This window comes from Trachypithecus francoisi, unplaced genomic scaffold (assembly GCF_009764315.1).
Source record: "Trachypithecus francoisi isolate TF-2019V2 unplaced genomic scaffold, Tfra_2.0 Lachesis_group2, whole genome shotgun sequence".
Lineage (NCBI taxonomy): Eukaryota > Metazoa > Chordata > Mammalia > Primates > Cercopithecidae > Trachypithecus > Trachypithecus francoisi.
The window spans coordinates 32,822,031-32,966,209 of NW_022681465.1; the positions used below are offsets into that span (position 1 = coordinate 32,822,031).

Here is a 144,179-nt window from a genome sequence, read left to right on the forward strand (position 1 = left end):
AAAGGAAAACAGTAACTAAATACAGAAACATTTCCTCCAATCGCACTACTAAAGAACCTTTCACGTCTCCATCACAGTCTGGTATTAGGCACCCTGAAATGTGGCAGCTTGAAAACAAGCATCAGAGTTGAGATTGTTTGTGTGTCTCTCCTCCTGGCATGTGTGGTGTCCAGAAGGAGAATAATTTTGATACAATGGTGATTTCTCTAACCTCAACTCTGGAGAGAAAGAAAAATAAGCCTGACACACTATCTACAGTCTTAGATGACTGTGAGGTAGAATCTGCTATCTCTCAGCAGAAGGTCTTTAAAATTAGTCAGAACACCCCCAGAAAGAAACATTTCTCTGAGTCTAAGACTATTCTCAAAAAAATTCTTCCTACTTCACATAATACCCAAAAGACCACAAGTTTAAGTAATGCAGATTTAAGTAAAATGCCTTTTGAGGATTCTAAAGATGTGGAAAAAGAGAGAAAAATCAACTTTGATATCCCAGGAAATATCACATCAGACTCACACATACAGCAAAGCACAGAAGGAATAAATTGTTTGCCAAGTACCATTACTAACATCTTTCCAGTTCAAGATGGCAAAGACTTCAACTTTAGTTCTTCATCTTCTGTGAGCATGCAGCTCATAGAAGCAAAGGCAGCCAACATCCACTGCAAAGGAAGCAAGACTCTACCTGCAGAATGCTGTGAGAACTCAAATTCTGTATCTTTCCCTTCCAGTCAAACTTCTCTGCAGTCTTGCACCTCATTCAGCCCACCTCACTGGGCCACCAGACCTTCAAAACCTAAGGAAAACCCAGAGAGTACATTTTCTTTGAATCATTGTGCTGACTGTGTGATAGATTCTGAGAAGGAGCAGATTAATGTGACTGACAGAGACTTTAACAAAGCCATTTTACATAGTGACTCTCATGCAAACGCACAGCAACTACTGGAAAGGAAGATTACGCCGTGTCTTAATCTCAGGCCTGCCTCTGGCAGCAGCCTAGCAGCTAAGAGTCTGCTCAATGGTGTTAGCCACAGCACTGTGGAATGGAACCAGAGCCGTAGCAAGTCATCCAGAGATAGCAGCCCTGAGCAAAACAAAAGTTCTAGTTATGACCTTCATAACTGATGAGTTAGAGCAAAAATTAGTTAAGATAAAGAAACTACAGATTTTTTTCTAATTGTCCCATGGGAATGAAAAACCCTAAAGAGTCACCCAGCTCTCTGGAAAATGTTGAAAAAGACAAAAGCCAGATATTACCAGTGGTGAAGAATGTGTGCTACAGAGATTTTGAAGAACTTTCAAATGAAAATGATGACAAAGTCTGTTTTCAAATGCATTTTTCAGCAAACAGTGCTGAGTCCAACTGTGCAGTGTGTGCTTCAGATAATCTGTTTCTTATTGAGAAAACACCGACCAATGATGTCGACCTACATGGTAACCAAGATAAAGAAAATCTTGGACTAACCAGTTTTAAACAAGAGCCAGCATAGTGCTAAAGGATTGCATCAATGGGGCCAAATTCTAAAGAAGATGAGAACAAAAATGACTCAAAGGAAAATTACTGTCACAAAATACATATGTTGATGCCACCTCAGAAGCAAGCTTTGAAAGGTATGGTGGGCTATACAGATTCATTAACTTTCATTATTTTTACATATTTTAGCTTTGGAAAGTCTTAAGATGAGGGCTTTTTTTAAATCGCTTGGGATGTTTTCTTTATTGCTAAAGATATATTATATATTTTAGAGTTGGATGAACACAGGCAAGCATATATCAGTCTGTTTCTTTACATTATCACCCACTCCACCCATAAATAGTGCATCTCCAAGCCTGCAGTTTAATGTAAAAAAAAAAAAAAAAAAAATCAATTTCTCTTTAAAAGGTTGATATATTGCCAAATCAATTTTATAGGAAATGTTAGCCTTTGCCATTCTTAAATAATCCACCATTTCTTTCCCTCTTGCAAGCTAAGCATGTTCAGAAGAATAGGAAGAATACGTTTGTAATAAAATATATTTTTAAACCTTGCTGTGGTGTTACAGAGGCATTGTATGTATGTCTTGGGAGGCCATGTGGAATAGTAATTAAAACAAAGGACAAAAAACAGAAACGACCATGCCTAATCCTCACTGAGCCACCATGGGGCCTCTGACCTCCAGCAGACCTCTGACCTCCCTTGTGCGTTACTTGGACCAAACTATTGATAGAACCCAGAAGCTCTCCAGACCTCAAGAAGGGCTAAGATGGAAGTTCGTTCCTAAGTACATAATTCTGCCTGTCTGCTTTCAATCTCGAATCAGCACTATATCATTTTGGTCACTTCATAGAAAGCCCTTGTTTTTTCACGAGTCCAAATTATTTTCTATTTAATGTTTGCATTATTCCATATTGTAAATTAAAATACATTTTGAATGAGTAAAAACTCCTTCCAAACTGCTGGTAATAATCCTAATAGCCTCAGAAATTATATTTGGAATGATGAAACTTAAAGGAGAAGGTATATTTTCTTTGTAGTTCTGTCTGTAGATTTTTGAATGAAATTAGTAAAATTTGGAAGTAGAAATAAAATACAAAAAGCATAATCAATTACATAACTGTTAGAATAAAATATGAAATTTGCTTTGTAGAGAGTAAGTGCCCTAGAACAGTATGAAAACTCTATGGTCATCTGCTTGATATGAACACCCTAAAGCAAGGACCATCAGTCATGGGGACTGCTTCCTGGTGCCAATATCCAGAAATCGGGATCAATGACATTAATCCCAACACTGGCTTCAGTCTATAGTTATTTGGAACTGCAAGGGAACCTGCAGTAAGAACAATTGTGTCTCCCAAAGGAAACACATGCTCACCTGGATGAATATATCTCCCAAGTTGTCTCTCCTTCTCCCAGAGGCATGTTCCTCCCTGTCCTGCCTCTCCCAGTGAGAAACATTTCTTAAGAAAATCAATAATTCAAGTCAGAATTCTCTCAAAGTTGATATTATACATCAGATTTTGAAATTGTCCCATTTGGTAAACAATTCCAGCCACTGGTTCCCTGTGTTACCGATTCATCAAAAGGCTGTTCCTACGACTCTCTCCCTGTACCCTTCTCCTTGATCACTCTTCCAGCCATATTGACTTACTTCCTAGAATCTTCCAGCCCAGATCCACATCAGGCCCTCTGCATGGACTGCTCCCACTACTTGGACCAGTCTTCCCCTGTATATCTACATAGTTCATTCTCATCTCCTCATCTCCTTTAGATGTTTGCTCACACAGCATGTTCTCAGGAAGGTCTTCTCAGACCACTCCATTTAAAATTGCAATCTGAACCATCTTCATTACAGCCCAGGCAAACACTATCCTTTTTCCATTTATGCATAGCACTTTTTGCCTTCTAATCTGTTACATATTTTACTGGCTTATTTTGGTTTTGTTCTATCTTCCTTCACTAAGATATAAGTTCCAGGAGGGCATGGATTTTTCCTGTTTTGATCATTGCTATATTCATAAAATTAGATAGTACCTGTCCTGTAGTATAGGTGCTCCAATATTTATTGAATGAAAAATGAAATGCAGGGAAGTCACATCAGGTTTCTTTGAATAGTTCACATACCAAAACAAATAACAACAACAACAACAAACAAAACAAAAAAAACCAGGAAAATAGTTTAACAGTTATAATATTTATATATATACCCAAATATCTGAATCTATAAATGTTTGCCTAGATTGAACTCTCTCAGAACTATGGATATCTTTATACTTTATTCAACATTATTGTCTTTATACTACTGACATCTCAGGCTAAACCTGGGTAATTTTTTCAGGGAGTATATTGCTTTGAGAAACTGGGACACTTTTGGACTGTTTTACCAGAAAATTGTAAAATTGATATAGGCATAAACTTATGCTTACATTTTGAAAAGGGGTCCTCTAACCCCTTAACATCTATGCATGTGCCTCAGATTCAGGGTCCCTGACATGAGTGTTCACTGTAATATTTGTGTAGTTTCTTCCACCGTGTATGTGTGTTTAGAAATCAATTAGATTAGAAGTCACAATGTGAACTGTCTACAGGGGCCAGGCAGGTGATATAAATGAGTAAAGCAGGCTGTATGTGAGCAAGTCTGGAATGTTGGTGAACTAGCGTGTCCTAAGGGAAGGAAAACGCAGGTCCAGTACAGACAGGCCTTCTGACTTTTCCAAAGAGCAGGAGACCTGCATTCTTTAAGGTATGAGTCTGCAGATCATGAGATTTGAGAGACACAGTACAAAGTAAACAATCTATGACCTCTGAACTAGATAAACAAGAGAAGGTAGGTGTGGTATGGGGGTGTGGCTGGAAGTAACAGCCATCGAGCTATAAAGGAAAGATACCAGTCAAACCTTTAATAACTAAACACTGAGTTCTTCCTCTACCCGGTAAACCATAGCAATTGGTAAAACATTTGTGTTTTTTACATTGTTGGGTAAAAAAGTAGTTGCTCAAGGCTTCATTTATTCAGCTGTTAATGGAGTGAATATATCTTTAAGAGCTCTGCCAAAGAACCAGAAATTCTATATCATAAAAAAATGTAATGAGGAAACCAAAAGTAGGCTAGCCTGAGAAAATTACAATGAGGATTAGATGATATTTTACATGGCATAGAAATAGCCATAAACAGCCCTATGTAATGTAACACAAAACTTACATACAATGTGTAAAATGTTTTATTTCTCCTAAAGTAGGAGTGATTCTAAGACTTCACATCAAGGCACAAATCTGAGACTTGTGCAAATCTGAGAAAGTTTGTGGTCCCATGTTCTGCACCAAACACTGGGAATAAAAAGGTGAATAAAAAATTACTTCATTTCTCATAGCAGAATACAACTGTTGGGATAGTTCCCAGCAAACTGACTTCTGGTGAAATTAGGAGCTTTCAACACCCGTGCTCACTTCAACATATCTCGGCACACGCACATTCCAAGATCCTTGTTCCAGTGGCAATGCCTTTTCTCCAGCAGGGCTCCTCCCGGATCTGCTGCTTTTTCGTGGTCTTCCCATTCACTTCCTAGGCCCCTGCCCTGGCTTTCAAGGTGGTAGCTTTCCACTTTCACACTCAGGTTTGGTATCTCAATCCATTTGTGCTGTTGTAACAACATACCAGAGACCGGGTAATTTATAAAGAACATAAATTTGTTTTTTACAGTTCTAGAGGCTGAGAAGTCGAAGGTCAAGGTGCCGGTGTTAAGTGTCTGGTGAGGTATTAAGTGTCTTGCTGCTACCAAGATGGCTCCCTGTTGCTGCATCCTCACGTGGCAGACACAGAAGGGCAAAAAGCCCTAACTAGTTAATTCTAGCCCTTCTAAAGAATACTAAGCCAATTCATGAGAGTAGAGCCCTGAAGACTTGATCACCTCTAAAGGCCCCATCTCTTAATAATATCACATTGGAGCTTAGGTTGCAACATACAAATTTTGAGGGGACACATATATTCAAACCACAGCAATTGGTAAAACATTTGTGTTTTTTAGTGGATTAATATATTGTTGCTACAAAGTGATAGGGTGTATTTTAACAGAGTCCCTCAAGAGATTTGAATGTCTTCATTTCAGTACAAACAAATTGCCTGACTCCTTGAAAGGCTTGATAAATATCTACTGGGTATTCATGGAATAAAGGGGAGACTCACATGTGAAGGAAGATTACTGAGATGTAGATTCAATGCATCACATAAAAACTTTCTATCATATTGTAGTATACAAGGATTAGACTGACTCAATAGGGAATAAATTTGAGTCTAGGGTGTGTTCAAGCTTATACTGAATGATTACTTGGTAAAAATCACCTTTTATATTCTTTGCAGACCTAAGAGTTCACAAATACCAAACAGGACAGTAGAAATGATACTTTGTAGTTGGTGGGCATTTCAATGGTTTTCAGATCACGTTTTAAAACACACTGTATCCTTTCCCCTACTTTGAAAAGATCAGAAGTATATGAAAAGATCCTGGAGGAAAAGTCTTCCCACCATATCCTAGCGCCATACTGTCACACATAGTTTCCTAGGTCCATACGATTTCTTTTGTACTCCACACTTTCAAAAAAGAATTGCTATTACATGTAAAATATTTGATATCAGAAAATTATCTTCCTGATGAATGCCTTCATAGTTAACCTAGACTCTCAATCTCAAAAAATAGTGGAAGTAGAACAAGCATTGGAGAAATGGCCAGAGATCAGTTCTATATTAGTTTTAAAAGTTCCACCACTCTGTCACATTCCAGCTAGCAAAAGTCATCTTGCTCATTGTGGCCACTCCAATAAACAACACTTTAGAAATTAGTATGTAGAAAGTGAACACTGAATATTACAGAACAAATGTTGTTTTCCTGTCACCCTCATAAGAGTAGGAATCCACCGTAAAGTAATGGAAAATGAATTAGGTAATGATTCTTCTTCCTCCTCACCTGTTTAACCTCAACAAGTGAATTGTATTTTATTTTATTTTTTTAGAAACAGGGTCTTACTGTGTCACACAGGCTGGAGTACACTGGTGTGATCATAGCTCACTGTAGCTTCAAACTCCTGGGCTCGAGCGATTCTCCCACCTCAGCCTCTCAAGTAGCTCAGACAACACGTGCGTGCCACCACACCCAGCTAATTTTAAAATTTATAGATAAGTCTTGCTATGTTGCCCAGGCTGTTCTCAAACCTCTGGCTTCAAGCAATCCTCCCTCCTCAGCCTCCCAAACTGCTGGGATTACAGGTGTGAGCCACCTTGCCAGGCCTCTGACAAGTGAATTTTAAGTTGTTACATAAATGGATATTAATAATTATGTATATTAATAAATACACTTATTTCTTCATAGCTATATCCCATTTGTTAAATAGTTCTGAAAATAAATTTTGATATTGATAAATTCGATTTTAATTTGCAAAAATCCAATTATAAGTACTCATTTGCTGCTGGGAATAGAATAAAAGTAAAGGTCAAGAGTTGGCCTCTTTTGGCCGGGCGCGGTGGCTCAAGCCTGTAATCCCAGCACTTTGGGAGGCCGAGACGGGCGGATCACGAGGTCAGGAGATTGAGACCCTCCTGGCTAATACAGTGAAACCCCGTCTCTACTAAAAATACAAAAAAAAACTAGCCGGGCGAGGTGGCGGGCGCCTGTAGTCCCAGCTACTCGGGAGGCTGAGGCAGGAGAATGGCGTAAACCCGGGAGGCGGAGCTTGCAGTGAGCTGAGATCCGGCCACTGCACTCCAGCCTGGGCGACAGAGCGAGACTCCGCCTCAAAAAAAAAAAAAAAAAAAAAAAAAAAAAGAGTTGGCCTCTTTTAAAATGTGTATTTCCTGCTTTTCATACAGTACCAAAAGGTAACATCAAATAAAATCTTAACTTTAACCCATTACATTACTTTCCAGGTATTATATGTTCTCCGGTTTCTTTCTTTCTGTTTTTTTTTTTTTTTTTTTAACTCTTTCAGTTACTTTTTTTTAAAGTTTGATTGTACTGCAGTAGTTTGGGGTTTCTTTCTTCTAATACACAGTTTCATGATGTCATGGTTTGTGATGACAGAAAGCAGCAGTTTGGAACTACATAAAGTATTTCAAGCTGTTATTGATTCAAATATAAAATTAACAAAGCCTTCATGCATTTTGGCATTTTTTTACTTTTCTTCATTTTTAGCCAGCATATGCAGCAAAAGTATTATGAAATTTGTATACTCCTGATTAATAAAAAGTCAAACCATAAGTACTTGAGTTTAATAGAAAACTCAATATCATAGATTATAATTACACATGCTATTCAGGTAATAACATTTTATTTCTTTATTGAGAGTTTAGGGGAATACTTAACAATTTACTTGCATTTCTCCACACTAACTAATATAGTATCAAGCATACTGTTAATACTCTAGGAATACCTGTTGAATTGAATCCACTGAGGCAATGCTTGGTGATCACCCTCCCCACCTTTTTCTCCATATAAGTCTTTTTGAATGATACATGACTCTTTTTGTTAAGTAATACAAGTTTGAAAGTAAACCATAAAAAAGTTGAATGAAATTATCTAGTCCTAGTCTACTGTAATTATATGTTTCAATGACTGGACTATATGATATTTCTGTCTTGATTTACCTATCTTGAAAATGTTGTCTCACTTTCATATTTAGTGTGGTTTAATCTAGATTTGCATTTGGAAATAAAGAGTCTCCAAAAGTTACCCAGGAATTAGTCCCAAGAGGTGGAAGAGCTAGTGATGGTTCCCAGGAAGAAGCAATTAACCAGTGGGCCAGAAGGAGGGAACAATACAAAGAAGGCAAAAGACCCAGTTCAGCAGTGGGGAGCTTATTTGCCAGCAACATCACAAAAGAATCCAGTGAGTAGACAGCTTCTTTTCCAAAACCATAGCAAATACAACGACTTACTGAAACGTAACCAGTCTCCCATCCCTTTATCTCCAGAACATAAACTCTTGCTTGAACATGGCAATATAGTGATTATAAACTTTTATATAAAACATATTTTTGAATCATCAACTATTATCCGCTAAGGAATTTCAACTTGGTAAATTACTTTCTTGAAAACACACGACTGCCTGCTAAAGGCTGCTTTTCTCTTGATACTAAAAAAACTAGCTATAGGGTCCTTTATTGAATTAAATTTGTATCCTATTTCTAGAAATTTGAGCTGGTTTATAAAAATATGTATAATGTAAAAGAATAAGATAAATGTGTTTAATTATAAGCAAAATTTTTTCTTCTAATTTTAAAATTTCTGAAATGAGGGAGTCTGTTTAAATGAATGTGTTCTTGATAGTGTTTCTCTTTCTATTGAGAATCTAAATCTCAGTCCCACAGTCAGTGGCAACTGAGAGTGAAAGATAGCTTGCCAACTGGAAATCCAACTGAAGGGAAAATATGAGTTAAAGAAATAAAAGGGGGATTTGTACAGTTAGCACATACTACCACTAATCTGGCTCTAAGATTCTAACAGCTAAAGTTGTTAAAAGATACTTATCCAACAAATAGACATTTGCTATTTGCATATTATTTACCAAAACAACCCAGTTGTTCAGGAAAACACTGATACTGAAATGAGCAACTTTTATTAAAGAGAGAAAAGCAACGGACAGTATCATGATGCCAAGAAAAATGTCTTTATGAAAAGACAATAGTGATTGTCCTAGGTTGTGCCAATGACACAACTACAATTCATGAAGGCAGTGGTATAATTTATTCAGAGCAAGTTAGAAAGTTGGCACAGGTTAGGGATTGAATGCAGCTGTAAATGTGTGGACAAAGATTATAAGGTACTTAAATAATTAAACACTGTACTATATTATCACCACCACAGCCTTCTTATATTCATATAAACAGTGAAGAATTCAATTTAAATGCTCCGTTTTGTCCTGATAATTTTTATTCTTGTTCCTCAATCAATTTCTTATTTTTCCAGTGGCTTCTATTTGGCAGCAAGGACCGAAGATCTGGAATCCTACATTTTTATTTTAATATATACTACTTTATCGAGTTGTTTTTATTATCCCTTTACTGTTCATCTGCCCTTGAAATACCTCCCTGGAGAATATACTTCTTACATTAGACTTCCAGTAAAATAATCCCACTATTATACATTTGTTCTAATGGTTCTAATGTTTTTTTTCTTCCACTTCTATTTCCCCTTCCCCTTATCAACTGATGCATTTATATATTCTAGAATTTAATGTGTATTTTTAAGAATTACTTTAACAATATTTAATGTATTTCAATAATTTTTCCTCACTTTTGCTTTTTTTTTTTTTTACCAATTATTTCTAACAGGACTTATTTTATTTTCCTTTTTAACTGTAGTAATCTTCTAATACTTTTTTCAGAGACAATCTGTGGGAGGTAAACTGAATTCTTTTATATTTAAAAATATATTCATTTCTCTCTTAATACTGAATGATAGTTTGGTATAGAGTTTTAGGTTCAAATTACTGAAGAAACTGATTCATTGGCTTCCTGTAGCCAGTGGTATTTGATCAGAAGTCTGAATCTGATTTGATTCTCACAAATTTTGTCAAATTTTGTCATTAATCCAGTGTTGTCTCTGGTATTGTTCAGGGTTTTCTCCATATCCTTGGTTTTCTAAAATTTTCTTCTACTGGGACTCTCAGTGTTTATATTTTAAATATTTTTTCCTGTTTGGCTACTTAAGATTGATTATTTCTTTTTTCAACTCTTATAAATTGTTACTTTTTTTTCAACTATGAATTTCCCTTCTTTTTTGTCTTCTGCTGGCATGTTTTTCAGATAGACTTTGAAACTTTTGGATCTATCCCCCATATGCCTTAACTTTCCCTTTTTTGCATCTCTTCGTGCCATATTCTGAGAAAACTCCCTAGTGCCATCTTCCAGCTCAGCAATTCATCCCTCATCTAAATCCTTTTTGCTCTCAGCTTGTTATTTTTTAACTTTTTTTATTTCAACAACTCTATTTTTAATTTCAAAAATCTCTAAGTGGCTCTTTTTTATCAAACTGTTCTTTTTTTTTTATACTTCTGAGAACATTAAGCATATTATATAAAGTTTTAGTCAAATTGCTCTATCAACTGTTTCCTCAAATATGCATTTCACATTTTGCTGAGTTTGTTGTCTTTCTTTCACAGTGTTGGCTTTTCCCAAATACTCTATGATTTTCACCTGGGTGCTCATTCTTTGGTTCCTTCTCTATCCACTTGATTGCTGTCTCTAATTGAGCAACCCACATGGGCAGGCAGCAAAGCATCCACAATGGTTTTTGCTATATTCAGTGGTGTGAATAAGAATGCTTCAGGCTGCAACAACTGAGTTCTGCCACAGGATAGTCCATATCCCATCTCGGTGGCTTCGGACATCAATCTCTGACTTTTTCACACACTCATTTGTTCTGGGCTAGAGACAGGTACAGTCATTATTGCTACTTGATCTATGGTGGAGCTCAAAGTGGACAGTGTGTAGGCATCAAACTACCTAGGTGTTTCTGCCATAATACCCTAATTAATTACCCTCTTGTCTGCACCTGAGACTTCTCTGGCCCCTGGCTTCTCACTCTTTGGGCATGGTTCCTTCTTAATGCTCCCACTATTCTGCATCAAAACATGCTCACATATATTTTTTGCTGTGATTTCACTCCATGGTCGACAGGTTGATTCCGGATTTCAGGTATTTCCCAGTTTCTGACAAAATGAGAATTACCTTCTTGTTTTCAAATACGTATCTGACACATACCACACTACATGCAGACACACCCTCTATATCCTTCCTCATAGTTCTCTGGATTTTGAAATGCCTCTTTTTTATTATACACAAAAATTAGCTGCAACTCCTGTTTCTAAATATGTGTAATTGAACTTGTCACAGTATATGTGAAATGAGAGACACTGCAGGAATAGGTCATAGGGAATGTGCATTTTGCAGCATTTTTATGAAAATGGGAGACTGGTTCATGCTTACTCCACTATCTTGAAACCATCTCTGAGAATAGCTTCCATTTGTCCCTCTAGAGTCTTCTTCCACCCTTCTCCACCTTTCTCTTTGCCCCAAGAGTCTCATTTATCTGGACTACATCAAGGGGCTAATTTACCTTCTGACATCCTGTTGGAGTTGACCAGTGTGGAGGATCAGGAGGAGCCTGGAGGGAGTAGAGTGAGGCCCCATTATTATTGCCCCTGGTCTCTTGTGGTGTGCCAAGGGCTAGCTGTGCCCCTAAAGCCACACTCCTGTAAAGTGGCCCTCTCCATACTGCCTTCTGTGGCTGTGTGTTCTAGTAAATGGTACCTGCTCCATCCTGTTATCCTTTTAGTGTTGGATGGACTAGTCTTTATCAGTCTCTATCACACCTAATTTCATTAAATCCTGTTCACACTTTGTAAATAGTGATTTCTACTGAATTCTCAAACTACTCATTTGAGGGTGTCATATTTTTCATGTCACAACTCTATGATATACCAGTGCTCTGTTCTCATATTACGACAATGATGCTGTTGAATGCCAGGTCATCAAATATCACCAATACAGCCCATTGATAAAACACAACTATTTATTGCTTACAGAGATAAGAGACGATTTACTCTCAATAGAACTTTGATAGTATCTCAGAGGGGGAAAGGCAAAGTTGGATTTTATTAAGAATTAGAAATTTGGTTTAATGCAGATCTTTCAATGTGAGAGCTTGTTTAGAATTGAATAAGGATTATGATTTAATAGTTTAGGACTGATGGAAATGGCAAGGTAAGGATTTTGAGGCTTTCAAATAGTCTAAGATAACAATATGTTGGTGCTTCCTATTGAGGAATTGATGTTTTGGGGTGAAGTACTGAATAATAAAGTATTTACCTGGCCAAGGGTCTCCAAGAAGAAAGACTGTGCTAACAGCTGTGGAATGATGTCATGTTAATTCTGATGAAAAAATAACGCTGGTAGGTGGTTTTAATATTCAGTGTCCAAGCCACAAAAGGGGATAGAGGTGTTTGTTTCCCATGTACTATAATTTTCCCTAGTCTGGAGGTGAATAAATACCTGAAGTTTCACTAAGATGAATTCCTCAAACTGTATTTCCTAGACAGCAATATACTTGAACTGCCATTTATATTTTTCTTGGCCTTCTGTTTCATAGACTTGCAGTCTTTGAAAATGGTATTTATTTTCATGTAAGAATACAGCTCTTATGCATGTAAATTCAGTATCAGTTGTCTAGGATTGGTTCTTTGCTTCCAGGTCCACCAAAGAATATACTCATACAAAAGAAATAGTGAGAAATACAGAATTTACTGACGACATTATAGGAGACACAGAGGGAGTCTCTATTACACACCTCACAGTAAACAACTTGAAATCCCCTTCAGATATTGGTTTGCTTCAAAGGCCCCTGAGCTGCCTTGTAGCCAGTTAAAAACGCTTATATAGCACTGCTTCCCTCATATAATACTGATAGTCTGATAGTCATTGGTTTTTTTTTTTTTCTGAGTTTTTCCTTTGATCCTTAAAATTCCTCTTTATTATAAGCAGATAAATTCAACTGCAGTTTATACCTCTAAACCTGTGCACCAAAATGATCAAAGTGTTTAGCAATTAACCCCAACACTACACTAATTACCATCTACCCATCTTAAGAACTAAGGATAAGGAAACTGAGGGATGAACAACTTTGTTATAAGAAAAGCAAAATGTTGTATGTAGTCATAAAAACTTATTACATATAGTAATAGCTTCCATATTACCTAGAACAAATTTATGGTTGATCTAAACTGATCTAAAGTAATACATTAGATTGAACAGAAACTTAGTTTAGTTTGATTAACTATAGACTATCTTCATGTGTCACAGAGAATGGAATCCACTTCTCTAATTTTGATGTCCTTCTAGTTCATTCTAGTACAGAAGGACCCGTTTCTTCTAGTTCACTGAATCCTTCAGTTACCTGGACTCTTTCAGTTTAAGTCTGCTGTTTTATGGCCAGGGTCTTCATTACTGGTGTTCTTAGACATTCATGTCTGCTCTGCATTTCTTGAGCAAAAGAAACAACCACAGGTTTGCTGGAGGCAGCTCCAGTGGCCCACAGAGGCCAACTATGCACATTTTTCTAACCCTGCAATTCAGCAACAGCAGGTTTAGTAGCTGACTTTGGCAATGGTGGGAGTGTTTATACAATGGAAACTGGCAAACACTGCAAATCAGGGAATTTTTTCCTTTTAGAAAGTCACTTAAATAATTTACCAGTACCCCAATTGAAATAACACAGAAATCAGCTGTATAACTTATACAAATTCTAATTTCATGCCAAAATAACACAATCATTTTAATTCAAATAATGATTCTGTTTTATTTTGGGTCAATTCTGCTTTGAATGGAAGCCTATATGTAATAACGATTTGTTTCATCTTAGGCAGAAGAGAATTGAAATGTCTACCATTTCTATTTTTCATTTTATCCAAGCTACAGCACACTGAAGGCATGTTGTATTTCTACAGAAACTTTTCAGTAGAGACTGCAATTCACTAAGAGCTGCTGGGGCCAGCATTGTTTAATGTGTGGTTTAAATTTTATCTCATTTATAGAGTCAGGATATGCTACTAACCCATGACTTAAAACCCGACAGCTTTATCGAGCATCATTACAGCTGGTGTTTTTCACTCTGTTAATCTCACTCATCTCTGACTTCCTACATAATAACTGGAAAAGACATTAGGAATGAGATATTTATGTGTGTGGACACAGTTGATCAATCCATCTAGGCTGTGGGGAATGCTGACTAAGGCACACCAGGTAAATAACTTGAAAGCTGTAAACTAAAGTCAGAAAGGCCTGCAAAATGGAGCTCTGATTTTTATAATCTCAAATGGTTCCTGTATCACAAACAGATGTGGAAAGAATTTGGGTCTAATCATGTAAGGATACTTGATAGCAATTCCCTTATTTCATTCAGCTATTAAAATTATCATGAAAATGTATTTTCCAAATATTACTTTGCATGGAAATAGGAAGAATGAAAAGAGAGAGAGAAAGAGAGAGAGAGATAGAAACAGAGAAAGACAATAAAGAAAGGCAAAATAATTCTGGCTTCTAGTTATAAGAGCTAACAGTTATGACGTGCTTGCTAAATGTCAGGCACTATTCTAAGTGCTTTCAATGTGTTGGCTTATTAATTCTCCCAACAACACTAAGAGATAAATACTATATCTTTCTCCTCGTTTTACTAAATGAGGAATCTGAGTCATGGAGAGGATAAATGACTTGTCCAAGTTCACTCAGCTGTGGTTAATGGGGGATCTGAGTTTGAAACCCATATGGCCTGAACAGAGTCTATGCACCTAAACCCTGCAACACACTGCCTCCAGTTGAACTTTTATATCTAGCCCTGGTCTCTCTTTGGGAAAGTCCAATCAGGGTTTCACTTCATTATATACCACTTTTTCATTATTTTCAAATAATACAATGGAATGAAAGAGGTATGAGAATGTCTAAAGACACCTGGAACTGGTATAAGTATTTTATCTTTTTTATTCTAAAGTCAAAAAGTAATAATTAAAATGAAGCCTAGTGTTTAAATTTTTCAAGGACAAAAACACAATGTAAGTAATAATAAGCATGTTTAAGAGCTGATTTTGTCTTAAAGTTTCATTTATTAAAAGGTTCGTCTAGCAAACCAAATTTTGGTGACAAAGGTATTGTGACAAAGATATATTTGGATTTGTTTTCTATGTGGCTCAAAGTTTCACAGGGACAGTTATTGAGAAATCTAGCAGCTCTAAGCTTGCAGCAGGTGTGTGGCTTGCTGCTCCATTGGATTTTAACACAAATTTTATGTCTCAGTTTATGTAAGAATATGTTGATTAGCTCTGTCTTGGTAACTGAATGAACAGAGAGCTACTCATCCACATAATCAAATCTGTTCATAAATATGTGAGATGTATTAACAGTCTCATGCATGCTGATAAAAACGAAGATCAGTATAATTTACAGACCCACCCTCAGACCTTTACATGATAGGAAGTTGATTACACATCCACCGTGGAGAACTATTGCTCATGGAAAAAAATATATAGATAAACCAGTAGGCCCAGAAAGCTGTGTAAGTTATATTCATAAAATATTTATGAATATTTTAATATAAAATGTAGCTGAATTTTTAAGGCCAAGGATATAGGACATAAATCAAACAAGGAGAGATACTTTAATACTTTAAAATCCTTTAGAGCTTCTGTAACTTTAGCAAATACTATTGTAACACAAAGCTTTGATTTATCCTTAAAGCTCAGAAAGATAGGTTAATAAATTACTATAATTTTTTTTTTTTTGGTTTATTCCTCCTACCCTTCGAAGTCAAACATCACACTCAGACTTACTCAACAAATGAAAGCAAAAAGTTCTTAAGGAGTTTTGAAATATGACATGTGGAGGAAGGCATCCTATATCCTGGTTTGAAGTATTCCATTACAAAGTTTTTATAATTTGTATTCCAATAAATAATATGTCCCATAAAATAATCATATAACTTACATTCCAACTTTATCATTGCATAATATACCCATATGTCATCCCTCGTTATTTTCATACATGCACAAACTTGTTTACTCCATCAGCAAAGTCTATCTTGCCAGTACCTGCTTCTCTGTGCCCGGCCACTTGTCTAGACCATATTTATCCACCTCTCCCCCACCCCATAGAAAGATTATCTACTTCTCAAGGTCCGGTCTTATAATATTCTTCTTTCCCACAGCCATAATCACTCTACTTCCTGTGAACTTTCTTACCTCAATTTGAGTCCCTTGTCTTACTCATCAGTCTATCCCAACTGTGCCTATAATTTCAGCTTACTCATGAGACAAAAATTATTCTAAATCAATTTGATTCAATAAATGAGTAATGAAGGTATCCGAAATTGCTTTAGCTTTCAGATGAGTAGTGCAATCTCATTTGGTGCACAAAATAAAAAATACAAGAGCCAACTTTACAGATATTTGGGGTTTGGAAAAAAAAGATATTTGGACTTTGTTCTTGAATGTCTGCAAGCAAATTGTGTTCTTGGATGCTTTGTCAATATACCACCCTTGGTCATTTTGACACAAGTTAAACAAAGGTTTGAGTTAGGAACCTATTGTTGCATTCATCTTTGTGTTGGGGCAATGACTAACACTTACTCTCTTCAGTCCAGTGCCAGGAAAGCAGAGGTGGAAATGTAGAGGCAAAAAAAAAAAAAAAAAAAAAAAAAACAGAACCATTAGGAATGATTCTCTTGCTCTAGTGAGAGCAGGAAAACCATTTCTTCCATGGGCTTTATATAGTTGACCTACAGCAGACAGGGTGAGGGGAAGAAGGAGAAATCTTTATCTAGAATTTTTTTGGAAAAAAAAGTACTGGAGCAACTGTGGTGTAAGAGAAGCAATGGAAAGACAGGAGAATAAGGACAGAATGTTTTGTTGTTCTTTAAAAAGCGTTGCTGTGGTTTTCAAAGCCCACCCTCTTCGTGGTATTTGAGAAAAACAGGTAAGTGATGTACACTTTTCTTGAAAGTATATTTTGGTTATTCAATAGTGCTTCTTTATTCTGGCCCCTTGAAATACTGAAAGGCTTGGGACATGACTTTATTCGGGTTTTAACCACCTCAACAGAGCCACAAAGAAACGCTGGGAAAGTAATATAGAAATTCAGTCTCATTTTCCTTTCTGCCACAGCCTTCCACACTATCCAAAACACTCTTGAATACACAGAAAACCCTAAGTGCCATGAAACAAACTGTTAAATACAGCTGTACATGCCTCCCTGTGTACTTCACTCTACATATAAGACCACAGTGAGTGCTTTAGGAATGAACATTTTGCATTGTCTTCTTTGGGGCACAGAGAAAAAAAATAGTGATTTTTTTTTTTCACTTGATAATCCTTTCTCATGTACTTGGAACTTTGAAAGGGACTCTAAAGCTAATTGTTTTACATGATTTCATCTTGACCCTTAAATATTAATATATGGATCTTGCCAATTACTTTTTGTGTATTTTTTCTTCACAAAAGGATATAGTGCTTCCAATAATGAACAGGCTCCCACACCTTAGACCTTGAAGCGATACCTGTCTTGACTTGCAGTATTTTAACATTATGTAAGTTCTTCCCAGGAGAACTATTTTGCAAAGTTAGCGACTTATTTTTGAAGAGAACACTCTTCATTAATCCAGACTTCACCCCTGCATGTATTCAACTACTTTCCCACCTTAACCATCAGAGTGTGGCTCTTCTTACCATAATGTAATGGATGTTATCAACTTTTCTGCTTGCTCCTCAGTCACCTCAGAAGAGGGCCATTCTTTGGCTTTCGAATTGATATTGAGGAGAAAGGATTCTACACAGAGAATTTTCATTCAGCAGCCTGGGTTTTCTGAGGGGATGATGTGAATCCTGAGGATGGTCCCAGATGTCTTAGTAAAAAACCTCACCCAGTAGCCTGAAAGGACTCTACAATTATGGTAAAATGAATATGTCTTAGAGAACATGTAGCCAGCCTCCAGTGTCTCTGAAGTCAGCGAACATAGACACCGGATGGAGTGTTTGGGGAGCTGAAATATGTATGGTTCCATCTGACTATACATGTACCATGTGTTTCTTAACATTATGAAAGAATCTGAAGCTATTAAAATAAAAGCTGTATTAATAGCTCAAACATAGACGGGTAATTCCAAAGTTGGAATAAAGATTAAAGATTAAAAGAGTCAAGAGTCTGGGTTCATCCTATGAATAAAAAATACTTATTAATTTGATAAAATATACCAGACAGTATAAAGAAGTAACAAATTACCACTTAGTATTCCAATTCTACAGTGTAACTGTTTTATTGTTTCTGTATTGTCTTGTTATGACAATTAGGTCTAGTCTGGTTTCTAAACATATATGAAATATGCATTTGGTATTATAATGGATTTATTTTAATGTACTGTATATGATTTTATGGCCTTTTTACATTTATTTAATAACTATACCTTTAATAAGTATTTATGTATTTTTACACACTTCATTGATATTCTAATAATTCCTTGATATTCTTATAAGATTAATTTAGTGAACTAAAAATTAATAGCTATGTATATTTTCCTAAGACAATAATGGTTTATAATTAAAAAAGCAAACTTATGCTTCAATTACAAGCTTCAGCATGTGAAATTATTTCAGTCCAATCTTTACTACAAAATTTGAACTTTTGTGAATTTCTGTTTTATTGGTGTAAATAGCCTTCATAAATAGTAAACAACTTGTTTATTTTTTAAATACATATATTATTGCAGTAGCTTTTGTGGTACAAGTCATTTTTGGTTACATGAACGAATTGTGTAGCGCTGAAATCTGAGATTGCACATCCATCACCCGAGTAGTGTACACTGTACCCAATATGTAGCTTTTTATCCCTCGATCCCTTCCCAATGTCCTGCTTCTGAGTCTCTAAAGTCCATTATGCCAGTAGGTCTGCCTCTGGGTACCCACAGTCTAGCTCCCACTTACAAGTGAGAATATGCAATAACAGAAATAATAAACAATTTACCTCAAGCAAACGAGGGTTCAGATTGAAAAGAATACTTTAAATTATACAGTCATGAATTTAACAAACACTATGCCTAATATGTTCCAAGCACTAAGGGGAGTTGCTAAAGATGTTTGAGAATACAATAGGCTCTGTGAAGAGTTTCGTAATACTTTCAGTACAAGCATCAGTATGTGCTTAGTTTCATCTTAACCTCACTTGTACTGCTAAGATGTAACCATTGTTATATATAATATCATTTTGTTTTAACTGTAGAGTAAAATATAACCTTTCTTAGTTTTTTTTATTGTAAGTATGAAATTCAACAGTGGAGGATTTTATCAAGGGAAAGTTGTAAATCTGAATTTTTCTACGCATACATAAGAGAATACAAGGTTTGTATTTTGCACATTTAGAACACTTATATATAGTCACATACTAATATGAATGAATTAACCTTAGCCATTCATTGAAAAATAAGCATGGGATTTTAAATCTAAAACAAAGTATTCAGCAAAAAGATGAGCACTGGCTGAAGGCTCAGATGATTGTTATGTTAGCATTTTTTAGCCATAAAGTATTTCTAAATTAAGGTATGTACATTGTGCTTTTTTAGACATAATGCTATTACACACTTAATAGACTACATAGGTGTAAACCTAACTTTTACATGCAGTGGGAAACCAAATAATTTATGGATATGAAAGCAGATTCTTAATGGAATCACAGGGCACGCAGCAGAGGAACCCTGAAGCTGACAACAAAGGAAAATGAAATGCGACCCTGGATAACAATGAGACCAGATAAGGCATTAGGGCCTAAGGGGAAAGCAGGAAGGCTTGTAATCCTCCTGAGGTCATACTCCTCCCTCCATCTGCCCCATGCTGTCCCAGCCTTCAGGTACACAGGGCTCTCACAGTCATTCAACAAGCATTTTTAGGGTATCTACTGTGTTGCCTCTGGGATCCTGCATGAGGATAAAATGATGGGTAAGATACAGTTTCTGACTGGGAACTCACAGTCCAGATCAGGAGATAGACACACAAATAACTGACTATAATGTAATTCAGAAACCCCCTGGTGGCCCTGGATTCTCTCTGTTATAACCTTGTTATGCCTCCCCTGTGGCACCATGGTGGGTGTGGATATCTTTATCTTATATTTCTACCAACCTAACCTTTCTAGCTCCAATTTTATCAAAGCACTGATCTCAGATTATTCTTCTGCATATGGATATCCAGTTTTTCCAGCACCATTTATTGAAGATACTGTCCTTTCTACAATGTATGTTTTTGGCACCTTTGTCAAAAATGAGTTTACTGTAAATGTATTATCTCTGGGTTCTCTATTCTGTTCCACTGATCTATGTGTCTGTTTCTATGCCAGTACCTTGCCATTTGGGGAACTATAGCTCTCTAGTATAATTTAAACTCGGGTAATGTGATTCTTCCAGCTTTGTTCTTTTTGCTTAGGATAGCTTTAGGCTGTTCTGGGTCTTTTGTGGTTCCATGTAAATTTTAGCATTTTTTGCTATTTCTATGAAGAATGTCATTGGTATTTTGATAGGGATTGCATTAAATCTGTAGATTGCTTTGAGAAGTATGGGCATTTTAACAATATGGATTCTTCCAATCCATGAATGTAAAGTATCTTTTCGTTTTTTTGTGTCCTCCTTGATTTCTTTCAGCAGTATTTTATAGTTTTCATGGTAGAGATCTTTCACTTCTTTGGTTAATTTCTAGATATTTTATTGTATTTGTAGCTATTGAAAATTGGATTATTTTCTAGATTTCATTTTTTCAGATTGCTTGCTGTTGGCATATGGAAATGCTACTGATTTCTGTATGTTGATTTTGTATCCTGCAACTTTACTGAATTTGTTCATCGTTCTAATAGTTTTCTGGTTGAGTTTTTAGGTTTTTCCAAATATAAGACCATATCATCTGCAAACAAGGATAATTTGGATGCCTTTTATTTGTCTTCTCTGACTGCTCTAGCTACGACTTCCAGTACTATGTTGAATAACATTGGTGAAAACGGGTGTCCTTGTCATGTTCCTGTTCTTAGAGGAAAAGCTTTCAGGTTTTCCCCATTCAGTATGATATGAGCTATGTGTCTGCCATGTATGGCTTTTATCATGTTGATGTATGCTCTATACCCAGTGTTTTGAGGGTTTTTATATTGAAGTGATGTTGAATTTCATCAAATGCTTTTCCAGCATCAATTGAAATGATCATATGGTTTTTGTCCTTCATTCTGTTGATATGATGTATTACATTGATTGATTTTTATATGTTGAACCATCCTTGAATTCCTAGGATAAATCCCACTTGATCATGATGAATGATCTTTTTAACGCATTGTTGAATTTGGTTTGCTAGTACTTTGTTGAGGATTTTTGCATCAATGTTCATCAGTGATATTGACCTATAGTTTTCTTTTTTTGATGTCTTTTTGCATTTAAAATCAGGGTAATACTGGCCTTGTAGAATGAGTTTGGAAGTATTCCCTCCTCTTCTATTTTTTGGAATAGTTTGAGTAGGATTTGGTCCATGTAATTTATACCACAGAATTTGAAACTTGACATTATCACTTCCATTTAACAGATGAATATATTAAGGCACTAAGTAATTAAACTAGCCTATGGTTATATAGCTATAATTATGGGAAAAGCAGGATTCAGATCTCCGAATTTTTACTCTAGAACTAGTTATTTTGCTATGATTTATATCAGTTAGGATTTTCTGTTGCAACTAACAGAAAATCTGACTCACAGTATGTTAAGCAATGAGGGGGATGAATTGAATCACAAAAGTTGAAGGCTTGGAAGTAGCACAGGTGTTTTATTTGTTTTGGTGGCTCAAAGTTTTCATCAAAAGCATAATTTCTTTCACCTCCTTCCTTGGTGTTGCAAGCTTTCCATTTGGATTTAAAACAATCTCGGCAGTTTGACCCTTTACATTGCAAATCATAGAGTCAGAAAGAGTGGAGACAGGCTTCAAACCTCAAATGTCGTCATTTTGCCATGTCCCTTGGGGACCACTGTGAGCTATTTCACTTAGGCTAAATGCAAGGGGAATGGAATTGTCCTGATTGGGTTACCAGAAAACCAGGGCCCACCCTGGACCTGAGGGTGGAGTGACGCTTCTTTACCTTCCATGAGTTAGTACATAATGGAGAAGAAAAGAGGGTATTGGGAGAAGACCTCTGACCTCTCAGCCTCAGACTGTACTGACACAGTAACACTTTGCACCAAATGAGTAATAAACAACACTCACATGAACAACTCACCACCTAGTGTCCACAAATGAGGTGTGTTTTGCCTCTTCTTGGTACTTGAAAGCTAACCACTTTCTTTAAAACTCCTGTCATTGCTATCAAAGAATTGCCTTTGAATTTTTATGACTTGATTCTGACCTAGTTTATTCTCCACTATTAAGAAAAATATTAAATACATTAAATAGCATATGAGCTCTTCTTAGCTACACAGCTGAACTGACATTGTCTCAAATATTTAACTGCTTATTGAATGATCAAGGTTCAGCTGGTGTATTACATAAAATAACTTATTCTCAAAGCTCTCCATTTAACCTGCCTTGCTAATACATTCCTCCCTCTCTGTGTGAGTTCTGGGATGAATCCTCATTTTTGTAGTCTCTCTTAAACAATAAGACATCACCCTTTGTTTTGTCATTAGAAGTCCAATCCAGTCTAATAATCATAGAACTACAGGTCAGTCTAGTATAATAATCAACATTTCTGAATTCTTATCCAATGTAAAGCTTATTTTCTTCCCCAGCTTCAGCCTGCCTCAGACTTGCAAGCTTGTATTATCTTCTTGACTATTTCCTGTCTCTATTTTCTATTTATCAGAAATCCCACCTGTACACCTTCAAATGTACTTGAATTTGTACTTGTGTCCTCGTTTCTCTTTCTCCTGTTGAAAGTCAATCCTTCCTCATGCTTTGTTGATCCCTTGTGCTCTTATCTTCTCATGACTTACAAAAATACTGGGAAATTAGAAACAGATAGAAACTTCCTTAAAGTAACAAAGGGGGTTACTTTTTCTTATTTCTGTCATCTGAAAAATGGACATCCAGATGAAAATAGATGCACAAGAGATTGGAGGAAATCACTGTGCCCAGCAAAGGGAACAGAATGTGAGTGGGCAGAACAATCTTCAGACCCTGTTGCAGGTCATTTTGGCACCTGCAAAAGAGGACGAGAAAGGAAACAGGGTTGGGTAAGAGCCTAGAACTGCAGTGTAGCCCTGAGAAATTCTGAGACAGACCAATAGGGAGTCCCAGAATAGAGGGACCTTTAGAGACTGGAGCAAAAGCCTTACTCTAACAGCCCTTCCAACTTCAGTCATTGGCTGGAAGCAGCCCAGGAAGAACATGGCCTCAGTGTGAGGCGAGATGGATAAGGGTGGCAGTCGAAGGCTTTGAGTCAATTTCAACCCTCAGAGCAGGTAGAGCTGGATGGTGACATGTAAGATTTCCAAAAAAGGTATGGAATAGAAAGCCTTGGAGGTAGGCAGGTGAGGGGGAAGCAAATTGATAGGAACAATTCTAATTAAGATGTGAAGAATACTACTTTGAAAATAAAACAATATAGAAATAAATTTTAAAATAAAATACCTAAATTAACAGCAGGAAAAATACATTCATTGTTCTTAAATCTTAATATTTAAAGATGTCAATTCTTCAAATTTCAATCTGTATTCTAGGAGAGTAGTTGTTCCGTTTAAGCTTTTGGGTTTTTCATTTTTTAAAAATTATCAATTTGATTCTAAAATATTTATAGGAAAGCAAAGGGCCAAGTTACTAAGCTGATAATTATTTTATCCAGATAAACAGCCTTTTACTCTATAATTAGATAATAAAATGCAAGTGCATGGGCATATTTTTACTTTGAGGTGAATGAATTTCAATTAAAGTTTTATCAGTTAATCAAATATATAGATGACTATTTAGCAAACAATTTCTTAAATGGTTAGGGCAGTCAGTGAAACTTCCCAAATGATGAAATTTAGGAGTAGAAGTGTAGACCACAGACAAATGGGGAAGGAGGGCTGAAGAGAAACTTGGTAACAGGACTTAGATGACAGAAGATAAAGATTGCAAATTTTGTCCAAGGTCAACCTTAGTTGGACCCTTAATACCTTTTGAGTGAACATGAACAAAAAGCAATTGTGTGTGATATTATTTCTCTTTAAAGACACAAAGGCAGGCAAATTTTTAAAACCATATGGCTTCTGAAGTTTTAAAAGAAATCTGGCTTTAGCAAAATAAATGTTTATTCATGGAGGCTTTATTAATGTATGTTTCACACTTCCCCACTCCCTTCTTCTCTTCTGTTTTTTTTTTTTCTTTCTCCTTTCCCATTTCTCTACATTTACCTCTTCTCTCCTTTCCTCTCTCAACTTCTGACTTCACAAGATCAGTCTTAAAGAAACGAGGAAATTTAGAAGGAATATAAATAATGATTACCCTTTAAAAGTCATACAAGTCTGGCTTAATAAGCTCACTGGATTTTTTCAAAATATCCAAAATCTTGACACACCTTTTTGTGCCTGTCTTTCTAGATAAAATAAATGCAGATTAATAAAATGTTATGACTTATTTAATTGCTGATACTTTTGCAACTGTTCAACTGATATAGTTAACTGTATCTCATACATTCAATGTGAAACAAATAAAAATATTTGCATTGCAGATGACTTCATATTTAGGAGGCCCTGAGGCTTTGTAATAGGAAAAGCTGAGGCAACTTTACTATAGAAGAAATGGTACAATACATAGTTAACCTAGGATTTTATTCAACATAGAAAATTCTGCTCTGGCAGGGATTCATGTGGCTGCTGAGTCTACTTCTCTTTTTAAAAAATGTATTCCTCTGTGCTGAACAGCACCCTCTGAAATCCATTGTCTAGTCACATCTACTAAATGAGGGGTTGAGGGACTTTAAAATTACACATATTTTCAGCACTTCTGAGAATCTTATTCACACCACAAAACATTGTTCTCGATGCACTAGAGAGGCTTAATTACACACTGAAGAGAAAAAGATAAAGCAAGGAGACCTGTAGGTGGGATGGAAATGATTATCCATAAGTATACAGAGACCGAGCTTGCTAGTAACTTGCATAACAAATTGCCCACACCCGGATGGCATTTGCATGAACATTTTCTATGAAAGCCTAAATGCTTCTGAGATCTGTTGGCATAAACAAAAGAAACAGATGTTCCAACTTTGATACTAAGTAAACTTGAAAAGAAAACTATACATTTAGAGAAGAGCAAACCATAGAGGAAATTATGGATAGACCCATCTTTCTGAAAGCTCTCGAATTTAAAATGCTGCTGTTATAATACAATTTTTAAAATGAAAATACAAGCCCCCTTTGAAATTATAAGGTTTTTGGATTCTGTGTTATATGTAAATATGCATAAAAGGATGAAGTAACTCAGCATTTAGCTCTTTATAATAAATACAGAACTGTGTAGTAAGGTATTCTATTGGAGGGAGATGTAAATTTAGAAAATCATAGTCTCATTTTCCCACCACCTCATGTTATTCCTTCCTGTGCAATGTTGGCTGAATACTTCCATCTGCTGCCAGACCAGAATCAAATAGGGCAAATATGTGTGTAGTATATTACAGGGTCACCTTAAAATATCTCCGTCTTTGAAGAAGACCTAATGCCCCAAACTCCCACCATGATTACTACATAAAGGGGAAATTTGTAAGTTATACTACAAAATAAAGGAATATAGTCTGCACCCTTTATAATGAAAGATAAAAACAATAAAATGAACTATTCAAAAGGGTTATACTCTAGAAATAAGTCCTCTACAAACAAGAATCATTTTTACTGTCATAGCTGAATAATACAAAGATAACACAAATTTTAAAATGAGCAAAGGATTTGAATAGACATTTCTCCAAAGATATACAAATAGCCAATAAGCACATGGTAAAACATTCAACATCAGTAGTCATCAGGGAAATTCAAACCAAAGCTACAATGAGATACCACTTTATACACTAGACCACTTCATACTTTTTTAAAGTCAGATAATAACAAATATTGGAAAGAATGTACAGAAATCCAAAATACTCATACAGTGTTAGTGGGAATGTAAAATTGTGCAACCTCTTTGGAAAATAGTTTGGCAGTTTCTCAAGAAGTTACACGTAGAGTTTCCTTTTAATCTAACAATTCCACTCCTAGGCATATACTCAAGACAAATGAAAACATATGTCCACAGAAAAATTTGTACCTACATTTCCATAGCAGCTTTATTTTTAAAAAACATAAAGTGTAAATAACCCAAGTGCCCATCAATTGATGAATGAATAAACAAAATGTGCTGTGTCCTTACATGGAATATTCACTAATTAAAAGGAATATAGTGCAGGTTATGACATAGCTGAATCTTGAAAACATTATGCTAAGTGAATAGAGCCAGACACAAAAAACCACATATTATATGATTCAGTTTATATGAAATGTCCATAACGGGCAAGTCAATAGAGATAGAAAGCAGATTGGTGGTTGTCTGAGGCTGAGGGGTTAGGAGGACTAGAGAGTGACTGCTATTGGTTATGGAGTTTCTTTCTAGAGTGACAAAAAACTGTTTTAAAATAGATAGTGTTGATGATTGCACAGCTCCCTGAATATACTAAAAACCATTTAATTGTACACTTTAAGTGGGTGAAGTATATAGTATGTGCATTATATCTCAATAAAGGTTTTTTTTTAAAAAAATTACTTTCATATTGATAGATTCCTTAAGTAAAAGACTGTTGTTTGAAAACACATTTTACTTAGGAGAGACACTTTGTTATTAGATACATACCTTTAATTATAGTAGTTTATCTACTAGAAAGGCAATCTAGTCAATCATTTAACATATATTCATCAGCACAAATGGCTCATACATTTTCCTTCCACTTCCATAATCCTTCTTGAAGTTCTTTATCATTTACTCTCCCACCTCAGATTTAATCACCTTTCCTCAGTCCTCATTCTTCTTGACTTCTTGAATGAACTAGTATTAAAAATGCTATGCTATGGTTACATTTATGGCATTGCTATAGAAATGTTGACTATTCCCTATATATTGAAATGTTTCTCGTGCCTTCTGTTGGTTTTTTACTCTTGAGTCTATACTCTGTAAGGTCTGTCTGCTCCTTCTTTGTGTTGCTTTTTGTCTCCTCTTTTCCCTACTCTCCCTAAAGGTAATTATTCTTCAAGATTTTTTCTTCAGTGCTCTGCATTTCTCTTTTCACATTTGACCCTTTGGTTATGAATCTTGAATCTATTTCTATTTTTTTTTTTTTTTTTTTTTTTGAGATCAAGTCTCACTTCTGTTGCCCAGGCTGGAGTATAGTGGTACAATCATGGCTCACTGCAGCCTCAACCACTCTGGGCTAACATGATCCTCCTACCTCAGCCTCCCGAGTAGCTAAGACTACAGGTACATGTGCCACCATACCGGGTTAATTTTTATATTTTTTGTAGAGACTGGATTTTACCATGTTGCCCACACTGGTCTCAAACTCCTGGGCTCTCCAGTGATCTGGCAGCCTCAGCCTCCGGAAGTGCTAGGATTAAGGCAGGAGGATACCTTGAGTCTAGGAATTTGAGACCAGCCTGGGCAACATGGTGAAACCTCTAAAAAATCTCTAAAAAACATCTCTAAAAAACACTGTGGAGGAATATATTCAAATGATCAGCCATGGACCATGCCATGAGACAGACTTTAATTCATTATGAGGATTATATTATGAATGAAAATGTCACTCATAATATTTATTACTTTTCATCTACCCTCCTACATTGATGGGCCATTGCTTATCCAAGCAGAGAAGACTCCTACTATGGATAGATTTAGACAAACTATAGTCATTACTGTTAACATTCTAAGTCATTATCTGTTGAATCATACTTTGAAAATAAAATTCTTTAAGAAGGCTTATGACATTCTAAATACTAAAAACCTGATATTACTGCATAGTATTCTTCAGGTCCATGAATAGTACACATATACCCAACACTGAGTCCTAAGAAAGAGGAAATGGGTTTAAACTAAAGCAAAAAACAAAAATAGATTTACACTGCAGCAGGAAGAAATTTTGGTTAAAGATACGGCAGACCTTATTAAAAATGAGTTAACCTTGAAATGGCTTATTATATCCTTTTTTAGCCCTAAAGAATATTAGGTGTTTTGCAGTAAGGGCAGGTGCTAGAAAACTGTGGGATAAAATAAATAACCTCTGGAAAGGTCCCTCCCATCTTCCAAAGCCTAAGTCCTTAGGCTTAGGCTATTTTTGGTTTCCTTTCTGAGATGGCTCAGAAAGGAGCCTATACAATGAAAGTAAAAGCAGCTCTTGATTTCTTTTTTCCCCTCACTACTCCAGGATCTGTTTTTGCCACAACTTCATAAGTATTTCAATTACTTGTTCTCTCAACAATCCTGCAGAGAAGCTCTGCCCCCACCCCCCTTTTTATAGATGGAGATATTGAGGTTAAATGATTTTCTCAGGGTTACAAAGAAACCTAGCAGCAACGAGGGAATGAGAACTAGCAGTTCAACCTTCTGCTGGATGAATAGATTGAGTTTCTGAGCAGCTTTGCTATTATATTGCAAAGAGGCCACGCAGCAGCCTGGCTGAATGTATGAGGAAACTGCGTCCTGGAAATGAAAGGGAGGCTGCAAGGAGAGCATTTTCCTCCTTATTAATGACATCGGCAATTGTCTAAAGTTGGAAAGAAAGGCCCTTCAGAGAAAGAGCCTTTTAAAAAGAAGACAAATAGCAGGGTACTCCATTTGGGACCCCCCCTCAATGAGACTGTTGTTGTCTGTCTACTCACAGACAGTGCCGCCAAGGAAGCCGGGCTCCAGATTGGAGATGTGGTACTGGCTGTCAATGGCACTGAGGTCACCAGTGTCGAGCCTGCAGAAGCTGTGAACCTTGCAATGAAAGGTAGGCGGGCCAGTTACAGAATCCAGAGTTAATCTGAAGGAGCAGAAAGCTGTCATACAGAGTTCCAGTGTGGGAGGGGACACCTACAGGTGTAAGTGCACTTCTCTCCCAAAGCGCCCTTTAATGCCTTGTCATCAGCATGAGTTTTCAAAGGAATTAAATCACATTTCCCTCCCATTTTCCTTCTGTATTGATGGCTAGCCACTAAACTGAAGCCAGAAAATGGCAGTAAGTAAAACATACCCTATTATTATCAAATACTTACTTAAACTCCTTGCACATGCACAGAAAAATTCTCATACAAGAATTCATTTTTACTATTACTATCCTTTGTCCCACTTTCCTTCCTTCCTCCCTCCCTTGCTTTTCCCTTTCCTCTCTTTCCATTGGTTTTTAGAATTAACAGCCTCAGGATTTTAATGTAAAAAAGAAAAAGAGAGAGAGAAAGAAATGAAGAAATCACAGATCTAAAGCTTCTACAGATTTTCGCAGGCCCTTAAAGCAATTGTGTTGCAGATGTAATCACCACAAGAACAGTGAGGATACATGCCCCATACCCTTGCATCCTCTCACATTTCACTTTGTGGAAAGGTAACACCATCTTACTCTCTGCAAAACGACTTACTTTTTTGGTACTGTGTTACAAACCCTATCTCCCTGCAGACCTAAAAATATCCAGCTGCTAAATGCTGTGTTCCCTCATGGAGTTATTTGGTGCGGTTTCCTGTTCAGGGCTTCCTGAAGGTTGCATGAGTACTTCAGTGCCTCTGAAGGTTATTTAGAAGGCAGGCCGGGCGCGGTGGCTCAAGCCTGTAATCCCAGCACTTTGGGAGGCCGAGACGGGCGGATCACGAGGTCAGGAGATCGAGACCATCCTGGCGAACACTGTGAAACCCCGTCTCTACTAAAAAATACAAAAAACTAGCCGGGCGAGGTGGCGGGCGTCTGTAGTCCCAGCTACTCGGGAGGCTGAGGCAGGAGAATGGCGTGAACCCGGGAGGCGGAGCTTGCAGTGAGCTGAGATCCGGCCACTGCACTCCAGCCCCGGCGACAGAGCAAGACTCCGTCTCAAAAAAAAAAAAAAAAAAAAAAAAAAAGAAGGCAATGAGATATTAAAAATGTGTGCATTTGGGATAGTTCACATGTGCCAATTAGTAAGTGTAACTGGCTGAGCAGTAAGTATCATTTGCCCTTTTCTCATGATGAAATCATGCTTGATGATTAGCAACATCAAGACTTCTCTAGTGTAGATGAGCAGCAAAAAAAAAAAAAAAAAAAAAAAATCACTAACAAATGCTGTGTCTTCATAAGTGATTCTGAAACTTGTTGTGGGATTTGGCTTGGTGTTTTGCAGCTCTGTGGGACTTGGAATAGCTGCACCAGGAATCCAAGGTCATTGTCAGTTAGCATGTGCAAAAGCTATTTATATGTCTTGCACAAATATTTATCCTGTGTGGAGTACAGATGAGAAATGGAGATAATATAATGATTATACTAATGAATTGATAGTATTCCATATAATAAGGAAATCTTACCCATCTGGATTTAGCTGTTCCTAGGTTCTTCCTCACAGATAACTACATTTCCAATTTTCTGAGTTAAATAAAACCTACTTTTAGAAATTTTGCTACTTTTAGTACTTCTTTTATTTTTCCCCAAGAGGCCTAATGTTCTTTACAGCACTAAACCGTTCAGCCTCACTACATTAGTTAATGGAAACAAATAGAAATCATCTCTAAAACTTGAATGGAGAGGTTTCTGATTTCTGACAAGATAAGGAACTAACACTGATACTGGTTGAAAAGCTATATTCAACATCCTAGCCATTCCTGGAGGTACCTGGGTGGATGGACTTATCTGCTGATATAATCTGGGCTCAAACACTCCTTGGTTGCCACTTTCACTTTTCTCCCCAAAGGAAACCTTAATTCTGTGTCTGTTCCAATTCTTCTCAAACTCAACATCAGAAATACATCAAAAACATAAAAGTGAATTATAGATCTGAGATGCTAAAAGTAAAGGCAAGATCATTTGGTACAGGTGCGTATTAGAAAAAGTGGGAATTACAGCCAGTAGCAGATGAAAGCTGAACACTTCATGTAAGGAACAGGCTGAGGAACTGCTTCTTAATGTTTTTTCTATTCCATATGGACCTGGGTGACCAGTTCTCCACCACATCACCTGAAAGCCAGAGAAACAGCAGCACCTATAATGGAGTCAATGGGATAGTATCAGGGTGGCCCATCATTCCTTACCCAGATATAATATCCTGCACATCCTAGGACTAAGTAATTACAGCACAGCTTTTTGTTGAGGAAGAGTAGAGCTTATGGCAAAGGCAAAGGGAGAGTGCCTGAGATTCAGGATCATCTAGTAAGGAAGCAAATAAGGCAAACAGAGTAACTAAGCCAAGATAGTAACCCAAGAGGCTTACCACCCTGAGGAGTACCCTGTCTCCACCACCACACTCACCAGGAGGGATGTCAGCTATGTTCTGGACTTTAAACTTTCTCCCAGTACATACTTTCAGCCAAAGTACTTAATAATCCCAGAGCAGTAAGAGTTATCTAGTAAAAATAACAAGACATCTGAGAAACATAACTGCAATAAGAGAAAGATAATATATGGTACAATCTATAACAACCAAACCAAAATAAATTAATAGATCTGAGAGAACAAGCATTTAAAGTAAGATCAATAAATATAAAAGTGGTGAAAAAGGCATTTGTAGGATATTGAATATAAAGCAGAAAAAGCAGACATAAGGGAAAACCAGTGTTCAGCATCAGGTATAAAGAAGATAATTGTCAAAATAAAAAATGCAGTAGGTGAGTTGAATAACAGAAAAAAATACAGTAGAAAAATTTTAAAGATCCAAAATATTTAATGTAAGAGCTTTCATAGAAAGCATCAGGTGAGTTTTTTAAAAAGAAAATATATAGGAAGAGTTAGGAAATACATAGGATACAATTAGAGAAGCCAATATGATAATATTTCAATCAAGAGTTCTTAAAGGAAAAAAGTAAATAAGTACATGGAAGGAGAAATATTTTTGAAGAAAAAAATTAGACTTTTCTAGAATTAAAGAAGAGAGAACTCAGGAAACACTTATAGATCACCACACAGATAGGAATAAAACCCTCATGTTGGCATATTGTAGTGAAATTTAAGAACATCATCAAAGATAAGGAAATTTTTTTAAAGTTTCAAGACAGAAAACCACTGAAATCTGATTGATATCAGACTTTTTAACAGCATTGGATACTGGTATGCAATGCAATAATATTTTCAAAATGTTAAAGAAAATTAGCATAATAACTCAGATGTAATATCCAGCTAAACTATTACTTAAATGTAAGTGTACGGTAAAGACATATGTGAGCATTTAGCTTTATAAAAGATTGTCTGAAATACTCTTAAATGAAACACTGTAGCAAAAAGAAATACAAATCCAAAATGATTTTATAGTAATCATGGGAAATTAAGGTGATGAAATAACTTAGTAAAGTTTCCTATGGTCTATATGAACCCCTCTTCTCCAGTACAAACAATTTTATCTAACTCAGAACTTACCAATCTCATAAAGCGGTAAAACAACCAAAAAAAAAATTAAGCATCAGTAGGAAATAATATCAGCAAGATCTCAGAGTAGGAAGACCCTTTTCCCCCTTACAAACATATGAATTTATCAACAATTCATAGGCAAATTCCCTTTGTAAGAAATCCAGAAACTTACTGAAAGGCTCCACATCCCAGGCAAACACTAAACTAGACTCACCAAAGTCAGTAGGGAGATTTGGGACACACTCTCAACAGAATCCTTACACCGAGCACACTCTGTACAATCAAGAAGGGAACCCCTAAGCTACAACTTTTCTAAGGGCAGGGAGAGAGTGTAGTGTGTACACCCAGCACCCCAACTATTCCAAGGGACCTCAGCAGGGACTAGCTTCTGTTTTGCTGGCCATGGAGCTCTGATAGAGAATAGAGACAGCAGCTTGGGCTGTTAAGTACCATAGATCCTTACTGTTGCTCAGCATAGAGCAAGGACAAAAAATTCCCAGCACTCTGCTACCTTTAGAGAGGGAGAAGGTTTATCTGTGTATCCATTTCACTGCCTTCTCCAGGGATGTCCAAAAAAGTGTCTTGGTAATGTTGGAGCTCTGGCAAGTTCCACAAATTCATATCAGAAAGAAAGAAGTTAAATTAGCCCTGTTTGCAGACAACACAATCTTATAAATAGAAAACCCTAAAGATGCCAAAAACAAACTGTTGGAACTAATAATTGAATTCAGTATAATTGCAGGATAGGAAATCAACAAACAAAATTCAATTGTGTTTCTATACACTAACAGCAAACTAGTTGAAAAGGAAATTAGGAGAACAATCCCCTTTACCATAGTAACCAAAAAATTAAAATACTTAGGCATAAACCTAACTAAGAAGTGAGAGATTTGTATATTAAAAACTAGAAAACAGTGACGAAAGAAATTAAGACACAAATAATTGAAAGATATCCTGTGTTTATAGATTGGAAAACATCATACTATTTAAATATTCATACTACCCAAAGCAACCTATGGATTCAATGTCATCCCTATCAAAACCTCAATAGGATTTTACAAAGAAATAAAAAAAAAATGTAAATTTACATGGAATCACAAAAAGCCACAAATACAAGTCAATCTTGAGAAAGAACAGCAAAGATGGAGGCATCACATTTTCCAATTTCAAAATATATTATAAAACTATAGTAGTCAAAGCAGTATGGTACTGGCATAAAGAGAGACAGATCAATGGAACAGAATAGACAGCCCAGAAATAAATCTATGCATATATAGCCAACTGATCTTGACAAGGGTGCCAAGAATACGCAATGGGGAGAAGATAGTCTCTTCAACAGATGGTGCTGAGACAACTGGATATTCACATGCAAAATAATGAAATTGGACCCTTACCTTACATTCTACACAAAAATCAACTCAAAATGGATTAAGAACTTAAATGTAAGACCTGAAACCTTACAATTACTAGAAGAAAGCATAGGAGAAATGTTTCTTGATATTGGTCTTGGCAATGATGTTTTGGATATGACACCAAAAGCACAGGACACAAAATAAAAAATAAACAAGTTGGACTACATCAAACTAAAAAAGCTTCTGATGAGGGGGTTAATCTCCAAAATATAGAAAAAACACATACAAATTAATAGCAAAAACACACTAACAACCTGATTCAAAAATAGGCTAGGGAATTTCTCCCAAGAAGACATATACATGGCCAAAACGTATATGAAAAATACTCAATGTTACTAGTTATCATGGAAATGCAAATCAAAATCTGAATGAGATATCACCACACACCTATCAGAATGGCTACTATAAAAAAAAATAGACAACAAATGTTGGTGAGGATGTGGGGAAATTGGAACATTTGCACACAGATGGTGGGAATGCAAAGTGTTGTAGTCACTGTGGAAAATAGCATAAAAGGTCTTCAAAAATTTAAAAAGAGCACTACCATATGATGCAGGAATCTCACTTCTAGGTATTTATGCAAAGGAAATAAAATCACTCTCTCAAAGAGATATCTGCATTCCCATGTTCACTGTGGTACTATTTATAATAGCCAAGATGTGGAAACCACAGTTTCCATCAACATAGATTTAAAAAGTATGCATACATATAAACAAATACCATGTAGCCCTAAAAAGAAGTAAATTCTGCAGTATATGACAGTATGGACAATACTTGAGGACATCACGTTAAGTGAAATTAATCAATCGCAAAAGAACAAATACTGCATAATTCCACTTACGTATGGCATTTTAAACAGTCAAAATCATAGAGACAAAAAATAGGAAGGTGCTTGCCAGGTACAGGGGGAAAGTGGGATAGGGGATTTGCTAATTAACAAGTAAGAAATTTTAGTTATGTAAATGAATATGTTGTAGAGATCCATTCTACAACACTGTACCTGTAGTCAACAATAGTGTATGGTAGTTAGACATTTATTAACAGGGTAGATATGTTAAATGTTCCTAATACAATAAAATAAAACTTTTTTTAAAGTATCAGTATATAAAACTTGAAAAAAGCATTAATAAGTTTGAACTTGGAGAGAATAACTAGATTCTACATCCCACAAAGCATATTTTTTTTCTGAGTAAAATGGAATATTCATAAAAGATGACAAAATATCAGGCCATGAATGAAACTTCAATAAATTCCAAAGACTCAACATCGTACAGATTATATTCTTTATCCATAATGAATTAAATTAAAATTAAATAATAAAAGAATAACTTTCTTTAAAGTTACATGGTTTAAATTTTTGTTAATGCTTCTGAGTATTATACCATTTAAAACAGGGTAACAATGAAAACAATACAGGTTAAATTTATAGAATACAATGAATAGTAGTTAGAGGGAATTTATACTTAAAATATCTTTATTTTAAGTTAGAGGGAGGGAGGGAGGGAAGGAAGGAGGGAAGGAAGGAGAGAGGGAGGGAGGGAAGGAAGGAGAGAGGGAGGGAGGGAAGGAAGGAGGGAGGGAGGGAGGGAGAGAAGGAAGGAGGGAAGGAAGGAGGGAAGGAGGGAGTAAGGGAAGGAAGGAGAGAGGAAGGGAAGGAAGGAAGGAGAGAAGGAAGGAGGGAGGGAAGGAAAGAGGGAGGGAAGGAAGGAGGGAGGGAAGGAAGGAGGGAGGGAAGGAAGGAGGGAGAGAAGGAAGGAGGGAGGGAAGGAAGGAGGGAGCGAAGGAAGGAGGGGGGGAGGGAGGGAAGGAGGAAGGGAAGGAGGGAAGGAGGAAGGGAAGGAAGGAGGGAGTAAGGGAAGGAAGGAGGGAAGGAGGAAGGGAAGGAAGGAAGGAGAGAAGGAAGGAAGGAGAGAAGGAAGGAAGGAGAGAAGGAAGGAAGGAGAGAGGGAAGGAAGGAAGGAGGGAGGAAACGAAGGAGGGAGGAAAGGAAGGAGGGAGGAAAGGAAGGAGGAGGGAGGGAGGAGGAGGGGGGATGAAAGGAAGGAGGGAGGGAGGGATGAAAGGAAGGAGGAGGGAGGGAGGGAGGGAGGGATGGAAAGGAAGGAGGGAGGGAGGGAGGGAGGGAGGGAATGAAAGGAAGGAGGGAGGGAGGAAGGAGGGAGGGAGGAAGGGAAGGAAGGGGGAGGGAAGGAAGAGGGGAGGAAGGAGAGGGAGGGAAGGAAGGAGGGAGGGAGGAAAGAAGGAGGGAGGGAAAAGAAGGAAGGAGAGAAGGAAGGGGAGGGAGGGGAGGAAAGAGGGAGGGATCAAGGAGGGAGGGAAGGAGAGAGAGAAGGAGGGAGGGAAGGAAGGAGGGAAGGAAGGAGGGAGGAAGGGGGGAAGGAAGGAGGGGGAAGGAGGGAAGGAGGTGGGAGGAAGGAGGGAGGAAGGAGGGAAGGAGGGAGGGAAGGAAGGAGGAGGAAGGAGGGAAGGAAGGGGAGGAGGAGGAGGAGGAGGAGGAGGAAGGAGGGAAGGAGGGAGGGAAGGAAGGAGGGAAGGAAGGAGGGAGGAGGAGGAAGGAAGGAGGGAGGAAGGAGGGAGGAAGGAGGGAGAAGGAGGGAGGAGGAGGGAGGAAGGAGGGAGGAAGGAGGGAGGGAAGGAAGGAGGGAGGAAGGAGGGAAGGAAGGTGGGGGAGGAAGGAGGGAGGAAGGAGGGAGGAAGGAGGGAAGGAAGGAGGGAAGGAAGGAGGGAGGAAGGAGGGAGGAAGGAGGGAAGGAAGGAGGGAGGGAAGGAGGGAAGGAAGGAGGGAAGGAAGAGGGAGGAAGGAGGGAAGGAAGGAGGGAAGGAAGAGGGAAGGAAGGAGGGAGGAAGGAGGAAGGAGGGAGGGAAGGAGGGAGGGAAAAGGAAGGGGGAGGAAGGAGGGAGGAAGGAGGGGAAGGAGGGAAGGAGGGAGGGAGGAGGGAGGGAAGGAAGGAGGGAAGGAAGGAGGGAGGAAGGAGGGAAGGAGGGAGGAAGGAGGGAGGGAAGGAGGGAGGGAAGGAGGGGGGAAGGAGGGAGGGAAGGAAGGGGGAGGAAGGAAGGAAGAAGGAGGGGAAGGAGGGAGGGAAGGAAGGAGGGAAGGAAGGAGGGAGGAAGGAGGGAAGGAAGGAGGGAGGAAGGAGGGAAGGAAGGAGGGAAGGAAGGAGGAAGGAAAGGGGGAAGGAAGGGGGGGGAAGGAGGGAGGGAAGAAGGAGGGGGGAAGGAGGGAGGGAGGAAGGGAGGGAGGAGGGAGGGGAAGGAGGGAGGAAGGAAGGAGGGAGGGAAGGAGGAGGAAGGAGGAGGAGGAAGGAGGGAAGGAAGGAGGGAAGGAAGGAGGGAAGGAAGGGAGGAAAGGAAGGAGGGGAAGGAAGGAGGGAGGAAGGAGGAAGGAAGGAGAGGAGGAAGGAGGGAAGGAAGGAGGAAGGAAGGAGGGAAGGAAGGAGGGAGGAAGGAGGGAAGGAAGGAGGAAGGAGGAGGGAAGGAAGGAGGGAGGAAGGAGGGAAGGAAGGAGGGAGGGAGGAAGGAGGGAAGGAAGAGGGAAGGAAGGGAGGGAGGAAGGAGGAAGGAAGGGGGGAAGGAAGGGGGAGGAAGGAGGGGGGAAGGAAGGGGGGAAGGAAGGGGGGGAAGGAGGAGGGAGGAAGGGGAGGGAGGAGGAGGGAAGGAAGGGGGAGAAGGGAGGGGAGGAGGGAGGAAGGAGGGAGGAAGGAGGGAAGGAAGGAGGGAGGAAGGAGGGAAGGAAGGAGGGAGAGGAAAGGAGGGAAGGAAGGAGGGAGGAAGGAGGCAGGGAGGAAGGGAGGGAGGGAGGGAGGAGGGAGGAAGGGGGAGGAGGGAGGGAGGGAGGAGGGGAAGGAGAGAGGGAGGGAGGAAGGGGAGGAAGGAGGGAGGGAAGGAGGGAAGGAGGAGGAGGAGGGAGAGGAGAGAGAGGGAGGGAGGAAAGGGAGAGAGAGAGGGAGGGAGGAAGGAGAGAGTAAGGAGGGGAGGAAGGAGGGAGGGAGGAAGGAAGGAGGAGAGGAAGGGAGGGAGGGAGGAAGGGAGGGAGGGGAGGAAAGAAGGAGGGAGGAAAGGAAGGGGGGAGGTCAGTCTTAGCGTGATACCATGCGCATAAATGTAAAAGATACGCAAAATAGTGTGCCACATTCCTACATCAAATACATTTTGTGAGTGCCTATTATGGGGAAAAAAAAAAAAACATGTGAGGAGAAAATGAAGTAAAACAAAGCAAAAAAGGGAGAATTGTACTCTAAAGACTATCCTGTGCCAAGTCCCCAGTGTATGATTCACTCAACGATCTGCATCTGAGTCCAAAGCAACAAATGAATGCCTCCAGGAATGGGGACTCATCCTACATGATTTTAGCTTTCTCCATGTTCTAACATTTATAGGCAGTAATGGTGAAAAAAGGGAAAAATATCACAGGATTACTGAGAAGCACTGGGCCTCTGAGAAGAATATATGTGACTATGAAATTAAGGAGGAAAAGAAAAGGAAGAAATAATAGGAATAATTAAAATGTTATGTAGTGCTTTCTTTACATATTTAAATTTGTTAACAATTCTATAAATGGTCAGGGTATTTTCTGGAATATACAGAATTTGAAACAAAGTTTTGAGGGTTCTCTTTGGGAAGGAAAGCTATCAGCTTGTCTGAAGAAAGCAATAATCAAGACACAATGAATAGAATCTTTTGTTAAATTCATGTGTCATATGGAGGTCTTGGAATACATATTTATGAAGTATTTATTAAGAGCTCATTTAGAAATCTAAAGATTTACAACTGCCTCTCATTTCTGTTCGCATAAACGTCCTGAAAGTCTAACTGATATCTTTTTGACCACGATGTATTTTTGTACAAACTCATTCCCATATATTTAAAACTTCCGTAAAATCCTGTCCCACTACTGGTGGCTACTTTACTAATTTAGATTTATGAACAGTAAATCACTTTTCCCAGGACATTGAATCCTAAATCCAGCTGTATGTCAGACTCCCTGGAAACTCTTTTAAATGCAGAATTCCTGGTGGTGACTGCACATTTGTAATTTTAATCAACTCTCCCTGGCGATTCTTTCACACCCAACCCAGCATCAGTGCACAGCTCCACATCTTAGAGGCATGGCCAAAAGGTTACAGACTTAAGATTAGAAATCTGTTTTGTTAGCCTCTGAGGCAAGTGTTATCTTATCTCCCTAGCCTCACATTAAAAAGGGGATTTACTATATATGTTAAAGTCTAATTTTATAATTAAAAATACTATTCAAAAATACTAGTCACACATACCTGTACAAATTACCTTTATTTTGCAGATGGGAAAAGCTAAACTGGAGACTTTAAAAAGCACTTGGTGTCACATTGTGAATGACACATTCTCCATGTGAATTTTTATTTTAATTAGGTCTCTTTTACTTTCTGGTTTTGGCTTTTTTTTTTTTTTTTTTTTTTTTTTCTGAGATGAAGTCTTGCTTTGTTGCCCAGGCTGAAGTGCAGTGGTGTGATCTCAGCTCACTGCAGCCTCCGCCTCCCAGGTTCAAGCGATTCTCCTGCCTCAGCCTCCCAAGTAGGTGGGATTACAGGTGCCCACCACTGCACCCAGCTAAATTTTTGTATTTTTAGTAGTGACAGGGTTTCACCATGTTGGCCAGGCTGGTCTTGAACACCTGACCTCAAATGATCCACGTTTTGGCTTTTATAAGGACTGGTTATTTTCAGAATCAACTGGAAGATTTAATCACCAATAAGAGAGTAATGGTAAAGAGTGAGGTTTAATCAACCTGGAAGTTCTTTGCTTCCATAGGGCTTCCTTGTTTCACTAAGTGCAGGCTTTACTAAAAGCAAATACAGAAGCACCCCAGGAGTGCAGGTCCTCAGCTACTGAGCACAGTGCAAGCCCTCGGGAAAGTACACGTCTTGCACATTTCTCACCTGCACCTGCGAGGGTGGTGGAGTTTGCCTGACAGCAGAGGTACGACTGTGACAGAGTTTAAGATTGGTGACATAAAAAGAAGACTGTGATCCAATGAGAAAGTGTGAATTAGAAAAAGAAATAATTTTTCTCTTTTCTGTAGCTGTAAATAATCTCACCCACAATTGTTTGCTTTCAAAACTCTAGACCAAAGTGCTAGGGAAGAAGTTTGCTGCATAGCTTTTATTTTTTAAGGACGCCATCACCAAATAACTGGATTCTCTAAAAATGTGGGTTCTCAAACTCTTCCATCTCACGAAACTAATAGTTCTTTTGACTCTTTCACCACAGGCTGTAGACATTTACCTACCCACATCTTCCCACACTCCCCCCAAAAAGCAAGCAAGATTTTGGGGATGTCCAGAAGAGAAAGGCAATGTTTATGTGTTTCCTTTCTCCAAAGTAGGGAGGTACTTAGAGAAAAAAGTAGGGGTTGGGGAAAACCTAATAATTCTGTTGCTGAAAAATACTGCAACTGAAAATGAAAGCAGATGGGAAACTAAATGACAGTTAAGGCAAAGAAGAAATACGGTTGGTGCAAAGACTGTGCTAATGAGCAGAGGCTCTCAGAAACAGGGATGCCTAGGGACTTGGGACTGAAACTGTGGTCTGACATCACCTGAGAACTCGTTACAACACAGACTCTCAGGCCTCATGCCAGGCCAACAGAATGAGGATATGCAGTTATGCAGTTCAACAGACCCATCAGCTAACTGGCTTCTACACTTAGTTTGAGAAACAGTAAACTAAGGCACTTCCATATTTTAGGGTCCCAGTAAGTTAATAAATAGTAACAAAACCAGGAGGTTTTAAACGTTTGTACTTGACAGTTTGCTTAACACACAGAAATTACAATGACTATACAAATAACCTAATATGAAGACAGTATCAGAAGCCTAAAGTCTCAAATCAAATTTCTCTGTGAATGTCAGGCCCAAGTGCCCTGGGCCCCCGATAGGATGTGGTTATGAGTATAAAACCACTATTCCTGACAGCTGTTTAGAAGCCAGCAAGTCCCCATGCATCAGGATCATGTCCTAACTCTGAATGTGAAAAACTTTCCTCTAATATGATGACACCATGCTTCAGCAGGGCCATCTGTATCCCTGCCCCAGAGAGAATTTTTTGTGGTGCACCAAGTTATGTTTATGGCCGGGCTGAAACACAAGCTTAGCCTGATCAGTAGCAGAGAAACCCATAGGCAGTCTTTGTAAGCAAAAGGAAAATGACCTCAAGGGGCAGCCCACTGCAGCAGTACATAAATAATTTGGCAGATGTGTCAACTATGCATATTAGTCCAGGAGTGCAGTTCTTTGGGGACCAAAGTCCAAAGACAAAGACATTTGTGGGTTGCCGGTCAATCTGGAGCATTTCTTCTCATTTTTCTGCATGTGTTTTTGACAGGAGCTTAAGGGCAGTTCAATAAATTAAAATGTATTTACATGGCAATGAAGAATTATCTTGACACACAGAGAGTTATTTAATTACGAAGGTGCTTTGCGTGCTGCTAAAGTTAAGACTATGTCAGCCTTTCTGGGACAAATCTTTATTTTCAGGGCCATGTGGCTCAGCCAGAAATGATCCCCTGGGTTGGAGCTTGTCATTTATGGAAGAGGAGTCTCGTTGCTGACTCCCATTTCCATAGACAGCTCTAAACAGATCGGTAATCTCAATGTCAGACATCGTGATGAAGTCAGTGCTGCCAAGGCCAACTGTCCTCCTTCAGGGATGTGGCCTTCCTCTCAGAGGAATTGTAAATGGAGTCATATCCCATTTGCAGTCTTCAAATCATGTTTGTCTGAGTGGCATTCAGAGAATTTTCTAGAAGCATCACGAAGTAGGTGTACAATAAAAGCCTGTGTCCACGCTGCAGCATCAACATATAGTGAGTAAACAGTGACCCATATTAACAGGGATAGGGACAATTTTCCCCCAGGCTATACCATGCCAATCCTTTGGGAAAGGGGTGCTACTAGTGTCCAGGCACCAAATAAGGCATTCTATAAAAGAAAAGACAGGAATCCGGAAGCTCAGGGTTTAACCCTCGGCACTATGTTGAATAGGCAAGAAAAAGGGGGGAGAAAAGGAAAAAGAAACATTTTTAGCTCGCCCTACCTAGAACTTCTATTTGCAAGTTCAAAAGTTTGTCATTGATTTTTATCAGGGACAATATTGGCAATAGTTGTAAGCAGTGACTTAGATCCTGCCTTTGGCTAACCTGAGTCAAAAGTAAGGTAGAAAGGTAGCTAAGCATCACTCATCCTCCTCCTTAGGAAGTAAATCAAAGTCTGTTTAAAGATTTAGCTTGATTATTATAAACAGTGAAAATGAATAGACTTGAGGAGCTCATGACCAGAACAAATATGGCTGGGTGGTTGAATGGAAAGAGGTCTGCACTAGAAGTCGGGGAACCTGGGTCCCACATTTCATTCATCACCTTATGGGCTATGAGTCCTCAGTGAAGTCACTTTACCTCTCTAGTTTTCATTTTCCTCAAACATCAGTGTTTGAATTACCGAGGAACTCTTTGGTTCATTCCAACTGTAGGATTCTATTTCACGCCACTTAGAAAAAAATCACAACTTTTTTCTCATCCATTCTTACTAAATAGTACGTCTTTCCAGTTGATTCTAAGATTTTCAGCCACTGAACTATTCCAAATGCATGCCTCTAGGTACAGACATCTTGACCCTGGTGGTAGGATCTGATATCAGCCACTGCCCCAGTACCCCTTGGCCCACCTGCTGTGACTACCTGTGTAAGAGGACTCACTCTGGGATCGTGAAGGATTGGAGAAAGAGGTGGTCTATGCTGAAGTATGATGGATGCCTCTACTATTACAAACATAAAAAGGTAAACTGAGGGGAGGGCTGAGGGCTGACAGTAGGAACAAGAAATCTCAGAAAGTACTGATCACAGAGACCATTCCATGACCAAAGTATTGTCTTGTAAGGTACCATATTCTAGGATTCTGAAAGCAGTATTCTCTCCTGTGACTTCTCAGGAACTTTTTCTTCTTTAGAAGCTCAAAGAATCGTAATCTATTTTCTCTGCTGCTGCATAAATCAAGGCTGACACGTAAGTTTTTATCTTGCTTATTCTTACTTTCAGATCCTCTGTGAAAACTTCCTTATCAAAGCTGAAATCTAAGAACTGAACTGCATATCTAGTACCCCAGAGAAATCAAAGCAGGGCACAATCAGTGCCTGGGCACTGCTGTCCAAGTGACAGGGCTTGGATGTCATTACAGCTTCTGAAGCAGAACACCAGAGAAGCGGCCTGATACCTTTTCTCATTTCCCAGATTTCATTAAAGCAGTGATTTCTAACTATAGGTAAAGGTTGGAATCTCCTAGAGAACTTTCTCAAGATATGCAGACTCAGTTCTCCTCCCAGATATTTCTAATTCAGCAAGTCTAGGGTGGGGCTGAGGCCTGAGTATTCGGAAAAATTACTTCAAGTGATTCTAATGTGCAGTTCAAACTATCAGACTTCAAGCCACATCTTGTCAGCACAACTGTTTTCTCAGCTCTATGTAACACAGTGTCTGTTTATTTATTTATTTATTTATTTATTTGGGACGGAGTTTTGCTCTGTTGCCTAGGCTGGAGTGCAATGGCGCGATATTGGCTCACTGCAACCTCCGCCTCCCAGGTTCAAGCAATTCTCCTGCCTCAGCCTCCCAAGTAGCTGTGATTACAGGCGCCTGCCACCACACCCAGCTAATTTTTGTATTTTTAGTAGAGATAGGGTTTCACCATGTTGGCCAGGCTGGCCTTGAGCTCCTGACCTCAGGTGATCTGCCTGCCTTGGCCTACCAAAGTGCTGGGATTAATTAGATGCAAACATTATATAAAACAGAGCTTTCACATAGAAATCTCAGTTTCTAACTTCTCTTGAAAAATCCCCTAGCAACAGTTGATGGGAGCTGAGTAGACTCCCTCCTCTAAGACCTCCTCCTCTCTCATCTAACAACTCTGGGTCACATTTGTGAACCACCTCTAATGAGTGTTCATAGCAGGAGTTTTTATTGTTTACCTCATTCATGATACAATTTTATTTTTATTTTTGCCTTTATTTTGCATTGCTCTAGTTTCTTAATTTTAAGCTGCAGATATAATGAAGATATAGATATATAAATACACACACACACAGACACACACACACACATATATAAATAACCTTAATTCCCTTCTGGCACAAAGGAAGGAATACATCAATAATGTAATTGATACTTCTTTAAAATGAGGAATAATTTTGCATATTGAATTATTGTGAAAACTTTCTACATCTAGATTGTGGATTACTTGTATAGACCATGAAGTGTTCCCCAGCTACTTTGGTAAACTTTGTCTCCCTCCAGTGCAGGAGAATAGGATTCTCTCTAATCAGGATGAGAAAGGATGGTCTGTCCTTGATCTCTGTGTTCAGAGTATTAAAGTGAACAGACCAGAAGTTTTCCACCTGGGTAGGCTTTCAGAAGCCTCCTGAGGAGTTTTCCAAAGTACACATGCAAGCTGTTTGCTTCTCCCTTACTTGCTGAATCTCCAAGAGTGGGGTCCTGGAAATTATAGGCTCTTTTTCAATCTTTCAAAGTAATTCGTATTTGTAACTTGGGTGAGTCCCATAACCAGGTTTATTCCCATTTATAGTCAAAAGATAAAACTAAAAATAACTAACGTAAACTTGCCAATAGTTCTTCTTGGAATGGGTTTTTCTTTATTCTGAGATTACGTCCTTCCTAACTTGTGGTGATAATTTATGTTTCCTCTTGTGAAATGGTGATAATAGTAGATGCTGGCCAGGGTTTGGTCGCTCACATCTGTAATCCCAGCACTGTGGGAGGCTGAGGCAGGTGGATCACTTGAGGCCAGGAGTTTGAGACCAGCCTGAGCAACATAGTGAAGCCCCTGCTGTACTAAAATTACAAAGATTAGCCAAGTACAGTGGCACAAACCTGTAATCCCAGGTACTTGGGAGGCTGAGGCACAAGAATTGGTTGAACCAGGGAGGTGGAGGTTGCAGTTGGCCAAGATCACGCCACTGCACTCTAGCCTGGGCAGCAGAGCGAGATTATCTCAAAAAAAAAAAAAAAAAAAAAAAAAAACCTTTGAGAGAGAGAGAGATATCTGATATACATACACACACACACACATACACACACACACACATATATATATATGGCAACTTTATGTCAAGCACCCATGTTGTAAGATTCCTGGTTCTTGAAACTCAGAAGGGTTCCTGGAACAGTGTTTTAGGTCTGCATTTGCCAGGTGGCAGTCACAAAACGGGTGCTGTCTGCAGATGTTATGTTTGGCTAGCACAGTGTTTTTATACATTTTTTAATTAAATGCACTCAGGTGAAGTATGTGCTCTCCAATTTGCCATAATCCCTACTACTCCTCATTTCCTTACACTGAGCCCGGTCATTTAAATTACCCACCAGGACCTGTAGGGATTTGAGTGGATGAATCCTGGGGTGGAATTTATGTGAAAAATTAGAACTGTAGTGGTATTAGTCGTTGGAGTTAAAATGTATAGCTTTTAGCTGCTAGTCTTTTTTTGGAAAAGAGATGTAGATCTTATGATTTGAACACAGCTAAGAAAAAAACTATTTTGAGTAACTGCAGTTAAGACCATCCTTGCCACAATAGGTTTGTTGTTGTGGTGGTGGTGGTGATTTCTATTTTATTTTATTTTTTTGAGACAGTCTTTGTCTGTCACCAGACTGGAGTACAGTGGCACGATCTCAGCTCACTGCAACCTCCACATCCTGGGTTCAAGCAATTCTACCCTCTCAGCCTCCTGAGTAGATAGGACTACAGACGCACGCTACCATGCCCGGCTAGTTCTTGCATTTTTAATAGAGACAGGGTTTCACCATATTGGTCAGGTTGGTCTCGAACTCCTGACCTTAGGTGATCCATCCACCTCGGCCTCCCAAAGTGTTGGGATTACAGGTGTGAGCCACCACGCCTGGCCCTTTATTTTTATTTAAAGTCCCCGTTATGACTCAGAAACATAAGAGGTTTTAATGTGGAGATGGGAGAATATAAAGCTTTATTTTGTTTATAAAGAGCCAAAATCAGACACACTGTGGGGCTACAGGTTTCCGAATATGTTGTGTCTAATTATCAGAATAGATAGCAATGACTGAGAGTAGTTAATGGGGCATAAGAAGATAACAGAATAAATGAGCAGAAAATGAGCTCAACCATACAGTATTCAGTCATGCAACAAATATTTATTGAGTACTTTTAAAAAGCCAGGCATTACGTTAAGTGCTGGGAAGGCAGCAAAACAGACACAGTGCCTGCCCTGTTTGTGCTTATAATTCCATGGAAGAGACTGATATTAAGGAACAGATTCACAAAATATGCAGTTGTGATTAGTACTATAAGTAAAATTAAAGGGAGAGAAAAGAATTGTAGCAATCTAGAGCCAATCAAGAACTAGAATCACTCAGTGCTTTAAACAGGGAGAGTTTAACATAAAGAGTTATTAAACTATAATAAAAGAATAACCATAGGATATAAAATAAACTGTATATGGTACCAAGGGAGCATACCCAAAGGAGGACAGACCTAGAAGGGAGATACTTCTCAGAGGCTGGGAATTCGGATCTCACTGGAGAGATGTCCTTGAATCCACTGGATAGTAGGGCAGTAGATTTTCCAGGCCAGGGTTAGTCTACAGTCACAGGGCAAACAAGAAGCAATCCTTAAGGGCACAGATGGGTCAGGCAAACCTCAGTTGCCAAGATCATGCCACTGCACTCTAGCCTGGGCAGCAGAGCGAGACTGTCTCAAAACAACAACAACAACAACAACAAAAGCCCTTCCTGAGAGAGAGATCTCTGATATACATATATATACACACACGTATATATATGGCATGTATACACACACGTGAATATATATGGCATAGATATACACACGTATATATATGGCATAGATATACACACACATATGTATGGCATAGATATACACACACATATGTATGGCATATACACACACATATGTATGGCATATACACACACACATGAATATATATGGCATAGATATACACATGTATATATATGGTATAGATATACACACATATGTATGGCATAGATATACACACACATATGTATGGCATATACACACACATATGTATGGCATAGATATACACACACATATGTATGGCATATACACACACACATGTATGGCATATGTACATATGTGTATATATATATGGCAACTTTATGTCAAGTACTCCATGTTTTAAGATTCCTGGCTCTTGAAACTCAGAAAAAAAAGCCCTTCCTGAGATATCTCTGATCTACATATACATATATGTATATACACGTGTATATATGGCATATACATACACACACACATATATATACACACACATATATATGGCATATATATATTCACACACGTATATATATGGCATATATACACACACACACGTATATATATGGCATATATATGGTAACTTTCTGTCAAGCACCCCATGTGCTGGTGGCTGGTGCATGGGTTTGCAATGATAATGAGGATGTCCATGTGGCAAGAGGCCTGGAGCATGAGGTGTTCCTGTTAGAAAGGCCCCACTGGGAGGTGGTAGTATAGGAAGGACTGCAAGAGAAAAACATAGGAGAGACAGGAGATGAGCAGAGAGAATCACTGCTGGGGTGGCAGGCAGGAGACCTGGAGTACAGAATGCCTATACTGAGAGGGTCACAGAAAGATGATTACCAGACCATGTGAGAGGTACAAGGTCTCAGAGAGAGTGCATTCTGGGTGCATGGCTGGGACAAAGCACCCCTTAATGTCCACACATCCACCCTGTAGCAGATGGAAAGAGCAGTAGCACCCCTCCCACTTGCAATGTGCCTCTAGCCTCCTCTGCTAAGAAATCTTAGCATTATGCTTTCTATAAAGAACTATGTAAAATAACTCTGCCTATTATTGCAGAGTATATATCGAGAGGTGAAATTGGAGCTGAGAAGCAGTAAGTTGACAACTAGCCGAAAAGCAAAATGAAGAGTCTGGTATAAATCAGGAGGAGGAAGAGATATAATGAATCCCTTTTTAAGGATGTAAGAGGCCTGAGGGGAGGGTTGAGGAGAAGTTAGCCAGACAGAAAACTGGGATGAGAACTCCCCAGGCAGAAGAAACAACATGTGTGAAATCCCTCAGCAGGAAAAAGCATGGCATGTTTGAGGAACTTGGAAAAAGTCAATGTGGTTAAAGCCAGAGTGCAAGGGGGAGGCCAGAGAAGGAAGAAGATTAGGCTAAAGAGGTAGGTGGGAGGCCAACTACACAGAGCCTTGAGGCAATACTAGGGACATTTGGGTGTTCTTCTAACTATGATCCAAAGCCACGAAAATGGTTTAGGCAAGGGAATTGTCAAAAGATCATTCCATTATGTAGAGAATCCATTGACGTGAGACAAGAGTGGAATGGAAATACTCCTTAGAAAGCTAGTACCAGTATGGGCAAGAAATGATAGCAGTCGGGACCTAAGTGAGAGTAATAAACAAAGTAGATAGATGTCCAGATATACTTAAGAGCTAGAATCAATAGAATTTGGTGATGGACTAAATGTGGCAGCATGGCTTAGTTTGTTCAGGCTGCTATAACAAAACACCATTAACTAGATGGTCTATAAACAACAGAACTTTATTTCTCACAGTTCTGAAGGCAGAGAAGTCCAAGATCAAGGCACTGTCAGATCCAGTGTCTGGCTAGAGCCCACTTCCTGGTTCATAGATGGCTGTCTTTTCACTGTGTCTTCACATGGTGGAAAGGTCAAGGGAGTATCTGGAATTTCTTTTTATAAAGGCCATAAACTCATTTATGACGGCTTCACCCTTGTGACTTAAGCACCAAAGGCCTCACCTCCAAATGTACTCCCTTTGGCAATGATGTTTCAACAAATGAAATTGGGGGAGGTTGGGGCAGGGACAAACTTTCCATTTATAGCACAGTTAAAGGGTAAATAAGAAGGAAGTTTCTGGCAAAAGTAATTGATTGGATAATGTATTATTTACTGAAATAGGAGGGGTGTAGAGTGAGAAGTAAGATCCACAGTTCAGTTTGAACTATTGTAATACTGTGATTGACAAATGTGATTGGTATTCTTATATAGGTACCTGGCTATTCTATATTATATACACCATGTGCAGTATATGTTACAGGATGGTATGTAGAGAATACATAGAGTGTTCAAAGCTACAGAAATTGATAAGATTGCTAAGGGAGAGAATATAAAGTGAGATTAAAAGAGAGTCCTTAAGTCCTAAGGGTGCACAGAAAAGGAGATAAAAAAAGGTGATTGAGAGGAGTGGCCAGAGGATATAAGCAAAACTCCAAAAACTGTGTCATAGAGCCGAGGGCAAAAAACAAAACAAAAAAATAAAAGGTTTCAAGCAGAAGGGTGATTAATGTTTCCCAGTGCTACGGAGAGACCATATTATGACAAGGACTGGAAAGCATTCATTGGGTTTTGTGTCATGGAAGTCATTGATAACTTTGGCAAGAGCAGTCTTAGTTATCGATAGTGAGCTCAGAAAGAGCCAATTCATTAATGTCAATTGAAAGTTGAAAAGAGCATTTGAAGACTCATCTTTTGAAAAGCTTGATTGTGAGAGAGACTAGAGAAATAAGGAAACTGAATAACATTTAGCCCATTTACAGTGAATGTAATTAATGATGTAATTAGTTTAAATCTGTTATTAGTTTTGCTTTCAATTTGTCCCTTCTGTTTTATGTTTATTTTCCTCACCATTCCTTTCAGTTAAGTAAATTGTTTTATTACTTTATGTATCTTGGTAGTTATTAATTTTTGCTATAATTTTAATTGCTATTCAAAAGATTACCATATCCACTGTGACTTCTTATCGTATAAATTAGTACTTATTTTATGGACATTATAGCATCTAATTAACCATGTCCCAAGTAATGTATTTGTGTTATGTATTTGAATTTTGTGCAGTTTACAAATCCTATATTATTAGAATTCCTGTACACAATCAACATTCTTTTATATGTACCCACATATTTACCTCCTGTTGATATTCACCTGTTACCACATATTCAGAATTTAAACCTGAGATTACATTCCTTCTTCTAGTAGAAAATTATTTAGTCAGAGGTCTGCTGGTGATTAGTTTTCAGTTATCCTTGTACATATCTTTATATCTCCTTAATGCTTTCAGAATTGATTTATTGGATATAGAGGTCTAGATTTGGTAGTTGTTTTCATTCAGAACTTTGAATGTTGTCTTTCCAGTTTTTTTCTTTTGGTAGGAGGGGGCTCTCATTGTAATAAGATCATTAGCTGACTTCTCAATAGAACAATGAAAGCCAAAATAACACTATTTTTGTCTCTCTGTGCTTTATTCTGCATATATTCTTCTGATATACTTCCAACTCTATAGTTTAGTAGCAGATTAATTCCACAGTCATTAATTTCAATACTTATATTTTCATTTATAGTTTTTTTATAGTTTTGTTTATGCTGAAATTTTCAAACTTGATTTCCTTGAACATATTAATCATAACCATGTTAAAGTCCATGTCTAATGGTTTCTTTATCTGGATCCCCTATAGGTCTGTTTCTATCATCTACCATTTCTGCAACTTTGTTTCTGTTGAGAAAATAAGAATATTCATAATCCAAGGTCATTTTTTTTTTTTTTTTTTTTTTTTTTTTTTTGAGACGGAGTCTCGCTCTGTCGCCCAGGCTGGAGTGCAGTGGCCGGATCTCAGCTCACTGCAAGCTCCGCCTTCCGGGTTTACGCCATTCTCTCGCCTCAGCCTCCCGAGTAGCTGGGACTACAGGCACCCGCCATCTCGCCCGGCTAATTTTTTGTATTTTTTTAGTAGAGACGGGGTTTCACCGTGTTAGCCAGGATGGTCTCGATCTCCTGACCTCGTGATCCGCCCGTCTCGGCCTCCCAAAGTGCTGGGATTACAGGCTTGAGCCACCGCGCCCGGCCGCAAGGTCATTTTAAATGTAATCAGTGCTAAAATGATTGTGAGTCAACCTTCAGTCCCTGCAGCAGTGAGTCTTTTTCCCATTTGCCCTAATTTCCAGTATTATTTTTCAAGGTTTTAACTCAGTCTTGTATATCAGGACCACCTTTCTGATGAGGTCTTGACTACATGAATCTGTTGAAAGCTCTGCTCAGCTTCTCAGCCTTTTTAGATGGAAGTGACTCCAATGTTGGGCTCATCTTTTGCTGGACTTTAGCCCCATTGGTCTTCACTGTCTTACTAGTTCTGATACATTCGAAGAGACATATACTTCAACTTCTAAATTTTTTTCAGCAATAGAGTTGATACTCTAACTAGTCTGCCATTACCAACAGGAGAACTCCAACGACAGCTGAAAGGGAAGGTAGTATGAGGGAAGAGTTGGTTTTGTCATAGTTTTTAAGATGTGAAGTACCAATTTAAATGTGAATGCCTGATGGAGGTAGTATCAAGTAGAAAATTTGAAGGTACAAAAAATTGATAAATAATGGAATAAATGATGAAAACATGTACCGTATAGGCCATCTATCCCCATATCACACATATCTAGCCCATAGCTTCCAGCAAAAGAATTTAACTTTATATAAGACTGAATGTTCGGCCAGGTTAAAAACAAAAGGAGGTATCCCCTGTACATTGCAGCAGAACAAGCCAGTTTGTGTTCTGTTCTATGAATCTGTATATATGCAAGAACCCAAATGTGGGAGTGTAGGGGGGACTAGGAGGCACTTCACACACTGGGCTTTATGCATGCTCAAAGAAAAATACAGTGTTATGTTTGAAATACTTGTCTCTATTTCAGGAATTCTGATAATCGCAGCAGATTTACTCTGCTATGCCGGGTGAGGAGTCCAGGGGATGGCATAGCACACAATAGTGAGAGGAGACTTCATTTTGAACAAAGAATAAAATTTGGAGAATGAACTAAGATTAAATATTTTATTCATGTATTCTGAATGTCTTTTGTAGCTAAGGCCTGTTAATCTTTATTTCCTTTTATCAAAGAAAAGTGAGCGATATTCCCTTCTAAAATTGCCAAGAGGCTAACAATTCACTTTTAAAAGCTGTAAAGCTCTAAAAGTAAATGGAAATAGGGTGGAGAATAGAGTGTGAGCTTTGAAGGTCAGTTTGGCTCTGCAGCCCAAAACCTTAGATTAATCATTTTATGCTACGACTTTTATTAACTAAAAATTACCAGAAAAATGGGTAACTCTTGGGACTTACCCTGGAATTAAACCAAGAGACAGAAAAGAAACAGGCCCAAAGAATAGGTTTGAATGGATGGTGAAAGGAAACAATATTGTTTATTTCTGATGGCACCTTATGGTCCCGTTATAACCCAAATGGCCCCATGTCTGTTAAATATTCAGGTGACTATATGGTAGAGACAGAATGTTGGAGCTCTGGGGAGAAACCTGAAAAGAGATTCAGCTATGTTAATTATTTGCATTTAGAGATGGTATTATATGCCATGAGGTCACCTAGGAAGAATGTCAATTAGAAGAGAAGAGAGCTGAAGACAAAGCCTTTGGGTAGAGGACAGAGCCTGTCAGAAGTCTGGCGCAGGAGGATGATCCTGCAATAAAGCCTGAGCAGGAACTGGGCAAGAGGAAAACAAAGGGAGTCTTTTGTTCCCAGAGCCCAAAGAGGAATGTGTTTCAAGAAGATGGAAGTGGTCAGTAGAGTCGAATGCTGCTTTGAAGTACTTGTCTGCTAGACAAAAGCATCTTAGTGGGAGAGTGGACCTGTCTTGCTGTGGCTTGCCTTGTCTAGACTTGACTTGCCTATGTCTTTGATGTCACTTTTTCTCAACCTAAAAACATGTTTGTCTCTGCCATCCTGGGGAAAGGGGTGGTGGAGGGAGCTACCTTGAATGCACATTTCTTGTAACTTTTCATATTTCTCCTCCCCTTCTAATGCAAAATCTTTGAAAAAGCCATCAAATGTTATCATTCTCCACTTTCTTGTCTAACCTGCAACAGTCAAGTGTCTGCTAGAGCTGTCTAGGTTGTTGTTGAAATTATGAGCATGGCCAGATTATCCAGGAAGATTATGTGGGATAAGAAAAGCCATGAGCCACCTATATTTAATAGAAAATTGTGTTTATGTACTACCTGATTAGGTTTTTATGAGGATTAAATTAAGTAATATATGTAAACCAATGATTATAGGGCCTGGTACATAGTTTCAGATACCAGCTTCCATCCCCTTGACATATTTTTCCCCCATTCTCAGTAAACTGCCTGTGGTCGTGTAGCCAAGTAGTACAGATTCAAACTCAGGTCTGCTTGGCTAAAAAGATGATGTTCTTTCTTTCCACTACATTGAGTTTCTTTCCTGTTTGTGTCCCTAGTTTTGTGCCTAACTGCAAACCACCTGCTCCTGGAGACTACACCCCAGGCTCAACTCCTAGGTTTACACCTTGGGTCTTGACCCCTCCCTGACAACCTGCTTTTACTCTAGATCTCACCTGTTCCCACATCCTAACTGTTTCAGACCCTAGAGAAAGGTGTAAGACGAGAGAGAGGCAAATACGTGAACTATTAAGTAGGATGTATGAGCACTGCTTGCTGAGATCACAGGAGTAAAGCAGAGAAATGTCCAATTAATAGAAGAATGCTTGCAGCATTCAGAAAGAAGAGACTAAGTCACTATGTGTATGTGGTTAATATAATTGAGATCTTAAGGTCATCTCCAATTTTCCATACCTCACTGGAATCTTATCTGTCATTTAAGAGATGCCCAGTAGATGGAGTAGCTTCCTCACGCATGAGTAGAGTACCTATCAGAGCCCATGGATCGTTTGAATCATAAAATTCCTGTTAATGCTGGAAGAGACACAAAAAATAAGTTAGACCCTCTCTTCCAAAAAAAACGAGGACTAAAAATTATGCAATTTACAATAGATTTACGGCCTGTAAGCCAGGTAGCTGATGTTCATCTGAAGTCCTCCTGTTGACACTGGTCACCAGCCTCTGACTTTGGATAACTTTCCCTAAAAAAAGGAATGGCACTAAGCAGCTAGTTCTGGGTTAGGAGGATGTTAGGGTATGTAGGGGAATGTTGCCTGTTGTAGGATGCCCACATTTCTTACGATAATACTTTGTTGGCGCTATCTGTCCAGTATTAAGAAGCCCCCACCACCAGCCCCGAAAAAAGCACATTTTAGAATGAGAAGAAATCCACCCCTTTGCTTCTCTGACTTTCTCTCATCACCTTCTGCTTTCCCCGCTAAAACCAAATCCCACTTGCCATGGGTATGTTCAGGTTGTAAATCAGAAGGCCAGTATCCAAAAATAGCTTCCATTCCAGGCTGCCCAGTACCTGAAATTCCCAGGGATAAAAGTAAAACCATCATTCCATGTCCACTTTTAAAATATATTCCTGGGAGAAATCCATATCCATTTAGTTACTTACCAAATGCTTATTGAGAGCTTATTATATGCCAGGGATAGAGCTGCAAAAATGGGAGACAAGGCCTACAATTCTCATGAAGTTATGCTTTCCTATGGGAAAAGACAGAAAAGAAAGAAGACAGTTTTAGATACCAGTAAGTAATTGGATTTGAGAGTTACTGAAAGGGTGGGGTGAGGTTGGGAGGCTATTTTCAAGGTATAGTCAGGGAAGTCTGTCTCAGAAGATATGATGTAAGATAAAACAAAGATCTCCGGGAGAAGGAAATAGCTAAAACAAAGGACCTGAAGAGGGAGCCTTAAACCGTTTTCAATCATTACATTCTTAACAAGCATTAGACAGTTTATCAGGCTGCTTCTTACGTGCTGCTACCTGGTATAAGGAAAAATACCAAAAGAAATAACGCTCAAGTGAGGAACGGGAGAGGGGTCTTTCTGGACCACATCAGATGTGTCCCCTTTCCCTAGGGTGAAGGGGTAGGCAATTGAGAGCAGCAGCGTGGCACTGGTAGGTTGGGGAGTGCTGGAGGGGGAGGCGGACGTCACAAGACACAGAAAGACTCACTAAGGACAAACTGAGGGTGCCAAATGCAAACTACAGGTCCATAAAAGTAGTTCTTGAAAGAGCACTTAAAATAACCAGCCTATTCCTACCACTCTATCTCAGTGCTTCTCAAATTGAACCACCTAGGCATTTGTCAGACACTCCAGCCATCACATTGGGTCTACCAAATCGGTATTTATGCAATGGGGCTCAGGAATATCGATTTTAATAAACACACACATCACGAATGTCGTGCACATTCAAGTTGAGAACTGATGCCCTGTCAATTCGTATTTGTATCAGTGCGTCTGCTCTTCAGCATGGCCCTCTTTCTCCTTGCACCGGGTCAATTGTTCAAAGCAGAAAGAGGCTAACACACTTCAGAGAAAAGAGAAGATTAGTGCATCATAAAAACACTGCAAAATACTAGAGAGTTTTTAATGAGATCCTTAATATTGCTCTCTATAAAAAAACGACATAGGCCTTTGGTAATTTGTGATTTTCAATCTGTAATATATAGAGGAGCATGTTTCCTTCTAAATTTGAATTTTAAAAGGACATTGGCCATCCTTCAAAGATACAATATTGTTTTTCCTATGGATGGTGTAATTTTGTGGGCAGTAATGTGTTCTCTCTAAATCTCAAGAGCATTGAGCCCTCATCTCATCCTGTTGTTGATACACAAAGGAGAAGCAGTTCTGCTGGTGAAATTGTGGGTTGGGAGGATGCCATTTCAACTCCTGCAGCAAACAATGATGACATGGCAAATGCATTTTTAGTGGTGAAGAAAATCAGTATCTTCTTCATATCCACTGGTATCTTTGTATTCACTTTAGAAAACTGTACACAAAACAGTTAGAGTAAATCTGGACTCCTTACCTACCTTCCATCCTTAATTAGGTATTGGGTTTTCACATAACCCTTCCACTAACCCAACTCCAATCACCAAACAGAATAGCAGGATTATCTAGCTGCCTGATATATTATAGCCAGATAAATGTTTGATTATTTCTATTTTACGCTCAAACATTTGAAAAGACAGCCTACGATCTCTTTCTTCCACAGATTTTTCCAGTAGGCCATAATGCCTAACATTAGCAACAGCAGCAGCAGTTATAGCAGCAGAGCCTTTGGAAAAGGTGTTCCAGAAACCTGACAACACTTGCACAAAGACTGTTAAACCACTATTCACACTTCTTTAAGTGTTTCAACCAAAATGTCAGAGGCTTCATTAAGGTGGAAACTATTTTATGGTTCCCTAGTACATTACCTTTTCTTTCTGAATTACCTTATTTGAGTAAATCTGCTAAAGCAACAAAAGGAGAATCAGTCAATGAAAATTTGTGTCTTTGTTCTTCACAAGGAATCCTTGGGGTATAATTCCAAGAATGGACAATTAAGACAAATTATTCATGAGGTACATATGTCATTTGCATTTTTCCCTTTGGGGTAAGGTTGTCATCATTGTTTACATAAAAGGTATTTCCTTGCAGAGCTGCCCTTTTACCTCAGAACTAAGATAATGTTTCCATTTAAACTGAGTCATCCTTGTCCTAAATATTGCATAATGGCACAGACTGCTATCTCCTGTTTCCTTGGGCCAAACACAATGACAAGGCAAGCTAGGCTGTGGTCATTGAATCTCTTTATAATCACTGCCATTTTGTGTAGTGGTCTGATGCATTTGTTATATCATGGGAATTATAATACTGAATAAGTTGCATAAAATTCTACCTAAGAAATCTTAAAAAGCTTGCAAATGGAGTGCCTTCTCTAGCTATGAAAAATGTGTTCTGAAGGCACAGGAGGAACATTTGCAACCTGAAACTTTTCATCAGAAATTGAGAGAGCTCAAGGTCAGTTTAATATTAATTCTCCCCAGTTCTTTAATCTAACAGATATCAAGTTGCATTTGAATCTAGCAAAGAGGTATGAATATAGGTCAGTTTAGCCTTCAAAGGACAAATTTCTTGCGAAATATTCTGTATCCATCTATTTACTCTTGAGCATCATTAGGTTATTTTAAGGTGAAAATGACCAAAACTTGTCTTTTTCATAGAAAGGGAAATTCATTTCTGGAAAGCTGAAATTGCTTTTGAATAATTTATAGAGAACAGAGAATTCATCAGATCTGATATCATCAGCAGCCTTGAGATTGCATTGTTCTGTAATGGGTACTATGGGAACTGGAAAGCTAGAGTTGGTTAGCATGAGAATTTCTATCCAGAATCTCATTTAAGTTAAAGGCAGGCAACATTTAAGAAAGGGAACGTCTGAGTTTACGTGGGAAGGAACCTTAAAAAAAAAAAAATAGCCTCACTGTAAAGGATATTCTATAGGCCTCCCATCTGACTACTGATATTCTTTTTCTTTGTATGATTTCATTTATTTTATTGCATTTTACTTTAAGTTCTGGAATACCTGTGCAGAACATGCAGGTTTGTTACATGGCTATATGTGAGGGGAGGGGAGGGAAGGGGAGGAGAAGGAACATAGAGGGCGGGTCAATAGGTGCAGCAAACCACCGTGGCACACGTAGGACTGCTGATATTCATACCACCATGGTGGAATTGGCTGCCACCAATATGCAGGGCCCCTTTCTTATAGCATCACCACCTTCTCCTCCTTTATCATCATTGAGAAGATATTGAGAATAAAAACAAGATAAGGAAATAAAGCCAAATAAAATAACATATCCAAATAAAATGATACAAGAGCTCCAATTCATTACTCACTCCCTGTTCTTTTAAATGATAGGACTCCTTCTTCCAGTCTTTCACACATGCTGCTGAAGCATGCTACCTTGAATTCCATCTTAAATTCATCAATTTCTAATCTTGAGATTTCCCCAAGATCCCATGTTTAACCTTCTTGTTCACTCATTTTAAATGCTCTTATTGACCATCTTTTACATGTAAGGGATACAACTAATCATTATTCTAGAAACCAAGTTGAATGAAACAAAATTTCTGTTTTCATAATGAGTGGCTGTTGAACTTAAACTTTTAACACGGGTAGGATTTCTGCACATGTAGTGTGGGGAAGAGAATTCCAGACGGAAGCAAAAGCCTGAGGAAAGGCTACACAGGCATGTGTTGGAATCCAATCAGGGAGTCATAAGTGGGCCAGTTTGATTGCATCATGGTATATGTGGAGAAGACTAATGGAGACGTAAACTAGAAAGATAGATCAAAGCCAAATAAGAACTCTACATTCAGACTTAAGAGTCGTACCTTATTTGGGGGGCAATGAAGACTCACTGAGTGGTGTTTGAACACAGAAGTGTAATTGGAACATAAATAGAGCTATTCTTTAGGACTGCATGGTGATGCTGGGGGCTTGGCTTGTAAGATCAGTCAGGAGGCATTGTATTAATTCAGACAAGAGATAAGAGGCTGAATTTGGGTGATGATGCTAAGAATTAAGGAAAGAAAATTCATCTCAGAAATATCTTAGTTATGAATCTCCTAATCTAAACATCTTCCTGCTATCCTATGCTCCTTTTACCAGTCTTGAATCCTCATACCACTGTAGATACCCTCCTTTACAATTTTTCACCAAACACTTCAGCCTGTAGAAATGGAGGTTCTTAACCTGGGGTCCAAATACCCCTTAGGGTATAGTATTAAAAGTTTCTTTCAGTTGAATAGGGAGAAATATTATCTCTTTATCACTAATATTCAACTGAAACCTAAAATTTTCTTTAATTATAAAATAGACAGCAAACCACCATAAAATTAGCAGTTCTGCCAAATGTTTAATAGCAAGTTGCAGATATTTTATATTACAGTTATTCATATACTGCAACAACATAGTTTATATTCATCACTATTGCAAAATTAAGGTAGCACCCAGTCCCATTACTCGATCCTATTGTTTAATATGTTATTAAAGAAGCAGATGTGGCTGGGCACGGTGGCTCACGCCTGTAATCCCAGCACTTCAGGAGGCTGAGGCAGGTGGATCACAAGGTCAGGAGATCAAGACCAGCCTGGCCAATATGGTGAAACCCCGCCTCTGCTAAAAAAAAAAAAAAAAAAAATACAAAAATTAGCCAGGCGTGGTGGTGGGTGCCTGTAGTCCCAGCTACTTGGGAGGCTGAGGCAGGAGAACCACTTGAACCTGGGAAGCGGAGGTTATAGTGAGCCGAGACTGCACCACTGCACTCCAGCTTAGGTGACAGAGTGAGACCCTGTCTCAAAAAAAAAAAAAAGCAGATGCTACCATGTCACAAAATTTCCCTTAATGTTTGGTAATGGTATTTTAATATAATTGGTTTGCTTTATAATCCTGAAATCTTTAGACTACCAACCACCAAGAAGCCTTGTAGAAGTCCAGGTCATCATTTGAGACAACAAAATTGTGAGCTGAGCTCATAATTCTCTGACCACCTCTAAGTCTAGGTCTATGCCAGGAGAGATAACACCCCCATCACTCACTCCTTCTGAAGACAGCCTTGCCTTTGTTCATCATCTGAAGACCCAGGAAGGAAAAGTATCCCCTCACTTGCCACCTCATTGCTGGTTTCACTTCTTCCCTTGTTTTTTTTTCTTTCTTTTTTTTTTTTTTTTTAACTTCTATTGAATGAACCCTCTTTGAAACACCTTCAGAATATCGTTGCTTCTGTAACTAAGCACAATCTCAATATCCATTTTGTTCTAATTTTTTTCCTGGGGAGTTCCATGACAAATAAAATGCTGTACTCTTCCTGGAACTAAGTCCATTTGTTGTTGCTGTCTACTAGAAGGCAATAACTTTCAAAGGTGAATGCCAACTCTCCATCAATTCACTTCCTTATAGGTGGGAGGAGTAGGTAAAAGAGGAATTTCCTGATAAGAACTAATGCTGTGTGTGGCACCTTGACCATCCAGTAACGTGGGGAGAGATACATGAAAGAAATGGTTGAGTAAAAAATGGAAATATAGTATTTTGGGGAACAGGGAGTGCACCAAGCATGAACTCTGTCTAGGGTTAGCCCTAACTGCTCCACTGTTGAGAATCTTGACACATGTGCATAAAAGGATAACCTATGTTACATAACTTTTCAAAGGGCACAGACTTAGGCCATACACTGAAAATGAAAGAACAATAAATGTTCTCTTCGTTGACAGTGTGAGGAAAACTAGAACAATTTTGTTTTCATGAAGGTTCCTTCCGATTTACTTCATTTCCTATGACTAAGAGATGGCTTTGGTGATTAAGAAAAAAATACTATGCAACTATGAGTACTGAAGAACTTTGCGGAGATTTCAATGTGGTTTTGTTTTTTTAAGTCTTTTTTTCTTTTAACATAGACACCAAATGACTAATGAACAAATAATTAGCTAAGAAAATGTACACAAAATTTTCTATCAATATTCTTTCACCTTATTGTAAGCAGATACATCATCAGTGAGGTTTTGAGGCATTATTTCTGAAAATCTGTAACTTGACATTTTCAGTAATAACCAAGAAAATAGAAGGTGAAGTTTGATCATTAAGATTACAACCACAGATGCAAGGATATTTAGTATCACAAAAGGTAGGCTTAGAATTCAAATGACTTTCATAATTTGAAAAAGTAGTTGTGTTGGGGGACAAATATATACTGAGGGAAGAGAAGCCAAATGGATATTTGTGTATGACACAAAATGTCAAAGGGTTAGAGTGGGCCATAGCATCCAGGAAGCAAAAGTAAGATGGGATATGAGAAAATGCTCACTGTCTGGCAACCACGAAGTCACTGTTTCAATAGCAACAGTATCAGAGGGGCTTTGGGGTGAGAGATGTGGGGGTCAGGATCCGGAAGGGAGAGGGAGGCTTATGGTGCCCTGTGCCCAGGGAGGTGGAGCATAACTGTCATAGAATAGGTCCCAATGCATACAGTGTTAGGAAACTAATGGCAGAGTAAAAAGGAAAGAAAAGAAAAGGAACGTGATTTATTACATTTGGAAAAGAGAAAACAGAATTAGGGTGTGCACATCAATACTCTTCCACGATGATATTCAAAGAGTCCACAGCAAAAATAAAAATAAAAATAATTAAGGACATTGTTTTAAGTTGTTCATAAGCATATTATTTTCAATTCAATAGTGTATTCTTTCTTTTGCAATTACATCCTTCCTAATTTTCTGGGATCAAATTGTCTTTTCTTTTTTAAATACAAATAATAAATGGTAGTAGTTTTCTAAACATTCCTTTTTTGGAAAAAAATGTTTAAAAGAATTGAAACGTGTGTCCCGTCTCCCCAATTTATTTTAATTGTTTAATAATGGGGAGTCCAGTCCAGTGATCCCTGAGGTTGTTTATTACATATATATCTTTCAGAAAATTTTTAGCATACATCCCCAATATATGACACTTTATTTATAAATTACATTCATAAGCTAGTCTAATATATATTGATATTACTAAATTTACACAAAAATATAAATTTTAAAAGATGAAATAAAGCTTTTAAAACTTTATTAGAAGTTCAAAAAACTCTTCATATTGTCTCTCATTCTAAAAATATTGTAATTCAAACCAACTGATTAAACATCTCATTACTTTTTACATCTTTAACATTTTGCCAGGCAGGAATTCAAAGGCTTGGTTCAGAATTTAGTTTATTTTCCTACATAGTTTTAATAGCTATCATAGCTAAACAAACAGTTTCCAAAGATACAGGCATCCACATGGAATGCTTTATTGGCTACACTTCCTAAATCGTGGTACTCATTTTGTAATACCATCCACCAATTAAACACATTTTTGTCATTTAAATTTGACTGGTAAATTTCCATTTTCTCTGATGTCATTCATTCAAGCAAACTAACCAAGCAGTGGTGCATTTTACTATTTCTAAGATATGGATTCAGAATATGTTATTTGAAAGATTTGAAAATTCCAAGTTCCTTAAGTGTGTAGATATACATTTTTATAGGTGAAACCCACTATTCATGCCAACTAAATTATTAATGATTGAAATATTCCCAAAATACTTTTTTTTAATAACATGAATTTCTTTCAAAAGCAGTTCCTTTCTCATCCATTATTAAAATGTGACCTTTACCTGGAAGGGGCATATCAAGTCTCCTTATTTTTTCAGCTGTCTGCTCTGTAGCATACTATGGATAGCTACTTGTCATCACAGAAAAAGGTCAGCAAACTTGGTGGGTGAGGTTTGGTTGTTTATTATTATTATTAAAGAAAGCAATGTATGATTCATCTTTAAATTTGACATTCCTGTAACATAACCATCAGACCAAAAATGCAAAACATTTTTGTGATCACTGCCCCATATCAGTAGAAAGTATTGTAGGAATTTTAAAAACATAAGGTAATATAATTTCTTAATCCACTTAACAAGGTACCAACATTGCAATCATGCTGAAAGTGAACATGTGACTGTATAGACAATACCTTCATATTGTGGGACTCATACTGTCCCTCAGCAGATGGAGGCCTCAGGTACAGGTTCCTAACTTGTGACTCTCTGAAATACAAACTACATGACAATGCCAGGGTCATGCTGTATATGAAATACTCATAAAGCTTAATTTATTATATTTGAGACAAAGATCTAAAAATAGAAGTTCTATAATTGCCCTTAGATCTCAGTCTCTGAAGTGTGCATACCATAAATATCGTCGTTTTAATCAATTTAGATAATGTGCTTTTTATTTCTAATTGATTGTCAAAGGCCAATAGGTTCAATGGCAATGTTTACTCAACAGCGTTTTCACTTGTTTTTATGAACTGTTATATAGACTGTGTACACAAATTATTTAATTTTTCAAAGAACAAATTAAAAATAAAATGACAAAGTCTAGAAAATAACTGAATTTAAATAGGATTTTTTTAAATTCAAAAAGAAATTATGAAAAAATCTTCCTCTAGACACCTTTTTCTAAAGTATTAAGCTGCCTGAGATGAAAGGAAATCCATATTACAACATGAGATTGGAGCCAGAATTTCCTGCTGATTCATAGAACACACAGCCCTTGGCATTGTGCATCTTGAGTTTTCACAAGAAGAACCTAGGCATAGCTTTTTCTGGTTCACTAAGAAGGTCCTAAATGGCATTCTCCCTAGAATTAAAAAAAAGGGATCCATTTGATTGTTGTTAATATCACTATTATCAAACTGCTATCATTACTCAAAAGCTCAATTGAATTTAGATAAAAAACTAAAATTAATTAAGTATTACTAAGACAAGTAGCCTGAAACAAACATCTAAGGACTAAAATAATGAAAACACCAGCCTTTAACATTCAGGATATTAATTGATTTTTATGAAGCTGATAGTATAAAATTAGGGGACTTTAACAGAGAGCTATAAAAGTAGCCCTTTTGTAATATAGTATATGTAAATGAAATTGGTATAATTGGGCCACATAAAATTACTAAGAAATAACAAGGTATCAAAAAAACAGTATTTTCATGTGTTCAAGGGTACACACTCCTATAGTGTGTGCACTTGGTGTCATATAACCTGTATTCAGAGTCCACTCTACTATTTGCTGGCCCTGTAACTCTAAGAAGTTACTTAACACAAGCCCTAGTATATTCCATTAAGTGGGAGTTGGAATGCTTGATTCACCAGGGCATTTGAAAATGGAGTAATAAAAGGTCCTAGCCCAATTACCAGCAGTCACACAATTAACGTTGGATTCCTTCTTTGCAAAAAACGGTGGATTCTATAACTGGAAACTCCTGCCAGTTCGACCCAATTATGATTCTTATGGCCAGGTTTGGATGGAGAAACCAATGACATGTAAAGCAGAGACAGATGCTTTATACTGACCTCCCTAAGATCCTCATGCTATATTTTTCAATGCATAGATATTTAGTGGATGCCAAATATTTGTGAGGTATTGTGACTAGCACTGGGAATACTGTTGATAAACAGAACAAAATGATGCCTGCTCTCATCGGGCTTATATTTTAATGAGAGATATAATAACACATAGATAATCCACTACAGAGTATGATGTGTGCTATGAAGTGCTAGAATGTAAGTGGACAAGTTAAGGGTTCCTTCAGACAGAGGTTGAAGCAATGAGGGTGATGAGCCTAGGCAATGGGGCAGCCTCTAGAGCTGGGAAGGGTAAGGAAATGGATTGTCTCCTAGAGCCTCCAAAAGGAATGCACCCCGGTCACCACCTTGGTTTTAGCCCAATGAAACTATTTGCAGACTTCTGACTTTCAGAACTATATGAGAATGCATTTCTGTTGTTTTAAGTCACTAAATTGGTGGCAAATTTAATACAGCAGTAATAGGAAAGAGATAACAATACTTTTGGCTGTTGAGTAGAGAAGAGCTTGGAGGAGGACCCAGGGTGGAACTGGGAGGCCAGTAGAGATGCAGTCACAGCAATCCAGACACAGTTGGCCTGTCCAATCATAGCAGTGACTGCATAGACCCGAAATAAGGAGACATACCGGAGATGAATTTTGGAGGTAGGGCTGATCGGACTTGCCAGATTCCCTTTACTCCTAAACTATTCTTTGTTTTGGCAGGAGCTGGAACCCCTGGGTACTATTTGGCACACTGGAGTTATCAGTCTTAGAAAGCAAGTGCTACTTTACTAGGTGACTGATGTGACAAATAAATAATTTACTCACTAGCCAGAAACATCTAGCCAATGGAAAAACCCAGCTCAGATTCCCAACTGAACTAGTTTAAAGGCAGACTGCTCTGCACTGCCATAGAGTAGAGAAGCAAGGCCAAAGATGGCAGTAAGCACAAAAGTGGATGCCTTTGAAAGGAAAAAATGTGCATAGGAGGTAATTCCAGGCTACACAGAATTTCCTCTATACAAGACATAAGAATGATTTTCTTCATAGTGGAAGAGAGAGGAAAAGTAATAGCTTTCTCACCCAGCACTATTTGTCAGACTGCTCGGAACACTACTGTCCCCCCTCTTTCATTCCCCATGTAGGTTAGGGGGCATGATTACAATTCCAGGCATTTCTACATGCAAGATTTCAGGCTCTGGCCTCTGCCCATGTTCCTGTCACTGCAGCCCAAAGCTGTCCAAAATATCAGTTGGAAGACTGAAGAGAAACAAGGCCAAGAGGAGGAGGGAAAGACCATAAAAGCCCAGCGATGCTGCCCCTATTACATAATGGGTATGTCTTTCCTGGAGAGAAGACTACACATCAGCCATCCAGGACCTTTCCTGCAAGGATGTCCTAAAATCACTTGCTCTACGCATTCTTCACCACCCTGCATCACACGTTCCTCTGTCAGCACCTCCAGCCCACCTGGGCTTCCTGTGGAAGTATCTGACCCCAGCAGACATGTCTTAGCATCTGTGGCATGACTCATTCCTGCCAGTTTGCACAGTTGTGTTTTTGTGTGTGTGCCACACGCTGCCTTTCCCTCTCAAGAAGCCCTCTCTGAACCCACTAACTCCCAAGAATGAAACCACAGTGGTCTCATCACTGAGGCTTCCCATCACAAAAGTTCTGCATGGTTAAGGGAAGAGAGGAGCCACCCATGTTCTCAGCGCAGTAGGGATGCCCATGGGAAGCCATGAAACTCAGAGTCTACCAGTGAGAAGCTCTTTTCTAGGGTAAGGGAAGAGGGAGTTGTGCAAAGAAGTTTCAGAACATTCACTTCCCCTCTCTGACCTCCAAATCTCCTGGCCTTGTGCATAGTTGCTGTCTTCTCCAGTGCCTGTGTGGTCTTTTGTGACTCCAGGTTCTATCAAAACACTGAAGAAGCCTCATCTCAACCCAGTTGAGCTGGTCAACAAGTCTCATGTTCTCCTTGCCCAGAATAACCAGAACAGATCACTCTTCTATTTTTTTAATGTACTCTATTTTGATTTAATGAGCTCATTTGTGCCTGAAATCTGCCACTCCTACATGAATGCCTCACTTTAACTTCTTCATACCTCCTAGATACCCAAAATGATTTGTAGGTGTGTGTATCCATTTTATTAACATATATATAATGAAAAACAAATTACTTTGCTAAAAAAAAAAAACAGATACTCAGTGCTTATAAAGAAGGTGCCTTTTCTCTCTGATCTCCCCCGTAAGAACTAAACCTCATCCCTGGTCTCTATTTTGGGAAATTTTTCATCTCACAGGCCACAAAGGCAACCAATTGCTTGAACAGAATGGCACTGTGATGAGCACAGAGGTCACGCTGAATACTGCATGCCGTTAGTTAATTACACTCTTTTCCAAGGCCGTCCTTGGTACAGATGCAGTGAATGCTAATGGCATGTGCTTTTCGTTCCAGCAATTAGTTTTGATCTCTGTGGCTTAATGCTGTGTTCAGTTGTTCTGAAAGAGAAAAAAACTGTTCTTCCTCAGCACCATTTATTTTCATATATTCATTCAGGAAGACTTATTGAAGTCTACCTAGTTCTCTCCTAGGCATTGTGAGGAAAGGAAATGAATCATTTCCCCCACTCAAGAAGTTAGCAGTATCCAAGAGGAGAGAGAACATGTAAGCAAAATATGACATCCACTATGATCCTGTGTTTGGAGGAGGGAAAAGGCCTTTCCTTTATTCAATAAATATATGCTAGGCACCATTTCAAGTACTCAGGAGACAGAAGTGAAGAAGGCAAAAGGGGGCCTTATTCTGATAGGGAGAGACCATCATTATGCCAGTAAAAAATTAAATATATAAAATTTATTTTAGAAGTGGTAAATATAATTAATAGATCAGGAATGGATGGGATGGAGTTCAGCTTAGAGCAGCTATTCTGGTAGACCTCTCTGAAGAGGCGACCTTCTCTCTGATGACGACTGTAGCCAGTCAAGTCCTAGAGGAAGAGCAATATAGGCAGAGAAAACCAGTGTGAATGCGGTGAGGTGGGCACAGTCTGGGAACTTCAGGAGAGAAGTGACAGTTCATCCTCAATGAATGAGTAAAAATGGCATTTAGGAAAAATAAAATGGCCTAAGCAAAAGCACAGAACTGGGAAAGCAGGAACTGTATTTAGTTGGAAGCAAGCATGAATTTGAATCAAGGTCTGGTGAAACCTGAAATTCAGAAGATAAGATGAGGGTAGATAATTCATGGAGAGTCCCTGAGAGCCAGGCTCTGCCATGGACTGCTTTCTGTAAGTGAAGAGCACTGCAGGATTAGAGCAGTCCATGACATAATGAGTTTTAGGAGGATTTTTCTGGCATTATTGGGAATTATTTCAGACTTTGGCAAACAGGTATTCCTCTGTGCTTCCATTGAGGCTTCCTATTTCCTGATCAATATTAATCTTTATGCCTAAGACTCTTGCAAGAGGCTGGGCTATAAAATAGCCTTTAGTAGGGCTGACAATGAAATGTGTGGGGTCTAGTGCAAAATGAAACTGTTGACTGCTTGTTCAAATGCAGTTTGAAAGTTTTTCCCTTTCTTCTGCCCACCCTCTCTGTCTTGATTTGTTATGGTGTTTTGTATGTGTTATTTAATGTTGCACTTCCTAGAGCACAAGATTTGTTGGGCTAGTGCAGACCATCACAAGTACCTGGTGCATTGCCAGCACCCAAAACCTTCTGCACCCAAACCCAGCATCCTTTCAGAGGCACAGGGCAGTACTTGTCATTGGGTGGAAGCCAAGTAGCATGAGGCCAAGACCCTGTCCCAGGAAGAAAGAGATGTAATGCAGAAGTAGATGAATGGAGGAAAGGATGAATCATGCTTCACTTACAAAAAATAAATTTGAGGATACAATCACTAAAAATTTCAAGATGCTGATTACATCCTCCTACTTGCAGGACCTTGATGACACTGGTAGCACACTCATGACACCTGACCTGGTTTTAGGCCAGAGAAGAAGGTAACTGCATTTCAATATAGATTTTTCCTGGGCACTTAAACTCAGTTAGCTACTACTACATTTAAATGACACATGTGCTACTATAGCTATTTAAGATGTTACCATTGGGGGTAACTGAGTGAAGGGTGTGTGATACCTCTCTATATTATTTTTTAAAAATTTCCTGTGAATCTACAATTATTCAAAAATGAAACGTCATGTACAAAAAACACTCATGCATGTCCTATTTTGGGAAAGGAAGAAAGGCAGAAAGAGGGATGGAGGAGGGACAGAGGGAGAGGAAGAAAGCAAGAAAAATTCATGAGCAAGATTAAGAAGATAAGATTAAAACCACTTAGTGATACTCAGCTGTACATCACAAGTGTATCATGCAACCTCAGCTGGAAATGCAAACCTTGTTCATGAGCTAGGAAGGGATGAAAGGAGAGTGGTCAGGTTCACAATCCAAAGATGAAAAATGAACTAGCTTCTTTCTGACCACACTTCCCTTTTAGCCTGTCCAAGTCCATCAAATGGTCATTTACTGATTGCTCACTATGCACAAGGAATGCACTGTCCTGTCCTGTGTTCTGTGGGGTCACAATACAAAACAATTGCATTTTATGGAAGAAGTGCATTCCCAAGTGCTGATGGAATTCAAGGCTACACTTGACGAAGGATGACAGGTACTTTAATTTTTAATTTTTAATTTTAATTTTTGTGGGTATATAGGTATATATATTTATGGGGTACATGAGATATTTTGAAGCAGGCATGAAATGTGTAATCACACATAAAATGGGGTATCCATCTCCTCAAGCACTTACCTTTTGTGTTACAAGCAATCCAATTACCCTCTTTTAATTTTTTTAAAATGTACCATTAAAGTATTATTAACTATATTCACCCTGTTGTGCTATCAAATACTAGGTCTTATTCATTCTTTCTATTTTTTTATACCCATTAACCATCCCCACCACACTTTCCACCCTAGTCCCCACTATCCTTCCCTGCCTCTGGCAACTATCCTTCTACTCTCTATGTCCGTGAGTTCAACTGTTTTGATTTTTAGATCCTACAAAAAAGTGAGAACATGTGTTTGTCTTTTTGTGCCTGGCTTATTTCACTTAATGTAATGACCTCGAGTTCCATCCATTTTGTTGCAAATGACAGGATCACATTCTTTTTTTATGGGTGAATAGTACTCCACTGTACGTAAGTACTACATTTTTTTCATGCATTCATCTGTTGATGGATACTTAGGTTGCTTCCAAATCTTAACTATTGTGAACAGTGCTGCAACAAATATGGAAGTCCAGATATCTCTTTGATATACTGATGTCCTTTCTTTTGGATATATATCCAGCAGTGGGATTGCTGGATCATATGATAGACCTATTTTTACTTTTTATGAGGAACCTCCAAACTATTCTCCATAGTGATTGTACTATTATAATTTACATTTCCACCAACAGTGTATGAGGATTCCCTTTTTTCCACATCCTCAGCCATGTACTTTAATTACCAGCTAAGTAAGTAATATCTGTGGAAATAGAGTAAACAAAATTCTCTTGACCCATGTGTTTTAAGACTCTTCTTGATTGATTTTTTAATTTAATTTGGGGGTCTTCACCTTATTTCTGATTTTTGTGCCTGATGTTTATATAATACCATTCCAAATTTGCATAATTCAAATTGACATTAAAGGTGACTATACAGATGCTAAAGCGATATTATTGGGATTATATGAGCTAACATATACGAAGCAGCTTAGAACAAAAGCTTAGAACGAAGCAGCTTAGAGCAATCCTTAGAACAAAACAGGCAGAAAATTAAAGGTAGCTATTCTTATTGCTATTATATTCAGTAATATTTCCAAAAATCACAGACTTTAATCCCAAGCAATCATGTCTCTGAGCTACAAAGCCAGGAAATGATCCATTTTTAAAAATCCTATGAGTAGAATAAAAGTAGAATTTATAGAGTTAAAACATTTTATAAGAAAATACCACTTAGCTTTGAGGTTCTACGTTTTCTCCACTGAAGGGAAAATTAATACCCAGTCAATTATTCTGCTTCTGCGTAAATGTGGAATAGAACAACAAATTAAACCTACACATCATTCCAAAGCACTGGTCTAGTCAGTGACTAGAATAACTCTTTCACATCTTCATGCGATCTGAAGTTAGGCCTCCTTTTGGCTCACTCCATCCTCAGTATATCTGTCCTAAATAGCACATCCTGCAGGGCCAGTCTACTTTAGTAGGGCCTTGAGGATTGAAAGAAGGCAAAAGCCACCAGAGAAGTGGCCCTCACCCAAGTTTAGGGAGAGGAAGAGATTATTAAAAACAGAACTAGAAGACTTCTCTCTGTACAGGTTACATTATGGCTAGCTATGAAGGAACAAAGCAAGACACCAGAAACACCAGAAACATAATTCCAGAAGAAACCTTTATGCCAGATATCAGAATCATGGGCTCCTTCACAGCTGTCCACCTTGGCCAGCATGTGTTTAACTAAGCCCTTCCCCTGAATCCAGCACTGTTCTAGCTACTATGCAAGGAAAAACATGTAATCCTTCTGAGATGAAACTTGTCTCTACCTGGGACCATAAGACCTACATGAGATAGCCCATCTAAGAAGAGATTAGAGATTAGAGTTTTACAGATGAGTCCAGGCCCTACCCCTGCTCTGGCTACCTGAGTGAACCTGGGCAATTCTAGGAGCTTCTCAAAACCTTTTCCCTCCACTATAAGACAGACATAATAACATCTCTGACCTCTTGAATTAATATGAATGTGGCATTTAGTAAATTCAGGTTTTCTGAAAAGAGTCTCATTTCATGGACAGTCTAAGTTGTGGTTAGGAAAGCCTCAGTTCACATCCTGGATTTTCCAACTATTAACTGCATTTCCTTGGTCAAATTACTTAACTTCACTTGCCTCCACTTCCTCATTTGGAGAATGTAAGTGATGTAGCCCTCATAGTGGATTTTTTTTATAACCTTGCCAAAATCAGCAAGACAAACCCTTATGGACATGAAGAATCAGAGCCAAAGAGCTCATCTTCCCGCGAGACAAAGCTAAACAGCAATCAGAAATCACCTAAACTATTTTTAGCACTATGTGGGTAAAAATTTCCTTTTTTCAAATGTCTGAGCCATCCACATTTCTTGATTTTAAAGATAAAGAAGTTTACTAGAAACTCCCAGTCACTGCTTTGGGTATGACACAGCACCTACTGCAGAGCGAGAGGTGTTCTGACTCCTTTTATGATCTCCCTGGGCTTCCACAGTGGATCATAAGATGGGTTCTCTCAGTTAAGGTAGGCTCAGTGAGAAAGCTTCTGTCTGTTATTTACTAGAAATACTAAACCACCTGGCAACTATAATTTTCAGATGCCCAAAGAGATTTTGCACATATTACCTGTTCTTTCCCCCTGCTCATATGCCTGTTGGTCACCTTCTGAAAAGGGAGTACCCTGATCTTTTGGTGTCTTACCTAAGAATAACAGACCATACTCCCAATTTGCTAATATCATTTGGTTCCTCATAAATTAAAAAAAACCACTTAAATTAAATGATGACTATTAGAGAAGCACACAGGCCCATACATAGAGTATCTGATGAACAATCTCCCAGAAGAGATGATTAAATCATTAAAGTTGCTGAGAGTAGATTTTGCGTTCTCACCATGAATATAAGTATGTGAGGTAATACATGTATTAATTAGCTTGATCTAGCCATTCGACAATATATGTATATTTCAAAACATCATGTTGTTCATATTATATACAACTTATTTGTCTACTTAATTGTAAAAACCCACCTGATTAAAAAATGGGCAAAGGAATTGAGTAAACATTTATTCAAAGAAGATACACAAATTGCCAATAAGCAAATGAAAAATGCTAAACATCATTCATCATTAGGGAAATGCAAATCAAAACCACAGTGAGCTATCACTTCACACTCATGAGAATGGCTATTATCAAAAATAGGTAACAGCGAGTGTCGGCAAGCAGGAGAAGAAACTGGAGTCCTCATGCACTGCTAGAGGGAACGTTAAATGGTACAATCACTATGGAATAAAGTATGGCCAGTCTTCAAAAACTTTAACACAGAATTACCATATGATCCAGCAACTCTACTTAGTATGTACCCCCCAAAAATGAAAGCAGGGACTCAGACAGATATTTATATGCTCATGTTCATAAGAGCATTATTCACAATAGCAAAACTATGGAAACAGCCCAAGTATCTATTGACAGATGAATAGGCAAACAAATTATGGAATACAGTGGAATATTATTCAACCTTAAAAAGGAAGTAAATTCTGATACATGCTACAACATGGATGAATCTTGAAGACATTATGCTAAGTGAAAAAAGCCAGTAACAAAAGGACAAATGCTTTATGGTTCCACTTATATGAGGTACCCAGAATAGTCAAATTCATAGACACAGAAAGTAGAGTGGTGGTCTCCTAAGACTGGGGGCAGAGGGGAATAGGGAGTTATTATTTATGGGTACAGAGTTTCAGCTGGGAAGATGTAAAAAGTTCTAGAGATAAATGATGGTGATGGCTGCATTTTAAAATAGTAAAAATAGTAAATCTAATGTTGTGCATATTTTACCACATTTTTAAAATTTAAAATTAAAAGAAGTTTTCATATTTACTCTCTCTAATAGTTGCTCTGAATAAGCTTGCCATCTCAAACATTTCCATGAATGATAGCTATGATCTAGTAAAAAGAGGTTTTCAGGCTGACCTTGAGTTGAATTCTGGCTCTGCCAAGGACTTTTTACTTGCATGCACATAGATAAGAGACTCAAGCCTCAGTTTTTTCATATATAAAATATGAAGACCAATTTATCTTACAAAATCATGAGAATTAAGATAACATTAAAAATGTCTGGAAAGTAACTGACACTAAGGAAACAAACTATCATCAGCATCATCATTCATCATGTTTCCCATCCAAAAGTCCTCTTGGGGGAAAAGTGCATAGCACAGTACCTGGTACATAAGAATTTAATCTCGATGAATACTGGAAGAAAGAACCACACAAGATATCATATAATTGCGCACTGAATTGTGTGAGGCGGGCATGCGTTATAGGAAGAGAGATTGGTGTTGACTACAGGAGGCAAAGAAGACTTCAGGAAAGAAGAGGAATTTGGGCTGCACCTTGAAGGATAGTTAGGATGTGGATGGAAGGAGGAGTGATGGGAGGGCATAAGTGATAAGGGAAACTTGGGCACAAGCCAAGGAGAAATGAGTGTGGGATTGTGGAATGTTCTGGGACACTGATGATTGTTACTCAAATTCAATAGTTAAGGTGGAGCCAGATTATAAAGGACACTGAGAATCAACAGAAGAGCCTTCATTGGATATTTTTAATGAATTCATTAGTTTGTCAATGTGGATCTATTCAGGAGATAGAAATAACACAGCGTTCTCCCAGAGAAAGCAGAGTCAATAGTGTGTGTGTGTGTGTGTGTGTGTGTCTGTGTGTGTCTGTGTCTGTATACGGTTGACCTGGGGGTTGGAGGTGCCAACCCGCCTTCACAGTGGAAAACCCAAATATAAATTTTGACTCCCCAAAAACTTAACTACAAGTTGACCCTTGAACAACATGGATGTGAACTGTGTGGGTCCATTTCTACCTGGATTTTTCTTTTGCTATTGTGGTAAGCTCAAGTGTTGCAAGTATGTGATTATTGGCAAGGTTTCTGTCAACAGTAGGCTATTAGTAGTTAAGTTTTGGGGGAATCAAAAGTTATATGAAGACTTTTGACTATATAGGGGATAGATGACCCCTAAACCCTGTGTTGTTCAAGGGTCAACTTGTGCTAATAACCTACCGTAAACCAAAAGCCTTACTGGTAAGTATGTTCACAACACTTGAACTTGACATAGTAGCAACAACATTAGCATATAAGTGGACTTGTGCAGTTCAAACCTGTGATGTTCAAGGGTCATCTGTATATATGTACACATATACATAAATATATACAGAGAGGGAAAGGGAAAGAGTAGAGGAATTCCTGGAGGCATAATTCTTTCTTCATCTGGAAGACCTCAGTCTTTTTCTCTTAAGTACCTCAGCTGATTGAATGAGCTGATTGAATGTCCCTTCCAAATTGTAAAGGGTAATATGGTTTATTCATAATCTACTGACTTAAGTGTTAATCACATCTAACAATACCTTCACAGCATACAGTTAGAAGAAATAAATTCTAATGTTTGCTAGTAAAATAAGGTGACTATACTTGGCAACAATATTTTGCGTATTTCAAAATAACTAGAAGACTTGAAATGATACCAACACATAGAAATGATAAATATGCAAGGTAATTCGTACCCCAAATACTCTACCTTGATTATTATACATTCTATGCAGGTAACAAACACTCACATATACCCCATAAATATGTAAAATATTATCTATCAATTAAAGGAAAAAATAACGAAATACTTACTTCACACACATTAATGACAAACCACAAATTAATGACAAACCCAGGAAGTGAAAAAAAAAAATCCTAATAAACTATAATCTCTCCTTTCAGTCGGGGGGAAGGGGGAACACAAAACCCTTCACAACAACACCTAGAATGTTGTTTGACCAAATATCTGTGCACCACAGTATAGCCGAGTTAACACACACAGACTAATGTAAACAGAGGAAGGAAGTTTAATATAAAGAACTATTAACCAATGATAGGAGAGTAATCATAAAAAGAGAACTCTAAAAGGTGTCTTTAAAAAAAGAGAGTACCCAAGGAAGGACAAATTGGTAAGTGAGGGTTCAGATCTCATTAGAAAAGTTTAGTTACAGTCCACTAGATGAATGTTACTGGTGAAGGAAAAATATCTGAAGGGCTCAGATCTATTTTTACAAATCAAGCAACAAAGAGTGAATTTGGAGCCGAGAAGTGGCAACCTGGACCATGGACAGTGCAATGGAAGTAGACTTTGAGTGGGCACTATCAGACTATTTAGATTAAATTGCTGAGTCTGACACTGAAGAAACTCAGCTAGGAACTTGCTGTGTTGACACAGGCATGATGTTAAGGTTGTGTACCAAGGTGGTATCACTAGAATTAAAAAGAAGGGTGATATTTCAAAGGAAAAACAGAATTTTTCTTCCAGTTTATTATCTCAATTTTAAAAATAAAAAAAGTAGAGGGATCCAAAAACAGATGAGAGAAAGAGGACCACTCTTCTTGTACTCAGAAGCACTGAGTAAACCATCATGTGGATAGATAAACATCTGGGTCCATCGAGAACCAGAAGACTTCCTCTCAGGAAAACCAGGTCACTCCTTTCTTTTTTTTTTCTTTTTTTTTTTATTATACTTTAAGTTCTAGGGTACATGTGCATGACGTTTATATCATGTATAACTTCCCAATGCAATCCCTCCCTCCTCCCCCCTCCCCATGATAGGCCCCAGTGTGTGATGTTCCCCTTCCCGAGTCCAAGTGATCTCATTGTTCAGTTCCCACCTATGAGTGAGAACATGCGGTGTTTGGTTTTCTCTTCTTGTGATAGTTTGCTAAGAATGATGGATTCCAGCTGCATCCATGTCCCTACAAAGGACGCAAACTCATCCTTTTTGATGGCTGCATAGTATTCCATGGTGTATATGTGCCATATTTTCTTAATCCAGTCTGTCACAGATGGACATTTGGTTGATTCCAAGTCTTTGCTATTGTGAATAGTGCCGCAATAAACATACGTGTGCATGTGTCTTTGTAGTAGAATAATTTATAATCCTTTGGGTATATACCCAGTAGTGGGATGGCTGGGTCATATGGTACATCTAGTTCTAGATCCTTGAGGAATCGCCATACTGTTTTCCATAATGGTTGAACTAGTTTACAATCCCACCAACAGTGTAAAAGTGTTCCTATTTCTCCACATCCTCTCCAACACCTGTTGTTTCCTGACTTCTTAATGATTGCCATTCTAACTGGTGTGAGATGGTATCTCATTGTGGTTTTGATTTGCATTTCTCTGATGGCGAGTGATGATGAGCATTTTTTCATGTGTCTGTTGGCTGTATGGATGTCCTCTTTTGAGAAATGTCTGTTCATATCCTTTCCCCACTTTTTGATGGGGTTGTTTGTTTTTTTCTTGTATATTTGTTTGAGTTCTTTGTAGATTCTGGATATTAGCCCTTTGTCAGATGAGTAGGTTGCAAAAATTTTCTCCCATTCTGTAGGTTGCCTGTTCACTCTGATGGTAGTTTCTTTTGCTGTGCAAAAGCTCTTTAGTTTAATTAGATCCCATGTGTCAATTTTTGCTTTTGCTGCCGTTGCTTTTGGTGTTTTAGACATGAAGTCCTTGCCCATGCCTATGTCCTGAATGGTACTACCTAGATTTTCTTCTAGGGTTTTTATGGTATTAGGTCTAACATTTAAGTCTCTGATCCATCTTGAATTAATTTTCGTATAAGGGGTAAGGAAAGGATCCAGTTTCAGCTTTCTACTTATGGCTAGCCAATTTTCCCAGCACCATTTATTAATAGGGAATCCTTTCCCCATTTCGTGTTTTTCTCAGGTTTGTCAAAGATCAGATGGCTGTAGATGTGTGGTATTATTCTGAGGACTCTGTTCTGTTCCATTGGTCTATATCTCTGTTGTGGTACCAGTACCATGCTGTTTTGGTTACTGTAGCCTTGTAGTATAGTTTGAAGTCAGGTAGCGTGACGCCTCCAGCTTTGTCCTTTTGACTTAGGATTGTCTTGGCAATGTGGGCTCTTTTTTGTTTATTTTTTATTTTTTATTTTTTATTTTTTTTTGAGGCGGAGTCTCGCTCTGTCGCCCGGACTGGAGTGCAGTGGCCGGATCTCAGCTCACTGCAAGCTCCGCCTCCCGGGTTCCCGCCATTCTCCTGCCTCAGCCTCCCAAGTAGCTGGACTACAGGCGCCCGCCACCTCGCCCGGCTAGTTTTGTATTTTTTTAGTAGAGACGGGGTTTCACCATGTTAGCCAGGATGGTCTCGATCTCCTGACCTCGTGATCCGCCCGTCTCGGCCTCCCAAAGTGCTGGATTACAGGCTGAGCCACCGCGCCCGGCCTCTTTTTTGGTTCCATATGAACTTTAAAGCCGTTTTTTCCAATTCTGTGAAGAAAGTCATTGGTAGCTTGATGGGGATGGCATTGAATCTATAAATAACTTGGGCAGTATGGCCATTTTCACAATATTGATTCTTCCTATCCATGAGCATGGTATGTTCTTCCATTTGTTTGTGTCCTCTTTGATTTCACTGAGCAGTGGTTTGTAGTTCTCCTTGAAGAGGTCCTTTACATCCCTTGTAAGCTGGATTCCTAGGTATTTTATTCTCTTTGAAGCAATTGTGAATGGAAGTTCATTCCTGATTTGGCTCTCTGCTTGTCTGTTACTGGTGTATAAGAATGCTTGTGAATGGGCAAGGAAAGGCCACAAGTAATAATGGACACACTGGATTTCAAAAAATCCTGGGATCTAAGAGCATCCAAGGAAAGGGGACTGAGGAATTTTGTCAAGAATGAGAGAGAACTAAATGTAGGAAATCAATCTAAGATTTAAGGCCAGGTAGAACCTGAGTGCCTAGTACAGTGTCTGGCAAGAAGGTACAGACATACTCGGGAAGCCCTGGTGAAAAGAAAGGAGAGAAGGTTTAGAGCCCAGGGTGCTATTTCAGTTGTGGGAGGGGCAGAGTTTGGCCAAGGCCCAAAGGCAGCCTCTCGGAATGTGATCACAGAGGAAGGAAGACTCAGTCTGCAGGAAAGTCAGCCTTTATCTGTGGGTTATGGGAGATTCTAAGTCTGTGTTTAACCACAGACAAGTATTAAATCCCCAGTTCTGAGTATAGTGTAGGATTAAACATTAAATGGGCTCTGCCACCTGAATTACAGGAATTCAGGCACAGGAGTCAACCAATAAGAGCATCGTAACTCCTTTCCAAATAGAAAAATGATGTGCAGCCTGGTTGCCCCCTTTGCCCTCTCTGTTCATCCCACCCCAATCTTAGCCCTGGTCCTGCCTCCAGCCCAGCTGCCCTCCCAACAGTGACCATCACTGGTTCTGGAGGATCTTTTCTCCCATGGCTTTTTTGATTCCTAGGGATATTGTAGTGATGCTTCATTTGTGCTTAAACTGAAAACAGATCCCAGATGTGGGAAGGAAAAAACCTTCCTTGAACAGTCATTATAAGCCAAACACTATGTAAATAGTTTCATTTCATCCTCACAAAGGAAGGTGGTGTTTCCTCCATTATAAATGAAGTCACTGAAATTCAGAGAGAAAGCCCTCACACTGTTCATATAGTCTAATGCTTGGAGGAAAAAAATGCAGATGTAGAAATTTACTTTTAATAAATTTACCCTTGGCACCCCTATTAAAGCTTCTTTGCTAACTACTTCTCTAAGTTCTCACTCTTCATTTTCATCAAATTTCTATATAATAATGGAAGCTAGTATTTATACATCCATCCTGTATGATGTGCCAGACAGTGTTCTAAACACCTTATGCATGTATTAACTCAATCCTTATAACAACTCTTCTTTATGAATAAGGAAACTGAGGCACAGAGAGTCACAAGCCTAAGGTCACAAAGGTGACCTAATAACAGTACAGTGAGAATTCCAACCCAGATCATCTAGCTCTAGAATCCACCTACAAATGAACAACGTGATGAGTTCTGGGGACACAGGACGGGGGACAAGCATCTAATTGCAGAGCCTAAGATGCAGAATGTCTTGATTTTAAGGTTCACTTGGTAACTTTCTGACAACTTCTAACAAAGTCATTACTGTTATTCAGTTTTATTATTTCATAGTCTTTCTGTTATGATGAAAGTATTGGGTGGTGGTTATTAAGGGATCATTTAGGAGCCAAAGAAAAAGGTGACAATTGAGCCATGTGACTGAGGCCAGAAATGTCTCTTCAAAGCTATAGAGCCTAGGCAACTCAGACTCCAGCACCTTCAGCATCCTTCCCCCTTGGCTAACTTTCCAGCAGGAAGCCTGGCTGGGCGCAGTGTAATATGCCGGTCTGATACCCATGAACTCCTTCAGCCCCAAGAGCTGCCTGTGTTTCCTGGAACCTAGAGTCTCCCTGGTGCCAGGAAATGACACAGTGCAGCCAGCATGAATTTATCACTGCTAAAAAATGATTCCCCATTCCAGACAAACTTAAATGCACAAAATTCTGAGTTTGCAGCCAGGCATCTTTATAAAAGCAAAGAAAGAGCCATAACCATACTTAAAGATGAAGTGTCTTATTCAGGTACTTCTATTTACAGTCACTGCAAGTTTGGGAGCAATGAGATTGTCTCAATTTCCTGATACAAGCAATACGAGAAATGTCAAATTCTCAAAGCTTATGCAGGGAACCCAGTACCACCCACGAACAAGGGTTTGACTTGCATGTTCATTTTACTTTCTGTTCATTGTCCTTTGACCATTCTTTCTTGCCTACCTGGAGGGAAAAAGGGAAAGCATGCATAAATAAATACATATATACATACCTATGGAAATGCACGCATACATAAATGCTCTTGAGTGGTATAGTGAGGGGCTTACAATCACTAGGACGTTGAGACTTCTATTTATTCACAGGACAAAAACAAAGATCACTCCAGTGAAAGCTCTCTTGTATCTTTCCTTCCCTGATCCTATCAGCTATGACATAGACAGAGGCCATCATTCTCATAGGTATTGAGGAGTGATGGTTTCCAGTCACTGACAGGGAGGGGGTGCTTCCAAACTGCCACCTAGAGGTAAAGCTCTCAGCATCATTAATAAGCCTCTGAGGGACAGTCATTCCTCAATTTTGCTTCAAACTCCCAGCTTTAAATATAGCTCTCTAGATGTGTATTTCATGCACCTTTTCAAGTGGTGTTTTGCTTTAGGACATGCTTTCTTTCCCTCTAAATTTTATCCTGGCTCTATTTTCCCCACTGAGAATCAGTTCTTTCTCATGGCTAAAGATGCTTTTTCACCCCTCTTTAGTATATGGATTTTCCTGGCTGTGCCTCCAGATAAAATGAAACATATTTGTAGAGGGTCCCAGACTTCTCCTTTTTCTTAAACAAGAAGGCCTACCAAAAACAATAAAAACTTCTAGCCGGTTCAAACCGAAACTTTAAGCACAGCAAATAATTTTAAAACATGTGTAGGTAATTTTATTTTAGCAGAGAACCCAAGTTACAGAGAGTCACAAATGCCCCTGTCTGTATTGTTCTTTATAGAAATAATTTAATTTAAAAGTGTATTCACTTTGGGTTGAGTTTTTCTCATTATTATTGTTTACTGTTTTCCTTTTTCTGAACTGTGTGACCTTTGGGATGATTTCTGTAAAAGTATTATTTCCATAACAAACAATGTCAACATTATCCAAGGCCGGCTGGCACAAACAGCCCAGGTTCCTTTATTCTCAGTCTATTGCTTCTGGACATTACTAAACAATTCCTTGGCAAATCCTTTCAGCATCTCTGTTATTTTAATCAATCCTGCACACAGCTGGATCTACAATTTGGCTCAGGAATAGAAAAATGGAGCTGGAGCTTTTCTGGGCCTTAGAAAGGATAATTTAAAGTTGTAGAGAAACCAGAGCCTTAAAAATCTTCACTGTTTCCAGCACCAACATAAGAGAGACTTTTTGGCAGAACTGGAGGGAAGGAATCAATCAGAATCAATTTAAGAAGTATTGCCAAACTGAGGGATTGAGTTTAAGGGAGGAGTTAAAAACCCCAAGGACATGGCAGTAAGATAGAATGATTCTAATTGTCCTTTATCCTCAGAAAACATTTGAGTGGGGAATGTGGTACTACAGTCCAAGCAGCATTAGGATTGGACTAAATGGAGGAATCTTTTCCAACCCCTGTATATCCACAGGAGTGGAGGTTAGAGGTGTTTGGGAAAGGAAAACAGAGAGAAGAGTAAGATGGGTAAGCACAGCTGTAAGAGCACCCACACGTGCTACACAGGATCTGTCTCCATGGGTTTATTGCAGCTGCTCCCAGGGCCATAGCAGGCTCATAAGCAGGGGCAGCAGCTGAGATTGGTAAAAATGGAATCTGGGCCATGATGTAGACCATGTAGGAGATCATAGGCCTCATTTTAAAATTCAGTCCATTCAGTAATTATTCATTCTTCTCACATAGTTTCAACTTTAGCAGAAGGGAAAGATCCTCATCAGTGACTCACAAGGGAAAGATCCTCACACTATTTTTGGTATGTCTGTGCCATATGAAAGAACTCCTTTGCATTCCCTACAGCAAAGGATGTGGGAGAACACTGGTAGTCCCAGAGTAACCTAACAGCATTGCTACTGGGAGATCAACATATTATGTCATCTTACCTGTATAATGGGTCCACAGGAAAGCAGGCCCAGTATTTGCTTTTAGTAAATTAGTATACCTGTCACTTCCCAACAGAATAAAATCTCCACGCCTTGTTTATGTTATCTCATTTCTTTTTATTATTTAAGATGCTTCTGGGAAAATAACATATAATTAGCCACTCTGCACAGGCATACAAAGTCTTTAGCCTTATTAAAGCAAATGAAAATATATTATTCTGGTTTTTAATGTCCTATTGTTGGCTATATACAATTATTATAAGATGTGCTATCATCTGGATATTTACTTAAACAGATCAAAGTTCTAGATCTCTGTCTCTATTCCAGGAAAGTTGATGATGTCTGGAAACACTCTTGTCTACTGAAATGTTGAATATCACAGCCTTCAAATGTTGACTTTAAAACCCAGCAGTTCTCCAAATTCCAGTGGCCCAAGAAGCCAGACATTCGACAGGAGACCAGGGCATAAGTTCTATCTCTGTGTTTCTGTCCATTAAACCTTGGACCAGCTCGTCAAATCTGTTTCTTCCTCTAGAAAATGGAGATATTAGCTTTCTGCTTCATAGAGTAGTTGTGAATAAAAAAGAGCCCATGAAAATACTGTACTACTATGAGATACTACTTTTCATTGAATAATATTTTTCTATCCATCTACCTGTACTTGTGACTTGCAAGAAATTTTTGCATATGTGTCTATGTACAGGAATACATACACGTATGTATATTTTGAGGGAAAGTGTTCATAGCTTCCATCAGCATCTTGAAGGAGTTTATTACCTAAAATTGGTTAAGTACCTTTAAATTAGGACACATCTCTTTGTGATATACGTATGCAGAGATGTCTACAATATGTATGTTATCTAAGATATACAATCTAAGACACTTAGATTCAAAGGAACGTATTTATTATTTAACAAGTATTTATTTAGTGCCAAATTATAGGCATAAAACTAATAAGAAACCCAAAAAAGGTTTTTTGCCAACTAGTACCCCTTTCATATATCATTTGATTGCCCAGAAAATTATTTCTCATAAATATTTTAAAGACATTTCACCAAAGAAGAGATATGTCATTAGTGAAGACATATCAGTGGTTAATAAGCACATTACATGGTACTCCATATCTTGAGTGTTTTGAAAATTGCAAATAAAACCATAACGAGATAACTCCCACTAGGATGTCTACTATCAAAGAGACAAACATTACCAAGTATTAGTGAGGGTGTGGAGAATCTGAAAAGCTCATATACTGCCCGTGAGGCTTTAAATGGCATGGCCAATTTGGTAAGCGGTTGGTCAGTTTTTTATAAAGTTAAAGTTAAATTTACCATTTGACCCAAAAATTTCACCAAAGTAATCTACCAAAGAGAAATAAAAGCATATGTCCACACTGAGAACTGTACACAAATGTTCATAGAGGCATTATTCAAGATAGTCCAAACTGGAAAGTAAATGTCCATCAATTTGCAAATGGATAAACAAAATGTGGCATATTCATACAATAGAATATAACTCAGCAATAAAAAGTAATGAAGTACTGAAAAGTGATACAACATGGATGAAACTTGAAAGCATTATAAAAAGTAAAGGAAGCCAGTCACAAAAGACCACATATTATATGGTTCCACTTACATCAAATGTCCAGAAATGGTAAATGTGTAATGACAGAAAACGTATTTTTGGTTACCTGTGACTGGGGGTGTGAGGCAGTAGCAATTGACTTACAAACAGAATCAAAGGAAATTTGGGGGTTATTGGAAAAGTTCTGAAACTAGCTTATGATAATAGTTTCCTAATTCTATAAATTTACTAAAAAGTCATTAAATTATACCTGTAAAATGAGTGACTTTGCAGTAAGTTAAGTCTCAGTGCAGACGTTCTTAGGACATGAAAAACGGACAGGATGTTTTGACATACAGTTGTAAAATAAATACAAATAAAATATTTACCTATAAAATGATTTAGTTTTTCATACATATTATGATATTTTAAACTACTGTCCTTTAAAGAAAAATACTTTTTATTCTCTCCATGTGACAGTTTCTTAATCTGTAAATGGAGATAAGAGTAACTGCCTCATGAGCATTAGTGAAGAAAAATCAATTAATAGATGTAAAGAATTTGGAAGAGGGCCTGATATACAATAAGCATGAAATATATGTTTATTATAGGTACTAACTAGAGATGTATGTCAGTACCAACCACATATATTTTGTGATATTAATTTCTTTTGTTTTTTTTTTTTTTTTCTGGTGGGAAAGATGGACATTAATAATGAATAATGCTCTCCAAAGTTGGCATAAAGGCCGAGGCAGGTGGATCATGAGGTCGGGAATTTGAGACCAGCCTGGCCAATATGGTAAAACCCCAGCTCTACTAAAAATACAAAAATTAGCCAGGTGTAGTGGCACGCACCTGTAGTCCCAGCTACTCAGGAGGCTGAGACAGAAGAATTATGAACCCAGGAGGCGGAGCTTGCAGTGAGCCGAGATCACGCCACTGCTTTCCAGCCTGGGTGACAGTAAGACTCGGTCTCAAAAAAAAAAAAAAAAAAAGAAAGAAAAAAATTCATATAAATTCATATTTAAAAGCGATATGGGAAAACGTGATAGCTAGAAAATTTGGAGTTTCATGGAACATAATCTACAAAGAAAAGTATTGGTTTTATTTTCATTTCAGAATCAAAAAATAATCAAAACAATCAGTTTAGTCCTCCTTACCTCTCCCTTTTTCTTCCTTATCTGCTTACAGTGAACATTTTTCTTATCAGTTACAGGATGGAGGAAAATGGCCACCTCGAGAAGTAATAAAATTAGAAGGTGCAGAAGTTAGTGTTGATAGCAGCTTGGGAAAACCATTTGTGTTTAACTGTGCACCTCAGTCTAGAAATAGGACTTTTTGCCTCTGTGCAACCTCAAACCAAGAAATGAAAAGATAATTCACTCATCTTTTATCTTACTAGTTTCACTTTGAATGAGGGAAATGCTTCTTCCACAGCAAACTTACAGATACTTAAGATTGGAAGCAGGAAAGGAAAGAACAGATTCATAGCATGAGTCAATACATGTCTTTTTTTTTTTTTTTTTTCATTAGGCAGGAAAAGTTTGATTCTTCACCTTCCCTCCAGATTTTTTCTAATAATTTCCAAAGAACATAAGGATCGTGTGCTAACTCACCTTAGATCTCCACTTTTTCTTGAAAAAACATAATTATTACTGCAGATCTCATCCAGCATCTCCAAAACTTGCCAAGTGTATATATTTTAAGCTAATTGGATGAATAGTGGTAGGTATAAAAATAATTTATCAGGATTACGACTTAATAAAAGATAGTGAGAAGAGCAAAATTTTAATGATAACATAGCTTTGCAGAGGAATGAAACTAGCTGATAAATTAACATACAACCCAAATGGAGGAAGAGGATTGTGCTTACAATCTAAGAGGGTAGCCTATGAGCTCTGATCATTTAGCCCCCATGATCATTACTCAGTCCCTGAGGGAATGGAGACCACAGGCCAATCCAATGAGGTGACTGAAAACTATTGAAAGTAATGCTAGAGTGAGGGGTGGGATAGAGTGGCAAAGAATAAATGACAGAAAGGCCACACGTCAACAGTGTTTAGTATCAATGACACATTTCCTGAAGAACATTTGGGCCCAGCTCCAATCTTAAAGGTAGTCCTAGGTCTGAAACCTGTTAGGCAAACAATATACCATCTCTATTTGTGGAACATCGTCTATTCAAATGCATGGTACTTTAAAAGACAAACAAGAAAACACAGTAACAACTTGATTGTACTTCAATTAATGCACAAAATATTTATTAACAATCTAGTATGTCCAAAGACACTGTTTTAAGATCTCTAAAGATTATTAGTATGGTGAAGAGCCAATCCTTGCATTAAAAAAAAAATCCTCTTAACTAAGAAGGTAGGGCATTTATTTTAATATATTGAATCCAAAATAAAAATTGAGAAGTGCAATAGGAGAAGACAAAGTGGCATAAGAATTGAGAGTAGGAAGAGAGAGTTTCTAGATGAGAGCATGAAAGTTGTTTATGAAGGGTATGGCATAGGATTGGATAAGCATATAACAAAGAAGTAGAACATAGGATGGCAAAGGAAATAAATCAAGCTGTGGGGAGAGTAGCAAGCAGTATAGTTTGATTGGAAGTTAGGGAATTAAAAGAAAATTGAAAATGATTGGCAAGATAGGGTGGGCTGATTAGGCTGGTGCCTAGCTAAGGAGGCAAAACTAAGAAAATTCAGTCCTCAGGGAGGGGCATTAATGGTATGTTAAAGGTGGCCTCTATGTCCAAGGAACACTTAGGGAAAGACTCAGGACAATGATTATTTACCAGTCTTCCCATATTTTAATAGCCAGTACTTTACAGTTAATGTACCAATTGTTATTAACCTTGGTGTTAATAAATTCATATACCTTAGTAAAGATTGACTACATTTATTCTCAGGCATTAAGTAAACTATAGTAAAGGAAAAGGATAAGAATATTTCAAATATGCCAAGTGGAAGTACGATTTTGCCACCTAGTAACACCAATTTTGCAAATGTGTCACCCTTCAACTATAAACTTAGAGCAATGAAATATATCTGAGCCTCAAGACTGTTCTGTCTCAACAATGGGTTCAGTAAGAACAACAAGCTCCTCCAAGTTATACTTATCCAGCTCCCCCAAAGACAGCTCCTCTCACTTTTACTGTCTTTCAGGTGGCTTAAGGCAATGGACAAAGTGGCCCATCTTGCCCACCAGGTAAGATTTCCTTGATATTTATCTCTTCTTTCATTTTGCATTTCTTCTCAGAGGGGGAAAGGAACATGTTAGATGTCATGTGGTCTACCCTGGGATGTCTCAGATGTGTTCTAAAAGCTGGGAAAGAGATCTTAAGTCAACAGGTTTTTTTGCTCAGTTCCTATGGGGGAGCTTGCATTCCTGCTGCTCTTTTCATTTTCAGGAGTTTGTATGCCATCCTTCTCAGTAAGAGTCAGTGGGGAGTCACAAACTGGGGTGGAATTTCTGTTTCACATGAAGAAGTCCAGTAGTTCCCCATGATGACAAACCACTGCTGCTTTTTTCTTTTTACTCCCCAAATATAAGATCTCAGGGATATCTCAGGATGGTGCTATTGATTGAGCAGCTTGCTAGGAAATGAGTGTGTTATAATTCAGAAATACAGTGCTTTATGTTTACATCCTTGTTCTGTAGACATATTAGGCCAATTTTCACTATTCCTGCCCGTTCATGATTCCAAGCTTTGCAGCAATACGGTTTTTAATTTAAATTTCACCTACAAACTGATAGATAACTTTATAACATCAACAGGAGAGTCATCACCTTGACATATAAGGCATTTGATATTTCTCTTTCTGAACTTGTTCTACAAACTGTTGGGGAAAAAAATTGCTTTAATACCAATTGTTTCATTTTTATGATATAGATATGATTTCTAATGAGATTATAGATTTCCTTTAAATATGCTCATTTCCTCACAAAATGGTATACAAGCAAAAGTAATTATCCATTATCTTCTCTACATATTTTGGCTCTTGTGCCTTTGGGAAAATTTGGATTGTTAGAGCTTAAATATACTGCCAGGTACCCTGTAATTGTCCTTTCAGAACAATAACAAGCATCATCATTGACAAACAACAGGACTTGTGTTTCATTTTACCTGGAACACGACGTTGAGCACACTCATTCATCTTTCCAATGTGTCATCCTAATGAGCCTCAATATTTTTAGGAGGCATTTATTCTGCTAATGCACTCAAGAGTCTGAAGCAAAGAGGAAAAAATGAACACCCAAACTCCCAGCAGGCTCCTACTTCGCAGCAAAGAATACAGCAAACTCTGCCTTCTGAAATCATTTGCCCTGCCATGTTAAAACTAAAGAGCAAAAATGAAACCAAACAGAGAAGAGGAACTGGCAAGCACAGGTAGGGCATTCTGATGAAGAGATAAAGCACATTGCTCCCAGCCTCAGGTCACAGTTCCCAGAGTTCCCTCCCAGTTCCCAGGCCTGTGGAGGAAGGGCTGTCCTCCAGGGAAGAGAATTTTATCTTTGGCCTTCCATGTCACTGACCATGAGATCCTAAGACGTGAGCTGGCCTGGGGCATTTAACTTGTTCCGTTGCACAAGGGAGAGTTACAGGTAAGGAAAAGTATGAGCCAAGGACTGCTATTCGTCACAGTGGACATACCAGGAACAGGGCTAGGAAGACAATCCTAATGGTGAGTGAGGTAACACCCTCCCAGACATGTTACCTCACTTATCAGGCTCAGTGCTTATAGACGGGGGCATTAAAAACAGTCTTTACTAAGATGCTTGTTTCCATTTCCTTTCTATACATGATTCCATGTTCTCTGGCTGATATACTTTTGATTTTCTCAGAATAAAATAGAAGCCAAAAAGAAGGGATGTCTATGGACACAAGAAGGAAGAAGAGAAGTTCCCTATAGACAATGGGTAAGTTTAGTTTTCTGGCTAGTTGCTCGAGTATTCAGATTGTCTTAGCAAGAACCATTTAGGGCAGTGGCTTCCCTAATGTCAGACAGACTTGGTCTGGGAGTTGAAAACTTTTGGCACAAGATGACCACTCAGCTGACCCTTTTGTGTTACACCTGAAGAACCATGTCTGGGAAGATGTTACTCTGCACAACAGTAGTCTCCCACCTCTGGCTATCAAGAACCAAGGGTGTCTGGGTCTTCTGCACCAGCTGGATATAAGCACAGACATGTGGGTCCTGCACTTTTGCATCCTGAAGGACGGCTGCTTGTATTTCTACATTAACAAACTGTTGGGGAAAAAATACGGTCCATCCAAGCCTCAGGTATGGACTGAAATTTCACTTGAAATAATAGTAATTACAATAATAATGGTAGCAACATATTAGTTTTATAAATCTTGCACCTGGCCCTGTGCCATGTGCTTTACCTAAATTCTTCCATCAGTCCTCCAGAGAAGAGGTATTATTACTGTTCCCATTTTACAAATTAGGACGGGAAGTGGCTGCAAAGTGTACATAACTTTACAAGATCACATGTAGTATGTAATGAAGGTGGGATCTGAAGACAGCCAGGCTAACTCCAATGTACCCTTCACCCCACATTCTATTGCTTGGAAAAGTGAAAAGTAAATTCCTTTATTATTTTATCATTGATGCATTCAGAGTCAATACCAATAGTTTTCTTAGGTAGTAACTTCACTCTTTTCTCATAATGTCTAAGTCATTGTTATTGGGTAATTTATAAAGAAAAGAGGTGTATTTAGCTCACAGTTCTTCAGGCTGTACAGGAAGCATGGTGGCAAGCATTTGTTTCTGGTCAGGGCCTCAGACTACTTCTACTCATAGTGGAAAGGGAAAGCCAGTCAGCATGTGCAAAGATCACATGGCAAGAGAGAAAGTAAGAGAACAGGGAGGTACTGGGTTCTTTTAACAACCAACTCTTTCAGGAACTAACAGAGCAAAACTCACTCTTTACCATGAAAACAGCACCAAGTCATTCATGGGGGATCTGCTCACATGACCCAAGCACTTCCCATTAGGCCCTTTCTCCAACACTGGGGATCTTTCCAGTTTGGAGGGGTCAAGTATCCAATCATAGCATTCCACCCCTGACCTCCTAAAATTCATATTCTTCTTACATTGCAAAATACGATCATCCCTTGCCACCCCCATGACCCAATACCTCCCATTAGCCCCCCTCCTCCAACATTGGGATCAAATTTCAACATGAGGTTTAAAGTGGTCAAATATTCAAATTATAGCACGTAGTATTCCTAATTTGGACAAGTGAGTAACAAAAAAAAATTAACCATTTTCTTCGGGCAAATTGCTTAACTTCCTAAAACTTCGTTTCTTCATTAATAAAATGGGAATAATTAACAGTTATCTATTAATATTCCACAAAACTGTTGTGAAATCAACTGAGTCATTGCTATTAAAGTGACTTAAGAAAGCTCTATACATGAAAAGTTCTGTCTTACATATATTATTAGATATATTTTATTATATATTTTACTGTATGTATTTTATTATGTATTATACATACTTATTAAATTATATATAAAGTATGTATGTACAAAATGATCATACAAATAAGTTAATAAAATAATTGCATTTGATTTCCACAAAATAAATTAACTTTCTTATAATTTTTGACAAAATATATTATTGGTGTTCTATTTGCAGTTGAATTTTTCCCATATGAATAATCTTTAAATAATTAGCAGTAATTAGCAATTATGAACATCATGGAATCTCAGTCATTTAATTTCTTTTTTTAGGATTAATGCTTATGTTCAGATAGGTAGACATGCCAAATTGGAAGGAGGCATCCAGTGACCATTTTGACCTTAGAAGTGTACAAGAGGTACAAAGTGAGCATCATACCATGGCCCGTTTTTCATCACTCAAGATGAACAATGAAATGAGCCTCCTCCACCCTCCCATCCATTTTAAAACATGTCCCTAACATCATTCAACTAGGAAGAGATAGTCTCTCTAAGCCCTTACAAAACAGGCTGTTTCTATTCAACCCCAAATTCGTGGCTTTAAACAGCTGATAACAGGATGGGAATTAAGGTAAAAAAAAAAAATAGTAAAACCTCCAAAGTAGTCACTGACTGGGACTTTCATTATAAAATATCACTATAAATGTCTGAACTCCTTTAATTACCAAATCAATTAAGGCAATCTTCAAGGGACTGTTTTCATAGATGGAAAGAAAATGCTTGGGATTGAATGCACAGATTACTCCAAATTCAGAAATGTTAGCAAAGTGCTTTTAAACCCCTGGAGCCCAGAGACTATCACTGATTACAAGAGGTTAAAAATAGTAATGACAGCTACTAGGTGGCTTTTCTTATCCCAAAAGGTCAGAGGCCCTACTTGAACAGAAAAGTCCTTATTAAAGAGCTACAAAACTGTTCTATTAAATAGCTTAAATAACAACAAAAGTAGCAGCTATCATTTAGTGAGAGCAGCTCTTGTACTAGGCACTCTGTTAAGTGCTTTTACTTATTATTTCTTTTAGTTTCTACAACAACCCTATAAGGTAGGTTATTATCCCACAGGTTTAGAAACTGATGCTTAGCAAGGTTAAATAATTTGCCTAAGTTCTCCTGAATAGTAAATGGTGAAGACAGAATTTGAACCCAGGTAGTCTAAGTTATATCAATAAAAAGAAAAAAATTGAAGAAGAAGAAAATGAAATTCCTGTTTATATTCAGCTCTTACCATTGCATAACTCTTTCTAGAGACTTCTATCATTCTTTGTTGCCTCCAGAGCACTCTAAGGCCTTATATTTTTTCCAGAAACTCCTGTTTCTGGCTTTGTCTTCCACTGTTTCTTTTAAAGTACCTTACATTCCACCCAAACAGGGCTACATTCTATTTCCTTTCCACACCCCACCTTGTTAAAATTTTTCGGACCTAATGATCTTATTTGTGCTAGTTCCCTCCCCTGAACTATCTCCTAACTACTGATGGCCCAGTATAAATTGTTCAGATTCTAGCTGTCCTTCAAACAGCTATTCAAGTGCTGTCCATCTCTACTATGAAGCAATCTCAGATGGTCCTAGATAAATAAACCTTCTCCCTTTTCTGAACTTATCTGTCTTTTGACAATTATCATCCTTTACCTTGTATTTTATTTTCTGATGGTTATCTTATCTTTTCTAAGGTATTATATGCTCCAAAAATGATACTTTATTATGTGTACTTAATGAATGAATGAATATTCAAATAAACTGACCATCGTTGCCATGAACTGTGAGTAATTTGTCATCCCCTCATTTAATAATGGAGATTAGAAAATTGAAAAGCCAGTTCAAAGGCAAAACTAGAACTCAGTTCACCACATGCCTGGCCTTTCTTCCATATGACATTCTTTCCAGATGTAAACAGTTATCTAACTTCTTCAAGCAGCATCCAGAGCTCTAAGGATATGGTCATCTCACTCACCGCCACTACTGGCACTCACTCACCACCACTACTGGCATTCACCCACCCAGGTCGTCTGGGAATCAATACACAACATTGGGAGACCTGAAGATAGATGCACCATCCAAAGGACTAAGAATTGGCATGCTGCCTGCTTCCAGAGCCCATGCATGCCACCTGCAGTCCTGAAAATATATCCTATCCCATTGCAAATGCCAACACTAGCATATACCATCCAGGGGCCAAAGAACTGCCCCACTTGGTGTTCTCATTTCCAGCAAAGCTGCACCACAACCTCTGTGAACAACCTCAGCCTAAGTCACTGAGGAATTCACAGATACCAATGATATTATCAGAGCTGAAGAAATTGTACAAAGACTATGCTAGTGGACCCACTCAGAATCAAAGCCAAAGCATCTTACCCAATGAACACAATACATAGACCTATAGAAAAAAGTATTTCCTTATGACAGTCAATCCATAGAATTGGAAAGTGTTATACCAGATGCACAAAAAACATGCAAAAGTAGGGAAACATGACATCTCCAAAGAAACACAATAATTCTCCACAAATAGATCACAAAGAAAAAGAAGTCTGTGAAATGCATGAAAAATAATGTAAAATAATGATCTTAAGGAAACTCAGTGAAACACATGAGAACACACATAAACAAAACAAAGAAGTCAGAAAAACAATTCAGGATATGAATGAGAAGTTCGATAAAGACACAGATGTAAAAAAAGAACCAAACAAATTCTAGAACTAAAGAATTCTATGAATAAAATAAAAAATACAATTGAGTGCTTTAACAATAGATAGATCAAGCAGAAATCATTTCTGAACTTCAAAACAGCCCATTTAAAATAACCCAGTCAGACAAAAAAATAAAAGAATTAAAAAGATTACAGAAAGCCTATGTTTGACTTGGGGGATACCAAAAAGTGAACAAATTTTTAAAATTTGGAAGTTCCAAAGAAGAAGAAATGAACAAAGGCAGACAAAAACCTATTTAGTTAAACAACAGCTGAAAACTTTTAATGTCTGCATCAAGAGATATAGAAATTCAGGTGACAGGAAGCTTAAAGATTCAAAAATAAATTCAATCCAAAAAAGGCTTATGCAAGGCACATAATAGTGAGTGTCCAAAGTAAAAGACAAAGAGAGAATTCTAAAGCTAGCAAGAGAAAAACCATCAAGTTACATCTGAGGGAATGTCTACCAGATTAACATCAGTTTTCTCAGCAGAAACCTTACAGGCCAGGAGAGAATGGGATGATATATTCAATGTGCTGAAAGAAAGAAAACTGATAGCCAACAATACTATACTTGGCAAAGCTATTCTTCAGAAATGAAAGAGAAATAACATCTTTCCCAGATGAGAGAATTCATCACCACTTGACTGACCAACCGACCCTACATGAAATGCTTAAGCTGTTAAGCATTAGGGAGCCCTAATCTGGAAGTGAAAGAATAGCTATCACAAAAAGATACAAAAGTATAAAAGTCACTAGTAGAGCAGATGACAAATGAGAGAAAGATATCCAATTGTATCAATTTTTAAGACCACAAAATCATAAAAGTAAACCATAAAAGGGAGATAAAAGAACAAAAGATATTCTAAATTAAAAAACAACACCCAACTATACATCCCTTCAAGAAACTCACTTCACCTATAAAGACCTATAAACTAAAAGTAAAGGGATGAAAAAAAATTCCACACAAATAGAAACCAAAAGCCTGCAGGAATAGCTCTATCTATATCAGACAAAATTGACTTTAAGAAAATGTGAAAAGAGACAAGGAACTCATTATATAATGATAAAGGGGTCAGTTCAGCAAGAGGATATGGCAAATAGAAGTATACACCACCTAACAATGAGCACACAGAATATAAAGTAAATATGAGAGCTAAAGAAATAGACTCCAATACATTAATAGTTGAAAAATTCAACATCCCACTTTAAGCATTGAACAGGACATCTAGGTAGAAAACAAAGAAATATTAGAGTTAATTTGCATTTTAAACCAAATAGACTAAACAGATATTTATAGAACATTTCATCCAACAGCTACAGCACACATTCTTCTCATCAGAACATGAAATATACTTTAAAATAAAGCATATGTTAGACCACAAAACAAATTCAACAAATTTTAAGAAATTAAAATCAAATCAAGTATCTTCTCAGAACACAACAGAATACCAATACCAAATTAATACTAAAAAGTTAATACCAAAAATAACTTTGGAAGCTGTACAAATTCATGGAAATTACATAACATGCTCTGGAGCGACTATTAACTCTTTATTAAGCAGGAAGTCAAAAAGTGTCTTACATGAAAATGGGAACATAACATACCAAAATCTGGAGGACACAGCAAAAGCACTGCTAAGAGTTTATTGCAACAAACACCTACATCAAAAAGTGGAACAAATATTCAATTTAATTACGCACCTTAAAAACTAGACAAGAATAAACCGAACCCTAAATCAGAAAGAAATAGCGCTCTGGGCTGAGCAAGTTGCCTCGTTTTCTGCTCCTTCCTTGCCTTAGGTGTTTCCTTTCACATCTCTGTTGAATTCCACTGTTTCTTCTTGGGTTATTTATTCGACATGTAATTATGTACTATTTTGGTTCCTCTTTGTAGAGAAGGTGAGTACCAGATGCCTGTAGTTGACGTGTTGAAGAACTTCCCTCTTTTTTTCAGCTCCTCTCTTGAAAATATATTACTTTGTGGTTAATAAAAATATGTAATCCAAACTCATCAATTCTTTCCCAGTCCTACTTCTTGAATATTTCTATCTCCACAGGTCCTCAATTTCTAGCCCAAATTATCTCAAATACAGATTTAAAAAAATTTCCTTCACTAAAATTCCAACAGAAAATTTATATCTAGGCCATGTTTTAAGATAGAAGCCTGTGATTTTTGTTTTTATCTGATTCTACTCTTGAATAAAAAATACCATTTGCCTGAGGATGTACCTTGTTCCAGAAGGTGAACTTGACCACCACTCCCTCCCCACTGCCACTCTAACTGCTACTGGTCCAGATGGAAGCTCTCCCAAGGCGGATCAGCCGCTAACCCTTCTTCAGTGTTAAGGTGTCTGTTCAAGAGCTCTTCTGAAGCCCTTTACCATTCTTTTGATTTGAATAAATTCAGGTTTATATCATTTTTCTAAGCATTCTGATCAACCCTCCTGTACATCTTAACTTGAATTCCAACCTGAGGCTCATGGAGGCATATTCAAATCTCTTGTGGGAAATTCTCAAAATAAATATGCCCTCTCCATCCTCCACTAAGAATCACCCCCTGATAAGCCACATTTTTTTAGAGGGCTGAATCGTCCTGCTTAGGCAGGGTGGGAGTGGGAAAGTTAGCATGTATTGAATTTTCCTATGTGTCAAGCATTAGGATAAGCATTTTATGTTTTTTATCTAAGTCTAATCTAAACAAAACATCCACTGTTACTATATTATCATAGGTGAGAAACTAAGACTGGAAGTTACCTAACATGCTGATGGTAACCCAGCAATTAAATGATTAGAGACAAAATGTAAACAAATGATGCCTAAATCCTGTGCCCAAACTCTTACCCACAATGTTACGTATAGTACCTCCTGGCAGAAATTAGTCTTCTTAAAGTAGCACTTGGTCAGTAATACTGTTTGTCTGATCTCTGCAGTCTGGACATCAGCACACTCACTGCAATAGCCAGGGTCTCCTCAGTCCAGCTAGTTGTCATAACAACCACAGGGGTCATGAGGACAGCAGAAGAATTTGTTGAGAATGGCTGAACCCATGCTATGCCATGAACACTACAGGCACTAGAATACTCAGTTTAACTTAATCATATTGATATATAAAAAATATTAATCATTGTTATATTCACAAAGATTACACAGTTCTAATGCTAATGTTCAATTCTTCTAGGTGATGCTAGGTAACTAATGACCTTTATGCTGGTCTGACCTGTAATTCCTTCTTTAATTGTATTGCCCAATCTCTGCTTCACTCCTGTACATTCCCCCTTGGCCTGGTTCTTTGTTTTCCTGCCCTAGAGAGGTCATAATCTTGAAGCAGGCCTTAATTACTACTTATATCAATGTTTATCAAAGTACAGGTTTTGACCCCCATTAGTAAGTCCAGCAATGAACATAGTACTTTGTGGCCAGTATTTTAATGACAACAGAATAGTTTGAATCGAAAATGTCATGGTACACCATGATGCTTCACAAAGCTTTTGCTCTAATATGAACATATGTCGAGGTCTGTACATACTGAATTTTTGGATCACAGCCAAAATATTTGAAAAATATTAAAAAAAAACCTTAGTCTTTGCATGTGTATTTGTTCAAGTGGTCAGTTTTATGTTCAAAATCTTAGAAACAGTATTTAGATGGTTACTTCCTTTAAATTACATTTGTAATGTGTCTGCTAGTAGTTGCTTTGTTCTTGAGATCCTGGCTTCTGTGGTCATTGCTGCACAGAGACCTGGATCCTTGACTGCAGTATCTCAGATGCTTTACTGTTTTACTTTTATTTTATTTTGTATTTTAGTCTATTTCCTTATATTCTTCATTAGAGATCTGGGAGATCTTATATGACATTTACTATTTTTGGAGGTATCTGTAGTATTGTTGACATGACTTCTGTCTCGTAACAGTCACCTGAGATACTGAGAGAATACTGAGGACAGCAAAGTAAGGCAGGCAAAAAGATAAAAGTAATACGGGGGACAAAGCAAGATGTAAGAAGCAACACAGCAGGTTTCCTGTAAAAACCGTATTAGACACTAACCCCACATTTTACTTTCAGCTAGATAAATATACCTCTAATGTGTAATGAGGGAGTTGGAGAGAGCCTCGTCAGTTCCCTAGAGGATTTCCTTACTGTCAAGGAGAGGGTTAGTACTTTAACAGCATGCATTGCTGGCTCGCCTGTGCCTGCTAATGAAAAAGCCACAGTATGAGTATGCCAGAAGCCCCTTAGTCAAGTGCCTCGATTTAAGCCTGAAGACCCTTTCCATTCACTATACACATGATGAGGTTTTTTTCTTTTCCCTGTCTCCAGAATAAAACTAGAAGTAACCAATTGTGACTGCTAACTATCGTTCTTGAATAAATCACATCAAGGTCTATGTGCATGTCTCAGAAAGATATTTTACATTATCACAACAAATGGAACATGTAATGCTTGCACAGTTCTTCTAAGAAATCTCTATCCAAATTAGCTTGCTAATTACTGCTGCTATCTCATAACAGAGAGCAATCAGCTCAATGAGGTCACCTCAAATGAGGTAATGGAGCTATAATTGGATATCTTTACTGCCAATCATTTCTGCCCTAGAACTGGTTAGAAAAATGGTCAGCAAATCTTTGTAGCAAACACTTCTTGGACAAACCTATCTGTTCTTGAAAAGGATAATGATAGATGAGGGTATTTATATCTCCTCAGACACATGAGAAAAAAATCTCAGAAGCAGGAAGAAGCCACAAACTAGTGCAGTGACATTTAATGTTGTGTACTATAGTTTGGAGTAGAAAATTAAGATAGCAAAATCAGCCAGGTATGATGAAGTGTGCCCGTAGTCCCAACTACTCAGGAGGCTGAGGTGGGAGGATCACATGAGCCCAAGAGTCTGACTCCAACCTGAGCAACATAGTGAGACCCTGTATGTAAAAACTAATAATGAATAAAAAAGCTTTAAATGATATCAAAATAACCTTCTCATACATCTTTAGGTATCCTGCAGTCCTAAAATATCTAGCCTATTGCTTATTCTACTTCTAGTATATGCTAAAAGGAAAACACACATCTACGTAAAGACTTGTACACAAAGATTCATAACAATATTATTCATAATAGCCAAAAAAGGAGAAAACTGTCTATCATTAATGAATATATAAAATATGGTATATTCATACAATGGAATATCATTTAGCAGTAAAAAGGAGTGAAGTTACTGATATATAATACAACATAAATGAACTTTGAAAATATCATAGTAAGTGAAAGAAGACCACATGTTATATGATTTCATTTATGTTAAGTGCTGCAGCTGCACCGCAGAGCTCCCGCCCCGCCATAGGAAGGGGCAGGTCTCCCGCTGGTCCCCGGCTTCTGCCTTCTTCCTGGAGCAGGAGGCCCAGGTCTGCAGCCACCAATGCAGAGGCTGTAGCTGCACCCAGGAAGGCAGATCCTGCCTGTTCCCGGGTCCCCCAAGAGCACAGTGAGGCTCCATTCACAGCTGAGGTTGGGAGGCTATAGCCCTGCCCAGGAGGGTGGGGCTCCTGCTTATTCCATAGAGGAGGAGGTCTGGGTCTGCAGCTGCAGCTTGGGTGGCTGCAGCCACACAGGGAGCTCCCGTTCCAGCTCAGAAGGGACAGGGCTCCGACTGGCTCCATGAAGTGTACAGCCCCTGCCGTTCTTCCCTGTTGCAGCCGGCATGAGGGCAGCAGCCACTTCCATCAGTGGGTATGGGAGTTTCTTTTAGAAGTGATGAAAATGTCCTAAAATTAGATTATGGTGATGGTTTCACAACTCCATAAATAAACTAAAATCATTGAGTTGTATATGCTAAATGGATGAATTTTATGGTATGTAGATCATATCTCAATAAAGCTATTATGTAGACATAAATACAAATAGAGACACAGATATAGACTGATACAGACATCTAGCTCAAAGAAACAAATCGCTCCGTTTTGGTAAACACCGTATTACTGGAGCCTACTAAAGTTTTTGAAGTTTTTAAAACACCGTATTACTGGAGCCTACTATTGTCATTTCTCAAATGACAGCTTTTTCTGAAGTGAGTTCTAAAATGGACTTTTAAAAAATGAAAATAATAAAGAAATTTAATATTGCATCTAACACCCACCCCTGCCAATAAAGTAAGCAAATTTTTCTAATTTTTAAAGTCGAAAAGTCATTCATTCTATTTAAAAAGAAAACTTTGTGTCTTCCTGACAGTGTACTTTGTTACCAAGTTTAAGTAAAAGGAAAACAAAAGCCAGCCGTATTCAAAGGGGTTGCATTTTCCCTGCATAGTGATTAATGCATTAGCACAGAATAGCTATCAGGTAAAGTGGCAAAAATCCAAATGGTATTGTCATATTTTGTCTGTTCGTAGTGCACTGAAGTGGCTCTTGGGAGGATATGGGGGATGAGAACAGGAGTGAGCAAGAGGGCTTTAAACATCTCATCATCGCCATGACTCATATTGTCTAGAGCCTGTGCATGAGATTCAGGCTGGCCTCAGAGCGTGAAGACACTATGAAAAGCAAACAGGGGTTTTGATTTTTTCAGAATCTTCTCCTAGACTGAGATCTGTCTCCTGACCCCCAAATAATGGAAACAAGATTCAAGCCAAGCAATTTATAACCACTAACATGGATTCAAAGGATCACGAGGGAGAACTTAACTTTTAAACCAGTCATTTCTTTTCATTGTTAATTCCATTGGCTCTCTTATATCACTCTGTGGGTTCATATTTTAAATGTACTTTGCATATGCACAAATAAGGTGAGAATCGTGTAAGTTGCAGAAATGGCCAGAAATCTTTATAATTCTTCAGGAAAGATGCTTTAGTGGTTCTGCCCAAGCAAATACTATTTAATTTTCCTATTAATATGATATTGCAGGTGTCACTCTTTGATACAGAAAATTGTATTTCAAAATGTGTCCTTCAGGTAAAGAAGCTATTTTGGGCACACAGTAACCCAAAGCTAAATACTGAACATGAAGTAAGAAGATTGCAAAAATGGAAAACGGGAAATCTAACTTCTATTACCAGTCTTGCCATTAATCATTATCATGTGACCTTAAATTACATATTTTTTGGAGTCTGAGATTCATCTGTAAAATGAGACAGCTGGACTAGCATTTCCTTCAGACACAAAATTTTCTTGACACCTTTTCAGACATCTTTTATCGTTTTTATTCTTTCCCTCTTCTCACTTTTCTTTTTCCTTTTTAGGTTGTCGGTATCTGCAAGGATATAGGGTGAGAGACCAGACCCTTAGTTCCAAACAATTAGTAACTGAACTCTAGCCTCCATCCGAAGAGTTCAAGACTTTCTATTTCTGTGCAGAAAATGAAACAGAAAACCAACAGTAAGTCAAGATCTTTGTATTTCTTCTCCTTTACCAGTCCTGAAAAGGCCTTCTTAGCAAACTCTCATCCTTACTTTCCAACTCCAACTTCACATCTTCAGTTCAATTCTCCCTCTGCCTTATGCAGTCTTTATAGCTAATACTCTCCAGGATATTTTTTTAATGCATCCTAGATAACTCTTCCAGAATTATTTTTTTTTCAAATGGAAAAATAGTCCACAATTCTTCCCAAGTCACTGGCTGGCTCAGGCTTCAACATAAAAAATTCACTATTACCATAATCTGTAAATATTATATTAATTCACAGATTTGCTGTTTCATCTCTTTTCACACAATTCTTACTAAAATGTCTATCTGAATTTGGTCAGTTATTTGGTTTTGTTATAAGCCATTGAAGGACATAGGACTTACCTGTCTATCTAATTCATGATATGTTCAGTATCAAGCTTGTCACACACAAATGGACACTTAGTTCATAATGATACTGGGGAAGAAAAAGGGCAGTAAAGTTCACAGAGACAAAGCCATGAGGCCAAGCAAGTGTTATTTGGTACCTAGAGGATCTCCATCCCTCAAGTATCCCTGACCTAACTCCAATCCCCAAGACATCCAGCGTCCTCCATCTCCCATCCCTACCTACCTACAACTGTTTCATGACCATCCCTCACCCCATCCAGTAAAAAGGATCTAATAAAGAAATTCACAGTAATTTGTTAAAACACATGACGTGGTAAAACTTCCAGAGATATTTGTGAGAACCAGATACTAACCCAAAGAAATAACACTCTAAAAGTGGAATTTCAGGAATTTCCGTCAGGTGATCATTTGGAGGATGGAGAAAGGATCTCTCTAGGCCTTCTCCCATTGCATAAACCTTGCCTGTTCCACTCATTTCTACAGATGAGCTACAGGAGGAGGATCATGAGAATAAAACTGCTAGATATGTTGCCAGGATCTTCTTTCCAGAACTTGTGCTATATAATCTGGGTGACCGATTAAGATAGCTCCCTTGAGGGTGAGGCTCCATCCAGCTAGCAGATCAGAGAAAAGGTCAATGAAACACAATGAACTTCCATCTGATAAAATCCACTGGGTTCTCTAAGAGATGAGGTTGAATAGTTGGATCTCACTGCCAAACCCATAGGAGATTTTATAAGAAACAATAGAGTCATTACAGAAATATTTCTAAGCATAAAAGCAGAGTGTTACATAGTACATGAAAGTCTGGTTCCGCAAAGTAGCCCACTTACACCTAAAGTAAATTTAAGAATTGACACAAATCATATATCCTCTCAGAGAATCACAACGCACATTAACCTATTAGTGTTTCTGAGACAAACTTCTGGAAAGAACACTGGTAAACTGTTTTGCTGTCTCTGTGTTTTTTTTAATAACATCTATTGACATCCCTTAGAGTAAATGTTACATAGGCATGTTTCATAAAACATCATTCCATGTTTGCTAAGTGTCAAGAATTTAACAAAGAACTGTTTTGCCTTTATGACAATATTTGTTTACTATGTGTTTGATCAATTAAGCTTTAAAGCTTAATAGAAACAAAATACTAATAACAATTTTTAAAACACTGTAGCTCAATCACTATTTACAAACAGTATACACTCTTCTGATCCTTTTATATTAGCATATTTCATTGGTACCACAGCATATTCTACATTTGGTATATTTTTATTATATCTAACAATCTAAGGAACATGGTTTATCCTATTAATTTCAAACTAACTAACCAAGAGAAACAATTAGAAAATAAAAAGATTTTATAATATTTCTTCTCCCCAGAGTCCAACAAACTGTGTAATGGCCAGTCTTGTGTCTTTTTTTTTTTTTTCTGCAGCTGGATTACAGCTCTGAAAGCATCTATCAAAAAAATGACTTCCATTGCATTAGGCTATTCAAGACTTCATGAATTGACCTCTAGAACAAACCAAAATGCAAAAGAGACCCTAACTCTTAAAAGGATCCACAAAATTGTCACCAACTTGTAGGAAGAGAATGTCTATAATTATATAACTTTTCAAACGAATGTTTCTCCAACATATTAAAACTGTGTGACAAGATTATAATTTTGTTTTTGAATCAAAGCACTGCACCAATATCGAATGTGACATTGAGGTATACAACTTATATCAACATCACTAATACCCTCATATTTTCCCCCTCGGGCTGCATATATGAACAGTAAAATATTGTATGCCCTGTACTCTCTCTTTTGAGAGCATAAGTACAGTAAAGCTTATCTAATTTTACCTTTTACATTCCTTGCTAAATGTTCCACTTTGTGCTTAGGTTGTTTGCTTCTTAGAATGCCTTTCGGCCATGATGCATGAAGCTGATATTTGGGGAAATTAAGATCATGAAAATAAAGTGGCTTAAAAGATAAATAAATAATTCATCCAAACAAGGCCCTCTTCCCCGCCACCCCTTTTTTTTTGAGATGAGTCTTGCTCTGTTGCCCAGGCTGGAGTGCAGTAGCATGATCTTAGCTCACTGCAAGCTCCACCTCCCAGGTTCATGTGATTCTCCTGCCTCAGCCTCCCGAGTAGCTGGGACTACAGGTGCCCACCACCACGCCTGACTAATTTTTTGTATTTTTAGTAGAGATGGGGTTTCACCATATTAGCCAGGATGGTCTCGATCTCCTGACCTCGTGATCCACCCACCTCTGCCTCCCAAAGTGCTGGGATTGCAGGTGTGAGCCACCACGCCCGGCCATCCCTCTCTCAAGCCATTTTACGATCAACTGGCCCAAGTTCCTCCCAAGACTTCCCAGATGAAAGAAAATAATAGCTATTGCTAGAAATAATAAAATAAAGAATTAGGCTGAATTTAGAGAAGAAAACTCACAGACATGGGTCTTACGTACTACCTGAATTTCTATCACATTGCAAACTAAAAATAGAAGAATACTCTTCTCTTGATCCTGAAAATAAAATACAGAGAAATTCAAAAGAAACCCTAACCATTGGTTTCATTTCTCAGTGGAACAATCTCTGTGTGTATCCAACATGTTGTGATGTACTTGGAAGTCCCATGGCCTCACTAATGAAACGTGAATCACAGATTTCAAAGAGTTCAGCTGTAAGATTCAAGTGCTCTGGAGAAACTCACACACTCACAAAACTGAAATCTTGTCTTTTTATAAAATAATAGTACTGTGTTTCAAACCTTGCGAGGACCTCATAGCTCAACCCCTCTTCTTTGCAGAAGAGGCTCAAGGAAGTAATTGTCTAGTGAAGATGAAATAGGTTGTTAATGGCAGAACCAAAACTGAATTCAGGTCTTCATCACTCCATCCAGTGTCTTCATACTCATTCTACTCCTTCTTGCACTCAAAACAATGTGGTATGGTTTCAGAGATCATGAAACCACTCATTACCCAACCCAAAGTTGTCAAATACTTTCAGTCTTTAGCTAAGAACTGACACACATCGATTCCAGCAATAAATCTTGCTTGTATTTCTACAATCTCATGGAAGGACTTCATGTTAATTCATATTATATCCTTTTCCAGAGTCTTAAATGTGCAAAAGATACAGAAACGCATGTTATTTTCCCCTATACTTTGCACCTCTACCCCACCAAAAAGACTGAAGTCCTCAAAAAGATGGCTACAGCTTGCAGCTGTTTTTCACCACAACTCAGATAGAGGCTTGTGAATAAGGATGCGCTACTCAGTTCATGTATTGAGAAGCTGCCAAAATGAACTGATGCCAAAAAAGGCATGCTGTCATACTCTGACCAACTTAATATCATAATCAGAAAATATTCAACTAACAATAACAGATAGCCCTCTGTTCTGAAAATGGTCCCTTCGTTCTCCCAGTATTTGCCATAATAATGAGGTCTTTCAGCAGGTGCAGCATCAGTAACGTTCATGTCAGAAACCTGGGGTTCACACATCTGCTCCCCAGAGGTGTGTTCTGCCTTTCTGGACCCTGGCCATGGAATGCACAAACTGTGCCGTTACCAGGCAGCCAGTCAGTGACCACAACTAACTGTAACATTGGCAGAGCTTTCCCTTGAAGGAGAAAAACAAAAGCAACTACCTCAGAAAATGTGCATACAGTTTTTTCTGAATCAGCATCCATATAAATCACCTAAAATTGAAAGGTATTGGCCAGGTGCAATGGCTCACGCCTGTAATCCCAGCATATTTTGGGAGGCTGAGGCAGGAGGATCACGAGGTCAGGAGTTCAAGATCAGCCTGTTCAACATAGTGAAATCCCATCCCTACTAAAAAACACAAACATTACCTGGGCATTGTTGCGTGCACCTGGAGTCTCAGCTATTCAGGAGGCTGAGGCAGGAGAATCGCTTGAACCCGGGAGGTGGAGGTTGCAGAGAGCCAAGATCGCACCACTGCACTCCAGCCTATGTGACAGAGTGAGCCTCTGTCTCAAAAAAAAAAAAAAAAAAAAAAAAAAAAAAAAAAAAAAGTAAAAGGTATCAACATTCAAAGTTCAGAGTCACTCTCACAAAACTACTGTTTCTGTTCCTGGACGGTTCTAGAGATCGAAACAGTCTTGGACATTATGCATAAAGTTTGTGAGTGAGCATTTTTATGTTGAGAGGATTCTTGGCTTTTATATGATACTCAGAGATATGTGACGCCAAAATATAACTTTTTAGTTCTAATTTAAGAACATTTTCCAAAATCCATAAGGTTTCCATCTCCTACAGATACAATAGGAAGGTAAAAGTGCAAGACTAACCTTCTACATTTGCAGCATCTGACTGCACTTTTAGGGCTAGCCTTTTGTCATATCCAGGAGATCTCCCGATGAGCCCAGTAATCAGTTAGCCAATAAATGTTCATTGAACACCTACTGTGGGCCACAGTTACTGGCTGCTACCAGCCTACTACCATTAAGGAGAGTCAGAAAAAAAAAAAAAATTCCAATCATACACTCGGTAGCCAGAGTATCCGAGTTTAGACTTTAGCTCTGCCACTTCCTGGCTGTGACCTTGGGCAGGGTACTTTAACTTTCCTTGCTTTAGTTTCCTCATCCATCGGTGAGGGTAATTATAGTACCAGCCTCATATGCTTACACGAATTAAAAGAATGGTGTATGGAAAGCTCTGAGAGAGTGTGTGGCCCCACTGAACTCTATTTTCAATATCATTAGCAAGGATTTATTGGTCTATATACAGACCTCTCATCACCGTGTACAGCTTTGGAAGGAATACATCTCATCTCTTTCACCTCACTGTCTGCTGGTAGAAAGGATGGAGGAGAGATCCGTCAGGGTTTCTGTCTTAAGAGGACCTAATAGAGAGGGCCAAGTGTAGTTTCAGACTTTCTGGGTCAAATGCCACATAATCTTGCCATTTAGAATCCACAGCCTCTGGCTGTCAAAATTCTGCTAGCCCAACTCCTTGGTAAACTTGGAAGATTTTCCATCAGTATTCCTAGAAGCCCTATCCTAAATCCAAAATGTTCTCAGAAAGTCCCTGCAGGGCCTAAGTAGTACTGGTGTAACTCCAATTCTTGTTCTGCCTCATATATTGACTTAACGTGCAGATTAGAAGGAAAATCCCTCAACTGTTTGGTGTTTTGGTTTCTCGGTAGAATTATGTTCTATGAGGATAAATGAATAAATATTAAACAACACAGTTATTTCTTTCCTTAAGAAGGGGACACTAAAACCAATCCATCTATTTTCTTTTTTGTCTCACCTACTCAGCCTGAGAAAATTTTCTCAATGACTCCTTGTCTCCAAATCCCCTCCCAACTTATTCTTGGGTTTGGAACAATTTTTATCCCCTCAGTCTCACTTTCTCCATAGAGATTTAGCTAATGCAGAATTGTGTTTTCCATCCAAGTTTGCCCAACAACCATGTAAAACTCATTTCAGCAACATGTCAAGCAATTTTTTTAAAGTTATCATTCTAACAATAAACTTACATCTTATATATGCCATTTTATGTATGTATATTTGGGTGAATAAATATCCTTTCATGTGTCTCCAAATCTGTCTTTTAAAAATGGAATCCATTCTTAAGAGAATTTTTATTTCAGTGACTCTTCACAGGATATTAGCCCAAAGCAGAGGAATACTCAGGATGCACAAAGTTTTGAATATACTAGTTTTAAATATGCTAGTGGGCTATTTGATCAACCTTTTGAAGCAGACTAGGAAGGATCTTGGCATTTGTAATTATTGGTTTGATATCTTCAGGGAGGTAGGAATGTGTCTATCCTGCTTACTCTATGCCTTGAAGCTAGCACAATGTACAACATACACTAAAGCTTTAAATATTTATCTAGTAGAATCATAAATAAATTTCAGTTATAGTTACTAATAGAAATAGTTACTATTTCAGTTATAGTTACTGATATGATCACAGATGGAATTTGAATCTGCTAATTTTGAGTTTATATTCTAATTGTAATAGAACTTTAAGGATGAAAAATTGTAGAAAGCTTTTAGGGAGAATTATAATTATGAAGAAATGGTGGCATACACATCAGGGGCAGCCTGAGCAGTGACTGGAGCATGAGAAGAAACTCACAGTATCTTCTCTGTCTGCTCTATTATTCTTTGTGCATCTGCTTCATTCTTTCTCCCTGCAAGTTGACTTTAGTTGCTATAGAGCATGAGTACGTGAACTATGAGTCTTAACCCATTTATGCTGGAAGTTGCGAATTTTTGTGTGAAAAATCAGACCTTGACGATGACCTTGAGCAGGATATAAATAACTCCCACAAATTTAGCATTCCAATAATGGAGCACTAGGCATAAATGGGTTAAATCCCAGTGACAGTCACAACCGCTTATCAGCATCCACACATGAAGGCTGCTTAACGTGCATATTCATACAACCTATGGCCAGAGAATAGGGTAGGAAAACCTTTGTAACAATCATATCTAGGATCATCATGTTAGGTTCAGTTACTCTGCATAAGACGAGTAATAACAGCAAGGGCCTACCCAGTAACACTTATGGGAGAACCAATCTCTAAAAGGGAGATTCCCCTTTATCAAACATGAGAAATAGAAGCCTTTGTAGTTCCAAGGGACTTTCTCCCTCACAGAAGTAGATGCTGTCAATCCACTCTTTCCAAATTCTTACAAGTTGAGTCTCTTGGCTTGGATGGTGAGACCCAGATTAATACCTATGCAGCTGCTCTTCAAGTTGAACTACTATCATTTGCCATCAAAGAATCTTGAGTGATTAGGGTGACCATATAATTTTGCTTCTAAATCAGAACACTTTGAGAGAAGACACTATTAATAATTATACTGGGACAACAGATGTAAGCAGAGAATGTCCCAGGCAAAGTGGGACATATGTCACTTTATGAATAATTCACAAACTGGTATTCTCTGTTTCCTCATCCACATGGAGTAATATGATTTTAGCTGATAGCTTCAAGTTTGTATGTTCTCAGGTCCAGGTCCTTGTGAGAGAATAATTTATCTCTTTCAATCCCAATTCCAACAAACTGAAAGACCAATTACTTGTGACCAAGAAGTGAGGTCATACTATACACACACACACACCACACACACACACACACACACATATAAATAAATAAACCCTGGGAGCTCTGCAGCCCTAACACTGTGTTTGTTTTTTGGAGTATAGTGTAGGAAAGGAAGAGTTGCATTTCCAAAAAAATTTGAGTTTTTAGGAAGCCAACTGTTGGGATTTTATTCTACTTAACATAGGTTTAAATACATAGATGTAGAGAAGACCTAGAAGCCAAAGAATTCTCAAAGTAACTATACAATTTAATGAGCTAGCTTGCCACAATTCTATGGCTGCTTGAAGAAGACACGGGATTCCTATGTCAGAGACAAAGGATTTTATTACTCATAGCAAAAGCAGTCACTACCCACCACTACTAAGCTGTAGCCCATGACACTGTTTCCAGCTCTGACACCAACTGACTGTATTATCTGCAACACGTCATTTGGCTTTTCAGATATTTAGTCCTCACCTTTATTTTTGCACTAGGTAGACACAGCCCAAAATAGATTTCAAAACTACTTTAAGCAACAGTTCTTGAGAAACTATTATTTTTACTGGGCTCATAACAGTAGAATCAATTACCCCATATATTTAAAAGGTTACTATGTTACACAATAAACTACAAATTAGTTTGAGATTACAAAGAAGGTATAGTTATCTGTAATTAAAATTATAAATAGAAAACAAGATAAAGTGGACATTGTTCAAATAACACTGGATTCAAAACTTGACCTTTTGTAGAGTTCCGTTACTGTGTTGATTCAGCAGAAAAGCAATGAAGTGTTACATTGTGAATGTGAGTTTGAAACAGGAACCCTCTTGGGTAAATGCCATTGAACCACACCAAATCCCTTATTTTGTTAAAATCGCCCTCTCAGATTTTTCCAACTGATTATACTTTATGCTTCATCAGTTTCAACTTGTAGACATAAATAAAATGTTTTGCTCAGTGAATTCATTCACTTATAGTCACTGTAATTATGGCTTTATCTTTAAATGATCCATGTTATATTTTTCTATGCTGTAAAATAATTTAGGATGTATTTGTTGGGAATTTCACTCTGGTTTTTGCAGCAAGGTGAGGTAATGTGACCCAATAGTTTTGCTCTACTTTCACATGGACTTTTTGTTCTAGCTTCTCTCACCTTTTTCTGGAATGTTAATTGCATGTGAAATCTGATAGTAATTGGACCAATATACTTACATACAGCTCTAGTTTTTTTCAACATTATATTTATTGTGAATTAGTTATTTATAGGTTTCCACAGAAAATACTGATATTGTTTTCAGCGATTCTTTTTCCTTATTCTCATGAGAACATCTTGATTTTTTGAGAGGAATTTGTGTGCGTGTATGTGTTTATCATCTTAAAAAAAAATGTAAAACTTTATTAGGCATTTTCAAGCCCTGAGATAACACATTTTAAAATTCCATGACAGAGTTTTAAATGGACAAAAATCCCTTGAAATGCACTAGCAATGACGGAGGTCCCCCTTCTCCTACAGTCCTGAAGCGATAAGTATCATTAACAATTGGAAGTTCTTCTTTTCCCTGGCAGCACATTTTTCTGTTCGTAACTGTGGCATTTTACTTCAGGAACCGCTTATGCCTGGTTGCAAACAAAGGAGTGGCTTAGAATCATGTGTGTGTCAGTTCAGCTAAAGAAGATATAGGTGCTAATCAATGGATTGCTAGAGTGGTAAAATTTCTGGATTTTCACTGAGAATGAACAAACATGTCATGACAAATAAGATTATTGTTCCATCATATTCTGCTTCAAATCAGAATGCTTCAGAAACTGAATAAAATATATGTACCACCTGATAAAACTATGCGGGATTTATTTTTTTTTCTCATGCACATTGGTAAAAACATCAATAGGTCATAACACAATCGATAAATCCTAAATTTACCAGAGAAAAAGTTAGGACCACGGCATTAATATTTTTAGCCAAATGATAAAATTGGTTTTTAAAATGTATTCAAATCTTTAGCCTCATGGATTATTTACTGATTCATTCATCCTCAACATGTGCCAGGTGCTGGAGAACAGCTGCCTTGTAAACAAGGTCTCTGTCCTCATAGAGGAGCTGACCAACAGGAGCTCTCCCTAGTCGGGGGAGTCTAGCAATAAATTAATGATACAGTAAATAAATTAAGTACAAAAAGTGATGAACACAAGGAGGAAAATAACCAGTTTTTTTCTGAGAGAGAAAAATAATGTAGGATAAGCAGGGAAGTTTTATTAAATTAAGACCCAGAAGAGGAAAAGAAGCCTCTTTGGGAATAGCTGGATTTCTGTGGCAGCAAGAAAAATAAATGAACAATTCAGAAGAGAGGTTGAAGATGCAAAGGAGTTTACAGGAGCTCCAGGGCACTAAGAGCAAAGGAGATTGAGCCAGATCAACAAATATACTGAGCCCAGTATGAAGATGAGGTACTAATGGATACCTGAGAAGGCTGGGCTTCTTATCATCACTGAGGTGAACTGGGAAGAGAGGCATGGTTGAATTGTTATAGACTCATAAAGTAATCATTGTTCTGGCATTGAAGTCAAGCATTTTGCTAAGAGATAGGACAATTCCTAAATAAACTGACTAGGTATCAAAGCATCACTACTCAAATTTGCATCATTATTTTCAACTAATTATAACAGCTTAAAAATGAATATGGTAAATTTGCATGACATATTCTTGACACTATCAAATCCCTAACAACTATTTGTCACATCAACATTCAGTGAGAGAGAGAGTAGAACAGGGTGCTAAAGGATCTGATTCTCTATCACTCCTTAGACTTTTGTCACTGATAACTACAGTCATGGAATAGTTTTAAGATAGTAAAGTGCTTTATGCTAGATTTTTTTTTTCCACTCTGCAATTATTTGGCTCAGTTGATTATTGCCAGTGGTAATGGGTCTTTTAATAGGCTAAACATCTTCATGATCTAGTTAGTTTTGCCGTCTTCCAAAGCCTTAACTTGTACCCCTAAAACTCTGCTGGTTTTTGTCAAAAAAAAAAAAAAAATCATGTATTGGTGCCTTTAAAAAAAAATTATCTGCCAATACAAGAATAACATGAAGCATAAGTCCTAAAATTATAAGTCAGTGGTGTCCCTATGCAAAGAACATTCAATACTCTCTTGTCATATAGTAAAACTCTTGGTTTGTACTAAAACAAGAATTTAAAAAGTGAATGACTCACTGAGATCATTAAAAAATGATAAAAAGAAAAATAAATACCCAGCCTGACTGTAAAGAGCTTTATCTTAAAACTGCCTTAAAATTACCTTAAAAATAAATCCTGTGAAATGATTACCAACAATGACCCAGAAAGAAACTGCCTGTCCATTTACAGGTGAATGTGATAGAACAAGAAGGAAAAGGTTCAAAGTAACCAACTCATTTGAAGTTTTCATCCTTTTTTTCAAAAGGAGTGAAATGGGCGATTATTTTTACTCTCATTTTCAAGATAAATAAACTGCTCCGTTGCAACCTGAAAGATCTTGTTATCTGGAGGTTACCTGAGAAAAATGGAATTTGAGACAACAGCTCCTGTATAGCATAGAAAGTGAGCTGACTGACAAAGATTTACTTTGGGAAGGCAGTACCATGGCAAGAACTTCAGTAAAAGTGGAAAATAGAGAATAGAAACAATGGGGACCCAGAGAAAAGTATTAGGTTCCCTTCTAGTCTCTCCTGAAAAACTGAAGTCAGTTAATTGACACAGAACCATAGGTTGAACCTTGGCAGACTGAGAGCTCAGCCATAAGATGCGGAGTTCCTGATGTGTTTAAAGAAAATGTATCCCCCCAAAGGTATAATAACCAGGTCACCAGAGGTAAGAATTATGCCACAGGAATGGCTGTATCCCTTCATAAAAGGTATTCAAATGTTAATTTTCCTAAAACCTAAAGACCACTGACCATTGTATTGAGAGCTTCCCATAATGACACTAATAAGTAAGAGCAAGACAACACTAGAAATTTTGGGTAGAATAGATTTCTCCTGGCCCCAAATGGCAAGCTTGTTGTGCTTGCACAGGACATCAGTGACAGGAGATATGACAAGTTAAGACAACACAGTCAGGGAATGTGACAAATAGTAAATGCCTAGTTCTAGTGAAAATGACCTTCTGTTCCACAAAAGAGGAGCAAAAGATCATAAAGGACTATTTTATCTAGGAAGAAAGAAAATTTGGGCCCACCATACCAAGAGTCTGAAAGTTTCACCATTTCACCACCAGAGAGCAATGGAAAATAAATACTTTATAGTTACTGCATCAAAATCCAGCCCAACTAAGGATGTCTTTGAAAGAAATAAGGTTCCCAGGGTAGCTGGTACTAAGAAGTGGAGGCTAGATCATATAGGTCATACATTTATCCTTAGCTAGAACATTTCAGCCATGTATGCTTTAAAAGGCCAAAAACACTTAGGGCAGAATAAAGGCACGGTGGTGCCACCAGCTTCCTGCCACATGTCCACATCACCAAAAGAAGTGATGTTAATAGATTCATTCCCCTTTCACAGACCTCTGCATTACAAGGAAACAAGACAATGCATACCTAAACATATGTGACCATCACATTCTGAACCAAAGTCAGTAATTATCTCTCTAGTTATAGCAGCGCTGTCCAATAAGGTAGTCTCTAGACACATGTGGCTGGCATGTACTTGAAATGTGGTTTGTGAGGTGTTGGTAGTATAAAATATATACTAGATTTAGAAGACTTAGTGCCACAAAAATGTAAAATATTTCAGTAATAATTTTTACTGGGTACATGCTAAAATAAGATACTGAATATATTGGATTAAATAAAATATATTAAAATAAGCCTACTTGTTCCTTTTTAGTTTTTTAATGTAGCTACCAGAAAATTTTAATTTTCATACATGGATCACAGCGTATTTCTATTGGAAAATGCCAAGCTGTAGCTTCCATGTAGTACTGAGAAAAAAAAAAACAAACAGCCATGGAAACATGAGTTTTCTTCTCCAAGAAGTCTTGGCTGGAGATTGAGTACTGTGCCTCACAGTCTTTGTATCACTAAGAAGCTGAGAGATGGAAGGCTCCACTTTCAAGGTGACTGAGAAATTAGGAAATCTGTGACTGTATAAAAACTAAACCAGAAATCAATGAAACATACTATTCGCGGTGGAAACTACCAGAACTCTTAAGAGAACAAGAGAAAGTGGGCTCATAGAATTGTTGAAACACATTTCATTCAGATAGGCTTTTAGTATTCAGATACTAAAAGCAATCGGTGTAAGGGCTGTGTGAACTCAGATGCTGACACGAAAGTGATTCTTACTCCAGGATGCATTTGCAAATTTGCTGTAGGCACACATCAACATAAAGCAATACCAAAAGTGAAGTCCACTCCATGACATACTGAGGATTAGCCTGCTCTATATCTGTTCCAAAGTCCTTTCTGTATTCCTTCCCATAACATAGATCTACACTACAGAAGTTATTTCCCAGACTTCCTAGCAGCTTGGGTTCCAGATACGATTTTTCTGTCAATCAGATACACAAATACAAGACCTGAATTTGGGACTGAGTAAGTGGGAAGGTAGCAGAGCAGAAGCATTCCTGTTGAAAGATTGCTTTTCAAGCTGATAGGTGTAAAGCAGCTTCAATTGGACAGGCAGCTCTCTCATGGGGGCCAGAGCTGCAGCTCCCTGGGCAGCCCGCTTTTGCCGTGAAGATTTGGGAGTGGTTGTTAGAAGCTCAGACTAATATCTATCTCTTCAGCTACAAAAGGTACATAAAAAATGGTGCCTATCTCATAAACTTGTGGTAAGGATTAATGAACTGGTACCTTAAAAGGCTTGGCAAAATGATTGGCACATAGGAATCAGGTGTTAGCTGATATTAGAATTTTAATATTGGGTACTAGGATTTTTTTTAATATTAGGTACTAGGATTTGAATCCAGAGCTAATCATTGAGGAGGTCTGCATAGCAAGTAAGATCTTGGTCAGTGATAAAACTAAGTTTTCTTCTTATGAAGACCCAAGAAAAGTCCCTTAATCTGGAGTCACATGTTGAAAATAAATTGAAGAAGTATCTTCTTCCATAAATTCTCAAGAGATGGTAACTATAGCAGGTAAGAGTAAGAAAATATGGAATAGAGGAACTTCCCACACAGCAATATTCCAGGAAGCTAATTGCCTGAGATTGTTCAGGAAAATGTGTGCAGATGGAGAAGTCATAAATAGAATTATCTCATTAAAAATAACACAAAGCAAAACAAACAAAAACTTCTTTTGCTGCTGAGTTCTCATATTAATGAAAAATGTTAATTGATGGTTGAATGAAGTTATTTTCTAGGACTTTGTTGTTGCTAACTTCATTTCCAGAGGACACCACTAATTAATTCTTTAAATGTCCATTGAGTGTCCTATGTGCCTGGCACTAGGCTGGCACTGGTGATAAAATATCAGAAAGCAGATCAGTGGCTTATGGTTTTAATGCTGAGGATTTAGAGGAGCTGAAATGAGAAAGAAAGAGTGATTAGAAAAAATGTCAGCCTTGGGGACACACTTGTCAGGGTGGGTAGGAAGCAATGAAATATTCCCCATAAATTTTTATTCCTCCATTTTGCACTTTAGCCTTCTTAGATACTTCCCTTCACCCTAGAGAAGATCAATAATCAATCTAGAAGCAATGCTATGAGCTGGTTGGCAAAAACCAGGGAGGCAACTATAATTTTTTAAAACAATCTCAAATTTACATAAAAGTTACAAGTCCTATAAAAAGAAATTTATTTCTGGATAATTTAAGTTGCCGGGATGACACTCATCACACTTAAATACATTAATATGTATTTCCAAAAACAAGAATGCTTTACTATACAATCACAGTGCAACCATCAAAATCAAGAAGTTAACACTGATGTATTACCACCAACTAATCCTCAGATCCCATTCACCAATTGTCCCGTTAATATCCTTTATAGGATGCACCTCAGAACTACACATTGTATTTAATTGTTATCTCTTTAGTCTTCTGTCTGGAACAGTTTCTTGACTTTCACTAACTGGGAACTTTTGAGGCTTACAGGTCAGTTATTGCATCACAATATCCTCAATTTGGGTTATTCTGATAATTAGATTAAAAATATCACAGACGTGTGACTGTATTCTCACTTCCTGTCAGGTGGCATACGGTCTCTATGACTTATGTACACTTTGATCACTTGATTAAGGTAAAGTCTGCCAAGCTTCTCCATGCAAAGTTATTCTGTATTCACCTATAACTAATAGATTGTGCAGAGGTACTTTTGAACTAGGTAAATAGTTCAAATTTTCAATTTGTTGTGTATATCAATATGGATTAGTGGTTTCTGGTTTTATTCAATAGATTATAATCTATCTTTATCATTACTTATTTTGATGCTCAAATGATCTCAGATTTGGTCAGTGGGAGTTCCTTTAAACTGTCTTCTGTGTCTATTTGATAAGGCCATATCATTCCTTGAGAGTCTCTTTACTTTCTGGCATAAAAAATGTTCCAGACTGACTGTACTTTCCCTCCCCAGTCCTGGAATCAGTCATTTCTAAAAAAAAAAAAAACAAAAAAAAAACCTGATTCCTTTTGTAAATTAAGAGTACTGTCAGCTGTCAGACACTTCAGGGAGTGCCCCAGCTACAGATAGCCACCCTGCTCAAGGTTATACTCGACCCTGTGCAGCCCAATTAAGGCAGGTGTAAAAATATGTCCCTGAATATACCTCTCCTCTAAAACCCAAAATACAGTGGAAGCCAAGACCTAGTCACTGGTTGTATTTCTTGGTATTGGGTTGTTGCTCCTCCCAGGCCTTCTCAGCAGGCGGAGCTATTGAACCTGTGCCTGTGTGTGTACATGAACATTTATATTTCTGTACATATCAGTAGTAGGTTTTAAATGTCCCCCTAATGGTTATTCACATTTCAATCTCTGGAACCTGTAAATACCACCTTATGTTTTGTTTTGCTTTTAAAGAAGAAGAGGAACAGCCTTGCAGATGTAGTTAAGGCTTTTGGGATGGAGAAATTATCCTGGACTATCCAGGATGGCCCAATATCATCACAAGGGACCTTATAAGAAACAGGCAGGAGCACCAGCATCAGAAAAGGAGATGTGACAAGAAAAACAGAAGAGTGATGCAGGGCCACAAGCCAAGGACTGCAACAGCCTCTAGAAAATGAAAAAATTGTGGAAATTGATCCTTCACCAGAGCTTCCAGAAGGAACAAAGCCCTGATGACACCTTGATTTTTAACTCAGTGAAACTAATTTTTAACTTCTAGTCTCTAGACCTGTGAAAAAATTAATTTATATTGTTTTAGTCAAGTTTGTGGTAATTTGTTACAGCATCCCTAGGACACTAATCAACATCTTTTACCACATGGAAACCTTCCTCACCCAACCCAGACTCTAATATTCCACATCAGAAAATGATCCTTTCCATTCCAATGTGAAGGCCCTCTCATCCACTGGGTTCCAACATCCTGAGGTACAAAGCTCTCCTAAAGAACAACCTCCTCATCCTGCAGAGACTCAGTTTTCATGCAGGGCTATGCTCTGTATGGATGCTCTTCTCACCCCATCTAGGTTCCAACTTCCCCTGCCACACACACCTGTGACCCACCCTTCTCTGCAGACATCTTCTTCCACCTTCTTTTGCCCCAATAACACATTTCATTCCACCCTTCCATGGGCACATCTTTCTTTCATTGTTTACAACCAAGTAACCATCTTCTCTTCCCACCATAGAAAGCCAGACGTTTATTATCTGAGAAACTGAACCAGGGAGTCTCCAGACTTGGACATCTGGAGAACGGAGGCAAGGTCTTCACACTCATAAGTGGGAGTTCCTCCTTGCGCTGTTTTCAAAAAAGGCTGGCAATCAGGCTTGTACTTCAGGAGGTAGGTGATTAGGGGAATCTTCCCAGGGGCACGTGAATGGTATCACAGATCTACAGATATTTGGAAGTACTCTATCACCAAAAAGACTAGTCAAAAAGTACCTCCCAGGCACATAGGTTCTAATTGGCACCTTAGTACATAATACTTGAATGATTGGACAGCAAAGTACCAGATATTTAGGAAAACTTCCAAAATGAAAGGTTTAAAAACAAAAAACAAAGACAAAAGAACTCAGAAAAAATAGAGGCAATACAAGGAGGAACAATTCAAATACATATAAATCATTAAAAATAGGATTCTATAAAATATAAACAGAAGACTCATGAGTAAAAATGGAATGAATTGAATTTTAAAATCCAGTGGGAAAATTGAAAGACAAAATTCAGGATTTCTTCTACAAAGTAGAACAAAAAGATAAATGAAAAAGGAGAGTAATTCTAGACTATATGATATACAACTAATAAAAATTACAATAAGAAAAAATAAGGAAAATCAAAGATACAATACAAATTTTAGCAGAGATGACAAATGATACAGATCTCTAAATTGACCCTCATAGTGTCCAACACAATGAAATAAAAGACAAAAAAAAAAAAAAGGGAAAAGAAAGATCTGCACCATGACGCAACATGGTGAACTTTTTGAACACAAGAGATAGGAAAAGAACCCTTGGCTGGGCACGGTGGCTCACCGCTGTAATCCCAGTTCTTTGGGAGGCCAAAGTGGGCAGATCACTACAGGTCGGAGTTTGAGACCAGCCTGGCCAACATGGAAAAACTCCGTCTCTACTAAAAATAAAAAAAATTAGCTGGGCAGGGTGGTGGGTGCCTGTAACCCCAGCTACTCAGGAGGCTGAGGCAGGAGAATCACTTAAATCCAGGAGGCAGAGGTTGCAGTGAGCTGAGATAGCCACACTGCACTCCAGCCTGGGTGACAGAGCAAGACTCTATCTCAAAAAAAGGAAAATGACAGAATCCTAAAAGCTTCCAGTAAGAAAAGCTAGGTTACATACAAAAAGAGAGTAAGAATTAGAATAACATTGGATCTCTCTATAATCTAGAATTCTATATCCAATCAATGTTATTCTGTCCTGTAAGGACAGAATAACAATGTTTTCAGACTAAAATAACTCAAAACTGTATTTCTGTATCAGTCAGGAGAGGCCAGGTTACAAACTATGCCAAATGCTTACTGTTAAACAAGTTTCTCTCTCACATGCTCAGAAGTTGTGTGAATCCAGGAGACGCTCTAGGGCAAATGTCTCCCATGGCAATCTGGCAATCCAGGCTTGTTTTTGATCTGTGACCTTCTCAACACAAGGCTTCCTTCATGGGGAAAGAAATTGCTTTGGCCTATAACAGGCACAGGTCTCTTCTACTCAGGGCCCACTAGCTGGAACTAGTCAATGACCCTAATATGACTGCAAGGAGTCAGTGAATTGTCACCCTCCATTTTTCCAAGGCAAGATGAAAACTGATTAGGGAGGGGCACTGGAAGGGTCTATCACATTTAGCTTAAGTAACCACTGTGGACTGGACTTGATCAAACAAAACAAGGAAGTTAACCAAGAAAAAGTAAAACATGAAATCCAGAAAACAAGGATTCCACATCGTTGGATCTTAAAAAAAACATTCGGCCTATATTAAAGCAGTTAGAACTGAGGGCTCCGAGTAAGAGGTCTGGAGAAAAAAAAATAGAATTCATAGACTGCCTGAAATGTGTAAAGATTAAGGAAAAAAAGTTCATTGGCAGTTGTAATGAAAAATAATAGAACAAGTACTTAGAAAACAATGCAAATAAAAATGTGGTAGTTAGCAAAAAATGAAAGTTGTATAAGAAAGAAATTATAATTATATCCAAATGAAAGTTGTATAAGAAATTATAATTATATTCACTTGTCTTAGCAATAACAATTTATGTAGTCATAATAATGCAAACATTGACTATTACTTAAAACAAAATTGTTATATAACTACAATGGAGTAGGAATGAAAAGAAAGAAAGTGTAAGAGAGTTAAACACTCATTAGCCAATATCAAGACTTTAATATTTAATGTCATAAATTGGTAAATCAGGGAATAAAACATAGCATGTATATTGTACAATCTCTTCTATTACCCCACCATCTCTTTTCTGAAGGTATTATCTCCCCACAGGCTGAACCACCATCCTCACCTCCACCATTTTGTCAAGTTCCCCAAATGACTGGAGTTACGACGAAGTCCACCACCTGGTATGGCCCACACCAACACGCGAAGCTCATTCATACTGGGTCACCCTTCCACTCCTGGACTTCAGTGGAATGCCACATCACAGGAAGTGGGGTAGGTCTTCCCCGGTGACCACCAGGAGTCAGATGACATGATACCCACATATGAAAGAGTGACTGTCCCATGGAGTGAACTCTGACTTAAGGGGAAAAGGAGACAGGAGGAAGCCAAACAGATCAATTATCCTTCCTTTTTCCCATCCCCACAGTATTTTGGGAGAGGGCTGCTCATCACAGCCCATAAGGAGAAGTTCACATGTGGAGGTGATATGATTGCTAATCTCCAATGGTGACATATTACATGGCATTGCTTTGTGTTTTTGTTGCCCGACTTCCCTTTTTCCTTACCTTCACCTTCCTGGGCTTATGTCACACAAATAAAGTATCAAAACACTTGATTCTTGAGTTTAACTATTTTTGGAGGATCTAGGCTAAGACAGATTATTTTAAAATATAAAGATATATACTCAAAGAAATGGCTGCCTCTGGAGAGTGAAACTGAAGTATAGGGAAGGTAAGGTAGATTATTACTTTCCATTGTAAGCCTGATTTAAAAAATGTTTGCCATATATTACTTTCATAAAATAAAAATTAATTTTAAAAGCTAATATATTGTAACTACCATTATACGCATTTTAGATTGCTCACGTACCTTTCGAGAAGTTTTCCCCACAGATCGGAGAAACAAGCTAACAATTATTTTAGTATTATAATAATGTTGTGACATAAACCTCTGCATTCATACACATTTTATAGATTTTTCTGGAATTAAAAAAACCTTTTATGAAAAGTGAAGGAAGATGTCACCTTCAGATCAATACCTCCTTGTATCCTGCTTAAAGTGCTATATTCTTGAAATGGCAGCCACTGCTTCATAACAGAATAGCAATAAGCCAATCTATAGACTCATCTTAATGAATTATAGAGGAAAGAGAAGCAGCTAAAAAAGGAAACCATTTTATTTTCATATTGAGTGCTTTTTGAAGAATGGAACTGAGGGTGGAATTAATGATTTAATTAAGCCACTTAATGTTTTATTAAAGTCAGTATGGCCCAGAGTTCCTGTGCAATCATCAATTTATCAATAAAACTTCATATTTGTTTTTGCCAAAGAATTTATATTTATTGTTAGACGTGCCCGTATTACAGAGATCTAATTGTTTTCAGAAAATTATATATGTCCTTGTATTCCAAAACCCTTCCATTAGAGGAGCACGAATTTCTACTGAAAAAAAAAAAAAGTCAGGTCAGGCTCTGAAACCATGATTTATTCAGCTTGGTTACTACTCTCCATGAGGAGTTCTGTTTCTGCTCTTTTCAGCAGAATATCTGCTCAGCTTTTACAGTGAAGGAGGGGCTCAAGGACACCAATGCAAAACCCACCTGAGGTGGATGCCTCCTGCAGGAGGCATTGAAGCACCCAAGGTTATTTTCTCACCAAAACCCATTAGTTCCTTGCCTTTCTTAGGAGTATGTCTTTTCTTATCCCTAACTCCCCCAGTTCTATATCTAAGATCGATTTATTTATTAGTCACTGAAATTAAATGACCAGTTAAAGTGCAAAGTGGATGAGGTCTCCAAGATAATTTACAAATGCTAACCTATTTTCATTTGCAGCTTTAAGATTACATGAAAACGTTCCAAAAGAAATAGGAAGAGCATGGAAATGCAAAACCAAAGAATGAAATGTGATCCAAGAGGTATGTTCCCTGCCATACCAACTTTCCACTTATATGGTCTCACTTACATAGTTTCATTTATAAGACCCAGGATAGCATGAGATTACAGACCAATCAGTTATAGGAAAGATAGGTTCATGCCCACAGCAGTCCTATTCATATCTTTTGCTTTGGCCTGTGTATTGCTAGAGGGGAACTTTCCAGACAAAAGCTGCCTTTTAACCAGAAAGGAGTATCTGTCCCTGTAATGCTGAAGTCTGTGTTCACAGATCAAAGCCTTTCTTAGTGGATCATGTTCCCACCCTCTCAAAGCCAGTGTCTTCTCTGGCCCCTCTTTTAAAACAAAACACAGACACAAAGGAGAATGTTTTAGTCAAATTTATGGTATACATGCTTCAGGTCTACCCAATGCTATAGATTCATTTTCTCACATTTCAGCCTAATGAATTTTTATGACACTTATATGGTTCAAATTAAACTTTTTTTAAACCCACAGGTTTCAAATGATTTGTTTTACTACCAGATAGTGACCAACTGGGTTGACTTACTTAATACTGCAGTTGGTGTGCCTGGAGGTATATGCATATGCTTTTGACTGTCCCATACGGCTCTTTTCTGCCTATCTTCTCTCCCCTCAGTCTTCTACACCATTTGTCCCTTTATGTGTTGTTCTTATTACCTTTCATTCTCTACCCAAAGTGTTTCCAATCCTTATTCTTGCCCTGTTTGCTAAAATATGGGTTGGGTTTTTTTTTTTTTTTTTTTTAATCATGATTTTCTTCTAAGGAATGGCTGACAGAGAAATAGAAGATCAGAGATATCATACTGGCATTTTAATACACTGACCTTTAATATATATTATATATAGATACATATATACACATACACACACATACAAATATAGTTTCCATTAATGATCTTTTCCCCTAGAACACAGACACGTATAATTTTAAATAAAACTGCATAAGAAATTCATGCATGTATTCTTTTAAGGAAGGAAGGGAGGAAGGAAAGGGAAGGAAAGAACTGAAATTTTCTTTAACAACCACCAAGCTCATTTCTCATTTATCCTCTATTTTCTGTCCCACAGGCAACTCCTCCACACCAGGCAACCAGTAGCACAATATACATCATTTTCTTTCAATTTTTTTTTTACTTATATGTATCCAGAAATAGCACACTGTACATATCCTTCTGCCACTTGCTTTTTTATTCAACAATAAATTTTGAGCTGTGTCCCTAGTGATTTATATAGATCTAGGGCACTGTCATTCATATTTTTGTCAAAAATGCCCCCACATCTTTGGCCCCATGACTTGCTAAGGGAATAACACTACTTGCTAAGTATATAGGGACAAGTTCACCACTCTATCCAACCAGAAGTCTTCTCAGTAATATATTCGCCATCACTAATTAATAGAAGGGCAACTTTACAATAAGTTCCAGATTTAAAATCAAAATGAAAAGCTTTTAGAAAATTTAAAGAATTTTATACTTTAAAGAAGACTTTTTCCAGCTGACTAAATTAAGGCACTATGAAAGTTCAATCTAAGAATACTCCTTGGCTTTGAATCTGTTGCCTTTTCTTGTGTTTGGAAATTAGATACATTCTTTTCCCCAAAAAATCCTCTTGCCAAAGTGTATTTTCTTCTGAAAGAGTTAAATAAATGTCAATAGGCAGGCTAGCTCCCTTGATAATATTTCCTTCACTCAGATTATCTATTTTGGGTGAAGTTTTGCATACAGAGATGCTCTCACTCTTCTTGACATATTTCCAGTAAATATGCAAATAAGGTTCTCATCTTCTTCTTAAAGCCTTTTACTCCACTGCTGTGCAATAGCTAACACTCCTCCCCACTGCCCTAACGCCTCACTGTCTCTTTTTTTATCCTCTCCAAAAAGGAAAGTTGCTTTTAAGAAGTTCTTTCCTTTCATCCCTCATCCTCGTCCTACCACTGATTGCTTCAGGAATTGTTTTCCTACTATCGACTTAGTTTTCTATGTGTTTTGCTTCTTTCAAATGCTTCTTCTGGACCCACTGTACTGCCTAGAATTTTAATGAAAGCTTCCAGGAAAGGCATCTATGTGCTCAAAGATGACAGAGTATGTGTATCAGAAGGATGGTGGATCTCTTGGCACCTACCTCGGTCCCAGGTTCAGGTCCCTGCCTTACACTCAGTCTTTGCTGATCAATTCTTCTCCTCTGCTACTGTTTGAGACTTCCCACTTGACACATCCAACACTGCCTCCTCCTTTCTTCCCACTGGCCCAAATTCTTGCAGTCTCAGCCACGAAACAAACTATTTCTATCCATAAATGCAGGTAAGTTTACTGCATGGTGTCATTTTAGGAACCATAAAACGTGACCTGGCTACCCTATTGGAAAGTAATGCTGCTTTTCTCGATCAGCAGAATAAAAATTGGCATTTACTGATGAGAAATAAAGAAGCACAGTAAATGAAAAAGCAAATTCATCCACTATTGAAAAGTATACCATTTCCATACAATTAGACACTCTAATTGGGCCATTTCCCTCAAACGTTTTCTGCCCTTTTCCCATCTGTTCTCTACTTCAGAATACTTTTCTCTAGCCCTTCTACAACATTAACTTGAGTGACCTGAAGGTTAAAGCCTGCAGGTATTAAAAGAAAAATGGCCAGTCATGCAAGCTGCCAAAAGCCAGCTCATCCAGATACTCTGGAGAATTTAGCACTGGAAACAAAGAAATATGACCTTTCTGTTTTGGGACATCACTCATTCTACATATTTTTGACAGGTCTGCCAGGAATTCACTGATGAAAGCAGATGACATCTGAGATCATGCCTGGTCAGACTCACCTTAAGCCCATGGAGGATTTATCTTTGTTTCTACCAACTGTGTAATAAGATTTTAAAATAGCACATTCTTAATTATTTATATTTATGTATATTCTCCTGAAAAACTTACATAAGCTGATTTTCTTTAAACATGCTTCCAAAGGAAATTCCCAAGTCAATTAGTTCATACTGAGAGAATACAAACTTATTGAATATCAACCTAAGTAAAATCCACTGGAGGAGATAAGTGTGTAGCTCAGAATTACAGATTGTATTCTCTAGTTAAAGTTACATAATTTAGGGCTTAAAAAGTTACTTTGGATCATGGGTACTTTTGTTACTTTCTATCTGGGTAGATAATTGGATCTTATTGCTTATCCCTCAGAGTTTCTAGAATGAATGTTCTTAGTGTCAAGAATAAACACGAATGTATGCACATCAAGTCCTCTTCCATGTAATGCTGTCCCTGTGTCAATGAGAGAAAATTGTGTTAAAATCCCTGATGTCTGGATAGCCTAACACTAGGATGAGAATACTGAACCTGCTCACCACCAAACTTGTCACCTTTCAAACACAATATCTCATGTAACCCACTCCCTATCCCAACCACTGGAAATCTGCCAGCAAGTCTGGGTAGATATTTCGGGATCTTTTAATTGAAGGCCACATCCTTCTTCTTCTGTCATTGCTCTCATCTAGACCCTCACAGTTTCAGTTTCTATTATATTAGCAGCCTCTCACAGTCCATTCTCTGCCTGACTGCTGATCAATCTTCCAATTTAAATGCCATGTGTTTCATGTCAGGTTCTTCTGAAGCCTCTGCTCTCCAGCAGTGGTAGGCAGTATAACGCTCCCAAAGACGTCCATGCCAGATATTGTGACATGTCATATCATATGACAAAAGAAATTCTGCATGTGTAATTAAAACTACAGATTTTTAAATGGGGAGATTATCCTGGGGGACCCAGTTGAGTCACATGAGCCCTTGAAAACAGAAAACTTTCTCCAGCTGGAAGCAGAAGAAGTACAGCAGAAGAGAAAGTCAGAGAGATTCAAAACATAAGAAGGGTTCAACTCACTGTTGCTTGTTCAATGATGGAAGGCAAAGTGACAAGGAATACATCCTCCTTTCACCACTGTCAATCCTGCATGATGGCCTCAAGGCTCTCCCTATCTACTCCTCCCCTCAGAGGACCTGAAAGAGCTCAAAGAGGGTAACAGGTGCCAGTCAGCAAGAAAAGAAACCTCAGCCTTATGACTGCAAAGAACTGAATTCTGCCAACAATCCAAATGATTTTAGAAGTGGATTCTCCCTTAAGGCCTCCAGCTGAGAGCCTGTCCCCACCAACACCTCGATTTCAATCTTGTGAGATCCAGAGGACTCGGACTTCAGAGCTACAGAGCTGTGAGATACACCTGTGTGCTGTTTTAAGCAGATATGTGTATGGTAATTTGTTCTGACAACAATAGAAAACGATTGCACCAATGAATCAATTGAAACTCTCCTTCTACTATTCAAGACCCCTCAGAATCTAGGTCTACTCAACTAATCCCACCTAGTTTCCCTCTGCTTACCAACAGAGGCTTTCTATTTCTTTCAGGCCAGGTTTTGCTTTGTACACAGGGCTTACATTATTTGAAAAAGAAAAAAAGTGAGTAATGACTAAACAGTACAAATTTTAAAGTGTGTGGTAGACACAGAGAGGTGCTATCCAGATCCTTCTTCAAGGAAGGACTTGATGCCCAGCTGCCGGAAATGTGATCAGCAGACAGCTCCAGCTGTCACCTCTTTCAGGATCTACTCCAGCTTCAAAGAACCACCTTTCTCAAGGTCATACTTTTCTCAGGAAAGTCTGTACCTGGTAACTGAGTAGGGAAGAGGAGATGTAGAGACTCAGTCATTTTAGCTCAACAGGAGACACTCTGACAGGCAGTATTTCCTCCAGAGCTCCCCAAAGGGTTGACAGAAGCTATAGCAGGCCCACATTGCAGTTTGACTTCTTCCTCTGCCCAATACTGCTTCCCACTTTCTTTCATAGGTTAATCCTAATAAACTTCATCTCAGCATCGGCTTCTGGAGAACTCACTATATGATAAAGTAATAAGTGCTAACAGGAAAATAAGGCAGGTTTAAGAGAGATTTCTGGAATATCAACCCAGAGGAGATCCAATACGAAAAATTCCTCATGCTGCAAAGACTCAGAAAAGCCATTAAAAAAAAACAAAACAAAACAAAAAACTACTTTTAAAAGTATGGCTAAGTTTGTAAAAAAAATTAAGAGATATCCCAAAATGGAAGAAACAAAGGTGAAATTGAAAACCAAAATAGTAACAGTGCAAGCTGACGTGGAACAAGACAAGGGTAGTTGGACCTGTATATAGGACTTCATAGCCATGGGCTTTGGGTTTAATACACACAGAGGGACAGGAGAAAACAGGATAGGCCCATGTGAAGTAGAACTTGAATCTGAGACTCTGAATAAACCTGAAATCCTAAAAGAGCTGCATCCTTAATGGAAGAAAGATTGGAAAAACTTAAGCCATCTGCCTACGAAAACTATAGGGAAGCTTGGTTCTGTCATGGATAGGAAAAATAAATATCCCATATGCCCAAGATTGTACTACATGTGAGTTTTGAGTTCCAGTTGAGTGGTATAATAATTTATAAGCTAAGAATTAAGGAAAGTATGTTCTGAGCCAAAAATATCTCTAGAGAATCAGGCAGCAGCAAATCAATCTTCCCTGTATTGCCTTAGAAAAAATACCAGAGGAATATAAGTTCACAAAGTTATGACATGTTAGAAAACTATCCAAGATGAGTGAGAGGTATACAAATTAAATTATAAAATAAACAATTAAAATGGTTAAAAAAGAGTATAGAAAATATAAGAAGAGATTAAGATACTGAAAAAGAGTATTATACAGATTTGAAAAACAAACAAATATAACCTCTAAAACTGAAAAATGTAATCATTGAAAGTAAAAATTTGATGGTTAGGTTAAACAGAACTGAAGAATGAATTAGCTTGAATATGAGTCTGAGATATTTTTCTAAGGCTGTGGAAAGCCATGGAGGTGTGCCATTCACATATCCTTTCAAGAAAATTTGTTGAGAAGAGAATATTTAACTGACAGCCCCAGCTACTGAATCTCTGGACTTACTTCTTTTACTCTGAGGTCTAGTCTCAGGGGTACCAGAGCCAGATCATTCTTGTCCAATATGAAATTCTTCTGCTGGGTAACATTTGCTCAGGAACTCCTCATCATCCTAACCAAAACCTTCTCAGAACTGCATTGAAGTCCAAGGTTCTTCCTGCTCAATTTCCTTCCATCTCTCCTTTCACCACTGTCAATCCTGCATTATGGCCTCAAGGCTCCCCCTATCTACTCCTGCTCCCCACCTCTTTATTTCCTCTACTAAATCTCTTGCATATCTAATCATGTCATGGCTTCTGCTTCTTAGAGAAACCAAACACACAAAAATAGAACTGACACAACCAAGCAACATAAGCACTGAATATGAGATGTAGTAACCAACATTAGGACATCTAATAGCCCTTTTATTGATGATAGCAAAAAGTTTGCCAGAGAGTTTGATTACATTTATATTTTCTTAAGAATTCATGTTAAAATTTTAACGAAAAATCCTTAAAGACTATAATAAAATGTATAATTAGAAACCCAGAAGAAAAGGATACAGCAAGTTTTATTAATTTAATGGAAGCGTAAAAGAAGACAAAAGTAAAACAAGAAGATCGGATAGCTAAATTAAAAAGCACAATTTCGGATGGCAGAGAAATCCAAGTAAAGTAGTAACTAGAATAAAACTGTCATTCAAACTGAGGCTATTACATAGCTCATTAGAAATCCACCTATAGGCCGGGCGCGGTGGCTCAAGCCTGTAATCCCAGCACTTTGGGAGGCCGAGGCGGGCGGATCACAAGGTCAGGAGATCGAGACCATCCTGGCTAACACGGTGAAACCCCGTCTCTACTAAAAAGTACAAAAAACTAGCCGGGCGAGCTGGCGGGCGCCTGTAGTCCCAGCTACTGGGGAGGCTGAGGCAGGAGAATGGCGTGAACCCGGGAGGCGGAGCTTGCAGTGAGCTGAGATCCGGCCACTGCACTCCAGCTTGGGCGACAGAGCGAGACTCCGTCTCAAAAAAAAAAAAAAAAAAAAAAAAAAGAAATCCACCTATATACTGTAACAAGGAAAACACTCAACCCTAAGGTCCCCCCTCTCCCCAGAATAGAAACTAAAATTATGTAGAAAGTTATTCTAAGAAAATACTTCCTGTAAGTGGGATTACATTTTTTTTTTTTTTTTTTTTTTGAGACAGAGTCTCTCTCTGTCGCCTAGGCTGGAGCACAGTGGCACGATCTCGGCTCACTGCAACCTCTGCCTCCGGGGCTCATGCCGTTCTCCTGCCTCAGCCTCCCTAGTAGCTGGGACTACAGGTGCCCACCACCGCACCGGGCTAATTTTTTTTGTATTTTTAGTAGAGACGGGGTTTCACCGTGTTCGCCAGGATGGTCTGGATCTCCTGACCTCGTGATCCGCCCGCCTCGGCCTCCCAAAGTGCTGGGATTACAGGCGTGAGCCACCGCGCCCGGCCAGGATTACATTTTTGACTGGGTATGGTGGCTCATGCCTGTAATCCTAGCACTCTGGAAGACCAAGGCAGGCAGATCACGAGAGGTCAGGAATTCCAGACCAGCTTGACCAACATGGTGAATCCCGGTCTCTACTAAAAACAAAAATTAGCTGGGCGTGGCGACATGCACCTATAGTCCCAGCTACCTGGAAGACTGAGGTGGGAGAATGAATCACTTGTACTTGTGAGACGGAGGTTGCAGTGAGCCCAGATCACGGCACCATTGCACTATCTAGTCTGGGTAATAGGACCAGACCCTGTGTTAAAAAAAAAAAAAAAAAAAAAAAAAAAAAAATCAGGCTTACATTTTTAATATTAGGAAAAAAAAGCTTTATGGTTTTTAAAAAGTATTACCAGGGAAAAGGAGGGGCATCTGAAAACGATAAAAGGAATTCACTGTAAATGCTGAACCTATAAGCACCTAACAACACAGCTTGAAAATACATAAACAAAAACATGAGAAAAAAGTTCAAGATAAATAAAATACACAAGCATAATGAGAGAATTTTATACAACTCTCAGAAAGTGAGAAATCAAATAAAAAATTTGAAGACAGAAGATTTAAATATCACAATTAATAAGAATACTAGATGTATATAATATCCAGTACTATTAGGGAACATCTATTCTTTCTAACTAGACATGGAAAATTTACAAAAAAATAATCAAATTAAACACAACTCAGCAAAGCTTAACAAACACCAAACACTGACATAATACAGACCTCATTCTCTGAGCAAAATAAAATTAAATTAGAAATCAGCAACAAAATAACCTCCAAATTCCATGCATTTGAAAATCTTAAAACAGTTTTAAATATGTTGTTCAAATATTAAAGCATAATGAAAATTTGAAAAAAAATTGGAGTTGAATGGCAATTTTAAAAATAGTATATATCAGAATTAGATACAGCTGATGTCATACTTCAGAAGAATTTGCAATCTTAAATTCACATATAGAGGGGGTGTGGGGATTGAAAATGAGTTAAGCATCCAACTCAAGAAGTTAGTATAAAAAGTAAACCCAAATAAAGTAAAAGTATATAACAGAGAAAAGAGACTAAACGGGTGGTATTAAGTGGGTATTTTAGACAAGATGGTGAGAAAAAGCTTCTCTAAGGAGATGACATTTGGACAGAAACTCGCAAGAAGGAAAAATTTAAGATTGATAACATATTTTTGATGATCAATTATATCCACATTTTGCTTTCTGCTTTGCCACAGAAGGGGACAGAAAATTTTCTTGCCAGCCTGCAGTTCATAGCAGGTGCATAGAGTGGAAAAATCATGCATCTCTTGGCTCATGCATCCTCCCTAATGGATAAAGGGATAGATGCTGTAAGTGTTAGGAGAATAGATCCCTCAAGGAAAGGATGATGACAGAGTATATGAAGGGATTTAATTGTCCTGAAAACTGGAGACGCCCTCAGTTCTGTCACCCAGTTCACAGTGAGAATCAGCATCTGCATCTTGTGTCCCAGTCCATACCACACTGCATGAGAGGAGAGGAGGGCCATCCTGGCCTCACAGCAAGTCAGATGGCCCTCACAGGTGCAACACCACAGGCCACTAAGAGGCTTGTGCTCCCAACTCAAAGGTAGCTTTTACTTATCCCCTTTGCCTTTCATACCCATTGATCATCCCATCCAGATTAGGTTGATTACTCGCATTCTCCCAACAGATGATCCTCCCCCTACTCCTCACAGTCACATCATTGTCACCAATGCAGGTCATCCACCATCAGCCAGCCTTTTATGCCCCCCAGTGCTGTAGTTCCACTAACGGGCTCCAACATTTCATACCCTCCAGCCTTCAGAATATCTACCCAGGCACTCCCTATCACATCACTCTACTTTCTATTAATAGATAGCCATTTATCAATCTGATCATTTTCTTGTTTATATAGTTTTATGTCTCTTCCCTGCCTCTACCATGGTAATATAATCTCCATGAGATTAGGGATGTTCTCAATCTTGTTAATTACCATAAGTTCAGGTCTCAGCAGTGCCTAGCAGGCTGTGAGAACTTAATATTTTTGAATAGATGAATTAAGTAATGAATGAATTTCTCCCAATATGCCCAGGGAATCTTCTCTCCACATGAAGGTAAGAAGAAAGATCATTAGCACGAATGTCCATTCTATAGTATGATCCTGCCATTTTAGAGTGTGTAAGTGACTGCAGAGATAATGTTGTACAGCTCCCTCATGTCCATCTTTCCCTGTCACATGAGAATTATGTGCCTGCTATGTTGGCCCCATGCCCAGATTCAAAGGATTATATATTACATTGATTTTAGCTGGGGCAAGATGCCAGCCAAGGACCATTTGGGAAGAATTTCCCACAGTAGGCAGAAAGTGACACCTCAGATGCAAGCTTAAGCTGCTCTCAGCAGCAAGTGATGCTAAACAGTCTCCATTTGTGACTGCGCTGTGGGAGAGTACACCTGGGTATGCTGCAACATGACATCAGCAGCCAAAATGGCTTTTTATTTAAACTCCAACCCAGGCAAACCTAGGAAATCCACTCACACAGCAAGAAATTTCTTGGACCTTGTTAGTAGCTGACAGTTTGCAGCCTCTAATTGCTCCCTGACTCCTTGAAGGGTTCTCATTGGCATTTGCTTACTTCAAAGCTGCCAAAAAGTTCAACAATCAGCAACATTCAGGTCACTTTATTCACAGAGGTGAACTTTTGGTTTTTCAGCAAAGGTGTATGTAGAGCCAAAAAAATAAAATGGTAATTGAGAAAAGATGGCCATAGAATGGAAATGTTATCTTAACCAACAATTACCTAGTCAAATATTCAAACTGTGGCAAAAAAAATCTAATTCTAATACTTAATGAGTAATTTGGCAGAAATTGCTAAAGGCTGAATTTTAATAGGTAAAGCTGTCAGAATTCCAACCAATCCAGCTTTTATTCGGCACCATAAGACCAGTCATACGAGGCTTAATGGTAATGCCTGACCTAGCTTTTCCATAACCTTACATTTTGCTTCTTCCAGAAAGAAGAACCTTCTGACTCTTCCCAGAAGAAATGTCCCTGATATTTGTTTTAATGGAAATTGACTCTTGCTACTTTTTATGAACTCATTTGTTTCCTCAACACATAAGCTCCTTAAATATGAGGATCATGTTTTGCTTTTCCATTATGTTCCTAGGGCTTAGCACATTTCCTGGAATAGAATGGGTGCTAAATAAATGTCTTTACGTGAGTGGATGGATGGACAAAAGGAATGGTAAATGAACCAGAGTAAGCATGATAGCAGTAAGAGGAAAAACCAAACTCTTTTCCCTCTACTCACACACCACTGAACAAAACACTTCTGACATCAGATGTGTGGACGTATTTCCACGTACACCAACTAAGCAATTCTTCAGCAGACATCAGTAGGTTGTCCTCTAATTTAATACGATTATGACACTACCCACTTAGAGAGAGCATCAGATCCCACAGGTTATGGCCTCAATCCTACAAGGCTGCCTCCACTTCAGATGCCAGTCAGAAGTCCCAGGTTGTGACCTATGATGGGCTATAAATCCGGGATTCCCATAACCCTTTCCTGGATTAGATTAGTTTGCTAGAATGGCTGAGAACTCAGGGAAATACTTTATTCATACTTAGTTTATTAATAAAGAATATAATAAAACCACAGGTGAACAGCCAGATGAGGAGATACATAGGGCAAGATCTTGAATGGTCCTGAGTGTAGAAGCTTCTGTACCCACTGAGTGAGGTGCAGCACCTTCCTGGCACTCAAAAGTGTTCACTAACCTGGAAGCTCTCTGAATAACATAGTTCAGGGATCTTTATGGCGGATTCACCACATGGGCATGAAAGGTTATCAACCATTTCCAGCCCTTCTCTCTTCTTCAGAGAATAGGGGTGGGGCTGAAATCTCCAAACTTATAGTAATGACTTCGCCTTTCTGTTGAGAAGCTTCCATCTAGGAATGCACCAAGAGTCTCTGCATTAGAGCAAAAGATGTTCCCATAACCCAGGAAATTGTGAGCTCTGTGTCAGTAACCAGGGCAGAGGTTAAATATTAGAACAGAAGATTCTTCTAGCGCCCTTACTGCTTAGGAAATTCTAAGGGTTTTAGGAGCTCTGTGCCAGGAACTAGGGGCAGAGACCAAGATATATTTCCCATTATTTCATTGGCAGACACCTCAAGTACCTTGTATCACAAACCACCTCTGATTTTAGGACAGCTGTGGTATATAATATATGAAAGCTTAGGTGAAACCACCTCCCCTCACCACACCTCAAACGTAATCTGTGTTTTTCTGCTTAGGGCCTCTCTGATACTGCAGGAGCCTATTCTGTCTGCTTGGGTATAGTCCAGAAGTACAGGGAGTTACTTTCTCAGGGAAATCCTTAGCCAAGGAGAGGCAAGGGCTAGTGGATGGATGCCCCAGCTTCCTGCCTGTCTTCTAGGCAGACAAGTCTCAGGAGCATTCTGAGCATGTCTCATCAATCCCAGAAGAACTGAGCCCCTATTGTCTACAGCAAGGTCCTTGATACCACAACCTTAGGCTGGCTTTCACTCTTCTCATTCGTGCATGCTACTTCTGGGATTATCTCCCAAACAAACTGCCTGCACCCAAGTCCTTGTCTCAGGCTTTACTTCCATGGAAGCCCAAAGTGTCATAATATGAAACTCTCAAGTTGAGAAGAATGTCCAAGGACCTAAATGATGTAAGACATGACAGCCTCAGGAAATGTACATGGGAACATATTGTATCACATATTCCACCACTGAATGGAATAACAAAGGGGCAAGCACTGCACATAGTGCTAGATCATAGCAAATGCTAAAGCATTCCTTCTTTTTTGGTTAATTTCGATTCTTCCTGCATTACTTCCTCTAGAGGCTGTGTGGGAACACAATCAAAGACATTGGTCTCTAAGCTACTCCCACCAACTTCATTCTTCTCAAAGGTCCCACACCAATAATCCTTTATAGGCATTAAGGCACCTTCATAAAAATCCGATTGTATTCCTAAGAAGGAGCCATTGTTTTCCTGCCACCCAAAAAGGAAACTGAAGAGGCATACAGAAGAAAGGCCAGAGTTTGGATAGAGTTCATAATTGCATAAATCAGTGTTCTTCAGCGAGACAGAATCATAGAATATAGGTATACAGATTGATATAGATACATGAGAGGGGGTTTATTAGGGGAATTGGCTGATATGATTCTGGTAGCTGAGAAGTTCCACAACAGGCCATCTGCAAGGTGGAGACCCTCAGGATGCAGGCACTGTGGCTCAGTCCATGTCAGAAAGGCTCAGAACCAGGGAAGCTAGTAGTGAACTCTCAGTATAAGGCTGAAGGCTTGAGAGTTGAGGAAGGAGGCAGGACACTACATTGATTCAAGTCCCAGAGACCAAAGACCTAAGAAACTGGAGTTCTGATGTCCAAGGGCAGGAGAAGAGTGTCCCAGCTCCAGGATAGACAGAGCAAATTGCTTTTCCTCTGCCCTTTTTGTTGTCTTGGCTTCCAGCTGATTGAATGGTGCCCACCCCTCAACCTCCCATCAAGGCAGATCTACCCCACTCAGTCCACTGACTCACAAATACATCTCCTCTGGAAACACCCTCACAGATATTCTCAAATAATGCTTTACCAGCTCTCTAGACATGCATTAATCCAGTCAACTTGACACTAAAGTTAACCATCTCAATAGCAGAAAGTGCCTCTTAGGGCAGAGGTGGGACCACTAAAGAAGAACAGAGGATGGAAACTATTTACTTCATTCTTTCACCCAGAAACAGCCTTACTATTGAATACACAGGCCTATGTTCTGAAGCTACAGTACTGTCTGGGCAGGAGAAATTCTCCTTACTGATAGCATTAGGCTTATCAGGAAAGCTTTTCTGTGTGTCAGATCTCAGCTCCTCCTCCCCCACCACACACACACCTCCTTAAGCTGGAGAAGTTAATGAAGTTCACTCAACTCATAGGACTCTGGGAAAGCAACTGAGTGCATTGTGAAGTATCAGTCCAGCCAAGAGCTACCAATCCACATTTAGTGTCCCATATCATTTTCCAGTGAAGTTTCAGCTGTGTATACATTAAACCATTTTAGTCACACAGCTAATCAAATAGTTATATTTACTCTATTCATCCTACATCCAAAAGGAATTTAAATTAGCCATAACGTAAGAGGCCTAAATACTATTTAATCAAGGATAAAAGCACACAAGACACGTGAGAGAAAGACCCAGGCTAAGAAGAACTTTAATAGTTGAACAAAAGACTTAAGCTGTGAGTTTCCTGGTAGCAAAGGCAAAAAAGAGAAATGATGGATTAGATGACCTTCATTATCAAATTTTGAAATGCTTAATCTAGAATGAAAAACAGTTTTGTGTTGTGAACCACACAATAAGATTGTGTCTTCACATATTTACATTTCCTATAAAGGTATCCTTCATGTAGCCTTTTTACATCAACCCTCAAAAAGCCTTAGAGCATAAGTTTAATTATTGTTCCAAAGAGACATTCCAAAGTGATATGACAATTTAAAGTATACTATTTTTGTTTTTTAAATGAAAATAGGTATAATCCCATGTTAATAAAATGTACAGATTATCCTTTTTTCAGAATAGAGCCTAATCAGAATATGTAATGCTTACACTACTTTAAAAAAAATCTTTCCAGCATAAATTTCCTTTGTGAATGACTCCTCCCCACACGATGAGAAATTGATGAAATTATCAATAATTATACTATAAACTCCTTGACAACAGAGGTGGGTATCTAAACCAAATTAGACTAATAATTCTTAACCTCCCACAATTTGAATTTTAAGCAGCAACACACAGAGCTGAAGGAAATCGTGGCTGAATCCTTTGGAAAGTCGTACTAGACCCACAGATACAGCTCCCATGCTCCTGCTGCCATCATTCTAGAAGCTTCCGTGTGTTGACACATCCCAGTGCCTAAGTGTTCACCCTTTCCAGCTCCATGAGTCACCTATATAAGATCCAGTTTTTAAATTCACCCTTTTATTGGCTTCACTGAGTCAGTTTTCCTTTTTTATAAATAAAAATTGTTAACTGATAAAATTCTATTACTAGAAATCATGTTCCCATTCCAGTAAAAGTGTAGGAAACTCCCCTAGAGTAATACCCCTGGTATTTCTCCACTCTCTCTCAATCCTCCTGATGGAGTAAACAATCGGCCTGATGATTCTGGGAGAAGGAAATGACATGCCCAATTCAGAGCTTCTGGGTTCCTCTCTCCTTCAGAGCCTGCAGTAAGTATTGCTGAAGAGAGACCTAGGTTTGTCTTGGCTCTACCGCTGTTTTTAATCCCTTCAATTTAGTGTTACCAAGCACATGTGGCTTCCATGTAAGTTTAGTGTTCCTCTCCACTTTGTATCTGCATAATAAATCTGGGTCTTCTCTCTTCACATGTCTCCTGTGACCCGCTGTCTCTTTCTCCTACTCTCCCCTCCTATGTGTACGTGTGTGGGGTGCATGGGGCATGTGGCACGTCTCATATGGTGTGTTGCGTGTGTGTTCTAACTTAGATGGGAGGGAACAGTGTTATTAGACACATCAAATTCCAAATAGAAAGAAGTGGCCATTTTTAATACGTGGAAAATTTGGGGAAATGAACTGAAAACTTCAGAAATGAATAATGATAGACTGGGAGATACACATAATATGTTCACATACTGATTCTAAATTCAGTGTTTAGGGATCTAGGCAGAAAAAATATGACAAGTGGGAGATAAGCTTCAACTGCAGGTTAATTATACTTGTTTTGTGACTGTGAGCATGTCATGGTCACAATACCTCTCATTTTTTCTTCTGTTCTTGCTTATCAAAAGGAAGAGTGGTTATAAGAACTCAGACTTAATAGATGGTGTTCTCAGAATTGTAACTACGACTGGTAAAAGAACAAACACTGAGTTATGTTGGTTGTTGTAAGATCTGTGAATGGATTTTGATAAATTCTAGATTGTGTATCTTCCATATTAGTGTCCCAGAAGGGTTCCTATTCTAAAAATTAAGACTCTTAGTGAGTAACTGTATTTACATAGTGATCAAAAGAAGTAGTGATCAATAAAAATTGCAATGACTGATGTTTGGTATAAAAAAATGCAAATTTTACTCTAGTCTTGGTATTTAGATCTTCCACTTTTACAGACAGTACTAATTGATTAATATTGTTGACTAAATGAATAAAATAAGAAACAATGTAACAAGTGCTATAGTATAGTCTGTGCTGTCATTCTTTTGCCTTTGCAAAGCTTAGTTCTTTGATTTAGAAAGTTAAATGTAGTTCCCAGGGTAGTCACATACATACAAGTCTTATAAATTTGAGTCTGCAAAGTTAGTATAGATACTGCAGTTTCTCCAGATTATATTTTAGTGATTAATCATGTAGCGATTTCACCAAAAGATATGAGATATCTTAGGGTTTTGGGTACAATGTGCAACAAATGAAAGATTTGGGGACAGAGTGACCTCAAGTCAAATCACATAAGTGCCTTGAGACCTTGGTTTGATGAATTCTAAAATGTGTATCTTCTGTGCAAGATGCAAGATCTACCTTATTCCTGATGCACATTACTGTCCCTTTAAAAAAATGCCAACATAAAATCTGAAAAAAATAAATGGCCTTTTAGAAAACCTAAAAAAACTATAATCTTACTGTCTCTTCAACATAGAGTTAGAGAACCCTCGGCTTATCCAAGCATCCAGACTTAAAGTGAGCAAACATCACAGATCCTGCAAACATATTGTAGTCTTAGGGAAAAAAAAATCACAGCACGTGTGTAACTCCAATATCACATTTGCAATTCTCAACTACTTTTTTCAAACACCTTGTTTCTGTGAAAAGAAAAATCATTCCAAGTCAAGGAATTAGTGGTGAGTGAAACTGGCAACATTTGAATTCTTTACATGTCTATTCTTCACACTATATTTTAAACAAATTCTACTTAAAACAGAAACTAAATATATCTTAGACAGAATTTCTCTACAGTGGTGGCAAAAACAAATTGCAGCACCACTACTGGCTCATCAATGTACTCAAAGTCTCCAGTAAGCATACCAGTTAAGTAATAACATTGGGCTTGCTATGTAAATGCAGCTTTAATACAAGTGCCATATTTTCATCAGCATCAAAGTCATCCGTAATAAGAATACAAACTGCATAAAAACAGTGGCTCTGCCATGCAAACATTAACAGTAAAATCAACTCTAGCTCTTTCAATCAGATTGTTCTTCTAAGCCTGTTTTTATAAACACTCTGGGTCCACTACCATTTATCATTTAATTCTCTAAATTTTCTAAGTAACCATATATAAGTAAATATAAATAAGTCTCGTCACCATAATCATAATGTAACAATAACTATATGTAAATATAAGAATCATAAAAATAACCATACTTGGCCAATGATATATTTTGTGATATTATTTTTAGTGTTTTATTTTCTATTTGAACCTTTCAGAAAAGTAACTTTAATTTTAAATTTTTTTTTGGTATGTGAGACAGGGTCTCAGTCTATCGCCCAGGCTGGAGCACAGTGCCATGCATGATCACAGCTCATGGCAGCTTTGCCTTCCAGGACTCAAGTGATTCTCCTACCTCAGCCTCCTGAGTAGCTGGCACTACGGGTGTGTGCCACCACACCCAGCTAATTTTTGTATATTTAGCAGAGATGGGATTTCTGCCCTGTTGCCCAGGCTAGTCTTGAACTCCAGGGCTTACTTAAGTGATCCACCTGCCTCAGCTTCCGAAAATACTGGGATTACAGGCAATTAAAATAGTTCAAAAATTATATTGTCAAAATAACAATTTAATAGCAACAAATTTGATGTAGGATTCAAACTAATTTTGTCAAATGGACTTTCCAGTCAGTTAAATATACATTCTGATCTATTCCAAGATGCATATTTTTGCAACTTCAGCATTGGTTTTTCTACTTCAGCAAAGACATAAAAAAATATACTGAAGATTTTCATCTATGTTGGATGCTTTGCCAATCTCCAACGCCCAGTGAGAATTAAACTTTGCTTCTCTATTCCAATTTACTAATGAGGAGTCCGAGGTTCAGAGTTGTTTAATAGCTTGTTTGAGATCAAAGTGACAAAGGCAGAACACAGAGAAACTTGAAAATCATGTAGCAGTTGCTGCTGCAGACACAGCAAGTGTCAAGGAATGATTCTGTTAAATCTCTCTCTCTCTCACACACACACACACACACACACACACACACACACACACCCCTTATTGGAATTGGTGAATCGTAAGATGTTGTGATAAGCAGGTAGTATGCCTTATTAGAAAGTGCTCTAGTAGTGGACTAGAAAACTTCCTTAGAAACCAGAGGTTATTAAAACTAATAAGAAGTAGGATCATTGTCCAAATGGAGAGAAGCAGGGGGGTAGACAAGAGATGGATAACTTAAACAACTATGACTTTCGGTAGAAAGTGGTAGTGCCTTTGGCTAAATAGACGTCATTGTGTAGACAACAGAAGTGGGAGTTAAGGAGCCATGTCTTGCCAGATGGTTGTTTAGTCCCTGCCTGCCCACAAGTTTAACATAGTCATTAGGGAAGAAAAGAAGTGAAAATAATCTTTCTCTATATTCTTAGTAATGTACATTTAGCACAACTCTTAATACAGAGGCTAAAGTGATACATGGGTTTGACAAAAATAAGCTTAGTTACCTAGATAATTGTCTCAAAGAATACCTTCTCCAAGAGTCAAACTTCATTCATAATCAAGGGCAACAGCTGTGCTCCATGGTCACCTCTCTTCAAGATCAAAGAATGTGAAGGGTGCTGTGAGCAGTATTTGTGAACAAGAGTCAGGAACTCCTTCCAGGTCACATACTTTCTTGGCCAAAGCCAATGCCAACAGAGAGTGAAAGAACTGCCACAGGAAAGTGATGCTTATGTCCTGTTTCTGCCTGCTTTGTCAGTCTCCCCACTTGAGAGAAATTAATTACACTATCTAGAAAAATGAAAGTACATAAGTGAGAGGCCTGAGGATAAGATTAAATGAAGCAAAGGCTTCTTAGGGAGCGTGGAGGGGATGAAGGGTGGATAAACTGCAAAATTCTCATTCCTCACGGCTGAAACATTAACAAAAAGGAATACACACACATACACAGACACACGCGCATGCACACACACACACACACACACACACACCCCCATTGATACTAAGGGCACTGCAATCCTACAGCTGCTGCAACCAAGCTGCATCTTAGAGGTTAATATTCCTTAGCCTCTTCAGCCTGCCCATCTCTTTTCACCCAGGAGTTTAATTTTAGCTCCATATTAATTATACATTACAATTACACATAGATATGGGCATACACACACATACTGTAATGGTGTCATCGCTATGGTGGACGCACTGCGGAACTTATTCAGGTCACCTCGGACCCTGTGGGATACAATGTTGTTTACTGTCTAGTACCTCAGACTCAATTTACACTAGAGATGGCTGCCCAGAATCAAGCTCCCTTCAAAGTAGAAGCTCCTCCAAGGTCTTCCACAGGGAAGAGATTAGAGATTTCTGTGTCAGATGCCATGTGTTGACAAAAAAAAATGTATATATCGTGATAAATATTAAAATTTTCCCACACTACATTGTAGGCAAGAGTGGCTTGACATGCTTGAAGAATCATGTATGTAGCAATGTCTTACGAAGGCAATCTGTTTCAGAAACATGGTTTTTAGGCTACACAGGAAATGGATGCTGAAGGCTTTTCCTGTGGTCGCTGCAGTTTTGATGATTGCAAGATGGGCTGGGGAACAAAGGCTCAGCAGAAATATCTCTGCACTTCCCTCAAGCCCAGCTGCTTGCCCTTGACATCTTGAAACTGGCACTTCAATGAGCTCTCAGCCGCTGAAAGCAATGCATGCAACGTAAGACCAGAAGCATCTATTTATTAAGCTTGGTCACTAAATTAATCTTTCCCTCTGGCCAGCTATGAAGTAGAGTTAATGAGGATGAAGCAGAGGCTGAGCTGGGACATATTTAGCCACAGGCTGCACCTCAAGGCCTCATTCCCTGGCCAAAAAAAAAAGAAAGAAAAAAATCAGGACAGCTCCCTCCTGCCATCAAAAGGGCATGAAGCAGACCTACGGGCAGAGAATTCAGGCAGCTCTTACTCACCCCACCCCCACCTCTTTATCTATTACTGAAAGCCTGGCAGTGAGATTGCTCCAACACAAAGCTTGCCTCCCAGAACTGCAGCCTTTTCACAGCAGTTGCACTTCTTCATTTGTAAGTCGATCGTATATTTATTGAGCCCTTCCCAGTGTCTGAGCACTGTGCCATGCACTGAAAATATAGCGGTAAACAAAGCAAAGTTCCTTTTCTCAGAGACCTTACAGTGAATTGGGGTTAAACAGGCAAGGACCCAAGCAAATACAGTTTCAGGCCATGATAAATGCCACGATAGCAGCTGTGGTATGGTTTAATAACAACCCCAAAGGGGTGGTCAGGGAAAGCTTCTCTGAAGGAGTGTCACTTCAGGTGAGCCCTGTCAAGCCTCAGCACCAAAAACACCCCCGCAAAGAACATGAAAGAGAAGAAATGTCCAGAGAGTTCAATAAATCCCTGCTTTGATAAATGCTCTTGTGTCTTATTTCCCCAATATCTTAAGGTGAGGTATTTATTATTGAGGACACAGCTGTGGAATGGATTCAACTTGTTTGTTTAGGCATCGAAACCCCAGAGAGGTCACATGATATAATGCAAAGAGAGAGATCCCAATTCCCAGCACCCCAATGGCTGGGTCATGTTGAGTATATTATTTAACTTCTGTAAGCCTGTTTTCTCACTGGGAAAAAGTAGGTTGATGTAGGTATGAAGTTGCAGAGCATATGAAAATTACCTGGCATGATTGTGGCTCACAGTAGATACTCACTGAATGTTAATCAAAGCCTTAACAACTGTGTGTGTGCACCAGGTATGAAATTATTTGCAAACTTCTAAAAATTTACCTAAAATTTAACTCTGCCAGTGAAATAGATGCTATTGTTATCATCATCTTAGAGATGAGCAAACAGAAGCTGAGAGGCCCTAAGTAAATTTCTCCATAGATAAAGTTGGTAAGAGAGCTGGTACTCAATCCAGATTTGGCTCCAAAGCCAAGCAATTAACTCACTCCACTAGCACAACATGCGTATGCGGGGAGTTCCTGAATCCAAACCAATTTCCACCACCCTCAGGAGAAATCAGAAGCCATGTACCGTAATATAACATTGCCATTTTACATTCCTTACAGAAGATCACAAAGGAAAAGGAGTGCTATTCCATTTTAACCTTTTCTTTCTGTTTGATTTTCTCTCAACTAAAATGGCACAATCTGAAAGATCTTTTGCTTAACTCCATTTATTAAGAAAAAATAGACTGGAGTGAGCATAGCTTGGCTGGGATTCCTATTACTCTGTGCAGTAAGTGGGTTATCACACACAAACACACTGTGACAGATTAGTTCCAGTGATAGAAATGGCCCGTGAGCAGCATACCACTTTGTCACTTATCGCCAAAGAAAAGCTGTCTCCATAAAGATGATGTCTCCAAAGTGATGATGCACTTTGTCTCACAAATCAGCAAAGTGCAAAATAGCATAAGCTCAAAAAGACTGTCCATTTAAAACAAAATCCTTCCATTATTATATATTCTATTTATAGGGAATTAGAATATATAAGGAACATTACATATGTTTATATGTAAATTAGTTATAGATAAGCAAAAGGGAAGATAAATCAATAATTATTTTAATAATAGCGGTGACATCTATATTCTAGGAGAGTTGCAGGAATAGAAAAAAAAAATAAGGCTGGGCGCGGTGGCTCAAGCCTGTAATCCCAGCACTTTGGGAGGCCGAGACGGGCGGATCACGAGGTCAGGAGATCGAGACCATCCTGGCTAACATGGTGAAACCTCGTCTCTACTAAAAAATACAAAAAACTAGCCGGGCGCGTTGGCAGGCGCCTGTAGTCCCAGCTACTCGGGAGGCTGAGGCAGGAGAATGGCGTGAACCCGGGAGGCGGAGCTTGCAGTGAGCTGAGATCCGGCCACTGCACTCCAGCTCGGGCGACAGAGCGAGACTCCGTCTCAAAAAAAAAAAAAAAATAAGTACATGAAGAAGCATTTTGAGAATTATGGCTGGGTACGGTGGCTCATGCCTGTAATCCCAGAACTTTGGGAGGCCAGGGAGGGCAGATTATTTGAATTCAAGATCAGCCTAGGCAACATACAGAGACCCAATCTCTACAAAATTTTTTAAAAAATTAGCCGGGTGCCATCGGGTATGCCTGTGGTCCCAGTTACTCAGGAGGCCAAAATGGGAGGATTGCTTCAGCCCAGGAGGTCAAAGATGCAGTGAGCCATGATCACACACTGCACTCCAGCTTGGGCGACAGAGGGAGACCCTGTGTCAATAAACAAGAAAATTATTTTTCATTCATTTATACCACAAAAATTTATTAAGTGCATATTACATGCCTGGCACTATTCTAGGCACTGGGGATGCAGCAACAAACAAACAAAAAAAATACGTAACGTCAAAACAGTAAGTACCTTACCATCATGAAACTGGACACCCTTTTAATGCAAATATTGAATATGATACAAATATTTGTCATTTTTGTTTTCTTAGTTTTGGGATTTCACTCCTATTTAAATGACCCTACGCTCGTTTAATTAGTTACCTGGCCTTACCCATTCACCAATTTCCTAAGAGTTCATTTTTATAAGAGAAGGGGGGCATAAAAAGGAATATGTAAGGTGAAGGCACTAGGAGTCTGTGCCAGGTGAGGTTGTGGAGTAGGAAGAGGAAGGAAGAGAATGGTGTCTCTCACGATTTTGTCTACCAAAACAGTGGCATCACAAAAGAAATTTCACTATTAATACAGTCTAAGTAAACCACCTGCTACTGCTTTCAAAAAAAATCACTTAACACATTTCAAAGTCAGATAGAAACAATGTGTCTGGTCTGAATTACTATTCCTTCCATTAGCATGGATAATCAAGAGTTTACTGTGTGTGTTCAATCAAAGCTAGCCTCAAGCGAGTCCTAAAATATAGCAATTACATGGTTTTCTCCCACTCCTGCCTTGCACAATGGATCCTGAAGGAGAAGAAAGCTTCAAACAGGCTGAAGCATAATTCTTAGTGCGTGGGTAAATCTGAAAAAGTACAGCATTTTAAAATAGGAGAAAGGAGCAGGGGTGTGTCCTACCCTAAAACATCAAGAATAATCCCTTTTTAGAGGAAAGAAGATGAGGCCAGAGTGACAAAATGAGATCTAATTGGTTACTCTTTACTTCTGAAAGAGGATCCCAGGGGATTGAGACCATAGGCCAATCCAAAACAGTACTTAGCCGAAGCAGGCTACTGAAAGCTACTTAGTAATAAAAAGAGAAATGAGAGAGAGAAAACAAGAGAGAGAGAGAAAGACAGACAGAAAGAGAGGGGGCGATTGTCAGATCTCTGTGAGAAGGAATGGCACCATTATGCTTGCATTTTCAGAAGTGGCTCTCCTCTTATCCTAGTTTCAAAAGAAGCCCCCTCTATTCACCTTCTCATTAAAAACAGCCTCTCCCGAAAAAAATGCTGAGACCACACAAAGCAGGACATTCATCACTAGGGCAACCCGTGTACTCAATGAAAGCTGGAGAGCACAAAGGGCTCGCTTAAGGCTTTGCAGGGAAGCTGGTTCTCTCTGCCTCTCAAACCATATTTCAGATTTAATGGTAGACTCAGGTGTGAGACAAGTTATATTTTTTGTTTGTTTCTACTAGGGGTACTTATGAATAATGAAATCATCCTTTTAACTTTACTTTTTTTTTTTTTTTTTTGAGACGGAGTCTCACTCTGTCGCCCAGGCTGGAGTGCAGTGGCCGGATCTCAGCTCACTGCAAGCTCCGCCTCCCGGGTTACGCCATTCTCCTGCCTCAGCCTCCCGAGTAGCTGGGACTACAAGCGCCCGCCACCTCGCCCGGCTAGTTTTTTTGTATTTTTTAGTAGAGACGGGGTTTCACCGTGTTAGCCAGGATGGTCTCGATCTCCTGACCTCGTGATCCGCCCGTCTCGGCCTCCCAAAGTGCTGGGATTACAGGCTTGAGCCACCGCGCCCGGCCTTAACTTTACTTTTTAAAGCAAGTAACTTCTTGGGTGGCATTAAGCACCAATTTTTTATTTACTAAGACATCACCAGCTACATCCCATCCCATTTGTAACATCTAAACTCAATGTGTATAATTGTCTCCCAGGGTGGCCTAGATATTAAATCTGCAAGGACAAGTCACATATACCTCTTCCCAGCTTTGCCCCTACTTACCTCTTCCTTCCACTGCCTTTCACCCATCCTCCCTGTTAAAGACCTCCCCAAACCCAGCCCCCTGCCCCCCGACACACAGAAACACACACACATTGCCTTAGGGCCAGCAGCAGCCTACCTAGCAATAGTACAAATATAATGTGTGAAATGACACCAGAATCTGACTATAGAACTATTCACACATATAATGAAATTTGCTGCAAGTCATTATCTTGTATAGTCTTTTCAAGGGCTTTGTGAGATTAAAATTCTCAAATACAAATCTCCATTCAGAAGAGGCAAGGGGCAGACAGTCTTGCAGCAAAGCCATCACACACTCACTTGCAGTTCGTGTGCATCCCTGATCAGCTCTGCTTTCCTCCTGGGCATACTTACAGATCTCTTTCTTTTCCTAGAGATGGAATAAAATCACTACATTTGGCCAAAATAATAATTTTGTACCTCAGCTTTATTTTAATTTGCTGTTGACAAAGCTTCTTTCTCAGTCACTTTTCAGAGAAATAACATCTCCTGAGAAATCATCTTTAGCATATTAGAATCTCAAGCAGAAGCTCCACTGTGGACACCTGGGGCAATTTTCTCAGCTATAGGACAGACTTCAGCTGGAGTGTGAAATTGGATCTTTTTTTTCTTTTTTGAGTATTCCTAAGAATGGAGTGAATTGGTTTTATACTTTTGTTTCATAAACTATTCTTTCATTTTGTTTTAAATATACTCAAAGCACCTAAAGGAGAATCTCAGAATTAATAATACTTTTTTTTTTTGGTTATCGAGTTCTGAGTCAGGTACCAGCGAGTTCAAGGTTAGTAACATAAATTCTGCTCTTGTGAAGTTTTCTCTTCAGTGAAAATAAATAGGACAGAGTATCATTTTGAAAATGTTCAGCATTTCAGAATATCATTTCAACCCCTAAAAAGGGGTTCTTTGAGGTCATCAATTTT

The 144,179-nt window shown here is 38.4% G+C and overlaps 1 long non-coding RNA gene across 1 annotated transcript; it reads left to right on the plus strand.

The window, feature by feature from the left end:
* Window positions 1-42,648: 42,648 nt before the first annotated feature.
* On the plus strand, window positions 42,649-86,953 carry LOC117064417. The gene is made up of 3 exons (XR_004429444.1): window positions 42,649-42,779; window positions 85,734-85,776; window positions 86,767-86,953. It is a non-coding gene; the product is annotated as an uncharacterized LOC117064417 (long non-coding RNA).
* Window positions 86,954-144,179: the final 57,226 nt, after the last annotated feature.